Genomic DNA, 144,179 nt, shown 5'->3' with positions numbered 1-144,179 from the left:
ACCTCTTTGGATTACGCGTTCACATGAACAGCTACAAAATGCAAATTCATTCAAGCAAGCCATTCAAGTGAAATGCTTGGAATAAACTCCAGACCTTTTATCTCCTTAATTGGTCATGAAATAACGAGGAAGCAGGCCACACCTGGCCATGAAACTGCTTATCAGTCAATTAATTATCCAATTACCTTTCAGCCTGGGAAAATGGAGGGACTCTGCAATGGCTGTGATTGCTAAACAGTTAATGCGATAATTTTGTTAAACCCCTTGAATTAAAGATAAAAGTCTACACTTTAATCACATCTTGATTGCTTCATTTCAAATAAACTGTGGTGGTGTACAAAATTCCAAAAATTTGTGTCACTGTCCAAATACTTATGTAGCTGACTATAAATAGATCTTCTAATCTAACTGGTTAAACACAATTTAAACAATGCAATCTAATCTTAAAGTAATCTGTGTTAAACTCGGTGGTTGGATTTACACTTTATGTGCTAGGCTTTGTAGTAGCTTTCTTGGCAAACTAGCAAAGCGACTTTGGCAAGACACCACCAAGCTCTATTTTCCTTCCACACTTCCTTTCTTTGTAATGTCTATATAAGGTCATATATGACAGGGCAAGATGAAACCATTTTTATACATTTTTTCCCCATTTTCCTTCCATGTCAAACAATGAATGGGAACTAATTGCAGGAATTAATTAAAGTTGCAAGTTGGGAACTGAAGAGACATCAGACCACACATGGTGCCACGGGATTGGTCAGAAGAATCATTAGAACCAATCATTTGGACTAGTCGCTTTGCCTCATGATACCTAATTTGCAACTTGCATATTTTCAATGTTCAATTTTTGGTTTCGCTGAAACCGAATGATAAATGGATAACTGCACCCACTCCCTGTGACACCTTGGTTTATGTGGCAAGCTTTTCAGTTCCTATACTACATCCCATTTGCAAACTAGGTGCTATTAAAATATTAAAAGTTTTTGAACACTGTAAATTCACGCATGGACTAGCCAATGGCATTTGGTATGCAGTAGCCCTCCTTCATTAAGACTACATCTACCATCTGTCATTGATAGAGAATCAAGAGATATTTATTTGAACCGTTTTTTTTTTTAATGCTGAAGGTGGCACATGGTGGAGAACGCTTCTGGCACACAATTGCACGGACACAAATGAGTGGCTCAGTACAAAAGGCACATGCGGTCTCTAAAGCCACCTGCTAGCTCAATATAATTACATAAAGCTGAAAGGTGAGACAGAAAAAAGAGCACAATAGATCCAGGCCTGTTTTTTTTTTAGCCAATGAGGGTTCAGGTGTCAATAAAAAAGGAGAGATTTTTGGACACATTCGGCCTTATCCACATGAAAGGCACTATGGCTGCAGAAAGGCATTTCAAAAACCAACACCAGGCATTGTTGGGTACATCCCAGCAGAAACACACTATACTGAATGATAAGGAGGAGAGAGAAAACCAAAAAGACTGAGATATAAGAACCATCCAGAGCTCATACCACTGCTCTGCTCAGAATTGGGAAGACATCATGAAAATGCCTTGATTCACCGAAAGACTGTGCAAATTTGATGGAGGCTTACATCTTTCATGTGAGCAAAATAATATGGCTGGTCAGTTTAGTTTTAATTAACTTGACATTTGGAGTGTTTCTATGCTATGCTATCTATAACATTTATGAATATATATATATATATATATATATATATATATATATATATATATATATATATATATATATATTGATACACTGCAATATTCAGAATGATAGACAGGTAAAGAACTCGGGTAGCTAGGAATAATGCTCAGCTCAGTAAGATTGCAGCTATGTCGTTGGAGCGAGACTTCACAAAGGAACTCATAATTGGGTTTGGATTGAAACAGGCATGCTTAATCAGTAATCAAGAGATCCTGAATGGAGACATGTTGAGTGATTACTTCCTGTTTGTGCGCATGATCCAGTTTCTGACATGGTGGTAGGCTGCAAGTTGCGCTTGCTGCGAAACCAAAAGTCCAGGGGGCGGGACTGGACCTGATTCAGCTCCTCCTACCTGAGTGGAGCTGAACCAAAAGTGTTCATTGATTAGGATTTAAGGTTAGTTTTATAGGAGGCATTGGATGAGGTCCCGCTCCACCCAGTGTACTTTTGGTTCTGCAGTAAATGCCATTTCATGGGCTATGCAGTGTGGAAAATGTTTGGTTCATGATTGGTTCAATATATATTGTCACTGTCAAGACAGCTTTACAGAAACCCAGATAGAATTAGATCCATAATGAGGAAGTCTGAGACAGTGGCACTGAACAACTTCCTGGTAAGACAGAAACAACGAGAGGAACCAGACTCTAAAAGGAACCTGTCCTCTTCCAGGAGACACCAGATGTGAGATTTTGAATCATTACCGCATATCTTGAATGTGTGGATGCACATGCATGTCGAGACCTTTTAACAATGTTGTGATGTATGACACAGTATTTGCAATAATACTGCTGCCATACAGATATCTTTCCCTTTATTCATCTGACCTCAAACACACGTTGTGTCACATGTAAATCATATGAAGCAATCTGATTAGCAGTTTGTGAGATTCTTGTCCTCGAAACCTAAAGATAGTGACCTCTCATTGCTTCTCATCTCATCTATTCTACATTGGTGTTTGTATATTTTTGTTATACGTTCAAGCACCTTTTCTTTAGAAAACTACAGAACATGGTGGCTTTTTTGAGCAATGAGTTGGTCTTGCATCATTCTTGAAGACATTTTTAAACAGAATCCAGGTTATTGCCTAATAACTAGACATCTTATATAATTATATAACATATAACTGCATAAATAACACAAAGAAGAATGGCATAACTTCACTTGTGAGTTATCTGATTGCACATGTGAGTTATTTGATTGCACATTAAAAACTGTCCTTCTATAGTTATTCGTCATCCATGCATATTTTTCCTGGCAGAATGAAGCCACTGATTATTTTATTCCTTCTAGTCTGTCTTTGTATAGCACATAATGAGATAACTAGAAAACCTTTTGGCAACATCATACGGCAACCTTTGCCTTTCTTGCTTTGTGATAGCTAATTAAACAAGCACATAGTTCTAAGGAGATTAAACATTTGAGCACTCAGTGCTATCTTAGCAAAACTTATCATGTGCTTAATTTGTTTTGTGCCACAGACAACCCAAGAGACATCTCCAAGAAAGCCTACTCAGCTATAAGACTTCTATTCTGTACCCACTGTGATGGCGGACCTGCAGCCCACACACACACAGCGCGTCACACTCCTTGCGCAACTGCTGGGAGGGTGCTGAACGGACAGCTCCATTTCAGCACCCTGATTCTTTTGGACAGCAAGAGCGCACATGGCTGCGAGGCGCGGTGGCAGAAACACACACGGCTGGCAGGAGATGATTGGAGCACCTTCTCCTCACCATCTAGGAAAAGAGGAGTGGCTATAAAAGGAAGCAGGAGGCACCGTGTGGTGAGTGCTTGCTCCAAAAACAGGGCTTGTGACGAGTCTCTCTCTCTCTTTCCATTTACAAATGTGGACTAAGACGATGACGACACCGAAAGCCAAGAAGAAACTCCCTGACTACGCTGTGGTTCAACGTGCCCCGGTCCAGGAAGACAACCACCCACACACACCAGCTCAAAACCTTTGCACCTCCAGACTTTCACTTCAATTTTAATAAAACCACCCACCTCTTTGCACCATCTCTGCCTCCTGAGTCTCTGTGTTCTGCCTGTCTTAGCTCTGAGCACCACACTGGTGGAGAATGCAGGTATAAGAACACAGACCCAACCCACCCCATACGACAATGGACCCTATGCTACAGCACCTGCTAGAAACTAACCTCCAGCAGCAAGTGGTGACCCAGGTGCTGGCCCAAAGCCTGCATGCAGCAATGCAGGAGCTGCTGGTGCTGAAGAAAAAAACCCTGCCGCCTCCATCCCTCTCCATCCCAAAAAGAAATGGGTCTGGCCTGCCCCAGTGCTTTTTGCCTTTTCTGTTTCCCCCTCAGAGCCCTATGAACATACCGTGGTCCACCATGGGGAAGAGCTTACCCCCACGCAATGCCAGGAGCTGATGGAGCTACTGGACCAGTTTGCTGATGTCTTCTCGTCCACCCCAGGCCTGACCCACCTGGTTCAGCATGAGAGTAAAACACTACCGGGGGTGGTGGCCAGACAACGGCCCTACTGCGTCCCAGAGGTTGCAGGTCAAGCTATTGAGGAGGAAGTCGGCCACATGCTAGAGGATGAAATCATTGAGGAGTCCAACAGTCCCTGGTCCAGCCCCATTAACTAAGTTTCAGAGTTTGACAGCTAACCCCTTCCCAAGTTGACAACCTGATAGAGCATCTAGGGAGAGCCTGGTTCATCTCCACTCTGGACCTCACAGAGGGCTACTGGCAAGTCACCTTGACACCAGAAGCAAAGGATAAAACCACCTTCAGCAACACTAGCGGCCACTGGCAGTACCGAGTTCTCCCATACAGCCTATATGGAGTGCAAGCAACATTTTAACATCTGATGGACATCGTCCTGAGGCCACACCACCAGTTTGCGGCCGTCTACTTGGACAATGTCATCATACACTCCGCCACCCAGGCCAACCAACTCTATCACCTTTCTGGAAGGTTGGGCAGACGGCTAAAGCAAAAAAAAAGTCACCTGGGACTAACTGAAGCACAGTATCTGGGCTACCACATCGGCCACAAGAAATGAAGCTGGACGCAGTGAAGTGCCTGGTCCATGACTAAGAAGCAGGTTTGTGCCTTTTTGGGGCTGGCAGGGTACTACAGTAGGTTCATCAATAACTTCCCTCCTCTATAGCTTCCCCCTCTCAGATTTGACCAAGAAATGTCAACCAGATCAGGTGCAATGGACCAAACAAGCAGAGCTGGCATTCCAGAGTCTCAAACAAGCCCTCACCAGCTCACCTGTCCTCCAGAACCTTGACTTCTCGCTACCCTTCGTCAAACACACAGACACTTCTGAGACAGGACTGGGGGTCATCTTGTCCCAAACCTTCAATGGCGAAGAGCACCTGGTTTTGTACATCAGCAGGAAACTGACTCCAGCCGAATGGAAGGACACTGCCATTGAACGAGAAGCCCTCACAATAAAGTGGGCCATAGAACTCTGGTGCTATCTAGCAGGGTGACACTTCACCCTGGTGACTCACCACACCCCCTTACAATGGATAGCCAGGGCCAAAGACCCAAACACCGCGTGACCCGGTGGTTCCTCTCACTGCAGGACTTCTTGTTCCAGGTCCAGCACTGGGTGGGAGCCCAACATGGAAATGCCCATGGCCTGACATGAAGGTATGCCCCGTGGGCCCAACACACACTGACAGTAAGCTTGGAGCTGGGGGGGGGGGGGGGGGGGTTGGGGGTAATGTGACAACGGCCCTACACCACACACACATGGTGCGTCACGCTCCTTGCGCAACTGCCAGCGGGATGCTGAATGGACAATGCCATTTCAGCACCCTGATTGTTTTGGAGAGCAAGAGTGCACATAGCTGCGAGGCAGGGTGGCAGAAACACACATGGTTGGCAATGGATGATTGGAGCAGCTTCTCCTCACCGTCAGTCAGGAGAAGCTGCTCCTCGTCACCCCTCGTCCCCAGTCCGGGAAGGCAGTGGCCCACACGCACCAGCTCACTGCACCTTCTCTGCACCTTCATGCTTTCACTTGAATTTCAATAAAACCACCCACCTCTTTGCACCATCTCTGCCTCCTGAGTGTCTGTGTTCTGTGACACACCATATATTTTATTTTATTTTATTTCACTGAATTGTCATTTTGTGCTGTGAGACATTTAAGGCATAAAATTTTCCAACAGCAGTGTATTTTCCGGGCGAAGGGTACGTTCTGTGCTTTTATCATGGTACCTCTGGAGTTATTGTGACACCAACAATTCAGACAATGAGTGGGAAGAATAGTCTTTGCTGTCTCTAATTATATACAGTAATTAGCACTGTGATACTGCAATTACATACACAGGTAGTGCATGCATTGTCCTCTTCTCTGGTGCAAGCACGTGCAGACTTATCTGTTGAGTGGGTGTGTGAAGAAAGGAATTTCAATCATAGATTAAAAAAAAAAAAGAGAGAGAAAGAAAATGTTTTTTAGGTACCCAAGAAGTGCTGGATTCATTTCTGTTGTGGGTGGTCAAAGTCAGCAGAATACTATGTGAAATTTTGTTTCACTGTAATTAAAATCAGCATATAAAATACAGTAGACCATATATACATAGTGTATAAAACAGTATTGACAAGATAAATATGCATCAATTCCAGACACAAAATATATATTGAAGGCCCATTTATCATAATTAATACTTAAGTGCATGCACACACTTGTTTATATATCCAAGTCTACCAGATTAATAAACAGTTACTTCCTGAAGGCCATTAGACTCTTAAACAGATCTTCCTGATGGCCAGTTCATTTCATTTCATTTCACACCTTATTAATGCTACACACTCTACTCCACTCACTTTACAAGAGACACATTATTTATTCCAAATTCCCTTGTACAAGCAACTTGACATGTACTACTACAACTAAACACATAGTTTAGATGTTTGTTGTGCACAAAGTTTGTTGTATAATGTTTACTCTATTACTGCTGTACAATTGATAGTGTTTTACCTAGTTTACTAGTGCTACCATCAACTAATATTGCCATATTAATAATGTGCATGGAATAAATGTAAATGCGTAAATGTCCTCATCAATTCTTTTTATTGGGATACAATAAAATAAAATGAAAAAACAAACAAACAAACAAACAAAAAACTAAGGGACATTCTTGTTTGAAGTCTGTGGCAGTTCAATATGGAGGAATTGTAATGATGCCTTTGAAGACCTGTTATGAACATAATTATAGAGCAGTTTCTGCACAAAGCAATGTTATTTGACACGGATATAACAAGCTGTGCTGTATGTGTGTTATGTTAACCACCCACCAATAAGCATTCAGAACTGTCATTAAATATTTCGGGGGAGGGGCCCTGAATGTAAATGTACATGCAGACAGCTGTAGCAGATGATGACTCACTGCTGTGAAAACAAATTTAGCTCCCTGACACGCGACTCAGTCGAGCGCCTCATGCAGTAAGCACTTAAGGTCTGCCACACTTCCTGACCTTTCATTTGACATTTTACACCTACACTTCACATGGAACAAAACTTTCAAAAGTTGGGTTAGTCAACATGACTTGATTATCCACCTGTACACTGGTTAGATTTCTCTTCAGTCTGATGATGTAGCGTTGTGCGAACTGACGTACTGAGCACTTAAAAACCATCTGTTGTTTATGAGTCTTCAAATTTAGTCCACAACCACATTACTGATAAAGGAGTAGACCAAACCTTCCTATATAACTTCCTATATATTCCCAATGCTCTGTTTTGCCACTAGTGATGAACGTTCCACACCCATCTCCTTCCTACTCCTGCCCAAGAGTCTTTAATGGAGGTCCAGGCTATCTACCACAAAGCAGGTGCAGTCAGTGCTCCAGTTCATCCCAAAGGTGTTCAGTAGGGTTGAGGTCTCCTGCTCCAACCTTAACACAACATGTCTTCACAGAGCTTGCTTTGTGCACAGGGGCATTGTCATGCTGGAACAGGTTTGGGCCTCTTAGTTCCGGTGAAGGGGAAACTGTAATGCTACAGCATATAAAGACATTATATAAAATTGTGTGCTTCCAACTTTGTGGCAACAGTTATATCAATTATAATGTCTAAAAAGCAAATTGAGCAGAGTTTGTCCACCCTATTGTTGGAAGATTGCATGTTGAAATCCTGACTATGCCACCACCTGTCTGTGCCCGTGAGTCAAAAAAAAAAAAGGCCATACATTGAAAAAGATATAGTGCTTCACATGTCTTAGACAAAATAGCACACAGCATTGCTAGCGGGTGGGAATTGGAAAGTTACCAAAATGGTGAGAAAATCGGGAAAAAGAAATAACGACTCTGGTGTCGATGACAAGTTTTGCAAGTAGTAAAAGTAAATGTGACAGGTTCATATAGCTCTAAATTAAGAGAGTCAAAAAAGTGTCGTTAAAACTATTATCCTCAAATCAGGTTTTATTAAAAATGTGCGATTGACATTTTTTTTTTTTAACAGTGTAAGTAATTATGGGTTCTTTCAGTGAGATGCACTTGGTATAGTTCTCATTACTGCTGTTTCCTTCTCAATTAGAGCTGAATATAATAGAGCGCAGTTGTGGGTGTATGACCAAAGATTGATCTAAGTTTTCAATTTAAATTCTCACATGATCGATATATTTTTCGGTATCCATGAATTACACTGACTTTAAAATTAAACAAAGGCAGCACAGTAAAGCATTGGGTAGCTTTGTGATCCTGGGCTTGGATTACTGTCTCGGTCACGGTTCACAAGTTCCCGCTGCAGGTTCTCTCCATGTTCATGTGGGTTTCATCTGTGTTCTCCAGTTTCCTCCAAAAACGTGTTAGTAGGTGGCATGGATTCGCTACATTACCCCTAGGTGTGAATGAGTGTGTGTGCGCATGTATGTTGCCTTGAAATAAATTGGCGTCTCATCCAGGGAGTTTTCCCACCTCACACCCCATTCCCAAGATCCACTGCAACCCTGACTCACTGAAAATGAGTGAATGATTTCACTGTGTTCTTTCTGCCTTTCTCACGACTGTTAGAAATGCACTGCGAGGACCCTGAGCAATACACTCAGTTGTGATCTTTATTCGTATCTTGCCTCTAAAAGCATATGCAATATGAATTACGGTAATACATTATATATACTGTATGTTTAGATCGTCCTATACGTCAGAAAAAAAACCCCCGAAAACCTCTCTCTGACCATGTGTCCTGTTTTCTAATATTGACACAAGCACCTTATGAACAGCGTTGGGTAAGTTACTAATAAAAAGGAATCCACTACAGATTACTAATTACTACTTTAAAATTCTAATCTGATTACATTACTGATTACTGCATATAAAAAGTAATTCACTAATTACGTTACTTTCAAAACTACACAAATACACTACAAAGTGAAACGCATAGTTCCTTCAGTAATTTGAGCGCACGTCCTTGTACGACATGATCAGAAAAAGTTGGATTTATCATAAATCTCACCTCAGGTGTTGTAGGAGTACGAGACCGATAAAATATAAAACTTTTCTAACTAGGCTAGTTTCGAGTCGCTAGCCAAGGGGAAACAGAGCTAATTCATCAGTTGGCCTCTTGACCTTCTGTGCTTGAAGTACACGTTCTTTGAACGGCAGTATGCGCATCTGTTTTGTTTCATCTGAATGAACGCGTTCAAACCATTTGATCTTGAGCATAATGGCCAGGTAGTGAGGGGTCAAGGCCTTTTGATGCCAGCATGGTTCAAAGCCATCGCAGGATTTCGGAGCCACAACAGTGCTGTGCTGAGAGAGGAATATTAATGAGAAAAACAGATTGGACACATGTGGAGTGACATGAGCTGGGGACAAGTAGAAAGAGAGTGGAAGTAAAGAACAGGTGTACTGGAAGATGAAGAAGAAGAAGAAGAAGAAGAAGAAGAACATCATGACACAAACCACAACAATAATAATAGCAATAAGGAGGAAGCAGATGAAATGACAAAAAAGAGAAAGGATGAAAAGAGGAAGACAAGGGAGTAGAAGGAGGAAAACGAAGAAGGAAGACAAACATAAGAATGGGGATAGTAGGAACTTGCTTTGCAGATGTTCCACAACATTAAATATAACTGTAAGCAGTAAAGAAAAAGAAATGATTGCATGTTGTTTTTCTTTAATAAAGAAAGAAGTAAACATTCACAATTTACTGTAATATAAGAGGAATGAAATCCCTTGGAAACCGAAACAGATTAGAAAATTTGTGGTTGTAACAGTAACTCTGTTTCATCAAATGACTGAGGTTTATTATTTTTTTTATAACAGATTGCTTCCAAGTGTTTTATTGATTACGTATTGATTTATTCAGTTTTAGAAAAATAAATAAAGGTTAAATCTAGAACCCTTTGGGTTTATTGGGCAGAAGAACCCCTTTGGGAAACTAGGACCCATGTATGAATGCATTATTTGGTAGTGTAACTTGACAGACAGATCTGTATGTCTCTGCTTTAGTCACTAACTAAATGCAGTTAAAGGGAGCAGACTGCATGGTGAGTTACCTGCTTCTTCTCTGTAATGAGGATGATTAATCTGAGGGGAGTGGCTCTTGACTCTGACATTTCCACCAGCAGCTAATCTGCATTCATTAGGAGAGAACGCAGTGCCCTAATTACATCCCGGCCTCCTGTCTACCAGCGGAACAGAAGAAAGGGAATGAAAAGTCTCTGTAAGAGGGCAGATGTTGATGACTCAGGTCTGAATTAGTACTGAAGAACATTAGGCACATTAGCAACACTATGAGTTCAATACAGACCTCCAGCAACCTGCCAGGCTTGTACATTTGAATGGTTTCCTCTAACAAGCCCAAATGAATGAAAACCCAATGAACACCTCTGTAAAAATGACACATGACTTAAGATCCAGGTGAAAATCAAAGAGATTGATCATAAAGCATAGCCATACCACCAGAGAAAACAGAACAGGTTTTTAATATGGTGTTGTTTATTTGCATTTTGTGAATAACAGCCAACCGTCAGACCAAATATAAAGCCCACATGCTGTGAGTGGGTGTTTATTAACTTTTTATTCCTTCATCTGTGAACTTTAAAATGCTTTATTTTGAGAGGTAAAACAATGAAAACAGAAAATGTCTTTGGAAAATGAGGTAAATGGGAAATTGGCTTTTTCGCATGTGAGCAATATACCCAAAACAAAGTAGAAAACAAACCCCAATCTAGCGAACCTATCAGGAACATAAAACACAATCAACCAAGTCTAACTCAGTGGTGCAGAACACAAACCTTTCCCTCTGTAATGCGCTAAATTTAACCCCCTGATGTATTTGGTAATTATCTCTCGAGCTGAATCAGACGTGTTAAATGCGATAATGTGAACACTGCCCGATTCTACGACTACAATCTGACCAACTCCTCAAACTCCTTAATCATTAATAGGCATGAAACCAAGGATTAACAAAATAAAGCGATCATCTTTTCAATTCAAGTTATTTGCACAGAGAGAGAAATTTTGGTTGCTATCATATTTGTGCTACAGATCAATAGAAGATAGCAGGTAGACAGTAGGATCATTTACTGTGTAAGTCAAAATGACCTGTCGGGAAATCAACTGAAAGTCCGTCATCCAGGCTCTGGTGTGTATAGTTCTTGCAGTGTGTTTTAACTAGCATGCAAACACTGTCTGACCTCTGCAAGAGAACAACATACAACGATGAAATAATAATAATAATAATAATAATAATAATAATAATAATAATAAGGTGTATGGGGAATTATATCATGTAAGAAAAATACACCCACCAGTAGCGAATAGAGGAGAAAGTTGTGTTCTCTGTGCTGTATTTTTCATCACTGCATACAGTTAATGGGGTAGATTGTGTCAGACAGCATAAGAGATGTGTTAGCAAAAATGAGTCAGTAGGCAGAAGATGCGAAACATCTCTAGACACAAGTCTACTGTACATACAGCACTCTGTGAGCCACTGAGAGGTTTTTTATATTTTCAGAATGCCTCTGTAATACTGAGGAAACATACATAAGCAGACGTTATGGGTCACAAATCCTCGGGCCTCATCTCAAACTGCATACAGCTACTAAATAGATTTCAGTACACCACTGGTGGTCATTATTATTTTGGCATACTACTTACATACCACAGAATGTGCACTGACACAGGCTTTAAACTTTCTGAAGGTTGAAAAGTTTCTTGAAACTTTTTAATCCAGCAGCTTTAATGATAATGAGTCTTTATTGGTCACATATACATATGCACAGTGAAATTCTTTTCTAAATGGTAAATGGCACACTTATATAGCGCTTTTATTCAAAGAACTTTACACTGCGTCTCATTCACCCATTCACACACACTCACACACTAATGGTAGCAGAGCTGCCATGCAAGGCACTAACTTGCCATCTTGGGGTTCAGTGTCATGCCCAAGGACACTTCGGTATGTGGAGTCATGTGGGCCGGGAATCGAACCGCCAACCCTACGATTAGTGGACAACCCGCTCTACCACCTAATCCACAGCCGGCGTATTCTTCACATACACCAGCATGTTAGGAAGTTGGGGTCAGGGCGCATGGTCAGCTATGATACAGCGCCCCCTGGAGCAGAGAGAGTTAAGGGCCTTGCTCAAGGGTCCAACAGTGGCAGCTTGGCAGTGCTGGAGCTTGAACCCCCGACCTTCTGATCAGTAACCCAGAGCCTTAACCGCCAAACCACTACTGCCCGTATTAGTAGTAACAGTCACATACTATTAGGGCTATGTTCTTGGTTTCTACCCCCATCCCCATTTTTTATGGCAACAGCAGTGTACGTCTTATCTCATCTCTTAAAAAGATTTTCCACATTTTGCTATTGTTGTTAGACAGCCATTCAATCTGTTTTTTTTTTTTTTCCCCATTTGTATTTCATTTAGCTTTGATGTAAAAACAAAAGTTGGCTCTTATTTTTATGCTTTCCATTGTATACCCCATTTAAAGGGGGGGATGTTTCACAAAAGCTTTCTGTCATTAGAGAAATAGATACAGTTATTCTCTGATGCTTTTATGCTAAGCAACTTACAGTTGAGGTAGAATCCAATCCAAGCAAAGCATTGCTCAAGTAATTGAGTCTTTCTGCAGAGTTCAAACCACTAAAGGCGTGTGACTGAGTTCATGTATGGAAATGAGAGCAGTTTTGATGTAGGGTGCATTTAAGACTATACATGTGTAAGTGGGTACCTCTTTGAGTCTACATCATATATTCATGTATGCACTTGTATTTTTCTCAGTCACTTATTTTCAGTAACCACTTTACTGGTTAGAACTACGGTAGATATAGAGTCTATCTCAGTAACACTGTGGGGGAATTCACCCTGGACGGTATGCCGGTTCTTCTTAGGGCACCGTACATACGTGCTTTCACACACTCGTTCACACCTAGGGGCAACTTAGCATAGCCAATCCACTTTGGATTGGAACACTGGTTGGAAACCAGAGAACCCAGAGGAAACCCATGCAAACTTATGGAGGACAGACATTAATCTTCAAACAGACAAGACTACACTAGATTAAGCAATACTCAGAAAACTTGGGTTAAAGGACACAAATACCTAACTACCAGTGATGAAATACTTGGTATCATACAGGAAAGCCAGTCAAATTAGACTCTGTGTGTGGAAGTCTGGGTAATTTCAAGAAGTTGACGGATGGGAGATAGGTGTGCATGATTAGTAATCACGGGATGAATGGCGATGTGTCATGTGAATTATGAATGAATGGAGATGTGAGTCATGTGACTCGTCAGATAATGTGATTTGAGAGCATGGGCTGACTAAGAATTCTGGGATATGGAGTTCAAAGTTGTTTGCTGTGCTGGATGTGATGTGACCCACTGAGGCTTCTGTGAGTTGGAGTTCAAGACTGGGGGGGCTGTGGCTCAGTAATCGTAGGGTTGGAGGTTCGATTCCCGGCCCACATAAGTCCACAAGCCAAAGTGTTCTTGGGCAAGACACTGAACCCCAAGTTGCTCCCGATGGCAAGTTAGCACCTTGCATGGCAGTTCTGCTACCATTGGTGTATGAGTGTGTGTGTGTGAATGGGTGAATGAGACACAGTGTAAAGTGCTTTGGATAAAAGCGCTATATAAGTGCAGACCATTTACCATATACCAAGACTGGATCAGACAAAGAAATGACAATGTGATGCTTCTTCAGTACTGCATTTGGGATGTACTGTATGTTTTCTGTTCAAGGGAAGAAAACAGACTCTCTAGCAGCCCTGGTACTCAGATTCACAAATTTTATCATTAGCCTGCTTACCTACCACTTCCCAGCATGAATTTGTGAAGTCAAGCATGCAAGCTTTAGTATTTTAGGTTCGCCTATAGTGGGTAGCATTGCTGCCTCATAACTCCAGGGTGCCTGGTTCAATCCTGGGCTCAGGTTACTGTCTGTCTGATGATTTTCTCCTGTGTGGGTTCTCTGGGTCTTTCCTCCCAGCTCTCAAAAAACATGCCAGTGGGTGACTTAGCTATGCTAAATTTCTTGTAAGCGTGAATGAGTGTGTGAATGTGTATGTGGTACCCTGGGATAGACTGGGATTTCATCCAAGGCGTGTCAACTTAGTGTCCCCAGGATAGGCCCTGGATCCACTGCAACTCTGTCCAGGATAAAGTAGTTACTGAAGATGGATGAATAAATAAAAAAAATGTCTGGATAATTCTCAGTACAGCATTGACACGGATATAGTAGTGTGTGTAGTTCTGTTAAATGTGTATCAGGTATAGTTGTATATAATGTGTGGTGAGAGAAGGCAGCATGTTAGTGCGTAACTTCAGCATGGTAAATCATAATTAATGTTAGTAAGTTGGTTGATTGGTCAGAACCAAGAAATACGAATGCAGAAAGCAATATTTGGACTTTGGACTACACAATAAGATTTTGAAATAAGACAAAGAAATAGCAGGGTATCAATAGACTAGCACAGAACAGGAAAACACATTAAGGTAAAACACCAATGACAGGACAGGGCAGAGACAGGACTAGAACAGAAATATAAACAAAAGCAAAACCAAAAACAAATGACATAATGTCCCACTGGGGAATGCGATGAACGCTGACTGGGGGAATTCGTCACAATAGTACTGCTATTAGCATTTTTAAGTACATAAAAATCCCTGCCACCACCCAAAACACCCATCTAACAATAGTGCTGTGGTCTTACTAACCTTGATATAGCCTAGAGGACGTTCATTCCACACTGTGCACGGAAAAAGATTAGCCATCATCTCTTATTGTACACCTACAAGATGACCACCATAGTAGGTCTATTAAAAAGTGGCAAGTAAATGTAATGTATGTTGCACTTAACATAAAATCAGGTCCTTTATAATTACACAATAAACCAGTGGAGAATATTGTAAACTTGCTACACTGTTCATTTGAATCCAATTTGAACAAACGCCGTATTATGTGGTTCAAAACACCGCCAAATTTAATCACTACTGGATAAAAATGCTTGAGTGAGTATTGTCATTAACTAAGCCGAAGTTTATTGTTATGCAATAGCTTGTATTACAGCAGTGTTAAATGCCATTTCCTCCACATTGGTTCCTCTCAGAGAAGAGATGCACATTCACGGTGCTCCACACTCCTCTCCATATTGCTCATTGATGACTATGAGCAATAAAGCACACAGTAAGACTGTCCCCATGGCCATCGTCATGCGACAATGGTGATTAATTAGCCCTTGCAATCATTAGACCCTTGTGGCTGAAGACCAATATATCTTGATAAATCCATGCTATTGTGTTGACAGATTAGCTATGACTGGAGCCCAACTCACTTGGTCACTTGGGACACCACTTTCATCATTATGCTGTATAAATGTCAGTCTATTATCCCCCAAGAGCAATGGCTAACACAAGACTTGGATGTTCCACTCTACCATCTAGTGATGCGTGTTGAATATCCAGTGTGGTAATTTTTGGAGCTCTCCCCATTACCCCAATTTGGACTAAATGATTATTCCAGCTGGCCTAAATTGTGTGCGCCAAGCCTGACATCGTGCACATTTATCCTAAGGTTTTAGCATCTTGGCATGTCCAACACAAAAGTGTTTTTCAGTCCCAGTCCTAGGGAACATTTTTCTTTTCTTCTCTACTAACACACCTGAATCATCTTATCAGCTGAATTATAAAACCATTCATTAGTTTAATAAATTACAGAGAATACAGTCTATGTCCTTGGGGCTTGGGCTGGCTACCTACAGTAATGCAACCTCAAAACAAATGGAATTTACTGTAAATAGAAATGGACTAACATGAACTGTATCATTTATTATAATAAACATTATGATTAATATGAGCTGCACTTCGTTTTAATTGATAGGGTTTGGAATGTAGCAGCTAATTGCCTACATTTTCAAGAGGTGTACTTTTCATAGAAAGAAACTAATAACAGTACTATTACAACCAAATTATTATGTCTGGGATATCTCACTCAGATGCCATGATTAAAGTGATTTTATATCTAAATCGTGCTGAGGATGGTACCACTTAGAAACCATAAAGATGGCTTTGGGCCTCAATTGATGTGAACAGTTATGCTATGATGGCCAGGATTAAAATTGCTATTATAGCCTCAGCACTGCAATTGCCACAAACAGTTTTGCACTCAAGCCTCCATCAGTGAACAGTGGAGAAGTTTAACAAAACAGACTTCATGTAAAAACTGTAATGAACTTTCCTGGTTACACAACTGCACTATTTGACCATGTAGTATTAGCACATTTATAAAAGGGACTTATTTATTTATAATTATACTATCCGTTGTCATCCATATGAGGACGGGTTCCCTTTTGAGTCTGGTTTCTTCCTCATATCGTCTCAGGGAGTTTTTCCTCCCTTGCCACTGTTGCCTCTGGCTTGCTCATTAGGGACAAATTCATAAACTTAAAATTTATATTCTGAATTGATATATTTCTGTAAAGCTGCTTTGGGGCAAGGTCCACTGTTAAAACCGCTATACAAATAAAACTGAACTGAATTTAATTTAAATTTAAAGTTTAAATTTTAGGCATAATAAATTGGGAATTACGTTTCATTGAAGGAATTTCAATGTGGTTATGAAAATGTCAGTTGGTACAAATAACTCTAATGCTTTATGAAGAATTTGTGTGTTATTTTAATAGCATTACTTTTACTGCATCATTTACCAGTGCACTAATGATGAAGACATGTTATTCTGATGTTAAATTATAATGGAGCCAGGAGGTAACCCATAGCATGTACAATTTAAACCTAATAAATTTCGCAGAATATTCCTCAGTATGTTAACCTTCCTGTTTCCTGTTTTAATACTGCAAGATCTCTTCCCTACATATGGCTCTTGATTATTATCATGACCTGTAAGTTCATTAGTTTCATGGTGTCTCCTCAACAGGTTATTACCGGTAAAACTCTTATAAAGCTCTCCTGGGTGTTTATAAAAGCTAACAGATTATTATTTTTTAAATCCACAAAGAAGTAAAACAGATGCCAACATACTACACATGTCCATTTTCATTCATTCATCATTTTCAGTGGCTGCTGTATCCTGGTCAGGGTCATGGTGAACCCGGGAGCCTATCTTGGGAACAGTGAGCATGAGGTGGGATTACATCCTGAAGTGCAGTCCATTACAGTGCATCACACACACACACACACACACACACACACACACATATTTAGCAAAGTCAGTCCACCTACTGGAATCTTTTTGAGGTAGGAACCTGGAGAAATCCACATGAAGATACTGGAGCTGTGAGGTAAAGGGTCTTAGCTTAGCTATGTAAGACGTTCTATTGCATATTTGCTGCCTGATTGATGTTGCACCTAACCCTCACCCTTCATCTTGCAGGTAATGGCCCACAAGATGGCTCCATATAGCAATTTCAGGCTGTCGCAAGCACATCCCACTGGACTGAGAACCAGGACCTGGTTAAGATCAAAGGTTAGGGTTACGGGTTGAGTTGCCCTTTACTCAGACAGAGATTTAGTTCCATTATCTGTTGTAGTGTTCTAAATCCAACCACAGATTTAACTCAATGAGCTTTTAAAGACTTTTTTTTTAAATTAACTACTTCCCACATATCATTCAGCACCATCACTGACTACAGGATCAGAATTAACCTAATTTATGTCAGGATATGACAAAATTTAATTGCATTATTTCATACACATTTTCTACTGCAGCTGGCTTCATGGACATAAGTTATAAGGACTTAAGTTCTAGACTGATATTCTTAAAAATGGTTGAATAAATCCTTTAAGTTTGATGATCCTTTTAAGACTAAGAGGTGAATTCAGGGTGTATATTCCTGCCTTGCGACCAGTGTCTTTTCTTTTTGTTCCACTATGTCATTAAATAAATATACATCAAACTATAATTAAGCTTAGGCAAATGAGGATCCATGTATCAATTTGATTGCTTGGCTGTTAAATGTCTTCCTCAGTGGTCCAGTTGTGTTTTGCACAACCTTCCAGTCATCTTAACTTCTGAGCTACATCTGCCTCATGAACAAACCTAAACTTCATGATCTTCAAGTCCTGCTTTAGTATGACTCATTCAGGCAAATCATGCATCAGAATTAGTTTTCTGGAGCCATGTTTTGTCTGATGTAACAAATAATTGCAGTTTTAGAGCACTATATACCGAAAAAATATTTTACCCAAGATGAGTTTCATATATTTCCCTGTTTAAAAATCTGGAGCTAGGATTATCCTGAAATAAACAGAGTACAAGAAGCAAATGGCCCAGTCTGTGGTTATCAGAAATGGGACCGGTTCCACCTCAGTTTCTATTGTGTAGGTTTGACAGTGATGGAATAATCCATTATGTACCACAGTAAGAGCTCATATTGGTAAGCAGTGTGTAATCCTGTATTATTAACCACAGAAAAATCTCCAAGGTACGCACAAAAAAAGCCATTTGCATCTTGGCACACACCCAGGATACACAAGTGAAGAGGGATATCTAGTGTAATGTTTTTCTTGGGTTCAATTGCTACAGTTTCGGAAGCACTGAGGAGTTTCCGCTGAGAGGCAAACACATGGTACACCCCATGGAATTACTCTAATATTTAAATGTCTTTCTTTGTTATTTTTAGGTTTATTTTTGGGTAGAAACTGTTGGAATATATAACTGCTGTGGAGTTTTCACTGTCTAAGTCTTATGTTTGGTAGTGGTGATCTCTGACTATTCATCCATCACCACCTCAGTATTGTCAGCAGCAATGTCATTTTGATGTTTGATTCCAAAACCAATGGTCTATTGTGTCAGCCCTTGTGAGGATGAGACATCTGGGGGGGTGGGCGTTGGGGTGGGCGGGCTGGGGGGATGTGTGGTTTTGGGATGTTTGCCTGTGTCACCCTGACAAAGTCATTACAATGTTTTTCCCAAAATGTATTGTGCCACTTTTGGCAACAGTTTTTGACTGAGCTGACACACTGTGAACAGCTCAAGATGATTCAGCCCCTCTGGATGGAAGATCATGAACAATATTTGAAGTGTTGGAAAATCAAGAAGCATGCACAAGTGTGAAATGGAATGTTCACCTTCCTGGTCCCTCATGTGGCTGTACTGAGGATTTAATACCTTTAAGACCTTGTGTTTCTTGAACAGCTGCACACATGGGGTGGAGTTTGCCAAAACCAGTTATGTGCAGTTATGACCTAGATCAATTTGGAAAATGAGACAAATTTAGCAAAAATCTGCAAAATCGTTTACCTATTCATCAGGAGATTGCAAGAATCCCGACTATACCATAGTCATCCATGACCAGACCCCAAGGGAGAGAAATTTACCGTTCTTCCTGGATGGCATACCTTCTCTCCCTTGCCAGTCACAGTCACGCTAGAGAATTTTGGACACCTTTTAGATCATTTATGCAGAAGAGGGAAGATAGTGCTTTCCTCAAAGACTGTTGAGCTGAACTGTGTTGCTGCATTAGCAGTAGTTCAAAATGATGCATTTGGCTATACATGTCCTGAAGGCAACACATGCTAGCCTTCACCCTCCCCAGTTGGTAGCTGTCTCATGATCAGGAAGAGCTGACCAGTGGGTGGGAATTAGCAGGTGACCAAATTGTGGAGAATAGGGGTGGTGGTATATACTGGTACCTCTATGCTCTTGTATTTAATCCACCTTCTAGCTTCTTTGACACACTGGATTATTACCCTAAAATTTTCTTATCAGAGCAAGAGACATAAATATTTAAATTGCAGACTATTAAGTTATTAAGTATCGTTTGGCTCCTCTGTGAATCACAGGGCAGAAGTCATAAGATGTGCACTTTACTCAGAAGATCAGTCATGATTACATTAATATTTGACTTTGGAGGTTTGTTAGGTCAGTATTAAGTCTTATGGTGGGAAAACGTTTCGCTGTACTGCAGCATGTCCAGTATGTGTCTAATGTCCCTTTACAAAAGAAAGACAATATAATACATTGGGATTTAGAGCCATTAGTAATATGCAAGGAAAAGTCAAAACCAGAGGACAGCTGAAACACATCAGACTAAACAACAAAAACTTGAAAAACAGCAAAATAGGAAACCAAGAAATGAAAGAAACAGAGTTAAAGCTAGAAATGCAAAATACAAGGCTCTGGAATTGGAGCATGCAGTTACAACTCCCCTAAAAGAACACATGGCATATATACACTGACTAATAAGACCAAACAAGACCACTAACAAGAAACAGCTATAAACAGTGATCAGTGGATGTGGGCAGGGCAAAGCTGAGAAAACCAGAAGTAGACGGTCACAGTACAAAAAACCAAGGCCCTGTTTAAAATTGCATGCTTCTTGTATACTGTATACTCCATGCAACACTACGATATAATGTATAGTACATATTCTTCCTGGTACACATATGCAGTATAGTATGTATTATGTAAGCAGCATCATTTGGTATCAACACAGTCATACGAATAAAGTAACCTTTTCATACTGCATGCATGGTACACACCCATTCCATAATAATTCAATAGAAGCATAGTAGCAAGTCATCTACATATTGTACGTGTGCTGAAAATAATATTTTTTTTGTATGAATAGTAAACTACATACTGATTTTGGGAATGATAACTTGGAAATGATGTGTTCCTACTTGGAGTTTCCCAGTTCCCACTTGGTCATGGACACAATAGTATTCTTTAAGAAAAGCCAAACAGAGGCTGTTTATGAGAAAAGATCCTGATTTGAAAAAAAAAAATTGTTTTATTTAATTAATGTGTTCATTTGCTTGACACAGAGCCATTTCTACTTCTGAATAATAACCCAGTCATTTTTTTATTCTACACATTTATGTAAAGGAAATGGCAACAGAACAAAATCTCTCACTGTGAACAAGGTCATCCACAGAGTAGATGATTAGTTTGTGGAATTGTTCAGTCAGTAATGGCTAAGATGAAATCTGGAAGCTATAAAGAGTAAATGCTTCAACAGGCACAGCAGGTAGATGGTGTCTACTAATTTGCACCTTCACACCTGTCAAATTTTTGTTGGCAGGTACCTAAGATTTTTGACCTGAGTGTTTTGCTGGGATCTTGGGCAAAGTTGCTATGTTGTACTTCATTTATTATGGTAAATTTTAGTACCACTTTGGCATTATTTGAGTAAAATGGTGTTTGAATAGATCACATGCTATAAATGCCTATTGAATGTATAGAACCCCACTACATAGTTCAACTTTATCAGGGTCCTTCTTAAAGCTGCAAATGGATACTTCACTTCCAATTCCCAATTGCTCACGGTACTGAACTTATGACAACCGTCTCTGCTCATTATTGCTGATTTTCTTATGATCTAGTTCACGTTTCACAAGAGCAGACCATGCTTCTGTGTGGTAGATTCAATGTGATGTGGATGGCAGTAAAGGGCCTGCTACTAGAGTGTCATGCTCATGATCCCATGTACTACTTGATCTAGAGAAAATACATGTCACAAAGAAGAAAGGTGTCATAGTGCTTTGTATAGATTACTGCATACCTGAGTGTGAGCAACTTCTGTTGTACTTCCATTTATTCATCGTCAGTGAGCACTTTATCCTGATCAGCATGACAGTGGTTACAGACCTTATCCTGGGAACACTGGGTGTGTGGTGTGGATGCAATCTGGATGGAATGGCATTCCATAGAAGGACACAATGCATTCAAAAACACATTCATACACTCAATGACATTTAGGGGCAATAGGAAATCCATCCACCAGCATGATTTTAGTTGGGGAAATCCAGAGAAAACCAACACAGACATGGAAAGACCTAGCAAAGCTCAGACAAAACTAAGACCCAAGTTACCCAAGCTCAGGATGGAACCAGGGCAATGCTACACACTGTGCCATCATGGACTTAAAAATTCAGTTGTCATCCAGTTGTCCATAGGATGATACAGGTCTTCCAGAGAAGATAGCAATGCCAGCTGTAAACCCCTAGCTACACACACACCAAAAGTTTGAGTGTTTGTAAAGGATAAGAGTCACAATGCTGCTGCAAAGGCCAAAGATGAAAACCCACAGAATAAGTATAAGGCTGGTGATCTATGAGAGTTTCAAGACTCAGAGTATCTGCAGCCAAGCAGAGCACATTAAAAGAAGTTCCCAAAAGGTTATACTGGTGCTGTCAAAGTCATTATTCTAGACTTTTTCTTATATATATATATATATATATATATATATATATATATATATATATATATATATATATATATATATATATATATATATATACCAAGGTGGCTTACCATGTCATTTACTCGAGAGTTGTGAAGTTTGAGCTCTGTCCTACAAATCAAAAGTCAAAATCAGATTGCAGAGAAACGATTCAAACTTGCTTCTGTACAGGAAATACAGAACTCTCTCATCTCAGACTAAATTGGAAGCTAAACTACAGTGGCTAAGCACATCTGAGTGGCACAGATCCAAATGGGTGGCTTACTGAGGTCTAGTCCCCTTAAGGGTGAAATGATACCGTTTATCCCCCTGCAGTTTCCCCAGCTGAGCCTGCACTCTAAATGGAGTAATAAGGCAGTAAGTTTTGCCATTGCACCATAATCTTCACACCTTTTTTCTTCAGTTGCCTTTGTGTTCACCCGTCCACACCGGGAGCCAATTGAACTGGAAGGATCAACCCAAGATCAGCTTTCTCTACCCTGTCCTTCTATAACAGGGCACAGGACTGAAGGATAGTATTAGAGTTTGTGAATGAAAGAAAGTGAGTGGGGAATAAAAACCATGGACTACCTCCATCACTGCACTTCAGGTTCTAAGAAGAGAGAATACAACAATTTTGTATCATAACAGCTTATAGAACCACATCAATATTGAATAATAAAAGGCTCACAACTGACACTTGAGGAACTCCAGCAGATTTTGCATTGGAGATTTAGAACTATATTTATAAACATTTTTGTCAATATGTATGTGCAGAGTTTGTATTACGAGAAGAAACGAAGATATTGTAAAGTAGATAAAGAATGTGTAAAGTTTCTATGACCAGATGGAACTAAGGAACATATTCACAAGTAATGGAAAAAGAGCACTTGAGATTGACAAATGGATCAGGCCAGCAGTGTTAACATCGCTGTACCTGTCTGTGATGGTGAAGCAGGAGCTCAGTTTGGGGATGAAGCTGTCTGTTTACTGATCAATCAGTACATTCCTATAACTCATGAGCTGTGGATAGTGCCCGAAAAAATAAAGGTCATGGGTACAGTAGGTGGAAAAGAGGGTCCACTGCAGGGTTGTGGGACTTATTCCAGGAGCGCCTCAGAGTAGATCTACTGTTCCTCCAAATTGAAAGAAGCCCATGGACATGGATGGAACAGCTGGTTGAATGCCACAAGAGCTGTATCAGACTTCTCAGACTTGATGGAGACCCCAGGGCAGACTCATGGCTTACTGGAAAGATCATCATTCACAGTTGGCTTTGGAGTGTCTGGGGATCCCTCAGGATGAGTTGGACTCTGTGATTGGCGATAGAGAAATCTGGGATGACCTTCATAGACTGTTGCCACTATGACCATGAATGAATGAATGCATTGCCATGCATGAACGTGTGTAGTTTTGTTTTGATTTTAAATAAGCTGAAACCTAGACACGTCTTTTCATACATTAGATCTTTAAATTACTTTATTTCAGATTTCATCATCAAAATTTTTACAAAACGTTTTCTTTCAGACAATAATATACTCAAAGAAGAGACAGAAGTTTGTATTCGGAAGGGGGAAAGAAAGTGTCCGATCTGTTAACAGACAAAAAAAGACAAAAACGACAACAAACTAAGTTGAAGGATTGAAAATGATGTAGTGCATATTTACATCCTGCAAGAATAACAAAAGAAAGAAAAAAAAAAAAACATCTCATCAACCTCAGACCAGACAAAACCAGGAAAATGATTTTTCACAGAGATTAATGAGCGCAGCAGAGAACAATATCTATAAGGGGAACTATATTGCTTTTCATCCTGTTTTGCCTTTACCTTAACTTGATTGGGTGGCGAAAAAAGAATAATTTGAACCAGATATCTCAAATTTGCATGAATCATTAGTTTCAGCTCCAGTTAATTGATCAAATTCTGTGGCTCTTTGCCAAACACAACAGCATCCCTGACTTTTGTTTATAGATGGGCTTATAATTTCACACAGAAAATCTTATGTATATTGTTCTTCTACAGATGTCACACAGGCTAAAGCTTCAAACAGTAACTTTGTACTGCCTGTTTCGTTTACATCAGTATTCATATAGCAGTGAAATGTGCACTTTGGGTAATGCAAAAGGGAAAAAAATACCAGTTTATTAGAAATGGCTTGATAGGTTTTGGATGGCTTGATCTGACTCTTGCCTCTTGGCTATATACAGGAAACGGTGGACAGATACCCATTACTCATAGTCAGCATGAAGCACATAATTCAGCACATTTACCGTAGTGGACCATTAAGCTGTGCAAGTAACTGCATTCTGCTGCAATCTAAAGTTCATTTATAGATTATAGTCACTTAATATTGAGAAGTACATCTGTATTCTGCAGAAATTTGAACCACTTGAGACAAATATTATCATGACCCCCAGGAGTCTCCAAAATTGATTTTACCCAATCGTATTTATCAATAAGCCTGGGAATTCTGGGTATTTAAATGAAAAAAAAAAAAAAACCATGGCTGTACTCACTGGTTATCTCACTTCTAACACCATTCTGCCACGCACAAGCCCCAGATAAGAACGTCCTAACTTCTTTCTTGTTATACATAAGTGTATGCATGTCTGTCTTTGCTGATACTTTCTATTGTAGTCTGAGGGTCAGCAAACACATCTGGTCCTTTCCAGCTTTGTCCATTCCTTCTGAAGCTCTGCATTTATCCACTACTTGATGCGTCAACATTAGGACATGATACGTATATCTCACAAAGTCCTATGCACGATATACAAGGTTTAAATAGCATCACTACTCCAACTGGAAGGCAGCTGTTTTCTAATTTGTTCCTGTCTCCGAGAAATATTACATTTTCATGCATACAATGCCAATGCCATCATTGTGTTCACTGAACAACATGGGGGAAACACATCGCTACATTAAGATTCCCTTAAAAGACATTTAGTTAACATGAACAAACCGTAAACTTCAGGATTAATACCCTGTAAGTGACATAGATTGATTTTTTGTTTGTTTGTTTGTTTGTTTGTTTTTAATAATAAACTAAATCAACCAAAACTCAACACCTGCATGAAGCAATTTTCACAACATCACGGAGTAAAATGAAGCCAACGCTCACCAGCTTAATGAGTGTTTGCACGTGTTAACTTGCAAAATTCAGGACTGACACTTAAAAAAAAAACATTTGAAACATTTTAATATATTATACCTTCAGACCAGAGTTCAGTAATTTATCAACATTTAGATATTTAGACATGCTGTAATTGAGGTTTTTTTTTTTTTCCCCTCACTTATGCCAACTTATTTGCAGGCATGGATTGAATAAACATTCGCCAACGCCTGTGTATTTAGTTAACATTTAAACAAACCTCAATTCATGTGTTAACTTTGTTGCTTTGTTAACATTTCTTGTGCTTAATGAATTAACATTTGTTAATGTTAATTAAATCCGGGAGTATGTGAGAGCCGGGGAAAACCCTTTTCATGGTGAAATTCTCACATGTTCTACTTTTTAAAGTACTACAAGTTTTGCCCATACCTCATTTACAATGAATGTTTTTAAAAATCTGGTTACCTCCAGATTGCATTTGTGAGGCTGTGTCACAAACAATGTTAGTTAAGGGAACCTTAATGTAAAGCATTAACTAGTAACGCAATAGTTTATAACGCAGAATAGTGATATTACTGTAAACCATGATAACCGATTAGCCAATTATAGAGATATGATAATTGAAGGTCAGTATATGTCTAATGCACATTAGTCCACCATTAAACCTAATCCACCATTAGTATTAACCCACCAGGAACTGCGGGGAAATAGAACACACCCAAAATGAGTGTGGAAGAGTGAAACAAGCATGCAGAGGAACTGTCACTTGTGTGAGCACGTCATTTCAGCGAGCACTGAGCACTGTGTCATGTGCGCCTGCCGGGGTCTACACGTTACTCGCAAATCAAGGTCGGCAGTCGTCACGCTCTCTATTAAAGATGCTGTTTAAACCCCATAAAACTCAGCATGAGGAATTCATTGCTAGCAGTACGGAAATGCACATAAAGAGCTAAACCAACTCTTACTCGATCACCTTGATTGATTAATAGTAAGTAGGTCACATATTTTGATATCAGTAATGGTATCAACAGGCCCCAAAAAACATCTACTTCATATGAAAAAAAAAGAAGGAGGAAAGGCATTCATGTATCATTACTGTGAAGTAAATATTCAGCAGGCAGTCCACCCTGACAACAGATCCTGTTTGAGATGACGGACACAAAATAAAATGACATCAGATGTACTTTTCCATGTCAGTTTTCACATATGCTATACTGAATATTAAACAAGTGTGCTTGCATGAATTAGAATAAACTCTGAATAGCTTTTACACAAACACGCAGCACGTAAGTAAGTGAACGCTGATGCAATTTTTGTTGTTTTGGCCCTATATTCCAGCACATTGGATTTGAAATGAACCAATGACTCTGAGGATAAATTGCTGGCTGTCAGTTTCAATTCAAAGGCATTTCCATCTTTGCTCGGTGAACCATATAGGAATCAAGTGAAATAAGCCGAGTGTGTATTGAAGAACTGGGATTCCTACATGCTTTACCCAGTATTAAGGCTTTGTATTTCTTAGTCCAAGAGGATATGATGATATGATATAAAATAAAGGCATCATGTATTCACAGTAAAAGCAGCAAGAAATTGAATATGATACAGTATGACATCGAGCTAAGTCACTGGCTATGTGATTCAGTATTGTCTAAACAGCTTGATATGAATGAAAAAAAGGAATACATGTTAGAATTGACAAATTAGAGGCCTTTAAAAGGACTACTGTAGCATGGCTAGTTGCTTACTAGCGTATGTGGTTTTATTTTTACATGCAGTTTCAGTTTTCAGATTCTGATTTTCTGAAATGAGTTATTTAGGTGAATTTCAGGCCGTAACGTGTTGAAATGTCCCTTCAATTCCATTTTATTTTCTTCACACATGATCATAAACACATGTGGAAAAAAATATATATAATCACATGTGAACTGAGCTTTCTGTAATGTGATGAAATGAAAATTCTTGGCTGAACCCCCCCCCCATAAAAAACAAACAAACAAAAAAAAAACAACATTTTTGTACTGTAAAAATGTATTTAATTTTTTTTTTAATAATAAATCATTTAGTACTTTTTTAAAATGGAAAAGTGTTAAGTAAAAACTATTAAATGAATCATTAATTAAAACTGTATCAGGTAATGAAAGACTATGTCGTGTAAATAGGGACAATATTCCACAAAACTGCACTGCTAATAAATTATTATAATATTTTTTTAACCAGTGATATGTGGGCTGCACATTAACCAGGATGTGAAGCGTTAAGGCAGGGTAAGTTTTAAAGAAAAAGTCCTCGGATGACGCAGGGTAACATTTTTAGTCAAAATGTAAACATGTTTTGTGTTTTTGGTCAAAAACCAAAAGTGTCACTTTGGTCAATTTAAGTTATTTTTAGTGTCTGAAATCTTGGTGTGTCCTTACAAAAGAGCAATAAAGACATAAAAAAAGATGTGTGTGTGTGTGGTGTTGGACCAATATTAGATGCAGATGTTTTATAAATTTTCAGGATGGCACAGTGATTGGAATTGAACCTCCTCATGCAATATCCTCATCTAGTAGATGTAAATACCTTCAAATTAAATCTGACCTTATGCACTTTAACCTCATAGTCAATGCTTTGATGGACGGAGTTCAGAAATACAAGGGTTGTCCCTGTCCAATTTCTGCATTCTCGGTTAAATGGACACGTCGTCTACTTAAGCAAGAAGCTATCCTACATATCCTCTTTGTCCTCGATTGAAAAACAATACCCATCATGACACATTCTATCAGCTCGTAGGTTCAATCGTTGGTTCACTAATGAGTTGATCAAAGGACAAATGGGTTGAAAAGCATCTTTTCCCTGGTGTAGAACAGATCACACACACACACACACACACACACACTCACACAGTTAATGTGATGTGGCCAGTCATACGATTCATGCTTGACTGGATCTCTGAAAGAGTGTGGAGATGTCTCCCTATAATGTCTCCATAAGAGCCTCATTTTGAAAAGATAATAAAGACAAAGGGCCTCAGCATACGTCAAGCGGAGACGGTGTTTGAGTATCTTCCACAGACGTTATGAAGACGCAAATGGATATCCTGTGTCCTTGTAACCTTGCGAATGTGGTTTCGTCGTTGCGCGACCCCCGCGGACGTTGCATCCTCCTATCCTCCTTACTTTAAGTATGCTGAAGCACAAAATGTAATAAAATTCAACAAATTGATAATCCTGATCCCTAGTCATTAGCTGTGTCTCAAATGGCGTACCTTGCACTATGTACTACATACCTGAATATGCAGGCACGATACCTGAAAAAAAAAAAAAAATGACACGGCACTGAGACGGTCATTAAAGCTCACCAAAGTCGGAATGCTGGAACAACTGCCAATGTTTGTTTTGTTTTTTTTTAACCAAAATATTCTTAAATGTTTTTATTTTTTTTTTATATAAAGTGGCCATAAACAGGCAGAGCATGGACTGGATTGTTTCTCTAAATGTATTCAAGCAAAAATAAATAAATAAATGAATAAATGAAATGAAATAATCAGGCGTAGTTCAGCGACTCTTTAAAGCAGGAACCACTGAGGCTTCTGTAGCAGATCCTCTGCTAACTGTTCCGCTGAACGTAGCTCATTGAGCAAGGAAAGCGTTTTCACAGAGTTTAATTTAGTTTTTATTTCATTTACCCTCTCTGGACTGATTACCGAATCAGAAGAGAATTCTGATTCTGACAGAAGAGTATTCACGTATTCGCCACGTCAAGTTCAAAAAACGTTTCATCTCATCGCTCAAAAGTGGTGAGAACGTGAAGCTCCAGTTCAAAACAAAACAACAACTTGTACTATTTTTTTTTTTAGCCATATATTAATCATTAATGGCTGAGCATTAAAGGTAACTGTTGTCATTCAATCATATTTAGGTGAATATCCCTGGTGTAGTTGTATTCCGACACCGAACTCTGATGGCTCCGCCCCTTCGACTACATGGCATATAATCACTGTATTTATACCTTAAGCAGGTATTTATAGTGCACTACATCCCTCTGAGTTTCCCTGTGTGGACTCAACTCAACACTAAGTATGCCATTTGAGAAGCAGCTATTGAACAGCACGTCTCAGGCCAATACTGTAAGTTCTACCTTGTTGTTTTTGGAACACAGCCACACAGCTTTTTGTTTTTCCATTCTTTTGCTTTCCCATAATGCACATCCAGCTGAACTGTACTAATCAGGCCAATGGAATGCACCACACTCTGTGTGTGATTGCTGAGATGTCTCAGGGGTTGTTCAGGGCAATTTTTTCGTGTCTTTTTTTTTCTTCCTGGTGGGCGATACTGGAGCATTGTGGGTAAAACTTCCACAGCATTAACAATAATATCAAATCAACAGCTCATTATTCATACATGAAGCTTTGGAACACAACACAAGCTACTCTTATTGTACATGTAGATATTTTTTCTTTGTTTTTTTTATCTCGTTTTTTTTTTTTGTTTTTTTTTTGGTGTGTATTGCCAGGACTTTTCAAAATTGCAAAACACAGCAGAGGAGACTGAACCGACGTTGACCGGGAGAGTCGGAGGAAAATACCACGGCAGAATGAAACCAGGGAGCGTGGACACCATGTGGAACATTGTTAAAATAACAAGACCTTATTTTCCCGGAGTGTTCCGTAAAATCTTTACACTGTCAAGCTCCACGCGTTCGACGAGCAAAAAGGACGGATTATGAAAACTAATGAGCACAATGAGATGTAAAGGTCATGAGAGCAGATAGAAAAATATCGACCTTTAAAATGTGGATATATTACTGAAGATTTCTCTCACGGCTGTTCTGAGATCAGTCTCTGCAGAGCAAAACCTACTGTTCACCATCTGTGTGTGTGTGTGTGTGTGTGTGTGTGTGTATCAAGAAGCAAACGATGTGATACTTTTTCCTCTCTATGTACAAGATAAACACGTCCTGTGTGTTAATTAATTAGTGTCTGCAAACATTGTGCAGAGTCACTGATCGCCTCGAGGGTGCCATGTCTCTCGCAGCGAGGCTGAAGCATCGTCTTCCCAATTAGTTTGCATGTCAAGGTCAAATAAAAGTCTGACAGGCTTTGAATTGACCTCTGACCTTGACATTCGAGAATGAAGTTGGTGTGGTGCAGGAGAGTAGGATTTTTTTTAAAAAAAACAAAAAAAAATAAAATCCAGAAAATCCACCAATGGTGAGGTACAAGATCCACATTCATTGTGTTGAGTCCAAACACACAGGCACACGGGGTGACAAAAAATAAAAATATCCATGTTTACAGGCAACAATCCCAGTGTTCCTTAGATCTGGAGTCCATTTACAAGTAAAAATGAATGCAAATCACCACTGGTCCACGCTGCGCCAATGGGGAATTGACTTCCTGTAGATGGAAACATGGCATCTAGTGGCAAACATTCAGTGAATCAGCACTCAGGAGACACTCTGATAGCAAAGCATTGAAATACTGAACATGTAAATCTATTAAAACGTCTTAAAATGTCACTCAAACCCCGCCATTGATGCTCAAACACACAGCAAGCAACCATTTATTTGGCCTTTATAGAAACAAATGGGCCCTAATGGTATCCTCACACACTGTGTAATCCTTGGTCTAATTCAAAACCAGGCATTTTTCTTTCCTTTTCTCAGTGGACGCTGGACAGACGGACATGCCTTTTTACACTCTGCTAAAAGAAATAGACTTGTCTGAGATAACGATTTATTGGTTCCTACACTTCCCAATAAAAATGCCAAACGTACCAATCGGTATTTGTATCTGAAATGGTTGACAGTTACGGAGGTTTTTTTTTTTTTTTAACGTTCTAATATTAACTCACCCTGCCTGTAAGCCCCGCCCACTTCCCTAGATCCTCACATGTTCATATTCAGACATGACTCGCAGGACACGGTAAACGGAGAATTCTGTGGGTCCGTTAATAAAAATTATCCATGTATAAGTTTGATTTAGCTTACATCGGTTTGCTATACTTTACATATGCCACCAAAAAACTTACCAAATATGATTAAAAAAAAAATAATTATAAAAATTGGACCAAAATCTAACACTTTACAGATAATATGAACGATAATGATAATTAAAAAGTGATTAAATACGCTGACGTTTAAACACTCTGAGCAGCGGGTGTACTGTTATGTTGTTTATTTATATATTTTGTGTACTGTTTGCTGCACATTACTACAGAATCACTACAGCAGTTCCTGACCGCACACTCCTTAAACTTAAAAATGGTCGAATTCTTGTTCTCCGTCATTATTATTATTTTTTAAATGATAAATCGTGAGCAGGAAAAAGAAAATCTATATCACACAAGTCTATTGTCAAGTCTATTTGCCACCTTTGTCCTAACCCTATTTGACCTTATGTTTTGTCTTGTTGTATTGAAGGTCAGCAGATAACTGGGGCAGTTTTGACAGAAGATAACTCCTACCTGCTAACAGAGTCTGGAGAAACACGCACAGCTAGCTAGCTAGCTAGCTAGACGCAATGCACATTTCTCTCTGTGTTGATGTGTTCACGTCAACGATTGACATCTGAGCTATAACCGAGGGTAAATCTATTACACCAATTTCAGGCCTTCCATTTTTGTCCGAGCTTACAGATTTGGTGGTTTGGTACCACAAGAGGATCTGATGCGGTGTGTACTGTACATCTCAGAGAACGCTTAATCTTTGGTACATGTGCACATCTCAGGAGGTCTGCACTGAAATCTGCACTGGAAACTTTCTGATAGTATCAACAGATACTGCAGAGCGTCTTGTTCTCTGAAAGGATTACGTCCAAACGGGACATCCTGATCTCTTTCAAAGATCAATCGCTGACACCGTGTATAACCGCTGTCTGGAAATGTAGCTGAAAATAACAGCGAGATGTCTTTGAGGGCTGTTAAACTTTAACTTGTTTCATTCCTTCTCTTACATGTAGGCCATATTTTGTCTCCGCACCTGTTCCCCCCTTTTTCCTCCCACTACGAAACTTGTTTATTGCACGTTCTGTTTCATTCTCGACACAGCGTGAGTGAATCACCATTATCAGCTTTTCAAAGGCAACGTCCCGTCGTGTTTGGCACGAAAAGGACATAGAACAGCAACTAAAGTGCCATTTAACGCGCCACGCGTGCTGTATTGAGTTTCAATTTTCCATTGAACGAGACTCAGAAGAGCAGCGTTTGTGTTGAAAAAAAGAATAAAAAAAAAAAAGGACAACAACAAAAAAAAAACCACAAATGAAATCCCATCTCCCTGTACATAGAGCTCACTGTCATGGAGCGTGTATTGAACATCTGAGTTGCGAGTCCTTGGTTGGGTCTTTTATAGATCCTTCTCTCTTCTTTTTTTCAGAAAAAAAAAAAAAGTTCACCAGAAGAAGAATCCATCCACGTAAAGTTAGATCCGTATGTGGAGTGAAATTCCTTCTGAAAATGTTAGCTTTTCCAAAGGCTCTAACTACTCAAAGAGTCGTTACCATCCTATAGAATTCGCTTTAGCATCCCGTGAGTGCTAGCGTCCAAAGGTGAGGGTGCTAGTAGGCCGCTCGATGGACGGGTACTTTATGGAGCGCTCCGTGCTTGGGTAAGAAACACCTGGGCCTTGTATGGGTGTTCTCAGGGTAGGAGGTGAGCTGGAGGGTGGAACAGCTGGCAGAGCCACGGTCTGAATGGTGCCCCTGTCACGTGGTGGCAGATCATCAAGACCCTGAGGCGGGCAATCATAGTTCACGTTGAGGCGCATCGGCTGATGGGCTTGGCAGTAGTCCAGAACGGGCTGTTCATAGCGATAGAAGGTCAGAGCGCTCATCTGGTGAGGAACCTGAGGACAAAGAACGAGAAAAAAGAAAAAAAGAAAGACTTATTATTATTATTATTATTATTATTATTATTATTACACGTGATTCAACTGAAATTTTCCAAAATAACACAATGGAACCAAACAACATTATTTCTATTTAACCCTCATGTTCAGTTCCAACGGATTTCGAATTGATTCATTGTCCTAGGTTTTATTTTTCAAACAAATACATCAGAATCCAGGCCTTACATTTCCTAGACGAGCATAACGGCATTAATAGTGATGCATTCATTTTAATACGTTATCGTTTCTATAGTAACTGCTCAGACTTCTTTTGCAGATGTTCTACAACAAAAAACAAGTACCAATAAAGGGATAAAAAAGTATGAATTTTTTTTTTTTAATTAATTAATAAAATATTGTACTTGATGACAAATCGCTGTGATATACGAGGAATAAAACACGTCAGGACACGTTGGTGTAGTAAAAGTAGCTCTGCTTGTGGTTGATTATTGTCCTATAACAGCACAACACAGTGTTTCATTCTTGCTATACAAAAAAAAAAAAAAATTCTCTTGTGGATTCAGCCAGCTCAACAAAAAGGTAATGGTTTATTCCTCTTCCTGACAGATGTGAGCAAATAGCTTTTTACACCCAGAGAAAGAAAATCTCATGCCATTGCTGTGGAATTTTTTTTTTTTTGTGTGTGTGTGTGTGTGTGGATGTGTTTCTCTCAAGCCCATCTTATGGTTTTCCTGTCATACACTCCGAAATCTCATACACTCTCATACATGTCCTCTCTCACACACCGACACACTCATATACGCTCACACACCCCTTGACTAACAGACTAATTGAACGCTCGTCCCCTGCAGTACTGCTGTTATATAAGGGGCCAATTATCAGAGATGGAAAAACGAGCACAACACAATGCGAACACGACAGAAACCGGAGCCGATTAAACCCAACTCCGGTGTGGAAAGAGCTTCGATTGCGTGATGGATGAAAGGGTTTTTAGAAAGGGGGCGAGAAACAAGCGATAAAGATGAGAACAATGCACACAGAGGCGCGTCTGGAGATATAACAAGATGAACGAGGAGGTAGATGATGTTGCCGAGCTGCACGTTTTGGACTGATTTGAACCAAAAGGCGGATTTTTGGGTAGAGATGATGTTCCCGGGATAAAGTCAGTCTTATTTAGAAGGCAGCAGATGGAGAATAAGGATAAGGAAAGCATTGTGGATAGAAATGGAAGTCAGACTAGGTAATTTTCATAATAATTGTCATTCAGATTTATTTATATAACAGTTAGTTCTGGTCCACTAGTTCGATTGGTCGAACAGCATTCCATGAGTGTTTATGTTTACTATTACCGCACTTTGTGCAGTATATCACCATGTCAAATTCCACTTCCGAGTTTTAAGGGTTACTACGGTACGGGTTGCGACGTAATGTGAATGTACAATTCATTGTAACCTGGTTAGCTAATCAACGTGCTATAAAGTGAGTGTGGCTTCAGTAAATCTATTTCCAATATGGTTGTTCATGTGAAATTTTCACCAGACATCAGTATTAACTCAAGAAATCCAGAAATATAAAGAATTCACAACACTAAAGTCCATAAATAAAGTTATGTGTAATAAAGTGGAATGACACGGGGAAAAAAGTATCGAACACGCTATGAAAAAGCAGTTCTCCAAGGCGAGGTAAGGCAAGGAACCAGCTGAAATCCGTAAGTAATTACACCCCCATCTGTCCAAATGAATATCAGCTGGGTTAGTAAATTGATTGTCTATAAAAATGCTTTTCGTTACCAAAGTGTCACACAAGAAATATCTCATGATGGGTAAAAGCAAAGAGCTCTCCCAAGACCTTCGCAACCTTATTGTTGTGAAACATATCGATGGAACCGGATACAGACGTATTTCAAAACGTCTGAATCCTCCAGTAAGCACCACTGAGGCTATTATCTGCAAGTGGAAGAAACATCACTATGTCATCAACCGGCCACGCACAGGAGCTCCTCGCAAGATTTCTGACCAGGGAGTCAGAAGAATAGTCAGAAGAGGAGCCCAAGAACCAAGGAGCACTCGGAAAGAGCTCCAGAAACACTTGGAGGCAGCAGGTGCCATCGTCACAGAGAAAACAACAGGCAATGCTCACACTCACCCCGCAAGACTCCATTACTAAAGAAAAGGCATGTCGAAGCTCGTTTAAAGTTTGCTGTATATATATACGTTTGTTTGTGTCACTTTTTTAAAAACTGCGTGCTGCAACTTGCAGAGTTTTTTTTGTGCTTTTTTGTGAGGAAAAACTACTTGAATTGGCGAAATCACGATCGCATGAAATAGTTTTGCACGGTCTTTCATGCTGATGACCTTTTAGCTGTACTCACGTTCAACGCACGTGAATCGAAGAGGGCTTTGGCGGTATGTGCGTAGTGATGACGTCACATGATGCGCCTTGGCCTAAATCTGTGGAAAATCTGCGGGAATTAAAAAAAAAACAAAAAAAAAACAAAAAAGCAAACTCCTCGGAATATTGTGGGGTTTGCTTGATTTTGCGTTCATTTCTGCAATCGCATAATCCTGGAGGGACTGATAAAAACAATATCGCCTCAGGCGTGATTCCGCACGTGATTCGCCGCAGCCGCGAGCCCGCAGTGTGTCAATATCAGTAGGCACGATTGTGACGCATTCATAGGAGTGAATCAGAAGAGAATCTACTTTATTCGTATCCTACGTTTCGCTCGTGAGGGAGTGTAAATTTACACCGAGTGAGCTCAACTAACGTGAACTTCAATTGATCGGCTTCAAATCGTATCGTTGCCTATAGATTCCTAGGAATTTAAGTAAGGTTTTGCGCCCTCCGTATTAGTCGCCGTTTTGTCATTTTCCGCTTCGTGAGCTTCGCCTTTTATGGAGTTTTGTGGGCGTGCCTACACGGACAGTGAACACGCTTGGTGTTTTACGGCTGGTTGGCGTTCATCAACATGAGTACATGTGAGTATGAAGAAAATCAGCACAACTGAAACTTTTGTAAATCTAGCTGGAGGAAAACATTTACACACAACTTCATTAAAAGATTCATAAATGAGGCCAGATATCTTTAGTGTGTTGTTCTTTTCTTTCTGAAAGTTTGGAGTATGGAATTAAAAAGTATTCTTGATCTAAAGATTTACTATACACACACACCCACACACCCACACAGACGCTTAAGCTCGCACTTGCACTGAAATAGCTCCTTACGTGTGTTATCATTTGAACGTAATGTAAAGTGTTGCAGTAATTTGGAGGGAAAAATAAAAAGAAATTGGATATCTAGATCTCATATCAGAATTTCCCAAACTCAAACTTCTAAAAAAGCGATTTGTTGAAGTTGCAAACTGAATAATAAAACAAGGAAAGAAAATATGGCTCATTTAAAATTAATGACGGAATTTTATAAAGGTCCCTTGGACTCAGGGTTTGAAGGTGTGAGAGACAGCAGCAGAATGAGAAAGGGTGTGTGTGTGTGTGTGTGTGTGGAAATGTTTTAATGTCATATTCACAGGAATATGCTTTGACCTTGTGGGGACGTTTTGCCGGTCCTCGAGAGGAAACTGCTTTGAAAAATTGTTCAAAAGACTATATATATATATATATATATATATATATATATATATATATATATATATATATATATATATATATAAAGTTCCTGAGGTTAAGGTTGGGGTTAGTTTCAGGTCTAGCATAGCGTTAATTAGCTGCATTAATAATGATGTCAATCGTGTGTGTGTGTGTGCGCACTCAGTGCTGGAATGCTAATCTGGCAGGTCAATAGATCTCCTGGTGAGCAGGCAAAGTTTCAAGCTGATTACTGTGAGCTAACAACATACATTTATGTTTTCCTGAGTGGACTCAAAATGTCACAGGTCTATAAACATTCAGACGTGTAAATCACCGACTCCCAAAGTGGCAAGGCTTCGATTGGGGTTTAATTTGCAACCGGCCGACTGACGTGTCTTGTAGACTAAAGTGAGGAAAGCTGCTTTAAATCCGGGTGCAAATTACAGGTTAATACAGTATGAACACCCTCGTTCTAATACATTATCGTTTCTATAGTAACGGCTGATTCACAGGGCCTTTTGTATGATGGACGATCTACATAATCGGAGGCTAATAATAAGCCAATTAATGAAAAGTTTTTCTTTTTTAAAAATTTTTTTCTTTCTTTCTTTTTTTTTTTAAATAGCGTTTATGGAGTCTCTAGTCTCAGCACTTTGTAACAGACATCGTCAAAGCTGTTAAAGTTTCAGTTTTCGAACGTCTTCAGAACAGGACGGTTCACGCGTTGCGTTTTCTTTGCAGTATTTTTTTGTCTTATTAACTTTAAGAGAGGGAATAAAGAGAGGCTGGTGAGGGAACGACTCTTTATAGGTGCAATGACAAGTGAGAAGAGAAACTAACTTGTTTCACAGCTGCTGTGTTCTGCTGATTAGATAACAGTAATGTTAACCCTAGAACTTTTCAGAAATAAAATGACAGGATTGTGAGTTTCTGTAGTAGCAACTCACACACACACACACACACACACACACACACACACACACACACATATTAGCAATTATTTGCAGTTTTTAGAAATAAAACCAGTATACTGCAAGCAGGTGAGTGTGTGTGTGTGGGAGAGAGAAAGTTGTGTTTCTTTTGCTCACCCCTGTGTTATCATGCGAGAGCCGCAGCACTACGGTATATCAGCGCTAGGAAGTCAGCCATAATAGAGTTAGCGGTTAGTCTCACTCTGACACACTACACACACTGAAGCAGCTTAATTTGCTTCATTGTTCTTTTCATTCTCACACAGCAGCCATGTTAAAACACTTATCATGATGTGTCTGCGTGTGTGTGTGTGTGTGGGTGTGTTGGGCACTGTACATTTGTGCGCATGCGGATAATTGTGTGTATGCCCGAGCAGTGTTTTTGGCGAACAGGTGTCGTGGCTCAGTCTGTGTTCCACACGTGAATGTGACAGTAAAAGAGGAACAGACTGTCGCGATCATGTCATTTCTCATTGCACACTTTGCTCTGCCAGGCTGGTTCAGTGTGTGTGTGTGTGTGTGTGTGTGTGTGTGTTGTGGCTTCACTCACTGTCTCCTGCTTCGTTACCCAGACTGCCACACTGCAGTTCAACATGTCTCCTGCTTGTCCGTCGCATTGGACAGAAACAGGAAGAGGATCAGGAAATGACCTCCGACCGACACTGGAGACTCCTTCCATCAATGCAAAAATAAACACCGTCTTACAGAAACCACTTCACCATATTGATGATTATTCACATTTTTGAATCTGTTTATTATTAGATTGAAAATTCGATTGCGTGGAGCGTCCCTATGAACGGAGCCGTTGCTATAGAAACGTTACAGATTAAAGAAAAAGACTAGTTATAGCTGCTATAACTTGAGTGATAATAGGAATTTCTTTTGCTCTTAAAGGAATATAATCAACTTTAGTGTGATAACATTAACTCGGTTTCATTATGACACCCTGATGTTTCCTGATGTTGATTATTTTCCCCACCGATTGTGTTTCATTTAAAAGTACATGTCAGACATGGACAATATTGAAACTTTTTTTTTTTTTTTTCTTTTTTTAGCCTTCCATCATCTGTAATGGAGAAAATTTCAGGACAAACAAAAATGTTCTTACAATTTAGGAGATATTTCAGTCGCTGACACCACGAGTACTTATATAACTATCTGAGAGTGCTTATTAGACTGTGTGAGTGTGTGTGTGTGTGTGTGTGTGTGTGTGTGTGTGTGTGGGCAGTGGACTGTGAGGGAAATGTAAAGTGGCGCTGGCTCATGCAGGGAAAATGACACAGATGTTGCACAAGGGGTTTGTGTGACAGTGAAGCAACCAGACACATATCCGCTGGAGTAAAACACATGTCCGAGGGCAAACTCAGATGAGCGGCAGCAAATGTGAAAACAGCAGGAAGGAAAGAAAAAAAAAAGACGGACTGCTCAGGAAAATGACAGACGGGGGTACTGGAGATTTAATAATAATAATAATAATAATAATAATAATAATAATAATATCATTTGTTTATTTTTATTTATACCATGGCACAGTTGCGGTATACGGTACATATTAACGTGCTCGCTCTAATACGTTATTGTTTCTATAGTAACAACTCATTCATAGGAACTTGTACGGAAGGCGCTCCATATAAATGGATTAGACAACGTGTGTAATTGTTGATATGGTGAAGTTTTCCGTAAGGAGATGTTTATTTATCCATAACATTTGTGGAAGGAGTCTCCAGTTTCAGTACTCTGTAACAGTCAGGGTGTAAGCGGTATCTTGACGTTTTCTGAGGACTTTTCAGTTTCTTGGCAACCTGACAAGCTGCTTTTTTTGTCTTATTAAAGCGCGCCTATTATGGATTTGAAACGTGTCTAATTTTGTTTTAAAGGTCTCATACGATAGGTTTACACGCATCCGAGATCAAAAAACACTTTAACATGCTCATCATTTAAACTGCAGCATTACCTTTTTTTTTCCCCAGTGTCACAAACGACTCGTTAAATGATTCGTTCTAAAGGATTCGTTCTAAACTCCTCCTTTCAGAGAGCATACTCTGCTCTGATTGGTCAGACGTCCCTGTCTGTCGTGATCGGTCTACCGCTGTCAGCGAGCAGGTGATGAAGACGAGAGGCGGAGTCTTTTGTTACAAACCTACGTAGGTTAGTACAGGAAGTAAAGTCTGGAATCACTAACGACTCGTTTCAGCCGTTCAGAATCGGTTCCTTCTTTTGGGAGTCGATAACTCCGTTTGTCGTGCGCTTTGATTTTTGAAACTTCGCAGAATTTTTACATTCACAAACAGCTCTATAACACACTATGTGAAAGGGAGTATCTGAAAAAACCATAACAGGTGCACTTTAAGTTGTAGAGAGAATGGCATGTAGTTCAAACGTCGTTAAAGTTGAAGGAATACGAATGAACAAAATGGCTGCCTTATGATTGAGATGATCATGATCTATATGTAGTAGTGTAAAAACGTGTAGGAAATCTTTTAATTAAATCTATTTTTCTGCCTACGTCGGCAAACAAGTTCAAGGTCACAGCAAGGTCAAACGTCTGAAACGCCGTCCGTCCTTTTTTATCATGCAGAGATGTCACTTATACGATCGTAAGGAACGTCAAGGCTCATTTTTTTAACAGCGGAGGCATCCCCTTGCTTCTGCCGTGTAGCTTTTTAGACTAGCTCAAAGCGAGAATCAGCAGTGGAACGCACACGAAATAGACTAACACACCACGCAACGTTCATGACTCACATGCAAAAACAAAAGCACCGTGGAAGCTCCATTATCAGTCCTACACGCTGTTCTAGCAATAGCACTTACCGAGTTGTTTACATTGCTTTCAACAGATGCTGCTGTCAATCATTGTTCGATCTGGCACGCCGGAAAACAGGATATTTTTGTCACTTTTACTGATGAACAAATAGTAGTTAGGGATATTTGTTAAATACTTATTTAATAACAGTAATCTTTTGTATTGTTTTTCTTAATATTTAAAATGATGTTGCCAGCGGCTTAAAACCTTCCAGGCGCTAATCCATCACAAAATGAGTACCTCAGGGATCCATGTTCGGAATCGACTTTGTTGGAACGCCAGGCAGTACACGATTCATGCAGACTTTCTACAAGAATTTGTTTGTGTGTACTGTTCATGTTGCTTCAGGGCTCAACAAGTTGGTACTGTTTTTCTCCCCAGTCCTAAAATGTTCCTAAAGCAAGGGTGAGAAAAACATGCTACACTACCCACAAATCTCTCCTGGTCAAGTCAGGAATCTGTTGTATTCTTGGCTAATGTTTTTATCTTTTTTTTTTTTTTCTTTTGTGCTATTAGAAAGGAGATTAAGATCCCAAATCTGTGCATGGTTATATTTCTCGGTAATGAACATACCCGAAACGTCGGCTTTGGCTTAGTGACAGCCCCCTCTGTCTAGCTTTAATCAGGAATATTAGTAGCCTTGTGTGAACCTGACTTTTAAAGGCGAGCGCTAATCAGATGTGAGAGCTGCGAGAGCCGTGAGAGCTGGACCGAAGCCAGGCCTTTGTATATGCCACCTTACGGCACTCTTCTTCCTTCGCCTCCTCCGTTTTTTTTTTTTTTTCTCTCCGTATTTAATTTGATTCCAGAGAGGCAGGCTATGTAAAACGAGATGCGTTTAAGTAGGGGAGAAAAAGAACAGCTTTGTCTGGAGAAGCTTCAATCCGAAAGTGATCGATTCCAGACGTTTCCTCCCACCTGCAGCGAAGGGAAACGCTCGGCTTTCTGATAGATTCGGTTCGGAAGTACGTTTGAAAACATTCCCCTAAATATCAGCTTTGAGCTTCGGTTTTAAACGACCCGATTGATTTCGACAAGTGCGGCAGCCTTTTGCAGTTTTCCTCCCAGGTGAAGCGCGTCACCGAAGCTTTATTTGTTCAAAGAAAGTTTCACGATACTTCATTTCGCAAAGCGTGGTTTTCGTCTGTTCTGTAGTTAGAAAAAAAAAAAAACAAGCACACGACAGAAATCGATAGGCTAATAGGAATCGATGACTGAAACACACATCTCGCCAGTTTCGGATCGCGGCTCTGAGCAGCTGAAATTTTGGGGGTCTGTGGACTGAAACAGACCGAAAAACACTTGAATTACTACATGGGATTGATCCGAAACCTGAAAATGAGCAAACGTTGTTGTCTGCAAAACTTCAATATCATCACAGAGCGATTGAATTCTCGATTCTGATTGGTCAGGAGGTGTCGATTCATTTTTCTATGGCAGCCGCTCGGACAATAGTGCAGCTCGTTCTAATACGTTATCGTTTCTATAGTGACGGCTCATTCACAGGGACTTGTGGAGGTGCTTCACATATAGGAGGTAGAGTAAAAACATCTCAAGTTCATCCATCTATCTAACAATCCATCCATTTTCCATACCGATTATCTTACACCGGGTCACGGGGAGCCTGGAGCCTATCTTAGGGAACTCGGGGCACAAGGCTGGGGACACCCTGGACAGGGTTCCAACCCATCGCAGGGCACAATCCCACGCATTCACACACACTACGGACGATTTAGAAATGCCAATCAGCCTAAAACGCATGTCTTTGGAGTGGGGGAGGAAACCCCAGAGGCATCTGGAGAGCATGCATGCTCCGTACACACAGGGCGTAGGTGGGATTCGAACCCCCAACCCTAGAGGTGTGAGGCAAGCATGTTAACCATTAATACACCATGTCTCAAGTTCAATTAAATGGTTTTACAACCACTACACATTCTCAGAAAAAAATATTTACTTTAAATGCTATTTTAGTGTTTGAGCATTTTACAGGAAGTCCACCATTGCATGACACCTGTGCGAGCAATCTAGAAAACGCACCAACGTGTGACTGCCAAGGTAACAGGCTTTGATGGCAAAACACAGAATATCATTGAACAAACATGTTGCCGCCACACACACACACACACACACACACAAACACATTAACAATTTTCTGCATCAGCCTCTTTTCAGTTATGCATTACGGCTGACTGAAAACAGAAAAGTGGCTGAGCGGCGGTGTGTAATTACATTTTGTGTAATGTCGTCCGCTCAACATGCGGGCGGTGTGATACTGTTTAAAAAAGGACACGCAGAGGCTGAAACACTGGCATGGTGTGTCTATGTACGTGTAGGAGTGTGAGTTTATTCTTTATTCTTTATTTATTATTAGGTATTGGTAAACCATATGAGCGCACGCATGCTCGGCCACGGCAAGCGGCCGAAATTACGATCGGAACAACAGGCTAATTGTGATAGATTGTGCAGTATGGAACTAAAACATGTTTGTATGGTTCAATTGAATAGAATTAATTAAGCACAAACAGAAAGAGACGAAGAAATGAAGAAAAAAAACCCCACAGCTGCTAATTCATTTACATAGATTCATTTGTCGCTTTTAATATTATTATACTCACATGGGTGAAGATTGTAAAAGGTTATTCTAAATGTCATTTTCGGGTCAGGTAATGGTTCCTAGGTTTTGTTCACGGAACCCTTTCTTATTGCGGAACTCTGTCCCTCTGTGGGAATCTTTTCTATTAGGATCCTTTCTATCTGGCTGTTCTGGGCCCTGATCTCACACCTTTCTGGTCACTTAACACAATATTATTTCCTGGTACGTAAGCAGAAATAGCTAGCACTGATTTGATAACATAAGAGAAGTCACTGACAAAGCATCCTGGTCTGCCCTTCCCTGAAATACTAGCTCCCTGACATGCTAACATTGCTGAGAAAAAAGAGAATTTTAGAGACTAGAATAGTTTTTTTTAATTTTTTTTTTATAGATGTTCAACAAGCAACAGTTAGAAAACGGTGCGCAAAAGGTCCGGTGTGAGCGTGACTTAATCATTTGCAATTCCTCCATTTGTTTTTTTTTGTTTTGTTTAACCACGGCTCACAATACCAAGGTTCGTACGGTCATGAATCAGTGTTCACCTAGAGAAAATCAGAGTAACGCAAAAGAAACAACTACTAAAAGCAAATACACGTCTTTCACATGCCAAGTCCTTTCCCCTTCAGTGAATGAGCAATCTTATTCATAACTGGAAGAAGAAAAAAAAAAAAAAAAGGGAAAAAAGTGTAGTTTTTGGGTGTTTTGACTTCCATAGCTCCGTAGTACGGAGCTAAACTGTATATCCCCACCTCTGTACTCTGTACAGAGTCCAGCCTTGTTTAAAAAAAGAAACAAAACCGTGCGAATGGATTGAAACCCAGCATTGTTAGCAGCAGGTGGCGTGAAAACGTCGATGAATCAATAGCACTTAGACACACGCAGCGACCTGTTCAACTGCTCTGCACGGGCTCCTTACCAACCGCAAGCCTCCACCACCTTGATCTGCTATAGTGCGGAGTAACGAAAAAAAACCCAATAGAACCACTGCTTCGGACTTCATATCCGTATGCCGATGAACTGATCTGGATCTGATCAGTTCAACAAGAACGGATGACTAGAAGACTGAATCCATGCTCTGTCCATGTCGATTTCCAGGAATTCTACAAACCTTAACGAGCTCATTAAGTAATGATTTAATGGTTCATAAGCTGGGTCTGAGTGGAGAAAACACTGAATCATGCAGGAGTAAAGAGGTGCAGGATACATACCATTAAACATCCAGTGATTGTTATTAGGATGCTTGGTAGGATATTGGATTCAATTTAATTCAATTTTGTTTGTATAGAGATTTGAACAAAGGACGTTGTCACAAAGCAGCCTTACAGAAATCCGGATGTAGGTTTAGATCCGTAATAAACACCCCAGTAGTGAGAGTGGCGAGGTCAAACTCCGGCAAACGAAGGAAACCCGTCCTTTCCTGGGTGATGCCAGATTAACAGTATTAAGTGTGTTGAAAGGATGTTCGGTTTGAGGAGATTGTGAAGAAGAGCCTTGGGATTAGTAACAGTACTGCGTGTATTATTTAGGATGATCTGTGCTTGGTATGGAAAATGTATAATGCTTAAGAATCCATTTATGGTCATTTGCAAAGTGTTTATAGTCCAGATTACAATAAGTGAAGACATTTCTAAGATACTGGAACATGTAAACATGGGTGTGGGTCAGAACCAGGAATTCAGATGAGAAACAAAGGCCAGGAAGTACAGGGAACAAAAAAATAGTGCTGGTTAAAACAATCAGGAACACACACCAATGACAGGACAAGGTTCCTGGTTCGATCCTAAGCATGTTCTCTCCATATCTACGTTGGTTGAATTGGTGCACCCATTCAAGGAGATAATGCTACACTCAATATTGAAGTGTGTCCAAAATAAATAAATAAATAAATACAAACCCATAGGATTGAAAGTAAAATGAATGTACATGAGGAAGTGGCGCTTGCTTTTCATTTGACAAGTAAAAAATTGTTTTCTTTCTTGTTCCTGTTTGGCCTGACTGCTCCGGAGAAGTGACACAGGTGATCTACGACATGCCGTAAGAGCTGCCTCAGCTACTGCTGAGCCACCATGAGAAAAAGAAAGAAAACAACATTAGCTAAGCAGATCATTCTTTTTTTTTTTTCCCCCTTTCCACACAACACAAGCAATGTAGCAGATGTGATCTGGTGTGAACTACGTAATTTGGCACTTTCCTGAAAGCTGTCAAAGGAAGACGCAGAGTGCACACTTTGAAAAGTGACCCACTCAAGGGCTCTGCATGCTCTCTATGCCATCCGCTGATTAGAAAATAAAAAGGTGATAAGCTTGTGACCTCAGCGCTAAAATGGCTCTGGTGAACCCTCGACAGTGCAACTCGAAAGCCATTATTTTATCAGATAATTGACTATGAAATGACACTCCGTACAATCGGTTATGAATTTGCTGAAGGCTCCCACCCCCCAGAATTTCCACCTTTAATCCTTGATGGCATTATAATCAAGCCTGAGTATACTCAATTTTGATGCCTATGTCTTACACATTGAGACTCTTAAGTTCTAAAGAGGACTTCCCTAAAACTCTCCATTCAAATGCTTCTGCCTGCCTCTATTTTTATTATTCTTTAATCTTCTGCAGTGACGTCCACACACAGTGGGGTTCCTGCCACAGTGCCGGCTGAACGGAGTAACCCCCAGAGCAGCAATTATCCAAAACGCTGAAGATCCCCAACCCCATCAGCCTCTTGCTCAAGGCTAGCAGAGATCAGGACCAGCTTCTCACTGAGCATCATAACTCTATAATCAAGCTCTAATCAGCACCACGGACAGCGTCTGTTTTCATTTTGGCCTCCATTTTGTGTCAAGTTCCTTTGCTGATTTGACTTAACTCAGTTTTATGGAAGATCTACATTGTGATGCCAACTTTCCTGCAGTTCACGTGTCAGAGTACAGAACAGCTCTAGCTCAAGGAATTTCACTAACCCGTCTTTTATGACTCGTCCCCCTCCAGTCACATCAGATCTCTGCCGCTGGCTAGGCGGGATAAGTAAACAGAGAGCCAGGGGCCGGATTAGGCCAGCCAGACATTGCATTACATTACAGATGGCAGGTTTAGGGCTCGGGATTTGCACAGAGGCCACTTTTGATGGCAGATTTCTCTGAGGGAGATGGTTTAGGGCTGATGGATGTGTTATTGTGATAGCCAGCCCTGCAGATAAAACTGTATTTTTTAAAATAGTATAATCAGACTGGCCATCATAAAAAAAAAAACATTTCTCCCACCACAAACAGGGTTGTAATTATCTTTTTTTTTTTCCTAAAGCACTTCTCATTTTCTGCTCTCTCTGCTGACCCATCTACTGGGGTCTAGTCACTAACTGCTAAAAAGTACTTGCACCTGCACAGAATCCCAATGACCGGCTATCAAAAACACACCAGAGGAAATAGAAATCATGCCATTAATGGACGCCAGAAAAGACCCACTCTGAGAATGTGTGTGCATGTGTGTGTAAGGGGTTTGGCTTTGCATCCCTATCGCCTGCCAGCTAGTCCAAAGCCTGGTGAAGGGTACAAATCAGTGGAGTTAAGAGCAGTGGGTGCCTCTGGCTGATTGGTACATAATTGAGTGTCTTTTCCGGATGTTTCTCCAAGGCCTGAGCGCTGATCACTTTAATTTCTGCTCCGACTCTGGGGCTTACGACCCAATCAAAAAATCCACCCCCCCCCCCCCGGCTCTGTGGATGCTTAGATTATTTGCCAGTGCTTGCTGGGCCATACACCGTTTAATAAAGTAGAATTGTGTTTGAACCCAGCCACTAAGGAATGCGATTCCATTACAAATCCAGCCTTTATTGGGCCACTGTACCTACCTATTGATGCTAAGCATTGGTTTTATGTTCACAGGCTGTTTGAAAACTTTTTATATAGCTAGTATATTAAGGACAACCTTTCCCAGGTGCTAAAGACACACTCTTAAAGGCACCACTCCAGTGGCAAGTATTTCCACCATGAATGGTACAGTTTAGTATCTGGACTTTTATAGAGACTGTATCTGTTTTAGTTGGGAGATAATTAGCAGTACGTACAATACTACACTTAGCAGGAGAGTTAGGATCCATGTGCAGAGTTTACTAAATCACAGGCCAAACTCAGGCATTTGTCCAACACAGTATTGGCATCAACCATCAAAATACAAGGGAGGTCCAGAGAATAGTCAAACACAGTGTGTGTGGCAAAATGGTCAAGGAACAAAAATAGAAATCAGGGAAATTACACAGCTCAAATGAATGGCCTCAGTTGTACACGGTTCTGACCTGTCGATTGAAACATCCTGTGCACGCATTTCTTAACCTTGATTTAGTATCCTGTGACCACGTTAATTTTTCACATCCGCCTGAGCACCGCACTTTATGTTGCTTTACTTCTAGTTCACAATGCAAAATAATAAGGTGTGCTGGATCAAGGGCTGTTTTATAAGCTACCAACTGACAAGGATGGAAACCATGTGGTTAAAACATCCTGCTTATTCAGTCTGCATTTCATAGCAATGCCTTTTTTTTTAAAGGCAATTCACAGACTTTTTGGTGCTTTTTTGCGGAAAACCACTTGAATTGGCGGAATTGCAATCGCACGGAATTGTTTCGCACGGTCCTTCACGGTGATGTCTGTTGGCAAATGAGACCGTTTAGCTGTACCAATGTTTGGGCTTTGGCTGAAGGCGCATCGTGATGACGTCACACGACCCGTCATCTGCGGAAAATCTGCTGTGATTAAAAAATAAATTGTAAGCTCCTGCAACTGTTTCGGCGCTGCCTTGAATTTGCGTTAATTTCTGCGATCACAAAATCGCTAAATCCTGGAGGGAGTGTTTAACAAATGTGTCCCAACAGCCGCATCCTTCACGCTTGACCTGCAGCCAGACAGAAGCCATTTGGAAGCAGCCTGCCATTTTTGTCCTCATTGTCTTTTTGTTAGATAGCATCCTGTAGCCAAATGCACTAACCACCATGCCATAGATCTGTGCTGGAAGAAAACTTGGCTCCGACGGCCAGCGTCAGGGTCGGTCCCTCTGACGCCAGCAGCAATGACAAAACCGTGAAGCTTCAGAGATTCCGCTGAAATATCCATCATAATATCCTTCTTTGTGTCTCCATCCTAGTCAGGCTGTCTCCGTTTTCTCCACTTCGTCGTCAATCTTTTCTTTCGCTTCTTCCATGGCCAACATCCTTCCTGCTCTGTGGTTTCCATAGCAATGGCAGCCCGTGCCCATGACGACTGAGCATTCCAAACCAGAGCCGAAGCTGTGAGAGACGACTGCAGAGTTTTTCAACGAGCCTCTTTACCACCTCCAGCTTTCTGTTTTTCAGTCCATCTTCTCTGGCTGTCTCTTTTACCTTTTTTTATCCTCTCTGCACCTTTCTCCTTTTCCTCATCCCTCCACACAATTCCTATTTCTGTTTCTTTTTCGTTCTGGTCTATCGTTCTTGTTCTCTATCTGTCTTTCAGTTCCTCAGTCATGCTGATGCAAGGTCACAGTGTCTCTAAGCCTCTATAATGTCAGAGACTCTTTTATAAAGAATGAGTCTAGTCTTAAAAAAAAAAAAAAAGAGTCATCTCTTTTTATTTAGGGTGTTTTCAGATATGTAGCATTTTCGTCTGTTCGAGTGGGACCCTGCTGTGTTTTTCCCCTCGGTGCAACTTTGTTTAAGCAGGTGAGAACAGAGCAATCACACTCAAGTGAAGACCAAAACAACCAGTGAGAGAGTGTATGACTGAGGTTCGACTCTGAATCAGCAAGATATGAATCGAACATGCCACGTGTTTTGGGTTGCAGCCTGTTTTTTTTTTTTTTGCTGCTATACTGAGCCAAAGTACAGAGGTGTACTACTGCAGATGTGTTTTGGAGATTTGGACCTCTGAACAAACAACCAAACACTAAACTAAACCCTTAATGTGATTTAAAAACACAAACTGTTTTTAAAAAGTTATTTATGCAATTATCTAATCTTATATGATTTATGAGGACATTTATGTTATACATTTCTCTCAGTCAAAGGTTTGAGATTTATTTATTTTTTTTTTTGCTTGTTTAATTACGTGCAGTGTGAAACAAAACCAAAGCACAATAGCAAACAAATGAAAAGTATCAACTTACACTCTGACTCAGCAAACAGACTAATAGGTGTGAACGCTCGCTTAGTGAACGCTGCCGGAAAGAAAAAGATGCATTTAGTGATCTAAACAAAAGGCAAAGAGCCCAGGATGAAGAGTTAGAGAAGCTACAGGAGAAAATGAGTGTCACAGTGCTAGTGAACCACATTAGGTGTGTGTGTGTGTGTGTGTGTGTGAGGGAGATATGCAGTGTGATGTATTGCATATCCCAGATGTCATCAATAAACCAATGAAAGATACATTACAAAAGCAAAGAATTCAATAAGACATGTTTTACAGCTATTTGGATGCAGCAAGATGCAATAGGCCACGGCTCAGTTTGGAGAAAAAGTGTTAGAATTGAGAATTGGATCAAACAGGGTCAAAGGCCTCACGCCTCCTTCACTGGGACTGAGACACATAGGCCACGCCTCCTTCACTGGGACTAACAGGCACAGAAGGAACACCTCCTTCATTGGTTATGAAACAGAGAGGCTATGCTTTGTTAGAGACACAAAAGCCTTCTCGGGTATTTAGACACAGATGCCACGCCTCCTTTATTGGGACTGATGGGCACAGAGGCAACATCTCCTTCAATGGGACTGAGACATAAATGCCACACCTCCTTCACTGGTACTGAGGCACAGAGGCCACACCTGCTTCACTGGTACTGAGGCACAGAGGCCACACCTCCTTCAATGGGACTGAGACATAAATGCCACACCTCCTTCACTGGTACTGAGGCACAGAGGCCACACCTACTTCACTGGTACTGAGGCACAGAGGCCACACCTGCTTCACTGGTACTGAGGCACAGAGGCCACACCTCCTTCAATGGGACTGAGACATAAATGCCACACCTCCTTCACTGGTACTGAGGCACAGAGGCCATACCTACTTCACTGGTACTGAGGCACAGAGGCCACACCTACTTCACTGGTACTGAGGCACAGAGGCCACACCTACTTCACTGGTACTGAGGCACAGAGGCCACACCTGCTTCACTGGGATTTAAAGGTACTCAAATGTCACACCTACTTCACTGAGACTGACAGGCATACTCCTAGCACAATAGGGTTCTTCAAGGGTTCATTAGATAATTAAAGGTTCTTAGTGTCCAAAAAGGGGTTCTGATTGTGACCTTTTCTGCCTGGGATACACTCGGTTCTTGGTATTTACATAGAAACTTTAAGGATTCTCCCAGAGGTCTCAAAATTTTCTAAGAATGTACAAACGCCATGCCTCTTTCAACGGGACTGATAAGCACACTCTTCGAAAAAGGGTTCTCCAAAAGTTCTTTAGGGGTCCATTAGATAATTAAGCTTTTTTGATCTTCTAAAAAGGGCTCTACTTGGAACCTTTTCTGGTTGGAAAACACACTGATATAGGGCTCTACATGGAACCTTTAAGGGTTCCCCAGAACATTTTACATTTCCTAAAAGGCTACACCTCCTTCAGTGAGACTTATAAATACAAAAGTCACGACTCCTTCACTGGATCAGACAGGCACACTCTCTCCAACGGTTATTTATGGGTTTGTTCTAATTGAAATCCTTTCTAATAGGGAAACCCCCTGTTGTAGATTTCTTCATAGACACTAACAGTTTCCTCAGAACATTCTAAAAGTTCTACCTGACTAGACTAGATACACATATTCTTGGAATAAATGAAGGTTCTTCAGGGGTTTCTTAATGTGTCCACTTGATAATTAAGGCATAGAGACCACACCTCCTTTACTGGGACAAAAGAAACAAAGGCCACGCCTCCTGTACTGCGTTTTATAGGTACATATAATTACATTTTTAACTTTTTCGAACTAAATGGTCCACTAGTAATAAAAGGAGCTGTGTGAATGACCGTTCAGAAAAGCTCATACTGATTGTCATAATTGCCCCCTAACTCATAGCACAATGTCTGCCATGTTAAATTATAAATATTCGGAGCAGTGGATTGAGTCGGTGAATCTTTTGAGACACATAACCTGTGAGGCAGCTAAAGAGTGGAAGCTGCATGGAGCTGGGCGGTAAGAGGGAAATAATCACCACATCACAGCACTGGCATGGATGAGAGTGGAAGCAGCAGCAGTAATGATGGTGAAGAGTGTATCAGAAAACACCTCAGCCTCCCTCACACATACTATATCTGTAGCACAAGATACTAAACTCTAATGAACTCAGTGCTCTGAAACCGCTTTCTGACCTCACAGCTGAATATTTTATTATTCCGGCCACTTGGGCTTGAGAACTTATCTGAGTCATCATCTAATGAGTAATATCGAACTTTGGGGTTCTGCCTTATGAGTCAGTGGGTAGATTCAGTGAGTTAGAGACATATTACAACCATTTATTACGAAAATACACTACCAGTTAAAGATTCATACACACGTACTCATAGAAGGTCTTCATTTGTGTATTGTTTTCTCCGATTTAAGAATAATAACGAAGGCTTTTACGTAACAACACATGCACGGGGTCGCGCAGTGACGAAGAAAAGCGCTAAACAAATCCAAATGATTTAATACTTAAAAATTCATCAGCATTCCTAGTGAAGCTTGGCGCGCTCTCAGCCAGCTCCATGAGGACACACCCAGGAGGTTTTCCTTAATCTTCCCAAATAGGCGCTTAGGGAAAACAACTTCTTTTAAGTGTAAAGTACTCATAAAAATTCAGAAATGAAATGTATACACTGGCGTAAACGTCAATATTTACGGTTGTCTTAGTGGTAGTGTAGATAAAATAAGTTAAAGGCCTCAATCGTCAAAAACTAGTGCCTAATGTTGCAGTTGCAGTTGTTTATGCATAATCAAGAAATCTGACATTCGAATTTATACCACAGTGCTGATGAATTATGGATTTTGATCGGTCGGAATGTGTTGATTAACGTTCGCGCTTATTCGAATACATTAGCTTTTCTATAGAGACAACATACGCTGGAGAAATGTTGTCAGTGTTGGAAAATCACTGTGGAATAAGAGGGATAAAACACTTCAGGGTGTACCCTTATAGTAAAATAAATCATCAACTTTGGGGTGGAAACAGTAACTCCACTTGTGTTTAATTCCTCTTATGCGATAAGAATGTAAAATGTTTGTGCGATCCTGTTTTTTGCAATGCGAGGACCTGATTTCCGGATCCTTCTGATTGATGATATAACGAGAGCAGGGTCATTTCCTTTAATGGCAGGTCTATTATTAGAGGATCTTCATCATCATCATCATCATCATCATCTGAGACAGAAAAACCACACATTATTTAACTGTCTATCAAATTTGGCCGGTGTGACAAATAATACTCTTACAAAAAGTGCTAAAATTGCCCAGTCTAAAACTGGCTGTTGTCCTTTTTGTACCTTGTTAAAAAGCTTTCGAGCACATTACAGCCCATAGCGCTCAGAAACGTTTACGAGGTCTGGGGAATACATGTCCTGGCACCTGTCCTGGGTGTCAAACCTTTGGCACTTTCTTCCTGCCCTGCGGTCTAAAACCATTTCCTCTATACCGTCAGTCTACAGCGCCATAATGAAGTCCAAGCCAGTTGGTGCCAGGGTAAATTTAGCTTCACAAAGAGTATGGGACGAAACCTTTTGTCCTTGCATAACCTAGCCCACGAACATAGACATCTCAGATATATAAATAGCTTCTATATCACCCTGTTACACCGGTACGGAGTGAGACGATCTACGAGCGGTCCTAAAATCAGGAATTTTTCTCCAACATTCTGAATAAACACCCACACTGACGCGACACAGATTCTGAGCTGTGGGTGGTTGTGGTTTTTGCATGGCTCTTTGACACATAGCTGTAAATAATGAGGAATGCAGCGTGTAAATAATGACTCGGCCACAGCTAAGCTGAAGTCACACTGTCACATTTATAACACCGGAAGATGAGTGTTCTGTCCTGCATGTCATTTGGCAGTGTGCTCGTGTTGAAACCGGACCACAAACTTAACCTGTGCTTTACACCTAACTAAAATGGACCAAACCCACAGGAAATCACAGCTCAGTGAAGGAAATACATCATATAGTCCCATTCAAAAGTATTGGAACAGCAGAGGAATTTTTTTTTTTCCCCGGCTATACAACGAAAGATAAAAAAGATGGCCATGAGACGACAGATCAGAATTTCAGCTTTCATTTTAGAACCTTTGGTGGCAGACGCCACAATTTTCAGGTGAGCAAAAAGTATTGGAACGGATAGTCTTAACGTACATAACGTTCAATGTTTGGTTGCATATACCTTACAATGACAATGCGAACGGATCATCAGTATTTGTGACGTGTTAGATTTTAGACACATGGTTCATTTTCATCTGGGGAAGAAAAAAAACACAAAAAAAAACAACCCTCGCTCACAGAGACTTGTACGGCAGATGCTCCATGTAAACTGATTTTAAAAAGTGTAATTGTTGATATGGTAACGTTTTCTGTGTGGAGAAGGAGTCTCCAGTGTCAGTGCTTTGGAATAGTCAGAGGTAAAGCTTTTTGCATAGAGTAATCAGAGTACATACTGTAGCTGAGGCTGTAGTGAAGGGCAAAACACAGACAAGATTCAAGGACTAACACAGAACAGGTGAACACAATAGGGTAAAACATACAAAAAAAACAAAAAAAAAACAATGACAGGACAGAGGACTGGAACAGAAACCAAAACATGTGCACATGATGTCTGCTGCCAAAAGAGGAAAGTATGACTCAAAGAGGGAAACCATGACGACTTGTTTCACAGATGTTCCACATAATGAAATGTATGAAAAAAAACCCCAAATTTTTTTGATTGCTGTGGTATAACACAATATAACCATGCAACTGAATCTCTACACTCTTTTACGTTTTGTCTCGTGGATATAAAAGTTTCTGTATTCCATTTGTTTTGACTTTGGAGGCACATTGTCATAGTATTTTTTTTTGGACTACTTTTATCTGCTGACTGTACTCATCGTCTGGATACAAGCAAATTCTTCATTCACACTGACTAGAGAAAGGGAAAGAGCATTCATTTAAAGTTTGGACGTCGTGGACTGTCACCTCAAAGAGAATTACTGTTACAGTCCGCCTTGCCTGCCTGTGCAGTCTGGGTAATAAACAGCGTTTGCAGGAAAAAATAGCCACGCTGTGGAAAGTGTTTTTTGAAAATGTTTATTTCCACTTATCCATCTTGCAGATATTGTGGCTCTCCAAATGCATCATTATCTACCTTTTTTTCCCCCTACAATGCATCACGGCTTAAGTGTCTGAAGTGTCAGGCGGTGTGCTGAAACCGCTGTCTCGAGTGTGGTTTTCATACCGGTGATTTAAAGCTGTGAAAATGCGCCCAGCGATGATCACTCCACTGCGGCGGGGTTTTAATCGGAGCCGCAGTCATGCCACTCGCCAGCTCGGTCAGGCACAGTCCGGGCTAAACGAGGGCCTCTGTGAGATGGCGTTCTATTTACTCAGCAAGGAACGTATGGCTGCTTTCATTTTTCAGCAGGAAGCATCAACGGGACGCAGGAACAAACGTGTCCGACATGGCAGATATCAGCGGAACAGAAATTGGGGACAGAATCGAGAAAGGGGTATATATATATATATATATAACCCTCTGACATTCGATTAGACGGAGGATGTGATGCGATGTTTTCAGGATGACGAGAGAGGAACGGCGAGCGGAGCGAGTGAATAAGGAAAGGGAGGAAAGGGTGGAGGAAGAAGTGACAAAGAAAGCGAAACAACAACAACATCAAAAAAAAAAAACGTCAGCATCGGCCCCCGTGGTAATTTTCAATCCCGTTACCATCAAAAGAGGGTGTAAGGTTCAACCTTGCAAATTGGATGGGGGAATTTGCTTCCCGCTGACATCCTGCACTGATGTGTCACGCTGCATAAGCAGACCTTGGTCTATTTCGCGAGAAATGACAGGAAACAGCGGGCCAGAAAACACCATCACAGAATTCCCCGAAGTCGGCCATGCTTTAATGTTAGATACATGGGGTGCCCGTTATCGTATTGCTAGATTACACTAAAGTATGGAATAAAACAATTAGAGGCATGCTATTGTAGGAAAATAATCATCAAATTTTCCTAAAACAGCACCTCCTGAAGTGGTTTATTCATCATATACAACACTATTTTTCAGCATTAATGATTTTTTAAAAACTTTTTATCCATTTATCGTTACGTTAACGTTGTGGAATATCAACGAAACAGGTGAGATCCTGTTATCACGTTCATTATAGAAGCAATAAACCGTTGTTCTGTCTCCGGTCTTTCGTTTTTCTCTCTGGCTCTCTCTCTCTCTCTCAGAATGCAGCTTGTCATGTTAGCGAGAATCCATGAAGCGTAAACTCTGAAGATGAAGATGTCGGGAAAAACTTAAAGTTACGGCTTTACCTCTGACGGTCACGGAGCATTGAGTCCTTCCGTAAATGTTAAATAAACCCCTCCTTAGAAAATACATGTAGCGTCCACCATAGACGTGCCTGTGTACGTTGTTTTTATGGAAAGGATAGCATTTTGGAACGAGTGCATTGGTATAATCATGTGATTTGCAGCTGCAACACTATGAGGAAACTAATCAACCTTCTGACTGTTCAATGGTGCTATTTTCAGTGAGTTTTGGTTTGGTGTGTGACTTTTCCTTCCTCTCCGTTACACATCTACAATCAGCGCTGATCGCTGAGATCACTGCTGATCTCAGAACAGCTGGAGGGGGGGGAGTTTGGGGTTCAGTGGGTCAGTGTGTGCTGAGGGAAAGGGACACAGTTTGTCTTAATTGCCCGGCTGAAGCAGCACAGCTGTCTGGTCGCGTCATGAAATTGTGTCTGAGCGTCGGATTATGGAACAGGCGAATTCCTCTGGGTTTGCCGCGTGACTGTCTGCGTCCGTACTGATCTCTTCATCACCGCCATTCATCGTCAGCTCGATGAAAGGCACTCCAGCTACCCACAACACCCCCCCCCTCACTTCCCTCCCTCCCCCCCCACCCCTCCTAAAACTATCTCATACTATTTGCAAAATAAACTCCGGAGAACATCTGGGGAAATCCGGCACGCGGACCCGATCCAAATTGCAACTGAATCCAAAAGAGAAAAATCAGGTGTGTGTATTCCACCTGATGGTTTTGGTTTCTTATAATAGTACCCACTTAGCCGGGTTAAAGTAAAAGAATCATCCGAATCCCGTAGAGGCTGCACCGATATCTGCTTCAGAAATGACATACAGCTATTTCACATCTATCTTTATATACTTACTCTCGCTCAGAAGGACTCTCTACGTCAGAGTTTCAACGGTGATCCAACACAGAATCTCAATCGTTCATGGCGTTAATTAATATTTCAACAAGTCACTTGATAGTACAGGCAGCGAAATCACACAGAAAAGAGTCAGAAGGTCTGAGAAAGCTAGGGACATGGCAGAGATAGAGTGCAGGAAGTAAAGTGGAATGACACGGGGAAAAAAAGGATTGAACACGCTAAGAAAAAGCAGTCCTCCAAGTCAAGGTAAGGCAAGGATCCAGCTGAAATCCGTAAAATGTATTACACTTTATTACACATAACTTTATTTATGGACTTTAATGTTGTGAAGTCTCTATATTTCCAGATTTCCTGAGTTAATACGGATATCTGGTGAATATTTCATGCGAATAGAATCATTGGAAGTAGATTCACTGAAAAAAATATTGACGCGTCCGATACTTATTTCTCCCCGCTGTATTTCTCAAACAGGAATTCTTCAGTGACACTGGCAAGGATTTGTACATTTACATAAAGCTGTGTGACTGGACCAGTGAGATACACAGCACCAGGGTATAAAAGTTTATATCCTGGAAGGCTTTATACAACATCTGCTGCAACATTTATATGAAAAGTTTTCACTCTGGTCCTTTGAGCTGATCTAATCCAAGGTTTTATTAAGTTCTGGCTCCAAAAACATCTGAACCATGCAGGCAATCCCTTTATAAAGCTGTAACGCTAAGTTTTCTGCTACAGGAATGTCTTCAGGACAGGCTGCGTGTAATTACCCATCCATTTATTTTCCATATCGATTATCTTACAGAAGGTCCCGGGAGCCTAAAGCCCATCCCAGGGAACTCCGGGCACAAGGCAGGGGACATCCTGCCATCACAGGGCGCAATCGCACACACACTCTAGACAATCTGGATACGCCAATCAGCCTACAGCACATGTCTTTGGACTGGGGGAGTACCCGGAGGAAACCCCTGAAGTACGGCGACAACATGCAAGCTTCACGCACACAGGGCGGAGGCAGGAATCGAAGCCCCAACCTTGGAGGTGTGAGGCAAATGTGCCTTTATTTATTAATTTTTGTACAAATTCTCCAGTAAGACTCCAATAAGGCCGCGTCTAGCCGGATACCCAAGACTCGAGACGTGTCAAAATACAAATACCAATAAGACAACACCAAGTCAGTACAGAAACTATCTTGAGACACGACTAGAGTCCATGACCAGACAAATAGCTTCAGTATACGAGAAAGAAAACATTTCAGGGTGTGTTCTAGTAAAAGAATCATTTTCAGGGTGGTTAAAGTGACTCCTCATCATGTCAGCCATTATCAGACCACTCCATTGGGGATTATTGTCTTATAACTGTACTGTCCATTACATTTAATATAAACAAGATCAGATTACACATTTACAAACATGTGTGTATGTGTTGGGTATACATGTGGTGTGTGTGTGTGTGTGTGTGTGTGTGTGTCTCGGTTCATTTGTGCTCTCTCCTAAGGAGCACATGCCCACTGTTTAACAGATAGACCAAAGAAATGCACTGAAGCATCTGAAAGCTTTACACATCTCTTCATTGGATAGAGATTTTTAATTACACTGGGCAGCACTGGGATGTGTTCTGGAGACATATGGGGACATATTCGCGTTGGGTTCCATGAAATGACTATGAGAGGACTGTAGATTTTGGACGTACGTCTTTCATATGCGTCGACGGCGCAGGCGATTGATTTAAGATGACCACAGGAAGCCCGGTTTTCCCCAAAAAGGACATTAAAAATGCGGCGAGGAAATGTTTACCAAAGTGTCTATGTTATTCATTCATTTTGAATGAAACAATATCTTAGCGAATCAAATGATCAAATAGCTCACCGTTCTGAATCGTCACGCTGTTCGTTCATTTAACTCTTAACTGTTTTCGGTGGGCAGTGCAGCCTGCGTGGAAATCTCTTTTGATGGCCCTGACGCAGCGCTGATCAAAAAGCTCAGAGATGCTGTGCTTCTCTGGGGGTCTATGGGAGATTCAAGTACAATGCGTTTTAAAGGGATGAAAGATAAATGCTCATGGACAATAGGCTTTTAACACCGTCATCGACTGAGCTACGCCTACTCAACCTCATGCTAAACTTTATCCATTAACGCATGATCGCATTTTCTTTAGAGGCGAGCCGAAATGAACCGAGCGCAATTTTATTCATTTGAATATTCAAGAAGAAACGTGACTAGGATTTGGTCTGGTTGCCACATCACCAACAAACAAGCAAACAAAAAAAATAAATTCCCTGGGCTTCTCCATTCTTGTACAATTCTCATTAACCTGTTGCTGACCTGCTGATAATTATTTTGCGTCTTCATGTACTTGCACTTTCCTGTCATGATTAAATCCAGATATTCCAAACAGGTTCCTACACATTCTCAAAAGAACCAAATTAACCTGTTCGGAACGATGGCAATTTGTAAATGTAGCATACATCAATTCATCTTGTATTTGTTATTCGCTACACGACGTACGGATAACGGCGCTCGCGGTTATGGAAATGAGATTCTCGGATCTGTCCATGGTCCTGAAACAAAAACCTTTAAAATAAAAGCAGCCCTGTAGCAGGTCCATCGCCCCACCCATGTGAAGTTCTGAAAGTGAGAACAGCAACCGGGTGCGCGACCTGCGGAGCGGCCGTTAGGAACACAGTGTAGGCAGGACACACACCTTCAGCCTGCTCGCTATTAGAGGGTCAGAAAAGTGGCACAACAATACAGAGACGACACGACACGAGGACACGGCCGAGCCCTAATCCTCTGTCTGAGAGACGAAGGGAACATGACACAGCACTTTTAAAACCCATTTAATCATCCAAATGTTTAGTCCCCTGCTGGTGTCACAGAAACGCCGGCTACAGAAGTGGGACATGCTGTTCAGAATGGGATCCTTAACCACCATGGCCCATGGCCGTGTTATGAAATGGGTTTATTTTTCTTAACAAAAATTTTTATTATTATTATTAGTAGTAGTATTGTTATATTTTTAACTCCTCAATAGCAAAGTGATTAGTGTGTAAATATTGTTCCTGCTTCTTCCAAGAGCTCATCCAGGTCCAGAGTGTATCTATCCAACTGTGGTTATCTGCCAGTTTAAGTATATAGAATCTGTACTGATTTAGCATTTAGCAATTATCCTGCTTCCAAGAGTGTTTAAACTCTCAAAATAATGGTTGTCCCTCATTAATTTGGCTCATTGCAACAATCCTCACTTACTCGCGTGCTCGTTTAGTCGACATGACGGATAATTCACGATTTATTTTCTTTGCGGTATTTTCACTGTAGTTAATAAAACCGGACTATGAGACCTTAGATGTACAGTACGTCGCGCGTCTTGTAAAAGCACGTGCCGAGATTTGTGAGAATGCCGTCAGGAAATAATAAAATAAAATAAAACGAAAAAAAAAAAGGTCTTTCTTTTCAGTTTCGTGACATCTTTCACGTGTACAGTGCGACATGGCGGGCATCTTTCCTGTGCTGTGAATGCTCGATGTGTTCGGAAACAATCGTGTGTGGGGGGGAGGGGGATATAAATGAATTCTGTTTAAGAAAATGACAATATAAACGAAATGATGTGAAAAATAAAATCGCATGAAGCATGTGAGAAAAAAAAAGATGTGTAAGAATAAAAAAAAAACCCCGCGAAAAATCATTTTCAAAAGGTGAAATGAAATGAATCATGAAAAAAAAAAAATATGTAAAAAACGTATAATGTTTAAATATCAATAAAAATCACATTTAAAAAATAATCACATTTATATAAAATTACGTGAGAAAAGAACCTTCACAAGAATCATGTAGAAAATATTTGAAATATCACGTGAGAATAAATGCGTGAAAAATAAAAATCACATGAAGCATATGAAAAAAAAAAAAAAAAAAAGAATTTATGTGTAAGAAGAAAAAAAAAACCCACAAAACATAATTTGGAAAATGATGAAAAAGTGAAATGAAATGAATGATGAAAAAAAAATGTAAATGTAAAATGAATTTAATGTTTAAATATCAATAAACGATGTGGGAAAATCACGTTTAAAAATCTTATATAAAATTACGTGTGAAAAGAAATAAATTGTGAAAAATCATGTGAACCAAACGAAAAAAAACAAAAACCTTCACAGGAATCATGTAGAAAAAAAAAAAAAACCTCACGTGAAAATAAATGAATCGTGTGTGAAAATAAAATCATATATATATATATCAAATGTAGAAAAAAAAAAAAAAAAAAACCACTTCATGTGACTTTTCTAAGGCTAATCTCAGATCCACCGAGTCTGAAATCAAATTCGAAGCTTTAGGATTCATTCAGACGATCAATTCAATCCTATTCTGTGCTTAATAAGCTTTTACTGCATGAGTGAATGGATTTCGGCTTATCGAATGAATGGCATGAGCTCGAGTGGAATTAAATAAAAGACTTGAAATGGAACTGACTCATAATATATGACTTTCTGTGGATGCATGAAACTATCTATTGAATAGGAAAAAAAAAAAAACGAAAAAAAAAGAAGCAGAAAATAATTGGGGTGTTTAATCAAAGCATGTCATTTCACTGTTAAAGATGTACAGTATTTGTGATGTGACTCAGAACGTTGCCAGTTATACCGGCAGCTAAATAAGGTTCGGATCAGGAAGCTAACGGCAGTCTCGGTGTCAAGATCTCAGCTCTGCGCCGGCTCCTTTGGGCTTTTGTTTACAGGAAGTTGAAGCTGAAGGAGAGCAGTAGTACAGGACGTGGAGGGGAAAATGGAGGGACTTGGACAAACCTCCATTTTGTTTTGATTCCAGTCATTAACGTGTGGCGTCATCACTGCTTGCCGTAAGCAGAAAATGTATGTGTGTGGGTAGGTGTGTGTGTGTGTGACTGCTTAATGATCGGTCATAATTTACTCTTGCCACTCAAACTGAGCTGAAAGGTAAATCCTCTTACAGTGGAGCTGTAATCTTTAGTCAGAGTCACATTTCTGGGTCGGAATCGTGCTCCGTTTGGGTACAGTGTCATTAGGATCAGGAATTTATTGTTTACTCAAATCACTCTGCCGACAACTCGGCGTTTCTGACCGTTTTACGACTCAGAGGCTGACTTCTAATCCAAAGCTCAACTCTTTGCTAATTAAATATTAGCTGCGCAGATCCCATTTTACCCCATTTTGTCGCAATTAGTTCTCCAACCGATTCCCACCCACTAACTAACTCTCAACTATGACATGTCAGCTACGAAATGGGAATCGTGAAGGCTAGCACGTGTTGTCGCGCTACACCACATGGGGCAGCGGTGGTTCAGTGGTTAACGGCTCTGTGTTGTTGATCAGGAGGTCAGAATTCCAAGCTCCAAGACTGCCAAGCTACTCCTGTTGGACCCTTTTCCAAGGCCCTTAACCCTCCTTAATTGCTCAGTTGTAGAAATGAGATAAACGTAAGTTTCTCTGGATAAGGGCGTCTGCCAAATGCCGTAAATGTAAATGCATTGTAGGAAAAACACTTGGAGGAAAATGCTACGTGTGCTCTTCTACATAGCTCACGGATGAATACCATTGGCTAGTGTCACTCTGATTGGCAGGGAAGAGAGTAATTTCTTGCTCTCTTGGACTCCCGGTTATTGCGATTTGAACTTACGATCTCCTGAGGATAGGGCAAATGCTTTTCACATCATTCTGTTTCATCACCTGAGGTAAAAAGTCACTCGCAGCATTTAAACACAAGCCTCATTGTCATCCCTTCACTTGATTCATCTCCATCTCCACATATCCATAGTCAAAAGACAGGCAAAGTGTAAAAAAAAAACAAAAAACAAAAAAAACACTCAAATGGATTAAAAAAAAAAAAAAAAAACCTGCTCTGAAAATCTTAAAGGCAAGGCGAGTAATATATATTTTTAAAAAAACAACAACAACAAAAAAACACGAGAGTAGAAACATGAATATCTAAGGCTCATTAATGCCGTTGATAATAGCGCAAGACTTCGCAAACGAGAGCGAAAACCAGTGAACTAACGAGGAAGTAATGATCAACATTTCAGACAACCAGGAAGTGAACTTGTATTCAGGCCATGGGGACCTCTGGTGGTGCGGCATGGTATTGTCAGGTAAGACTGTGACAACTGCGCACACACACACACACACACACACACATACACTCATACACTCATACAGCAATCAAAAGCTCCTCACTGTGACACCATGGAAACACAGCAACAGTAACCGAGTGCTTTTTTCTCCTCGCTGTATGTTCAGCGAGCAAGTAACACAGACTCCCACACGCACACACACACACACACACACTGCCACTAGGCATGCACTGACGCTAAATTTCCATGCTGCGATAATTGCTTTCATTACACTCGACCATATTAAATGTACATACTTAAAAAAATAAATAAATAAATAAATAAAATAACAAAGAAATGACTCATCAGGCCAGATGGACGCGCGGAAGTTTGACTCGTCCATGAGCCTCATGTGGCATCGATATTTCGGCATGGATATTTTACACGTTTGGAATGTGTTAAGGTAAGAACGAAGGATTTGAACAAAATGACGAGACCTTTTTATTCTTATTATTATTCCTCCGAGATAAATGCTCTTTTAAATTCGCCCTAAATACACCTAGTGGACAAGATGTGACTTTCAGAAATCCCCTCACCGGTCGCACTACATGACTTTTCTCTGGTGTTTTGTCGACACAGAGGCGTGCACACTCCACTCCGCTCCACGAACGACCACATGATCCAGGCGAAGTGCGTCCGATCTTTTAAGCTTTGTCACGAAAGTGAAAACACGAGAGTTATTTCAAAACGGAACTTTTCAAAACGGCGCCTAAGAAACAGGCCGCGTTGGTCGTTCCTGCACTATTTTAATCGGAAAGAAGAGAAAAAGATAAATAAGAGAAGAAAAAAAACACACACACGGAGGACATTCGATTGGGAAGATGCAAGCACCGGGAGTCGTCTGTTCTGAGAAAGAGAACTGGAGGTATAGTGCATAATAGTAGCTATTTTTTTTTATACTGTGCACCAGTCGTAATCATATCGGGATAAGTTTTATTTCTGCTGTTCCTAACAACCTATACATGTATAACATGCCAAATACTTTCTAATAAAAGCAATATTATTGCACTTATAATAGTTTCCTTTGTCGAGATTAAATCAAATCCTCTAAGAATCCACATCAGATAGAAAGTTTCAGAAACGCCTAATTAAATCTCGCACAAAACGATTGCCAGTGAGACGCCGACGTCTTCACCAGTTGACAATTCACCCTGTATTGTCCTTCATGTTTCTTTACACTTGTGGGATTTTTTGGCCCGATGTGTGTTTGGAGTTTGGGAGACGGTTTGCTCTTACAGTGTCTTTCTCGCGCGGTCTCGCCACCTCCCTGCTGACTGCCGGTCCTTTCTCTCTCTCTCTCTCTCTCTCTCTCTCTCTTCTTTCCATTTCCTCATTCTCTCTGCCCTTTCTGTGTCCTTCTCTCCCATTCAGCCATGAGGGTTTTTCACACTCACTGGAGGAGAGGGTGTCAGGTGAGTCAGGTACACTCTCGCTGCAGACGAGACCACCTGATACATTTTAATAGCGCGAGGCTGTTAAACGCTCTGTTAAACTTCAACATGGTGCAGAAGCAGTCCTGTTCATAAATGTGACAGCAGGATAACGGAGCTGGGAGGAGAAGAAAAAAGAAAAACATCAAGCAAGTACAGGAGATGATAGACTTTCAGAAATGTACCTCGGTCAATTTGTGTGGAAACTATGGATGTGTCATTTCGACAGATAATGCTGGGTGACCATGGTAGTAAAGCATTCACGATGGTGTTTTTGTGTTTTTGTGTTTTTTTTGTGCAGCTTTCTGTTTGTTGGTGCTACAATAAGTTGCGTTTTATGAACTAAAAAGATCGGCTGCGTTTATAGCCGCCATGAAATAAACGTTAACGGGAAACAACTTGTTTTCGTGAACGTTCTACAACATTAAATCCATAAAAACTTGTGGCATTTTTTAATTGGATTTCAATTCCAACACATTTTCCCCCCTCACAGATGTTCCTTGAGCCCCCACTATCAACCTGTCCACGATTATGAAAGTTCAACTCAAAGTCAGAGCTCCTGTGCTACTGTAGTCATAGCGTATCGGCGGAAACATCATTAAACATGCACCGCGTCTCGTTTCTGGATTCGGTACGACAAGAGGTACTTCCTGTCACTCCGGAGGGAGGGCTGCAGTTACATCGATCGTCAAGGGAGATACGGGAATCAAAAGAACTACGAATCAAAGTCACCGCCTGTCTTTTTCCCACCACTTCAAATCATTCTAGAGTACACAAACGAAGGGAAATCAAAGTGCTAGGGAAAAGTGACATAAACATGTCTAATTCGCGTCATGTTGTAAAGCTGTAATGTGCAAAAATCTGATTCATATGGCTGATTCGTGAAGTAAACGAGGACAGACAAAAGAGTGGTTCAAAGCCGGCGGGTCTTTTTAAAATTTTTTTTTTTTTACAAGTAATGATGATGAAAGGAGGAGTTGTGGATATAAAGACAAAAAGAAGGACTTCATGACCATGAAAGGTAAGTCTATTTACAGGAGCACTGTCAGGGGAGATGGAGAGAGAAGGCCAGAGAGAGAGAGAGAGAGAGAGAGAGAGAGAGCTTCAGGAAATATTTTACTCGACTTTGGTAACAACAGGGGTGAAAAACAAATAAAGCCCATGCGCTGAAGTGAAAAGGAGAGCTACGAAGCCTGCAGGTGAATCCGTGAAATTAACTTCATTATCACACAGTTGACTGAAAAACAAGTCTGATATACAGGGCAACGCGGAAACAAGGCGATACAAGCAGAATGAAAGAAACAGGAATTCTTTTGTGTCCAATACCTTCTAAATCAACGTCGCAATTCTTGACAATGTAATACTCCAATAACAAAAAAAAAATAAATAAAATAAATCAAAGTTTTTCTTTTGTAGTACAATAAAATGTCACAAAGTCTCGAAAAATAAATCAAATCCCACATGGCCTTTTCACAGATTTTCAAGTCATTGAAGCTTGAAGAACAGACACTGGCGTGTAATTGTGAGTCAGTGTGCATCAACATGAACAACTTGAGCACTTTTATGCAAAAGTGGGATAAGGGCACTTTTAGTAAATAGGGGTCTCTAGGAGTCTTCGGCTATGATAACCCCTAAGTAGTCTAACCAATATGATTGGAGTCCTCATGAGATTGGCCTCCGTTGAGAGCATTGGGTTCACTGCTGTGTTTCAAAGTGAACCAGCTGAATATTTTAAGTCAAAAATCTTAGTGGTGTCCACTTTGTCATGCTGCACAGATTTAATCTATTCTGGACAACAACAACAAAAACCCATCCGCATAACAACCCGAGTCTAACGGAAAGCCGGCATTCTCAGTAATTCACTGATTCATCTTCAGTATCCCCGATCAGGGTCATGGTGGATCTGGAGTCAATCCCAGGAACACTGGGAATGAGGTGGGACTACAACCTGGATAGGACCCGCAGTCCATCCCAGAGCACCATGCTCATACGTTCACAAATAGGGGCGATTTACTGTACCTATAATGAGGTTGAAGGAAGCCCACATGGACCAGGATCGAATCAGGAACTGTGAACCTGTGAGGTACTAATGCTACCTGCTTCACCACCATGCTGCCATTATCCGGAATATGAATCATAAATGTAAATGGTCAAGGTCACACACTATCAGCAGTGAACATCTATCTCCGTGTGTATAACACTTGAAATTAAAAGCATTATTCACTAATGGATCAAGTCCTTATCTTGGTTGAAAGCTTCAGCTAGATAACTAGTGTCCATTCTGGCACTAGATCCAGTTTAAAATGATTCGAACCATAAAGCCATGAGGTTACCCCTGGCCAGTGCTACAACTGTGACCATATACAGTATATGACAATCTCAGAATGGTGAGTAGAACAGCTTAGAAAGTCTTTTCTCTATCGGTTCGTTGTCCTGTTGTGTTAACCTGTTCTGTGTTCGTCCTTGATTAGAGTGTCTATGAAGATCCTGTTGTATAAAGACAGAAGGAAACCCACATGTATTATCATAAAGTTTGACTGTAATTTTTGGACGTCCTGGCCCAGACGCAGCAGATTAAACAGGCCCAAACCACGATTCTACCACCACCGTGTCTTACAGATGGGATAATGTTCTTATGCTGGAATGCAGTGTTTTGTTTTCTCCAAACATAACGCTTTACATTTAAACCAAAAATTCTATTTCGGTCTCATCCACAAAACAATAGCCTTCTGGCTCGTCCACATGATCTTTAGCAAGCTACAGATAGGCGGCAATGTTCTTTTTGGAGAGCAGTGCAACCCTGCCGTGCGCACTGTTGTTCTTCGGCGTTCTCCTGATGGTGGACTCATGAACATTAACGTTAACCAATGTGAGAGAGGCCTTTAATTGCTCAGAAGTTACTCTGGGTTCCTTCGTGACCTCGCAGACTGTTACACGTCTTGCTCTTGGAGTGATCTTTGTTGGTCTTCACTCCTGTGGAAGGGAACAATGGTCTTGAATTCCCTTCCATTTGTACACAATATGTCTGATTGGATTGGTGGAGTCCAAACTCCTTAGAGATGGTTTGGTCAAACTTTTAAACAACTCTTTCTCTGAAATCCTCAGAAATCCCGTGATACTCTTCCACAAACGTGTGTTGTGAAGATCAGACTCTGATAGATCCATGCTGTTTAAATAAAACAGGCCGCTCACTCACTCACACCTGATCGTCATCCCGCTGACTGAAAACACCTGACTCTGATTTCACCTTCAGATCAACTGCGAATCCGAGACGTTCACATACTTTTCCCTCTCACAGATATGTCATATTGGATCATTTTCCTCAATAAATAAATGAACAAGTGTAATATTTTTGTCTCATTTGTTTAATTGGGTTCTCTTGGTCTACTTTTTGGACTTGAGTGAAAATCTGAGGATGTTTTAGGTCATATGTATGCAGATATATAGAAACTTCTAAAGAGTTCACAAACTTTCAAGCACCTCTGTAGTTTCTATATATATATATATATATATATATATATATATATATATATATATGTTGTTTTTTTTTTCTTGTATCTGGCTTCTTGAAAGAAGTATGTGGTAGCCCTCACCCTCTCCGGTTGGTAGCTGTCATCTGATGGGAGGTGGGAACTTCCAAAACAAGTTGGGGGCACATTTTGTTTATTATTCACAGTAGTGGTTATTCATTCATCGTTCATCTTCAGTTCTCATTTTTTTATATCCTGGTCATGATCGAATGCTGATCTCTAATTGTACTGGTGAGTGTGAAATGGTTTACATATCAGATTGGCCTGCGAAGTCCTAGCTCAGCAGTCTCAATTTCCTCCATCTAGTCTGTCCAAGTTTCAAACGACTGATGACAGAGGCACTTACAGAGATGTCACCTTTCCCACTCGAAGAATAGTCATTTTCTTTGCCACACGACAAAGTATTATTCAAACAGACCTATCTGAATCAGATAAGGCAGTAGCTTTGGTATCTCTCCGACTCCCCATCGTCCAATTTCCTCGCCGTATCCCCTCAGTGCAGGAGGATGATGCAGTTTCCTGCAACTCAGGTGCTGATCCAGTCAGTAATGCACCTCGAGCTCTCTCCAGGGATGGGAGGAGCTGATGAAATTCAAATCCAGACATTTATTCATGGATTAAAAGATTCCTTGAGGAACAAAATGATCCATGTGGCATAAAGTGGCATTATGAAATATGTCCACGGTCTCCGACGAAAGGAGTCGATACATGTTTAATAAGTGAATGCAGAAAACAGTAGTGGAATGCACCGCACAAAGAAAACGCGCTCGAGGAATAGTGTGTGCTCACACTCATGAAAATCTCCGAATGAACCTTTCAAAACAAGTGCCGAAGTCAGGCCAACTGCTCAGTTCTGCGGTTGGATTGAATTAATGCGATATAATATTATAACTGGGATTGTTGAATTCTCAAATCTTACGTTGAGGTGTTGAATAACGTTCAATATCAGCAGCTCTAATAGTGGTACAGCTGCAGTAGTGCAGGTTCTATATAAAATATCAAATATGGAACTGTTGACGTGATGAAGTTTTCTCTGAGATGTTCAATTTGCATTTAAGGAAGGAGTCTCCAGTGTCGCCACTTTTCTGACGTCACGTTCCCCGGCATTATCGTTCTATAACGGCACACAACCGAGTGCTTCATTCCTTACACGGGCTACGTCTTCAAAAGACCTGCTTCTTCAGCTCCCCCCAGTGTTTTCCCACTTCGAGCACATCCGCTTCAAATTATCAGCTAATTAACAAGCTCGTCATGAGCTGAAACAAGTGTGATAAGAGTGTGGAAACACCGTAGAGTTACTCCACACTGGGAAATTTGCTTTAAGACATTTTCTGTGAGAAGCTTATCATTCCACACGTGGCCTAGTTTCACCGCATGTGTCAAGAATACCACCCAGAGAAGGTCGGAACGGCACGACAGAAACAGGTCAGAGAACCAAGAGTCTCTTACTGGTTTCAAAATAAAATGAACTTGGAGCCTTTGGTTATAATGCAGCAATACAATGCCCTCCTCTGCAATGTCCCAATGTCGCGGGGGCCCACAGACTGGTGTAACAAATACTAATTGCAGCAAAGGGGTTGGTGTAAACATGCATACGCAGACACAGACAGAGATCTGCGGCAACAGATGGCGAGAGCAAAAAGAAAAGTGACAGACAAGACACTTCTCAGTCAGCACAGTTAGTGATTTACACAGGATTTGAGTTAAGACCAGTCTGGCCATTATGAGCTCTGAAGTCTGATACAATTTCTCTGTTGAATTGACTGGAGCAAGTCTAACTGCCTTATGCGCACCACATGCAGTGTTAGAAGACACTTAATCCTACCGTGGCCATACTAAAATACTGGAACGCAATATACTAGAATACTCTTAATTATGAATAAGCTGACTTCCTGGTTTTCTTGTACTAGGTGTTTCCACCTGCACCAGCTTCTGTCCATCTTGAGTCATTGTATTTTGTCTTTTTAGTCACTGTATGTATCAGGCATGGATAAATCATTAGTCTGGGCAACGGCACAAGCAGATTATATGTCCAGGCTATTAGTTTTTTTTTAGTTCTAAGTAACCAGCACACTAGCAGGTTTAGTTGGATCGTCGATAGGACACTCAAAAGAAACCAGACCCGGCTCCATACCGACGTGTATATTTAAATGTTGTTGTTGCCCCCTGGAGCAAAAAAGGGTTAAGGGCCTTGCTCAAGGGCCCAACAGTCCAATATATATCATATACAACCCTCCTAGTAAAGCACACAATCACATCATATTTAACCAAGTGAAAATGTAGACACTTTGTGTATTTGAATAACTTAATGTAAAGAGAAAATCCCAAAGCCAAAATTGTAGCAAGAGACCCGCTACCATTTTAGTCAATGGTACAAGGACAATATGGTAAATCAGAGACAATATCACTGGAGGATGAGAACTATGGTTACATAGAGTCACCCCCTTTTGTAATAGGAAGGCAAATACAAGAATCACAATCCAAATCCCTAACCATAAACTGGGAAACAGGAGTGGGGTCAAATCAGGGAACACAGAACTAGGAACATGGCTTGGAATCGGTGATAATCCTACAACCAAACATTCGCGAAGAGCAAAGCAAAACACAGGGAATACATGCACAGAATAATTCATGTGTAAAAAAAAAATTAGGGAAAATGAACCAATGTCAAAACAAGTGTAGAGACAGGATTAAAATATAAATCCAAACAAAGCGTAAACATATGACACCTCGTTTCCATAGGAACCGCAACGCAATACAAGACGGGCATTTGTAGCACCTTCACCAGAAACCTGATTTTCTCTGTTAGGTGCCGTAAATCCATACGCATTCCCCTAATCTACGTTAATGGAATTAACTAGCAAAATTACTCATGATCCTTTTAGACTTGATTTCATTGTCTCCCATGCTTTCACGTAGTTAATTATGTGTCTGGGAAACAAAGTTTCATCTACTGGGTCTCTACATGTCTTCTAGTGTATCGCGGCTTTCACTACCTTCTAGTGTAGTTCTAATGTTAGCCTGTCTCCACAGATTCAGCAGTGTCCGTCTGTCTGTTCTGTCCTAGTACCTAGTACTCAGAGGACTGGACGTTCAAATCCAATACCTGTCGGAGATCCACTGTTGGGCAATCAGCTATATTCTAGGATTGTATTCTGCTTGATTTGCTTTGAAAAAAAAAAAGAAAAGAAGCAAGCTTATGAGCATGGATTTGTCTTCTGTAATAATTTATAATGTATTTGTGGTACTGCTCTAACAAGAGAACTCGTTAATTATACTAGTTTGTCCATTTTGCTGTTTCTGGGATCTCTGTTTCACTCTGGCCTACAAAAGTCAGCTGAGATTCTGCAAGTAGAACCCGTTACAACTTCGCCTCTCTGAAACCTTGTCCCTTTTTTTTTTTTTAATAAATAATGGCACTCATTCATGTAATCAAACCAAAGAACATGGCGTAATTCGGGTTCAGTTTTGGTTCAAATTCTGTGAGAAGGGAATCCGGAGTATTTTACAGTAGCGAATCCACATACTATGATGTTTCTGTGAGGTAGGAGGAAACCAGAGGACCTGAAGGAAACCCAGTCTTCTCTAAATATTCTATTCTTTTCCTCAACCGATCCAGATTCTTACTTGCAATTCAGCATGGTCTATCTCTTAATCAGTATACTTATCTGAGAGGGGGAAATAAAAGAAAATTATTCTGAAATGCTTACTATATCAAACAAGTCAAAGAGCCCACATCAACTTTGTGCTTGTTAAGCAATGCCTTTCGTAATTAGCGATGCCCCTCCCCCCACAATATGACAATATCAAGACTCTTAAACATAAACATGGCACACATTTTAACTCCGATAGACTGTGATTCGCACGGAGACTTTCTTATGTCGGGTTTGTGGGTGTAATGTTTTTTTGTTTGTTGTTTTTTTGTTTTGTTTTGTTTTTGTTTAGTGGGTGAAATACTGAATGAATCTACACTACACTACAGCTTTGGAATGCATTTTGATAGCAATAGCACCCAAGGCAGAACGCATTTATCATCGTTGATATTTTAAATCAACTCTAATTGGAATACCAGTATGACATTAAAAGAGGGAACAGAGAGAGATTTGATTTGTGCATGATTTATACCCCTACGTTCTATTCATCCTGACATCCATGGCATTTTACTACAAAAAATGTAAGGGTTTAAAAAATATATATATAAATAAATAAATAAATACAAAATCAAGGCTGTCATTTTGTTATGCTGAAATCATACAATATATCCAGGAACAGATGTGATGTGATATTTCCACATCGCTTTCAAAGTGTCATTCCTATATTTCTATTTTAACATTCAAAGCATGAAACAAATCACCACCATTAACCACGAGATGTGACTGTAGCCAGAGGTTGTCGGACCCAGAGGTAGTCTCCTCCACTGTTTCAACTTATCTCCTGCTTGTCTGCCAGTATGAACTTCAAAAACTAAGGGAGGGGTGAAAGTGCAGGAAGACCTTCAGAGAGTTTTTTTTTTTTCTTCCTCTTCATCTTCTTCTTCTTCTTCTTCTTCTTTAACCGCACCATGTGAAACTCGGGAAAGTCGAGCCAGACTGCATTAAAAAGTGCATCTCAGAGAAACGATGACTTATGCAAAGGACAAGTCAAGGTGGAAGACATTTTCACCTCCCAGGGGAATGTTTCAACGTGAGGCGAACACAAACATGGTTGCACACTTTCTCAGATGCTGTGTCATGGCCGTGAGTGACAGCGACACGTACCGACTGTCTTGTTCCTGGATACCTTTCGGCAGGTTGCCGTTCACCGCCGCTGACATTTTCAGGGCGCTTCAGGATCCTTTAGGACTCAATCGCACAAGCCTCAAGGCACTTTTATATGAACTGAACTACAGTATGTGAACGTATACTTTGGTAATGATAACCGTATGGTTATGATGATTATGGTTATCGTCGGTTCCTCACTGAATCTCTTCACATAGGACGACATTACAGGATTTTACAGTGTAGTGCCAAGAATGAAATTATTTGGCTAGGGAAAATGCTAGAATATTGTTAAGTGTGATTTAGAGTATTGCTCTATGTGTACCCTCTGCAAGTACACTGTGTGCTCTTTATTTCTATCATTTATTTTTTGTTAAGACTTTGTTCTTTTAGTTTGCTAATCTACATTAGTTTGCATAAGTTGCTACATTAAATGTTAATGAAGATCTATACTCGCTAATGCTAGTATGACATAAGTGTTTAAAACTAAGCAGAGTTTCAGAGCCAAGATTCAGAGAGAAGATTCCAGAACTTTAGTGGTTAATATACACGACCATATTCATGTCATGTTGGATTTTCTTTCGATATAAGTTGAACTGGTACCATCTTGGTATTAGGACAGGTTAAATGGGTGATAAAAAGATATTTTGAGAACTGAAATCACCTGCCATGCTTAATTTTCACATCTGTTGTTATACGTATACCCCTCTGGAACCACGAAAGGATCACTGCTGCCCACAGTATACGGTTATACTGATATTATCATACTTCTTGACTTATTACATCTTCCAATGTCAATGCCAAGGTGATAACTACCCATCCTAGAACAATGGGAAAGGAGTTTTTATACTGAAGGTCATTCTGAAATAATAATAATTATTATTATTATTATTTTAAAAGTAGATCGATACAGAAAATTCAACATATTCTACACCAACCTCATGAGACGCAAATGTGAAGACCTGGAGGCATTATTTTCTAAAATGGCCCCTTTAAAGGTGGGTCAGTTCTTTGCACTCTCTCTGACCTAGTTACAGCCTCCTTCACCCGAACCAACTACCTTGACACGACATGCTTATTTTATCTATTTACCCCTCTAGAGATTTTTTCCCCTTCCACAGTTTCCTCCTATATAAAAGAATCCCTGCCATTTGTCTTTTGTTCATTATTATTTTTATTTTTTTTTTACCCCCACATCTACTTCTGGCTTGTATGTAAATGATTAACCTAGATAGGCATGGGATGGAATTTCGAGTTCACAGAGGGGACGTGGTGGACATCATCAATCCGGAACGGGAAGGCAACACACAAAACTTCCAAAAAAGCTCTCTAATGTGGATAAATTAGCATCTCAGAAATGTCATTAATACACCAAAAAATGCTAAAGCACTACTTTTTCCAAGTCTTTTTATAGTTGCTAGTGAAACTCATCAGTAATGCACAGCAGAACAATTAAAAGGCTGTGAGCTTCCCCAAATGCACAACTGTAATTGCCCAAGATGAGCGTCTCAGTGTCTCATGCTTAGTTGCCTAGCTTATTTTCCTGCTACATTTCTGATTTGTTAGGTCTTTCCTAAGTGGTGGTATGGGTCAGGAAATAAAAAACAAAAAACGCAACAACAAAAAAAGAGAAGGATTTACTTCAACTGCTGTTGGAAGGACTAAAAGGTTGTTGCTCAGTGCTGTGCTTTCTTCCATGACAAATTAGCATCTTGGTTAATTTCTTGCTCTTGTTCTGGCTCATTCTCCCTCTATTCTCCCTCGTGCTGTTTTTTTTCTTTTTTTCTTTTTTCTTTTCTTGCACATCTTTCATCTCTGTTCTTTACTTTTATCTCTCTCTTCCTCTCTATCGCCACATACGCCCTGTAGCAGTAACAGCTAACTGTGTTCACAGCCATTGACCGGGCAGCATCGTTTGATCAGCAGTTAATGACACTTAGCGAAATCGTTTTGCGACAACCAGGCGCTGTTTAGAGTGGAACAGATGTTTCGGCAAAACGTTCCCGCGGTTTTAATTAGCCATTGATGCTAAGTGTATGACTTGGTGAGGAACTGCGCAGTTAGAAATACGGCCGCCATGACAGTCGTGTGCGAACACTAACAGGGACTCGAGGGGGCTGGGAATGGAAGGGAGCAGAGGATCAAGGTGATACGCAGAATCAGTTTTAAGCCAGATTGCAGATGGAGGCTGTGTCAGAAGGTAGAGGGTGAGCTTGCTCAACTTTATAGGTGTACATCTGGTGCTATAGGAGTTGTGTATGGCTCAGTACGAAATGGCGCAATACATCTTTTTGGGAGATAGTGGAGAGGATTAGCAGCATGATAGCTCTGCTTCATGACACAATTTTCACTCGGTGGCATAAAGATAACGATATGTACCCTATTGTACGTATTAAAAGTTTGCTTTTTTTTTTTTTTTTTCTGTTGAATTCCTTACCATATTACCAAACCCTATCCTTCAATGAAAGTCCAAAATTCTGTCAAAATCAGCACGTTGCTAACATTTCAACATGCTATTCTGAATGCCAACTGAATATACATAAATGTAAAACTATCAGATGAGCAGATCATTCATAATATCATAAAAACAGTTTAATAGTGTAGTAAGAATTCAAATGCAGCTAAGCTAGCTTGCTCGCTAGGTATATACAGTACAGGGTGTCCCAAAAATCTCCATACATAGGGGAAATGAACACGTTTTTACCAAAATGTAGCTTTATTTCTTTCCCTGGTGGACTAGCGGTTAGCGTGCGATGCCCACGATTAGCAAAAACAGCCGGCCCTTTAATATAACTTTATTCGCAAAACATTCTCTACACCATATTTCGGAAAACACACACGGCGTCGTCTCTTCCATTGATGATGAACTGAACACGTCTTAACAACACATGGTTTAACACATCTAGTATTATGCATGTAATTGCATGTCCATTGCAACCTTGAGGCAGCTTCCGAATCCAGCCATGAGAATGAGTTCAATATGTTTTACTTTTGTCAACGGCATTCTTACAGGCTATCTGGAAATATATATATATATATATATATATATATATATATATATATATATATATATATAAACTAATGATAACATTTTGCTAAAAAGTGTTAATTTCCCCAATGCATGGAGACTTTTGGGACACCTGTCAGCCATAACATTAAAACCACTGACAGGGGAAGTGCATAACACTGATGAATTACCTCGTTACAATGGCACCTGTCAAGGGGTGAGACGTACAACCCCAATTCCAAAAAAGTTGGATGCTGTGTAACGTTAAAACTAAATGTAAATAAAAAACAGAATGCAATGATTTGCAAATCTCATAAACCCATATCTTACTCAAAATAAAACATATCAAATGTTTAAACTGTACCATTGTATGGAAAGAAAAAAAAATAAGGTGATTTTGAATTTGATGGCTGCGACACGTCTCAAAAAAGTTGGCACGGGGCAACAAAAGGCTGGAAGAGTAAGTGTGAGTGAAAGGAAACAGCTATGTGTATTGGCAACAGGTCAGTAACATGATTGGGTATAAAAAGAGTATCTTTTTAGAAATTTACTCAGTTTAAACATTTGATACGTTTGCTGTGTTCTACTGTGAATAACACATAGGTTTATGAGATTTGCAAATCGTTGCAGTCTGTTTTTATTTTATTTATTTACATTTTACACAGTGTCCCAACTTTTTTGGAATTGGGGTTGTATTAGACCTGAAGTGAGCAGTCAGTTCTCGAAGTTGATGTGTTGGAAGCAGGGAAAATGGGCAAGGGTGAGTAGCTGAGTGACTTTGACAAGGGCCAAATTGCGGTGGCTAGACGACTGGGTCAGAGCATCTCCAAAACAGCTGGTCTTGTGGGGTGTTCCCGGTATGCGATGGTTAGTACCTACCAAAAGTGATCCAACGAAGGACAATCTGTGAACCGGTGACAGGGTCATGGGCACCCAAGGCTCATTGATGCACGTGGGGATTCTGGTGTGATCACACAGAAGAGCTACTGTAGCACAAACTGCTGAAAAAGTTAATGCTGGTTATGATGTGTCAGAACACACAGTGCATCACAGCTTGCTGTGTAGCTGCAGACTGGTCAGAGTGCCCATGCTGACCCCTGTCCACCGCCGAAAGCAGCTAAAAGGATTGGATGCACTATGGGAAGAAAATGGGAAGAAAGCAAGCTGACGGAGGAAGTGTGATGCTCTGGGCAATGTTCCGCTGGGAAACCTTGGGTGCGTATTACTTTGACACGTATCAACTACCTAAACATTGTTACAGAGCAAGTACACCCCTTCGTGGCAGTGGTACTCCCTAATGTCAGTGGACTCTTTCAACAGGATAATGTGCCCTGCCACAGTGCAAAAAATGGTCAGGAACGGTTTGAGGAACATCGACAAAGAGTTCAAAGTGTTCACTCTGCCTCCAAATTCCCCAGATCTCAATCCGATCGAGCATCTCTGGGATGTGTTGGACACAAAAGTCCGATCCATGGAGGCCCCACCTCACAACTTACAGGATCTGCTTCTAATGTCTTGGTGCCAGTCACCATGGGACATCTTCAGAGGTCTTGTGGAGTCCATGCTTCAATGGGTCAGAGCTGTTTTGGTAGCACAATGGGGAGCTGTACAATCTTAGGCAGGTAATTTTCGTGTTACGGCTGATCAGTCTATACAACGATAAAATAAATTATTTCAGCATTTGTGAAACGCTCTACGGTTATGGCTAACAGTCATTCACAACTGCAGACTCTGATTTCAGCGTTTGTGACCATTTTCAGTGCAGAAATAGCTTGAAATATCTAGACCCTTAGCCTGGCCTGCCTCACACACCATGATCTCCATCAAAACACTTCTATCTGTCAAGATCTTTGCTTATTACAAGCTTCAAAGGCATCTCATCAAGCCTTCAGCAGCCACAGCTGGGGCACTGTTTAACCTCGGATACACACACCACTGGTGTCTCGCCATCATCCTTTGTCACCACACACTTCAAACACCTGCTAACACCTCTGATGTCACCGCGTATGAGATAGTAAAGTCTGATCTGAGCGGTGTATTCTTTTCAGCACGTCAAAAATGTTGCCCTCTGCCTGTTTGATTTTGGAGAACATGCAAAGAAATTCTGCACAGCTCAGAATAACCCAAGCTCAGGATTCTTGCTACCTCAGAGCTTCATATTCTCCATGTGGGTTTCCTCTGGGTTCTTCGGTTTCCAAAACTTACAGAAGATTGAACGACATCCATATTTGGCCGTGTGCTAGTCTTATGTATTATAAACACTTGTTTATGTTTGATATGTTGATGTTCTGAGGATGTCAAAAAGGACATTCAGAGCTAGTCCTGAGTTTGTCATCGTGTTAGCTGGGGTTTCATCTGTTATTTCAGTGTCGTGGACAAAGGACATCTCAAGATGTTAGCAAGGCATACTGTATCATGATAGAATTCCTGCTCACTTTCCAGAACATCTGAAAGAAGGTGACTTGAGGATCAAAATCTTGAGGATCTCCCGTCTCTTCTCGGGCGGATTTTACCACCGATCGCTGTCACGTGATCCTTAACACAATTTCTTGACATCGCACCAATAGAGAACCTTCTAGATTCTCTCACAATTCCTGATGACCTCATGAACTGAACTACAGGTACTAGTTCAGCAAGCTTAGTGTGCTTCCCAGCTGCAGATCCATTGGAACAGAATAAAATGATACTAGCTAAATCTTTCTGAACAGACCCCAGCGCCTCAGCGTCCAACAACGTCCTCTATAATGATGCAGCAAATGAAACGCTAGTTAGAAATTATTGCTAGGCGTAAAAGGCTGGTACAGTGGGGCTCTTTTTACGTTAAACACCTGTGTGTACTGGTGCGGGGGTGCGGGCTCAGCTGATTGTTATAAAGCGGCAGGTGATGCAGCTGATTTTTCATCTGCGCTCGTAAAAACATTCATAAAAAACCAAGCAAATGCTTATGGATACAACACAAAGCTGTCAGATGTGTAGAGCTCGAGTGCCCTCATCACACAAACACACAAACATCGTGCCCTGTGTTCCCCAGAGAGGCTGTGGTTAGAAAATAATAACCCTCAGGGTAGTACGTGTACCTCTTCCTTCATCACACCGTGCCGCCGTTGATTATTTCCCTCTTACAGCACGCCCCGAAGTGTTTAACTCCCTGCATATCGCCACGTGCGTCTTCCAGACGCCGCGTTAACTTTAAACTCCATCTGTCCTGCGTAATGGTGTGTCACATACTGCCTTTCCTCTGTGTTAAAATTTGCATAGAAAAGAGTCACAGCTGTTAGTGTTGAACTTCTGTGGGAAAAGAGCTTGTAGGTCAGATTAATCTCGAGAGCAAAAATAAAACACTCGCACCCACACAAAACACAGCGACAGCAACAAATAGACGCTCACGTCAGCTGGAATCATCTTTGTTCACCTGCGATTACTTTCAGATAAAAGTGTCTGTAAATGAAGAAATACCAATAGGAAATATGGCTATTAGCTTAAAACACAAGCCTGCTCATTCACTCATAAATCGCTTGTAATAATATTCTTAAATTCGGGTATTTCCAAACATGAAGCAATGCATAAACTCTATCTAGAGCAATTCACTTCGGCGAGCACTGAGCACTCCGACACGGACACATCCTTTCTCCGACTCACGTGACGTTCGGTCCACGTCGTTTCTACTGATACTGCTCGGCACACTCAGCTACACTCGTGCAAGCACTCCATAACATCTTAAACGTAAAGCGCAGAACTCGGTTTTACTGACGCGACACGTTTATTCAGCTAAGCGGAGCTCAGAGTGACGCGGCCTGGTTTCGTGTATTCGCAACGACCGAACTCGTCCCTTAAGTTCATTCCGATCCTTGGATGGAAAGTCGGATATAAACGCTCGCTGTCGCGTATAAAGCCGGTTTATTTGCATACGTTAAAGTTTATGAAGACGGTGTGATTGTCACTTTCGTCTTATGGGACGTGAAATATCAATGTATAATATCCCGGTCTGTGGAGCAGCGCTGCACGCTGAATAGTCGGTGCTGAGTTTTAAAGAGCGCATAGATTTCAATTATGTTTCAGTTTTATGGCGCGTTTGTTAGATTAACTGCGAGGCGAGTCGGGGGTGCGATTCCAGGAACAACAAGTCAGCTGGGTGCATTTATGGCATGTGTGAACATGAGTATATGTGTGTGTACTGTGTATATGAAAATGTATGTGGGCATGAGTGAGTGTGTGTGTGTGTGTGTAAAATGCCCACTCGTGTTTACTCTCTATCTCTGTTTAGCTGGTGACGAGGTGACAGGCCCGGATGGTAATTCCACTCTCATTTCCTGCACTATGCAGACCGGCGCTGTCACTTGCCACTGAAGAGAGAATGGCTGTCAATCACGCCTCCATTACCCAGAGTTCTCCTCTCACAGGATACTTACATACATTCACACAGCCTTTTTAAGCGCTGTGTCACTGCAGAGCAGGCCGACTGCTTGGCTTTATAAAGACAACGTGATATTCAGCTCTGACTGATGGAGCGTCGAACACCACGCTGTGTCTATACTATCCTGATTTGTGGAGCAGAGCTGCGTGTTAAACACTCACTGCTGAGATTTAAAGAGCTCACTCACTTACACACACACACACACACACACACACACACACACACGGATTTACATACTGAATGTTATGCCTGTTAGATTAAATAGAAATGTGTCCAGGGTGTGGTTACAGGAAACAGGAGATGTTTAGGGTGTGTGTGTGTGTGTGTGTGTGTGTGTGTATACATAAATTCATGCATTATAACAAGAGAAGAGTGAATGTTTGGGACGGCATGTCTTTAATCTTATCCCCAAATTATAACCGGATGTGCCTTGTGGACGTGAAGATAAGCACCTCCCACTTTCTCTGGTTCGGTTAAGGATTATATAATAGCCAATAATAATTAATAGCCAAAATGTTTCATATTTTACAAACGTTAGCATTTAAAGCTCAATATTACTCTGTATTATACCACATCACAGTTTAATTCTCAATTCTGATTGGTCAGGCTTTGATTAATTTTTTTTATAACAGCAGCTCTGACAATAGTGCAGGGTTTTTTTCCTGACTCCGCCTCCTAAGTGCCAGCATCAACCCCATCCCATGAACGCCAATGCGAATGTCATTTGTGGCACAAGGTATTTCCGCTGCCTAAGTGCCCATGTCGATATCATCCTCCAGAGGTGTGTTTCTTTGTTCCTTAACCCTTTTCCCCTCTGAATATGGCTTTGTACTTCAGCGTCAGTTGCTCAAAGGCTGTATAATTACAGAACCAGACGACATTTCTCCTGTCATTCGTAAACACTTTGATTCACTTTCCTTAACCTAAGTGTTTCCATAACCTATGTTTTTCCATAAGATAAATATAATCACAGTTAATAACCATTCTGTATATTCCTAACAAAGACGGCTGACGAAAACTGATCTGTAAATCACCGGTTTGTGCGATGCACCACGCAGGAGGACAGACCGTGGCATATACAGGTGCATCTCAAAAAATTAGAATATCTTGCAAAGTTCTATTGTTTCCCGTAATTTCATTCAAAAAAGTGGAACTTTCATATATTCTAGATTCGGAACGCATAAAGTGAAACATTTCCAGCCTTTTTGTGTGTGTGTGTGTGTGTGTTTTAATTGCGATGATTACGGCTTACAGCTCATGGAGATCTGAAAATATTCGAATAAAGAAGTTATAATACAGAAATGTCGACCTGAGAAGATCTCTAATCAGATAATTAACTCAAAACACCTGCAAAGGTTTCCTGAGGCTTTAATCTCTCAGTCTGGTTCAGTACACAAGCACAGTCACGGGGAAGACGGGCGTAAATGTTGCATTTCATTTGGAAATCAAGGTTCCAGAGTCTGGAGGAAGAGTGGAGAGGAACAGAATCCAAGCTGCTTGAAGTCCAGTGTGAAGTTTCCACAGTCAGTGATGATTTGAGGTGTCATGTGATCTGCTGGTGTTGGACCAGTGTGATTTCTCAAGTCGAGAGTCGATGCAGCGTCTACCAGGAGATTTTAGAGAACTTCACGCGTCCATCTCCTGACGAGCTTTATGGAGATGCTGATTTCCTTTTCCAGCAGGACTCGCCACCTGCCCACAGTGCCAAAACTTCTAGTAACTGGTTTACTGACCGTGGTGTTACTGTGCTTGATCGTCCAGCCGACTCGCCTGACCCGAACCCCGTAGAGAATCTACGAGAGACACCAGACCCGACGATACGGACGAGCTGAACGCCGCCATCAAAGCAACCTGGGCTTCAGAACACCTCAGCAGTGCCTCAGGCTGATCGCCTCCACGCCACGCCGCACCGATGCAGTAATTCCCGCAAAAGGATTAAAACCCCGACCGAGTACTGAGTGCATAAACTAACATACTGTTCATCAGGTCGACATTTCTGTATTATAAATTCTTTATTCGAATATTTTGAGATACCGGAGGTTTGATTTCCGTGAGCTGTAAGCCGTAATCATCGAGATTTAAAACGAAAATAAAAGGCTCGAAGCTTTTCACTTTATGTGTAACGAATCTACAATATATGAAAGTCCCACTTTTCGAAATTAAATGACGGGAATAAAACGAACTTTAATACTCCACGATATTTATTTATTTATTTTGATGCACATGTACAGTTTTTTTTTTTTAAAAATCGAATAAATCATTAACATAACAACGTGTTGGAAGATAGAAAGAACCGGTTCACGCTGACAAACCGAGCTGACATTCGCTTGTGAGACTATTGTCTCTAGTTTCACAGGAAGGCCGTGCTCCGATCTCTAGTTTCACAGGAAGAACAGCGCAGCAGCGACACTCTAAATACAGCTCAGAGCTCATTTCACTGAAATCGCAGAAACTGTTGAAGAGCTATTTTTGCGCTGTAATTGCTTATAAATTTGCCAATATTTCTTTAAACCAGTCAGGAGTCATTTGTCCGCTACTGAACAAGCGAACCGCTCCTTGGCAGCGCCATGTGAGGGAAGAAACTCCAAAGTTTCACCACAAAGATCAGCTTACGGCTTGAAATAAACTTTCTGACACTTTAAGACAACAGCAAGCTGCGCCGCATGACCGGCTCTCTGACGCCTAAGAGAAGTGATCCTTTTTTAATAAGGACAAATTTTATATTTCTGTGAAATAAAATCCACTCTTACTCTGTGCCCGTCATTGTGAAGGGAGAGAAATGAGTTTGTCAAAGATTCCTACTGTAATATCCTCTCTTTTCTCAATGGACCCCTTTATCTCTCTCTCTCTCTCTCTATCTCTCTCTCACACACACACACACACACACACCTAGACACACTGAGACACACCGAACTCCACATGGAGCAATCAATCAATCGTTCCTAGTCAGCTTTGTCCACTTTAATTCATTAAAACTCCTCTGTCAATGCCCTCTAGGCAACTCCACTAATGTGATGAGCCACAATATAGCCTCTACACACACACACACACACACACACACACACACACACACACACCAACCATACATACCATACCCATACCCTATAGGCTCATTTCTGTTACGATGTTTCCATTCTCACACAGTCGTCATCTAATTATCATTAGATTCAGTTATTTATAGGCATAATTCATTTGATAATGCTGGACATTCCGTTCCACCCCGTAACAAAATTTAGAAAATCATGGACCCCCTGCTGAAACCACAAACCGCACTATTAAAACCATGAATGTAAAAAAAAATAAAGTAAAATATGTCTATTTATTATGGTAATTATCATATAGAGGAGTGTACAGGTATTCAAGTACACACTGAATCATTCGAGGCGCCGGTATTTGCGTACTGAAATCATTATTTGGTTATTATTATTCATTATTCAGCCTTCTGGTAATATCGGTAATATTCCGATGTAGACGGTAGCACTATTAAGGGCTAGAGGTTAACGGAATATTCATTCTGTAACCCTTATGAATATTCAAATATTAAAATTAGGCAGAATGCACATGGCTGTTAGGGTATTAATCCTTTTTTTTTTTTTTTTAATATTATTATTATTATTTACAATTTAAATGATGTAATTGCTGGAAATTACATCACATCTTAAAATGTTCATCTTAATAAGTGAAGCCGAAATGTGGTGAAAGTCGTTCTGGATTCTGATTGGTCAGATGGTGTTGATTCATTCAGTAGTGCAGCGGCAAATCATCGGGCATGTTAACGTGCTCGTTCTAATATGATATCGTTCCTATAGCAACAACTTTCGCGAGGACTTCTAGTGTAGTGGGTTTTCGAAATAATCCCACCAGCTCGGGAATAGAAAGTGGATTATTAACTGAATTATGGTGAGGTTTTCAGTTCTACACCACGTGCACATTTCATTTCTTTTGTACTATTATTTATGAACCTGCCCATCAATGTAAAGGAAGTAAAGCCTTCATTAAAGTGAAAAAAAAAAATTAATAAATAAAGTATAAATATATATATATATATATCTTCATTGAATCGTTTGCACAGTACTGAATCACATCATACTGCCTCCCTCTGAAACGTCTCGGAATCATTCATATCGTTCTGCTTTAAATATATCTGCTTTGTATGCGTCTTCCACACCTGTTTACAGCATTGATCACGTATTGAGATGCGTATCATGACCTGTCGGGGGGAGAAAAAAAAAGAGATAAACACGTAGGGTAAATTGGCCGCGTTGATCCTAATCATGTGTTCAGACAGAGCAGAACCCAGACATGAGCCATAATACCAGCGATCAGCTAAATGAGCAAAGGGCCTGGGGAAAAAAAACAACATTGCGACAAAAGTCTGCCCAGTTTACACACACACACACACACACACACACTCCATTCTTACACTAGAGAGATTTAAAGGTCACCATATTAATGTTGCCTGGCTTTAAACATGCTTCATTTGCAGCGAGCCATGCAACAAAGCTGTGGACTGGGAAATAACTACTCTCAGTATATTGTGGATGTAATCTGCAGCATGAGCCTGACAGTAAGTCTCCTGTAAATCTCCAAGATGCGATATGGACCCAGTTTACGATGAAAGCCTAGTTTAATCTGACAGGGCTGGATCGCAGCATGAAGCTATGCTTTCTTTGTGGTATTTCTCGGATTCATCCACACATTTCTGGGTCTACAAACAGAAGAAAAAAACAAAAACAAAACAAAAAAAACGGATCTATCGTTATTACCAAAATACGCATTTACTTTCCTCAAGTCTCGCGATGACACGGGTTTATTACCGTAGCGTAGCGCCGTTGAAATCTCGATCCTGATCGGTCAGACGGTGTCGATTCATCTTCTATCAATCGGACGTAATGGAGCTGTAAATCACAGGTTTACTGTATATTAATGCGCTTGTTCTGATGCGTAATCATTTCCACGGTAACAACGTCTACGGACACGCCACGTCAACAAATTCTAATAATGAATGGGTTAAAAAAAAAAAAATGAAGAAGAAGAAGAAAAAATTGAAAAAAGGTTTTATTTATAATTGATAGTAAAGTTGCTTTATAATTATAATTATTATTAGGTTATTGTTAGTTATAAATATTATTGATATTCTGATGAATAATGGCATTTGCATAACAACACGATTATACGTCGGAATAGGAAAATAATCAACAAAGGCGGTTTCGTGATGAACTTCCGCTCCTGGTTTTTTATTTATTTATTTATCTTTTATTAATTTTTTTTCTTTTCTTTTCGTCTTTCGAATGTTTCACTCTTTCTGTGACTGACACGTCTGTAATTTGGACACCATACTATTTATCTCAACTTCACCATTTCCGAAAAGAGTGAAATATGCTTTAGAACGTCAAATGCTAAAAGTCTGGGAGGTGGAAAGGCTTCCCGATGGTTGCCAGGCAGTCATTACCATCATAATCTTGTCATTTATTCAAACATATTTCACTCTTTTTGTTTTTTTTTGATTTCTTTTCTTTCTTTCTTTTTTGGCAAGACTTCTGCAGGGTTTCCAGCTGAACTCTTTCATCCTCGTAATAATTTTCAAACTCTGAGCAAACGTCGTGAAATGGCTCCGAGAGCAGAAACAGGAAATGAACATGGATATTGCTTTCTAAATGAGATTTAGTAGCTTGAGATTATAGAGTATGCTCAATTTTTTATCACTCTGATTTCTTCATTATTGTCTTCATTTCTCTGCACCCTATCTCCGTGTACATTTTTGTACGTGTATTCATTTAGCAAAGTGGCATTATCGAAAGAGACACTCGTCCCTTAAACGAGCGCGTTTCTGCTAGGGCCACTTTGATTAGAGATGCGTTTTTTTTAGCCTGTTCTCACAGACGGTCCACATTTTTATACTTCCAAAGAACCTCATTCATCAGTATGATTCATCGACATGCACGGGAACGTTCCTAAATTGTTCCTTGCACACGTACACATTGTACAGTGTACAAGTGGACACCTCCGTGTCTTTTGTTTGCTCTGCGAGAGTGTGTAAAGTTCATAAAAAGCTACTTCAACCGCACTTTTACAGTTACAGGCCTGAGTGGCTATCGGTTCCGTCCTACTACAGTGACCTTCAAACATTCATGCAACATTTTGGGCTGCGACTGCAGCATAGCAAGAACGGCAGTTAATAACGAGTCACAAGTTAGCTGGCTAACGTTAGCGATCATTCAAATGTTAACGATTGACTCCTCGAAACACCAATAAGTGTGGTCAATGTTACAGATTCAACCAAGTACTGTGTGTGTATATATTAAAAGATATAAAGTCAGTACAGCTATAAACTCATTTAAATGTAGACAAGGAGGACGGGGCAGTGTTAGCTCAGTGGTTAAGACGTCGGGCTACTGATCAGAAGGTCGTGAGGCCAAGCTGCCACTGCTGGACCCTTGAGCAAGGCCCTCAACCTTCAACTGCTCAGATATATATATAAATGTAAGTCACTCTGGATAAAGCCGTCTGCCAAATACCCCAAATGTAACGTACATGACACTATACACTCTTCGCAGTGTGGGCGGCCGTGTTGATTCGACGTCACTCTGGAAACAGGGAAGGAACTTGTACTTGAGAAGACTACCCCGAGTTGAAATTTCAAGTTGAGCTTCGGTGGTTTTTACCGGCTGTAGGCAGGGAGTTACAAGGTGCAAATTCACCTCAAATCCAGCATTATGTACTATTCTACACGGTTATCGAGTACCGGTTTTCCTATTACACTTAGCGTTTAAACCTACTGAAAGGTCTGTCTTGCGGGCCAGTTTTCTGTCTCCTCGATATGAGCTCCGGCTCATGACAACCATCATGACGACGGCTGAAAGTTTGAAAGAAAAACAGCGTGTTTAAAATCTCTACGTATGAAATCGCTAAACATTTTACAATTTGAATTGGAAACCTGGCAGGCAGGGACGGTCTGTCTACATCTCTGATGCACCATCCAGTGGCGTTCGCTTTTAATCGTCCGGGTGTTCATAAAGTATACAAGCAAGTGTATGAACAATGCCGCTCACGTGTCAAGTATAAACGAGGCCTTAGAATATAAATTAGGTTATATCTATTATGCCACTTTGATTAGGGTCCTTGACATAAGTTTCATCAACTTAATTTACTTCGGTTCATCAAGTCCCATGCTACCCCCTTTAGTAACAAACAAACAAACAAGTAAATAGGGTATTTCTACTATACCAGTGTAGGAAGTGTCATTTAATTGGGATTTTAATTGAACTAAGCTGCTTCGTGACCATCAAACCCATGTGTGGTTCTTCCCCAAACAAAGTTGGAAGAACACGTTTGTCTGGAACGTCTCTGTATGCTGTAGCATTACAGTTTCCCTTCACTGGAATGAAGAGACCCAAACCTGTTCCAGCATGACGATGCCCCGGTGCACAAAGCGAGCTCCACACTCCAAAATCTAGTGGAAAACCTTCCCGGAAGACCGGAGCTCATTACTTATAACAGTGAATGACGAATCAATCTAGAATGGGCTGATCAACATCACATGAGTGTGATGCTCAGGTGTCCACATACTTTTGGCCATATTAGTGTCAGTCAAAGTCAGATTTATTTCCGAAGCACGTTTAAACACAACAGCAGTCCAGAACGTTTGAAATTCCTCGCAGTAACTAACACAAGGCATAAAAATACGTTTTAAGGGAAGATTTTTGAAATGGATAAAGATGGGGCGAAAGACCTCAAAGGCTCGATCGCCCTCCGTCTTAGTACGGGAACGGGGGACGGATATAAGAAGTCGATTACAATGATCTCAACGCTCGAGTAGGAGAGTAAAGGTGAAGAAGGTCAATGATGTACTGTGGAGCAGAACCAGAAAGAGCTTGGTATACATTTCCAAACTTGACAGGAAGCCAGTGAAGACATGCCAGAATAGGGGTAATATTTTCCCCTCTTTTCGCTCCCTGTTAAAAATGTCATTTAATTAGCTCTATTCAGGGTACTTCAATTAGGGTACTTTAGTGTACATTAAAGCACGTTGATTAGGACGTCCTTCCTTTCGATTGTTTTGACACCCAAAGTATTTGTACTTCCTAAAAACACTTTATCCCCAAGACTCTAACTTGCTTCAGTGGATACTCTCACCAGGATGCTGTAGATTTGTACCTAAGAGCTGCTGATGTAATCATGTTTCCTCCTTATGTTGACTCAGGCAGTTTTATCTCACTGCTCTCGTCTCTGGCTTGTTCATTAGGGATCTTATGTTGCAATCCATTGTGCACGGAGCCTGGAAAACCCCATCTCCGATACGGTAAAATGCAACGGAACGCTCATTCAGCTTGGAATTCCACGTCGGGAACGTATCCACCTGGCCCGAGTTCTCCGATCTGAACACACCCGAGGTCACACCGACAGAGCAGAGCTCAGATGACGGGTAACGGTGAGCCTGCGTTAATAATCACAGTCGAAGGTTATGAAAATCAAAGACTAGCCGCACAAACATGACCTCGCTCTGGACCGCCACGGAATGATAGATCTAGATGTAGCATGAACGTACAGTACATCCGGATTTGTGTAAAGCTGCTTTGTGTTAATGTAAATAGTTCAAAGCGCTATAGAAATGAAATTGAATAGAACTATTAGAGAAGTTTAATTACTGATCTCTCACTGAGTGTATCGTGTGTGTGTGTGTGTGTGTGTAGATGACAGTGGAGGTGACACACATGGCTTCTCTCGGCTTTAGGAATCACATCCTGAAGGAACGACTTAAACACGCTGCATTACACACACACACACACACACACAGAGTGAGAAGGAGTGAAGGCTCCTCCTCTTCCTCCTCCTTCTCGTTTCTCTGAACAGGAACGTCATTAGGATTCTGCCCAGGTCTTTTCTCCCCCTGACTGCCTCTGACTTTCTGTTTATAGTTTCACCACAACACTAATTTAATCTCTTACCTACAGATAGGCCTGCCAAGCCGTGTGTGTGTGTGTGTGTGTGTGTGTGTTACAAGAGTAGTGTAGATGTGTGCATGCATGTGTCTATGTGTGAAGCATGTATTAATTTGTATGTGAGACAGAGAGTGATGCTTTGTGTGTGTGTGTGTGTGTATGTGTGTGTGTGTGTGTGTGTGCGTGTGCGCGCGCGTTTGCACACGTGTGAAGCATGTATTAATATGCATGCTCAAATTGTTATTGCTCGAACCTCTGCTGCCCTGTGTGTGTGTGAGTGTGTGAGAGTGTGTGTGTGTGAGTGTCCTTTGGGATAAAGTAGTGGTATTCAGAGGCTCTTATTAAAATGCAAGTCCTGACCCGTGTGGAAAGTGTTTAAAAAAGAGAGGGAGGAGGAGAGTCAGAGAGATGTACAGAGAGTGGGAATGAGAGAGAGAGAGAGCGAGAGAGAGAGAGAGAGAGAGAGAATGAGAGAGAGAATGAGAGACAGAGATTGAGCGAGAGAGAGAGAGAGAGAGCGAGAGAGATAAGAACAAAAATGGAAAGAGAAACAAAGAGAAAGACAGACAGAGAGAGAGAGAGAGAGAGAGAGAGATAACAACAAAAATGGAAAGAGAAACAAAGAGAAAGACAGACAGAGAGAGAGAGAGAGAGAGAGAGAGAGAGAGAGAGAGAGAGATAAGAACAAAAATGGAAAGAGAAACAAAGAGAAAGACAGACTGAGAGAGAGAGAGAGATAGAGAGACAGATAGAGCCAGTAATATAGACAGAGAGATATAGAGAGAAAGAGACAGAGAGACAGACACGATCAAGAGTGAGCAAGACACACTCAAAGACACACACAGAGAGAGAGAGAGAGAGAGAGAGAGAGAGAGAGAGAGAGAGACAGAAACAGAATAAGACAGAGATGGTAAAGCTTTTGCTCTCGGCTGTAGCAGACCTGATGTGCCCGCCTAGCCTTGGTGGAACACACACACACACACACACACACACACACACACACACACGCGCACACGCACACACGCGCACACGCACACACGCACGCACACACACACACACTACCTCATATTTAGTACCTACTAAGACACTGTAATGAGCCTGACTATAATCACTGCCCTTATAGCTGAAAAATGATTTTAATAAGAGCAACACAGAGCAATGCTAATAAACTCATTTCAGCTGATTTACATAACACACGTTACACACTGAATCAGTAACAAGCAAAAAGTGAAATACAGTCTACCTTTTAAAAAAAAAAAAAAAATTCAAATAAATTCAGTTTTTTAATGGATCTTAATGCTCAGAGTCTCTAAACACAGGCTCTTCTCATCCATTCATGCGGTACAGAGGGAGCTTCTTTTTTTCTTTTTAGCTTTCTAATGTTTGATTTTAATGAAGAGTTTAATTTAACATCATTTTGTATCTAATAATTAACTCAGCAGCATAAAAGACGCTTCATTTATTTCCCCTAAAAAAATACGGCAGCAGTAAATCAGTAGTCGCTTTATTTTAGTACGCTAGTATCCCCAGTAAACATGCTAATCTACTAGTTAGCATAAAATCCTTTTTCTTCTTCTTCTTCTTCTTCTTTACATTAACTGTAAGATAAACGTGACTGAAAACAACAAATCAGCTAACTGATCGATCGATGTAGCGAAATGAAGACAGTTCAACTCTATTACGTTAAGCTAGCCTGAAATTAGTTTCTTAACTAGCAGGCTAAATAACTAGCCAGGAAGCATTATTCTTGCACACTCTATCGTTCGTAATAATCCGGTGTGCTCCGAGTTCTGCCTGGATGTGCTGTGATCTCAAGGACGCTAAATCCATCATAACCGAGCAAAGAAAAGTAAACATAATAAAACAGCAGTGTTCACTGGAGACAAGATGGATGCCGCATCGGTTTCAATTTCAACTGGTCTTAACTCAACACTGTAATAAAAGACATAGCGGCAGCCATGTGCTCTTTATCTGTAATACAATGCTACACTGTTATTGAATTTGTGGATTCCGATTGGTCAGAAGATGATTCATTTTCTATAGCATCAGCTCTGACAGTAGTGCGTCTATAAATAATAGGTTTATATTAACGCGCCTGTTCTAATCGGTTATTGTTTCTATAGTAACAGCTCGTTTACAGGGACGTCTGTACCGTGCGTTTTCTCCAAGGAGGCATTTATTTCACATTTACGGAAGGAGTCTCCAGTGTCAGCACTTTGTAACCGTCAATTCATGCCATTATAGGGCAGTACAAGTAAATCTACTTTGTTTTAGGCTACATAATGCGACCCCATTGTGTTTTATCCTTTACATAATCATGCACTTTCCGTACCGCTTATCCTACACAGGGTCACGGGTAGCCTGAAGCCTATCCCGGCGGACTCGGGACACCAGACGTGACACTTAGAGACGCCGATCAGCCTACGGCATGTTTTTAAGATTAGGTGGAGGAAACCGTAGTACCCAGAGGAAACCCCTGGAGCATAGGGAGAACATGCAAACTCCTTGCACACATAATGGAGGCGCGAATCGAACCCCCGACGCCGGAGGTGTGACGCAAACGTGCTTAGCACTAAGCCGTAAGGACATAAGATGTGGTTCAAATATTGAAAAATTGCACGGTATCCGCACTCTTAGGGGAAAATGTTTCACCTAGTACCCTAAAGGGTTGCTTTGATTTGTACCACGAGGGAAAACATACATAGAATCCTACAACAAAGTGCTTCAATGCCAAAAATAGACCATCTCTAGAAAGGTAGTGCCAATCAAAGAATCCTAAACGCTCAGGTACCATAGTGAACCTTTCCTTTTACCTTTATCTTTTGTACCTTTCATATATATCTTTTCCTTGGAAATGTGTTCATTTAAAAAAGATTTAAGGTACATTAATGACTGTTTAAAGCCTGGATTATACTTGCTTTAACTATGCATATGTGTACACAAGATGGCTGCCGCACGTATCCATGAGGGCACCATTCCAGCAAGAAGAAATGGTAACGTTGACTATCGTTTTATTTCTGAAAGTGTAGCAGACCCTGATCACTGATGGCTGATGAATCTTCTAGATTTAAATCTGTACCTCCAGGCAATATGGCAAAACAATCGACAGTTACACCACTCCGGTTCTCAGTTTTTGTTGGTTTTTTTTTGTTTGTTTGTTTATTAGCCATGAGCTGCATTTTTTTTCCACCTGAAAAACAATTCCTTCATGGCGTCCCTGCACCTGAAATAATGAAACGCCTCCTCACTTCACATCCATGTTTCTGTAAAAAAAAAAAAAAAGGAAAAAAAAGGCTTTAAAAACATGCCCGGAATGGCGTAACGCTCAGCGCCGCGTTCCATCAAACGCTCACTGACTGATCAGCGTCTTAGCAACAAAATCAAAACTGGAAAAAAATTAAGATTAAAAAGCGTGGCTGAAGTCTCTCGGCACTCACACAGGTGCGCGACGTTACGATGGTCCACGAGCAACCCTAAAGCACAAACCAGGAGAACGCAACGAAACATCTTCACCCACGTTTCCAGCTCCAGCAGCACCTGAGCGGCACGAGAGGCTCTCCTTCATCACTGCAGGCGTTTATCACGACCTTCACGTTCTTCTAGGAGCGATAATCTGTTACTTGTAGCACGGTGAGAGGTCATTACTGGCTGGAAGCGTTATTCTTACACACTGTTTCTTTTGTAAGCTGGTGTGCTGTGGGTGCTGGGGATCTGGAAGTCACTAAATTCATCATAACCGAGTGCAGAAAAGTAAACATAATAAAACAGCAATGATCCCCAGAGCCCTAGAAGGAACACTAGTTTCAGCTTCAGCATGTGTTAGTTGTGTGTGCTACAGTAATATAATGTTAAACAAACACTGTAATGCTACTGTAGACACTGTCATCCGGGAACAATGTTATGTTTCAGTGTCCAGAAGACAGGATATGATATATGTACATATATATATATATATACGGGCAAAACCAGCAAGAACTGGGAGCAAAACAAGTCCACAGCAAGAACTATTTACATTTATGGCATTTGGCAGACGCCCTTATCCAGAGCAACTTACCTGTCTCTCATTTGTCTATACAACTCAGCAGTTTGAGGGTTAAGGGCCTTGCTCAAGGGCCCAGCGTTGGCAGCTTGGCAGTGCGGGGATTTGAACCTCACAACCTTCCGATCATTAATCCAACATCTTACCCACTGAGTAAATAACAAACAAATAACAAAACCAATCCAGGTGATACCTAAAGCAAGTATGCGTACTAAGGCGTAATGAAGCGGTGGTAGTGGCTGCTGGGAATTAGAGTCCAATATGGCCATTTTGTGCAGCTGTGAGGTATTCTGGGAAATCAAGCTCACTGCTCATTGTAACTGGTGCTTACGTGACACCTGGGTTCAACTTACCTCATCAGTAGGAAGATGGAAATACTGTGTCATGTTCAAGCTTTGGCATGTTAAAGCTACAGAGTGAGGAAAAAACAAAACAACACACGGACGCCTCTGGTAACGTGTACATTGTTAGCGACGTCGTTAGCAGCAAGCCTGCTAATATAAGTGATGATGATTTTATTATGGGTTTGCTTACTCGAAACAGCACAGTGTGATGTTAATCGATCTGAAGTACATACTAATGCATATTTTTTTACCGTGCTACTACAGTACACTTGAAGTTCTGAAGTGTTTTTATTTACTGTTAACAGTGTGAGCAGCCATGTTAACCTCAGGTCATACGCTCAACTCAGGGTGAAGGATATTTCCCCAACTTTCCGAAAAGGGTTCCCTAGTTCAGGGGGTATTTTGTTTGTTTTTTTCTTAGTCCTAGGGTGAAAATTCTGATTCACCAATCTAATTGATTCAAAATACTAGCCGTGCGCTTTTATGTAATAATCACGAAGATCATTTATTTTCTCCGGCAGCCTCCTTTCCAATGAAATGCACCGGTACTGAAAATATTACTCGCATGTTACTCTGTCAGTTAAAATTAAACATATGGCAAGTATGCACTGCGAACTACTGTTTATAATAAAGAATTAATATACAAAGCATATATTTGTCATTTCTAAGTAGCAAATAATATCAGATAATACACTAAAATAAAATATCAGGATATTTTATTCATATGCATATTACATTTTAAATGCTACATTATAATATTCATGGATTAATATAAAGTATTACATTATCACTTGTAAATTCCTTCGGATAAGACCATCTGTAGAATGAATAAGTGAATAAGTGCGAAGCAGCACATACCATGTTGTCTTACATCTGCTTTATCTGCGCTGTGCCTTAGAGGGTAACGCTTTAGAATATGAATCCATCATTAAGGATTAACGACACAGGAAGAAATGAATTACGCAATATTAACACTCGAGTAACTACTATTAACTAACTAGAAACTCTGATTAACGGATTTGTAAGTAATAGCGCGCAGATGAATGCGGTAGTTCACTATTAGCCAATTAATAACTACTAGTTCTTTCATGCATCCTAGAGAAATTCGGTTACTACACACGACCTTGGGGTAAGCATGGACTGTCCTTTTCCTCTCAGATTGCTAATCTGACACGCTCATGTCCATTTCTCCTTTACACCATCAGAAGGATTCGTCCATTTCTCTCCATACAAATGCTGGTCCAGTCTCTTGTCATTTCGAGAATGGATTACTGCAACTCGCTTCTGGCAGGTCTATCTCTGAGCGCCGTTCGACCTTTGCGACTGATCCAGAACGCAGCTGTACGACTAGTTTTCGACCTTGCTAACTTCTCCCGCACCGCCACATTGCTACACTCGCTCCACTGGCTTCCTGTCTCTGCCCGCGTCAGATATAAAACACTGATGCTTGCCTACAAAGCCAAAACTGGACCAGCACCCAATTACCTCAAAGCACTTATCACACCCCGCACTGTACCACGCTCCCTCCAAGACCTCTAGCACTGCTCGACTAGTCCCTCCTTCTCTCAGGGTTCAAGGAAGGCAAGACTCTTCTCTGTTAGGGCACTTACTGTAGGTGGTGGAATGAACTTCCCCTAGATGTCCAAACAGCCGAGTCACTGGCTCAGTCTCAGTGTTTAAGTCTAGGCTTAAAACGTATTTGTTTACTCAAGCCTCCCCTGACTAGATTCTATTTTACTACTTCGCGGTCATAATAATCTTTATTCTCCCTCTCTCCTTTTGCCGAGCCCCACACGAATTTATGGAGATACTAGAGATCCAGATCATTTCTGCCTCTGGATGGAGCTCAAATCTTCTCTAATTCCAGACTGCTGGGACTACGGCTGCTCCTAAGGCCATACAGACTTCATATAAATCCATAATGAACTTTTTCACACTATCTGTTGTTACCCAGATGAGGATGGGTTCCCTTCTGAGTCGGGCTCCTCTCAAGGTTTCTTCCTCTTAAAACATCTTAGGGAGTTTTTCCTTGCCACCGTCGCCACTCAGTGGCTCGCTCAGTTGGGATAAATTCGCACCTTTAATATCTGTATACCGTGTTGATATTTCTGTAAAGCTGCTTTGAGACAATGTCTATTGTAAAAAGCGCTATACAAATACAATTGAATTGAATTGAATTGAACTGGCAGTCTTCGAACCACGTCTAAAGACCTACCTCTACCTAAAGTACTTAAATTAGCACTTGTTGTTTTAAAAAAAATGTCTGTGTGTTTTCTTACCCCCCCAACAGAGTTTTAAAACAGATGGTATTTACACTTTTAGCATTTGGCAGATGCCCTTATCCAGAGCGGCTTACATTTATCTCATTTATACAGCGGAGCAGTATACAAGTGGCAGCTTGGCGGTGCTGGGATTTGAACTCACAGCCTTCCGAGAAGTAGTCCACCATCTTAACCGCTAAGCTACCACGCCTTTTCAGTATATTTAGTCTATGACCTAGTGAATGAGTATTGGGACGTATTTCTTTATAGAGACTCTATAAATCGCTCTGGATAAGGGCGTCTGCCGAATGCCGTAAATATAAACGTACTAAGAAACTATATTAATAACTACTGTTTCTTTCGTGCCTGTTCAGTTTGTAACCAATCGAATACGACGTGTCCCGCGTTACAAGTTCACCTCTTTTATAGGTCTAAATATTGATTTTGATTATTTGAATTTAATTTGATTTATTTATAAATGTATATTTTGATTTTTTTTTTTTTTTTGGGGGGGGGACTGTGTCCCTTGCCTTGACTGCCGTGGTCCCTTACAAACATAAGTCTGCTATAAGCTATTGATTATGTAAACAAACTTGTGTATTCGTATAACAGTAGCGGTTTCACGTTAATTATGAAACCGTATATAGTTTCTTAGTAGTTCTCCGGGAGGCATAAAAGAAATAGTAGTTACTGGTTAGCTATTCTGTGCGCTATTACTTACTAATTCGTTAATCAGAGTTTCTAGGTAGTTAATAGTAGTTACTAGAAAGTTAGTATTGCATTATTTATTGCATTTCTTCCTATGTAGTTAATCATTAACGATGGATCCGTATTCTAAAGTGTTACCCCTTAGAGCTCGTTAGGAACGGGGATAATAATTGGGATGTAAATGACATATTATGCAAGACTCTACACTAGCACTTTTATCCCATCATGATACATTTACAACTCCCACCTGTGCAAGTAAAGAGAAAATCTAAATGGCATGGCCGCACAGAGAGGTGACCTGAAGCTGAATTCGGTTGCTAATACGGCATAGTTTTAAATGATGTAGACTGAACAGTGGAACAAAGTTCTTGGTTATAACAGTTAAGATGATTTCTGATGTTTCTTCCTGCAGGCGAATCGATTCCGAGTCAAATTCCTTTCTCACTAGAGTTCACTTGGAAGCTGACCAAGGCCACCTGCTGCCTACAGAACCACACAGAGAACACTTCAAAATCACGTTCAAGAGTTTATTGTCATTGTCTTGGGCAATAAAATGAAAGGAACTACAAAAAAAAAAAAAAAAACACTAAACTATTCGAATAGAGGTTGTAATTCCAATACCTCCAACCAGGAATTCCCCTATACTGACTAGCTGTCTAGCTTTTTGCTAACAAACAATGAACACGGAGTATCCATGTCTGTTTTCCCACGTTAAAGGTCTGACTCCCCACATCTGAGGTCAAATGAATGCAGCGCTTTTTAGGAGCGCTGAGCCCCGCTACATCCGTGCACACCGCCACCTCGCTCAAGGTTTCCCTTCGAACGGACCAAACCGTATCGGAGACGTTGCGATAACGAGAACAAGATCAATAGGATAAACGTGGAACCGAGAGGACGCACTATGTCCGCGTGAGTGCACCGCACATGAATCATACCTCGTCTCGATTCTCAAAAATTGATTAAAACGAACATCCGTAGTAACCGCAACATTATCCTGAAGGCTAGCATGGTGCCAAGCTTCAGACTGATATCTCTCATCTCCTCAGCACATTTGAGTCTCCTACACACTCTGTGAGATGAATTTCAACGAGCTGAACATTAATCAATGTTTCTCACATCCTCTCACAAACCCTCAGTATCTTCGCTACATGCTCCCGCTAACTCACGATGGCCTGCGAGCACACAGCTTCATTTTCCCACTTACAACATTCATTCTTGCAACCATCTACGCCCATAGGTTCATAAAAAAAAAAAAAAAACTATATATATAAGCGCATATCTGCACTGAGCCGGGAACAGGAAAGTTTGCAAAATTACAGCCTTGCAGATTCACTGTTTCTCCTGCCTCCTACACAGCGAGCGCAGCAGGCGAAACATCTCAGACTGTTGCTGCTGGGAAAGAACAACAGCGCAATCATTAGCACATCTGATTTCAGACATCTTGAGTTCGGCATTTGAATCCACTACAGTTTCACAGAGGAGATGAAAATTCCGGAAAGTTACACTGACAGCATGAAAACCCCAGCTCCTCTTTAGAGCTGCCACATGCTGAGCTCACGGATATTCCCCTCTTACTATCCGAGCAAAAAAAAACCCCAAAAAAACACACAATATAAGATGTGTATTTGTTTCCAGGGTATATAGATCCGATTTTTGCATTTAGGTGTTGAACGAAAGCGGCTTGTTGTGTATTGTAACGCTCCTGCTCCATCAGGCATTCCATTTATTCACATTTATCCATTTGGCAGACACTTTTATCCAAAGCGTCTCACAAGTGCAGCAGAAGCCCATCCAAACGCAGAGCTGTTATTCGAGCTGACAGTGATACGAGAGCTGCAAGACTGAATTTCCACTAGAACTAAGTGCAAGAACAAAGAGACCTGAAACTAAACATGGCTGCGGTAAACACTTGTGTAATTAATTGTACTTTTGTCATAATCGTTCGGCGTGCTAGTCGGATAATCGGGAACGATTCATTTTTATAAGCAATAAAAACATGACAGAAAAAACGATCCTGTTATATGTTAATAAAAGAATATACGTATTATATATTATTATACACCAATCTGTCATAGCGTTAAAAGCATTGACGGGTGAAATGAATAATGCTGGTTATCTCGTTACAGTGGCAGCTGTCAAGGGGTGGGATATATTAGGCAGGAAGTGAACAGGTAGTTCTTGGAGTCGATGTGTGGGCAAGCGTAAGGATTTGAACGACTTTAACAAGGGCCAAATTGTGATGGCTTGACGACTGGGTCAGAGCATCTAAAAAACGTCAGGATTTGTGGGGTGTTCCCAGTATGGAGTGGTTAGTACCTACCAAAAGTGGTCTAAGGAAGGACAACCGGTGAACCGGTGAAGGCGCCCAAGGCTCATTGATGCTCGTTGGGAGCGAAGGCTAGCCCGTCTGGTGCGATCCCACATAAGAGCTATGTTCTGCTGGGAAACCTCGGGACCTGGCATTAATGTGGATGTTACTTTGACACGTACAACCTAACTAATCATTATCGCAGACCAAGTACACGACTTCGTGGCAACGGTATTCCCTAATATCATTGTCCTCTTTCAGCAGGATAATGTGCAAAAATTATTCACGAACGGTTTGAGGAACATGCCAAAGAGATTAAGGTGTTGACTCGGCCTCCGAATTCCCCAGATCTCAATCCGATCGAGCATCTCTGGGATGTTTTGGACAAACCAGTCCGATCTATAGAGGCCCCACTTCGCAACTTACAGGACTTAAAGGATCTGCTGCTAAAGTCTTGGTACCGGACACCACAGTGCGCCTTCAGAGGTCTTGTGGAGTCCATGCCGCGACAGGTCAGAGCTGTTTTGGTGGTCCAAGGGGGATCTACACAATATTAGGCAGGTGACTTACCCAGTACAATGACTGCATAAATATAAACCTGCACTTCAGTCAGTGCTGCTGTTACAGAAAACGAATCGATGCCCTCTGACCCAATCAGAACCCAGAATTCAGCAGCACTGTGGTATAAGGTGAATTATCATGCAGTTTCCACAGAACTATAGTGTTCCATTACACCGGAATGAGCTTATTGGAAGGGTTTATTAAGAGTCAAAATTGAAAATGGAGACTACAAAATTGCTGCCTGTTTTCCTGAGCGCACTTCAAGAAGCAATTAGCTCTCCGACTCCAATAGTAATGGAGAAGCAACGAAAACACACACCAGCGCTCGGATTTTCCCCCGGAATCATAACGTTGCCGTGATGGAGATTATGGTAATGAACGAGTCCTCCATGTGTGAAAAGCGGAGAATTAAAAAGGTACAGCAGTGCACGCTCTGTTTCAGAGTAATCCACCAACGTGAGACACACATCCCGATATTTCATCAACCCGGATATTGATCAGCTGCAGAGGAGGAAATAGAATATGATGTAGGAAAGCAATGAGAACAAATGGAACCGATAGTTTCGGGCTATTCTGAGCAAACAGCTTTCTCATCAGGTTCTCAGATATAAAGTGTGACGCTTGTGAACGAGTGGAGCTCGGGTGGTGTTTCGACTTTCGACTAAACCGAATATGTGTCCAACTGTAACCACGTAACCAGGACAGGAGCACCTTAGAGGTTGAGTAACACTGCAACACACTCAGTTCTTAATTAACAGTCAAGCTACTGAGTGTGCAGCCTACAACAGTTTTTCACTCCCTTGGTTTCTTGTCCACAGTTTAATGTGTGTGGTGTGTGTTTGACTACACAGCCATACATACATATTTTTGTCTTCTATGAGCGAGCATTGTGACTATGATTGGTGACGACACTGTAATTCAAACAGAGCAACTAATTTGGGGGGAATCTGATAACTATGATAATAAAAGGTGGCCAAAAATATCATTATGAACAATATGCAGAGTAATCGAAATATTTTATTCCGCTTCGGGTCGTGTTGGTTATGTTCATAGCTTCACAAGACCCTTTCTGTCTGTAGAACCCTCCATATGGTTATTTATACATAGGGTTTTACAGTACGTACATACATTTAAACTTTTCTCAACTGGACACGCCCACATCTAGTCACCAATAGTCGTTGTCGCTCATGTCACCGGAAGTCGCCGGCTCTCGTTGAAAATGAACGGCCTCCGGTCGATTTTTTCGCTGCGGGTTGCTGTATGTGTCAACGTCCATACAAAAGCTTCCTTCCTGTTTGTCATACATACTTACACGTTACTTACACGTTCACATTCAGAGACTCGAGGCCTGGATTCTGGCTATCTGCGATTTTTTTTTGCCATCGGTCAGTGGGTCCATCCGAGATTCTCATCAACGCGATGTCTCAAGAACGAGTTGTTGAATGTTTGTAGGATTGACCGGGAGTTAAGTTTGCAACCAGCAGTTTAGATTTCGGAACTGATTCGATTTTGGAATGAATCCAAACAGGGTCAAGGTCACAGCGAGGTCAAAAGTCTGAAATGGGTTTTATTCACTAACCTGTTTGAAGTATATTTCAAGGTGATTTCAGATTTCAAACTTTTTGGCTATTCATACGTTTATACGTGTAGTTCGATGCCACATAAATGGAATATACCTGATTCGGATCGTTCCTCATATACAGAGATCAGAAATGTATTTAATATTAACTATGCATGAACAAAAAAAAAAAAAAAAAAAAAGATGGCGTAGTGATTTTGTAAACTCCCTGATTAAAGCGATCAATCTGCCGAAAGGAACATGATGAAATCTGAATGAAATTACTGTGCCGTGTTTACTATCGAGTCCTATCCCTGCCAAATAAAACAGGTTGATTAGCTTAGCACATGGCCTCATTTCAGTGAAATTCCACCTCTGCATCTCAATACGCCACTGCAGTCGACTACACGCGGTATATCTAGGCAATGCAGAATACACAGAGCAGCCCTTAATCACTGATTCTTGGTCCTGTTACACAAAATAAGAGCTTTTTCAAGTAACGGGCAAATCCACAGATTCACTACGAAACCCTTTATTCAGCGGAAAACAAGGCTGTGAGATTTACTCAGGGTTAAAGACCAGTGTCAGTGAATAAAAGAGGAATAATCAAATACTGACCCTGAAAGCTTCTTGTATGTCATCTTGGAACGAAACGTCATTACTATGCGTATGTAAGTGTTCGGATTTGAACGCAGTCGGAGTTCTCATAAAGCGCGACGGCAGCTCAATGTTTCTGCCGTTTCCGGAGTGAGCTTTTCCATGGAAGTATAAATGAATCCAAAAAAATATGTGCGAGCGCAAATGATCCATTTCATTTATAAAGATGTGAGATCGCGCAGCCTAAGCTGTAAATCTCCTCCACTGCTTTGAGGATGCACAGCGATTATGAGCTGTTCATTATTACGGTCTCGTGTGCAATGTTAATACGTACTATGAGCAATATGCAAATGAGCTGAATATGTACTGAAGTACAAAGACTGAACACATTAGGCAGCTGTCTGAAGGCACATGTGGATACGATGGAGCCTTACTTCTGTGGCAGTACGTATACGGTGGTTAACAGCATTGAGAGCACGCATCCTTGACTGGGTTCGACACTCACAGTGGATTAATGGAAACTCTGAAAACTCACCTCCACATAGACCACACCTTCTTCACTGGGTCTAGTGGCACAGGCGCCACACCTCCTTGACTTGTCACCCACTGACAGCACAGAGCTGACACCTTCTTGGATATTAATCAACAGGATTAACATTACTGATACTAACAAAGGCCTTACCTCCTGCACCAGGATTGACAGACACATAGGCCACACCTCCTAGGATTAATTGTCACAAGCGCATCATTGTATCTGACAGGCACAAAAACCACACCTTCGCTGGGACCGAAAGCCGTATAGGCCACATCGAATTTACTGGGATTGAATAATCCGAGGCCACGCCTCCTTCACTGGGAGGCCACACCTCCTTCACTTGGTCTAATGGCACAAACGCCACCCTTCCTTCACTGTGACTAATGGTACAAAAGCCACACCTCCTTTAGCGGAACTGACACTCACATAGGCCACACCTCCAACACTATGATTGACAATCACATAGTCTACAGCTCCTGCACTAGGATTACCTGTCACAGGGGCTTCACTAATGAATGTATTGGATCTGGCAAGCATATAAGCCACGCCTGCTTCATTGGACCTGTCAGACACAGAGGCCACGCCCCTTGACTTTTACCTGAAACTTGCCATACTGAATCAGTGCAGCCATATAATGAATATTGGGACTGTTGCTGGTGTAATCAGGGAATTATTACATTCCTAGTGGATGCATGCACACACACACACACACACACACACACACACACACACACACACACACACACACACGCACACACACACCATCTCTGTAATACCCATTCCTCTTCCAGGTGATATATATCTCTCAGAGGAGAAGAGTAGTGTGAAGTCCACCTCCATTTTTCTGACCTTCCTTCTCTCTCTCTCTCTCTCTCTCTCTCTCTCTCTCTCTCTTTTCCCAACTCCTGCACTTTCAATTCTGAACTTTCCACAGTGACAAGCTCTCTATCAGACTTCAAGGAGAAGCACAAAACACAACTGAGAGATGAGTCGGGACACTCGAGGGTTCTTATCTCTGTAATACGGAGCTCGAGATTATATGCGAGAGAGAAAGAAGAAGTGCTATCTGCATTTCTCGTTGCCTGGTGACGGATTTCATCCAGCTAATAATTTACTGGCCTTGTACAAGTCGAGCCTAATTTCAGATTATAGTGTTTCCATGAATAGTGCACTTCAAGTGCTCTCTCTCTCGCGCTCTCTCTCTCTCTCTCATCCCACATGTTTGTCTTTATCTTCAGCTCATCTATAAAGTAGTGCATTTCAGTTAAAGCCAGAAGCAATGCATGGATAGAATGCATGAAACAAATGTAGAAACAACCTTTTGTTGTTTTTTTGGAATGCCCATCACAGGCTGCTGGATAGAGCCGGATCAGGAAAACATCCAAAGTGTCAGCGCATAAAAACAGCTCCACAAGACAGCGCCTGAGAGTTCATCATTAATTACAAGCTTTGAAAAATTTATGAGCTATTATAGAGCTCATACACCCCTAAAGCTGTTTGATGCTTTCTTTCTTTCATTCTTTCTTTCTTTCGTTCTTTATGAAAGGGTGAAAAGGACAGCTTAAAAACAAAAGGTAACAAAGGATTTTTAAGGTCCTAGGTGTGAGCATAGTTGGGAAATGAAACAAACTAGGAAGTTATTGTTTGTAACACTGTCCCATAAAGGTGTGTTCTGGAACACTGTATCCTGAAAGGCTGCAAGCCTTTAATGGTGGGTCTTGTAAAGCTGTGTCCATAATGTTGTGTTTCCTACAACACCATGTCCTATAATGCTTTGTTGTGTAATCCCATGTTCTGAAATGCTGTGTCCTGTAACGCTCTGTCCTGTAACGCTCTGTCCTGTACCGCTCTGTTCAGAAATGCTGTGTCCTGTAACGCTCTGTTCTGAAATGCTCTGTCCTGTAACGCTCTGTTCTGTAACGCTCTGTCCTGTAACGCTCTGTTCTGAAATGCTGTGTTCTGTAACGCTGTGTCCTGTAACGCTCTGTTCTGAAATGCTCTGTCCTGTAACGCTCTGTTCTGAAATGCTCTGTCCTGTAACGCTCTGTTCTGAAATGCTCTGTCCTGTAACACTCTGTCCTGTAACGCTCTGTTCTGAAATGCTGTGTCCTGTAACGCTCTGTTCTAAAATGTAACGCTCTGTTCAGAAATGCTGTGTCCCGTAACATTCTGTCCTGTAACGCTCTGTCCTGTAACGCTCTGTCCTGTAACGCTCTGTTATGAAACGCTCTGTCCTGTAACGCTCTGTCCTGTAACGCTCTGTTATGAAACGCTCTGTCCTGTAACGCTCTGTCCTGTAACGCTCTGTTCTGTAATGTAACGCTCTGTTCTGATATGCTGTGTCCCGTAACATTCTGCTCTGTAACACTCTGCTCTGTAACACTCTGTTCTGTAACACTCTGTCTTGTAACACTCTGTCCTGTAATGCTCTGTTCTGTAATGCTCTGTTCTGAAATGCTGTGTCCTGTAACGCTCTGTTCTGTAGCGCTCTGTTCTGTAACGCTCTGTTCTGTAGCACTCTGTTCTGAAATGTAGCGCTCTGTTCTGTAACGCTCTGTTCTGAAATGCTGTGTCCTGTAACGCTCTGTTCTGTAGCGCTCTGTTCTGTAATGCTTTGTTCTGAAATGCTGTGTCCTGTAACGCTCTGTTCTGTAACGCTCTGTTCTGTAGCGCTCTGTTCTGAAATGTAACGCTCTGTTCTGAAATGTAACGCTCTGTTCTGAAATGTAGCGCTCTGTTCTGAAATGCTGTGTCCTGTAAAACTGTTTCCTCTGGCACTGTGTTCTGTAGCACTGTTATGTAACCTGTAAGGCTGTGACTCTATGTATTTGTACAACCATTTCTTCCATTCTTTCTTCATTTCTTTGTTTTATTTTCTTCTTAAGTTAGAGCCTGAGTATAAAACAGACCCCCCCACCCCCCCCGTTTTTCTTCGGTGAGTGTACAGTTTATGTTGAGGCTCCCAGGAATGTCGAGGCAGGCTTCAGCTATGGGAGGGTGATAAAAGTGAGAAAAGTAGATAGACAGGTGAAGGACGAGGAGGAGAGATGGAGGCATGCAGTTTCGGAGACAAATGGAGCAGAGGAAAGGTGAGCAGGGAGGTGACAGAGAGCAGCAGAGGGATGGAAGAAGGATAGGTACAGGGTGGAAAAATATACAGATTGAAAACAACCTGAGATGGATGAGTGACCTGGGAGAGGAAACCAGATGGGACAGATTTGACCGAAACAGACAGAGAGAGAGACTCAGGGATCGAAAGGATTGAGGATGTCTAAGGAGTAGGAATGAAGAATAGGGAGAGATGGTGATGAGGACAGGGAGAGAGGGGGCAGTTATAACTCAGCCAGGCTCTCTCGGGGAAGGTCTTTAAATTACGCTCCGATGTGGACAGCTCGTCAATTGTGGGTCCAGGGCTCGAGCTCCAGAGCCGCGCTGTGCTTGTTTCATTAGGACTCTCATGTCAGAGCCTGCCCCCTAAATCTCAGCACCCTTTATTTATTTATATATTCACTTATTTATGTAGTTACATTCTGTCTTGTGCTGGCTCCTCAGTTAATGCCCCAAACACTCAAAAAAAAAAAAAAGACAAGATGTCCTGCAAGTGCTAGCACGGCCAGTGAGATGCAGCAACAACATCACAACCTGGGGGCCTCGGGGTAATACGAGAGTTTATCTCCCGATTTCTAAAGTCTAGACAGGAATTGTTGGAGTTCTCATAGCAACTTGATGTCTTGATGTCTCACTGTATGATGAATGAGTCACTACAGGGACAGTATATAATTGTAAACAAAAAATGTACTGTAGCATTTCTACTATAACCGTGTTAGACATTTCAGGATGATGCTGTTAATTGTGGGGTGCCAATAATTTCAAAACTGGTTTAAGCCATTTAAGAATTTTTTTTTGTTATCTTTCTTTCTTGCTCGGGGTGCCAATAGTTTTAAAACCCAACCTTTAATGTATTTTTTTTTTTTTTAAATGTTTTATTTAGGAAATTATTGTAAATAAGTCATATATGTATTCATTTCATGATAGTATTGCTACGTGTTGATACACCGGCACATCGAGGAGGACATGGTGCTGGATTTATATGAAGACCCGCCTCTAATGCAGCGGACAGATGTGTTACAGTGCGTTATAAACATCGCAGACTTGTATCTCAAAACCAGGGCGCGGATATAACGGGGTGTGTGAGAACAGTATCGTGCTCGGAAGGTAGTGATGGATTAGGGTTTATCAGCAGGACATTTTTATTTAATATCGGTAACGAAGACTGCGGTTTCAGCTGATCAATTAAAAAAAACCCCAAAAAAAACAAGAACAGAAGGTCATGCAGTGTGCTGGTCCTGTAGAACACACACACACACACACACACACACACACACACACACACACAGTATTTTTCCAATCTGTAGCAGAAACATTATTTAATGATTTGTGAGAATTAATTTAAATCCTTTATGCTTTATTACACAGGTAGCATAAACACTGTGTGTGTGTGTGTGTGTGTGTGTGTGTGTGTGTGTGTGTGTGTGTGTGTGTGTGTGTGTGAAGAATGACTTTCTTTCTTTCCTATACAATCTTTCATATTTTTTCTTACTCTCCTTCTTTTTCTATGCTTCCTTTTTATCTTTCTTCCTGTCTTTCTTACTTCTGTTATTTCATCTCTTTTTCTTTTTTCTTTCTTTCTTTCTGTCTTTCTTTCTTTCCTGTGCATCCTTTCATATTTCTCCCTTTCCTTCTTTCTTTCTCTTTCTTTCTTTCCTGTCCAATCTTTCATATTTCTCTCATACTCTCTTTTTCTAGCCTTCCTTTCATCTTTCTTTCTTTTTTGTCTTTAATCTCTTTATTATATCCTTCCTTTTATCATTCTTTCTTTCTTATATCCTTCTTTCATCTTTCTTCATTTCCTGTCCAATTTTTCACATTTCTTTCTTACTCTCGTTCTTTTTCCATCCTTTCTTTTTATCTTTCTTTCTGTCTCTCTTTCTTCCGTTATTTCATCTCTTTATCTTTCTTTCTTTCTTTCTTTCTTTCCTGTGCATCCTTTCATATTTCTCCGTTTCTTTCTTTATCTTTCTTTCTTTCCTGTCCAATCTTTCATATTTCTCTCATACTCTCTTTTTCTAGCCTTCCTTTCATCTTTCTTTCTTTTTTTCTTTAATCTCTTTATTATATCCTTCCTTTTATCATTCTTTCTTTCATGTCTAATTTTTCACATTTCTTTCTTACTCTCCTTCTTTTTCTATCCTTTCTTTCTGTCTTTCTTCCGTTATTTCATCTCTTTATCTTTCTTTCTTTCCTGTCCAATCTTTCCTATTTCTCTCATACTCTTTTTCTAGCCTTTCTTTCATCTTTCTTTCTTTAATCTCTTTATTATATCTGTCCTTTTATCGTTCTTTCTTTAATCTCTTTATTATATCCGTCCTTTTATCGTTCTTTCTTTCTTTCTTTCTTTCTTTAATCTCTTTATTATATCCTTCTTTCATCTTTCTTTCTTTCTTTCGTTATTTCATCTCTTTATCTTTCTCCCTTTCTTTCTTTATCTTTCTTTCTTTCCTGTCCAATCTTTCCTATTTCTCTCATACTCTTTTTCTAGCCTTTCTTTCATCTTTCTTTCTTTAATCTCTTTATTATATCCGTCCTTTTATCTTTCTTTCTTTCTTTCTTTAATCTCTTTATTATATCCTTCTTTCATCTTTCTTTCTTTCCTGTCCAATTTTGCATATTTCTCTCTTACTCTCTTTCTTTTTCTATCCTTCATTTCAGCTTTCTCTCTCTCTCTCTCTCTCTCTCTCTCTCTCTCTGTCTGTCTGTCTGTCTGTCTGTAAAAAGGTGTAGAATTATGCTCCCTCTGTCCTGCTGCGTTGTTGTTAAATCATTCAGAGTTCCCGAGGCTCTGTCCGACTCTGTCGGACCGGCAGACAAAGATTTTTCTTTTTATATACATATATTTCCTTTAGCATTTTGTTTAGACATCTCTCCATTTCCTTTTCTTTTCTTTCTATTTCCTTCACTTCTTCTCTTTTTATGAATAACTTACATACCAATCATATTAAATCTGTTCCTGCCAGGTGGGTTCTGAGAAATATAAACGAAAAAAAAAAAAAAAATCCGTCCAAAATTCTTTTCAATAAAAGACGTTCAATCCTTCGGATGATAACAGAACAAGTCCATGTTCCTGTATAATTTAACCCCCACAAAAACATCGCTTCATTTTACACCCTTAAACCCTAGAACTGAAACACACCTTCATACTTGGGTCATGTAAAGCCTGACTTTTACGTGACCACAACGGTATTTGATTATTCATTTATTATCTGTAGTATTCTGGAAAACCGGATCTCCTGGAACTCGTGAAGAAACGTAGCCACGACACAAGCTCCTCCGGATAGTAAAATCTAATCCATAAATAATGATGAAAATAGCCTAGACGTTTATGTGATGCTGAAATCACCCACCCGTACTTTAACAGATATAAAACCCCAGACACATCACTGAGAGCCACGCTGATCTGGTGTTTATGGGAAGCTGACGGCTAAACAACGGCTAGCGTGCTGAGTAAACATAAAGAGTTTTTAACATAAACAAATTCAATTTCCTCTTCCTCAAAATGCACGTTTAGTTTTCAGCATGGCCATCATCATTCAACCCTGACCTCCGGCGCAGTAAATGTGTGAAACACAGGCTCTGTTCTCTGGCTAGACATTCATGAGGGATTAGTAGCATTAGCCACACAGCACAAAGCTCTGCCTGAAAAACCAATGATTTTACATAAACGCCAAAGATTGATTATTCACTCTAATTACCGTAGATTTAAAGTAACATTTTTTTTTAATATATATATAATTAATTTACATATGGGTAGTTTTAAATGCAAGTTTTAAAAGTAAGAATAACTCGGATGCTTGGATCCAGACAGAACCGGTCAGAACCTGTCACGAACAGATTGATGATTGTTTATTTGAATTTTTATTTATTTTTTTTTTTAATGCGGCTTACAAATACGGCTGCATTCGAAACGATATTCTGTCTAAACAGCCCGCTGTTCTCTTAATCACCACTTCAGAATGAAACATTTTCTGAGAACGCTCAGTTCTTAGATCGATGTCAGTATTTCTCGATATAACGAAAGCTGTGGAAGTTTGCTAGCAATCGATGCTAAGTGAAATTAGCGTTTTTAGCCGTGGCTGCGGTCGAATTCGGTCTTTTCTTTTACGAGTTTACCAAGACAACAAAGGGAAATGTTGACATTTCTGATCGTTCTGTCTGGTTTACATAGACATTCTGCCTTTACGTTGCTAGCTGGATAAATCGTTAGGTCCGAAACATATGCTAGTTTTTTCTCTTTTGTGCTTCATGAGTTTGTGTATTTAAACAACACACCTGTCCCTGTGTCTTTATCGCATTTATTCCATGCAAGACAGGAACTTGTTCTGCTAATCCGACCCGTCCCTGTCCTGATCTTGACTCCGTGCCTGTTTATCCAATCACGGATTAATCTTCTGTGTACGTTGCTGCCTGTGTGCTGACCCATGCTATGAAGAACAAGACACCAAAACTAATATGTGTCACGTCTCTAACCCCTTAGCTGTTAGCAGTGATTCCATGATTGTAGTGCCATTTATCCTGTGCAACTCTAAAATGTAAATTACTTTTTTTTTTTTTTAAATAAGCTTGTTCAATATTTAATCTAAGCCAACATGCTTTGAGCCATTCAAGAACGCATTAACACATCTCAGGCTTTCTTTGCTGATAGGATGCATTTTACTCTTAAATGAATACCAATGTTGTTATTGTTGTTGTTGTTGTTTTTGTTTTTTTTTCCAGGCAGAGAAAATACATAACTAGTATGCAAAATGTGCTTAACTAGCATATTCTTCCTCTGATCTTTGGGAAATTCGTATGATGCAACTTCCTGTTGAACGTGCGACTTTAATAGGGGTGAATGTGTTCCGTAACAACGTTGAGTGAAACTAAAATGTCCATTTTTCACAAACTATAACGGACAATATTTTTCTGTTAAACGGTTTCAAAACTATTTCTGAAGTATTTTAGTGATTATACTTCAAGCTAAGGTGCAGCTGTGGTACTGTGAAGTACTGCAGAGGCGTTATTCGTGTTTTGTTCTCAGGTTGTGGTGTTTAAAATGTCTTTTACTTTTCTTTACATGCATATTTTTACATGTAATATCGTTGTCCAAATTTGCTACATTAAGTTTTCGTTATTGTCTTCGTCGATTTAAAAAAAAAAAAAAAAAAAATTATAGTTTAGATACAGGAATTGGTAGTCTCTTCAGATCTCAAAACAAACAAACAAACAAACAAACAAACAAAACACAAATGCAAGATAAGTGAGTTTTTTTTTCTTTTCTTTTCTTCCCCTAGTCATGCTTCAACATTTATTCAGTAATGTAGCTAATGGGTTTGGACATTTTTAGTACTCAAGGCTGTGAGTGATAGTTAACATATGATATTACGATGAATGCATTAAAATTATTGTGCTGAATTTCGTATGATAAATCTTGATTTATTTATTTATTTTTATTATTTTTTTTTCATTTTGTTTTTCATGCTTTTCAGATTTCTTCTCAACTCTGAATTGGAAATTAAGCTTAGACTGCTTCGTAGGTCTCAGGTGAAAACACAGCAAGCACACTCGGGTCAGAGAACGTGGGTTGCGATACACTAGTTATTCGTACACGGTAATTATCTAATCATTTAGATAGCCCTGGATCCAGCTGACAAAACCGAAACCCGCTTGAGATAAACTATACCATCTGTCCCAAAATCCAGATCTTTCGTACAGATGGTCGTCGGGAAAAGCCAGCACGGACGTTAAAGGGTTAGCTTGCATGCGTCAGATTTATATCACTTTACTCACAGCTGATTGGTCCAAGTTGGGTTTGGGTTATCTTACCCAGAATAAAACCTGCTCAGGCGCGTAAGTTACCACGGAGATGAAACCTGCTAAAAACCAATCCGCTTTGTTGAGACCGAAAAACCAGAGTTTGCTCAAACTTACCTGGGTCTAGCCACCGAAACCGGCTGTGTGAAACAGGCCTCAGGTGATTTTGGTTTCTGTGAGCACTTAGTAAAGCTTTGTTTACCTTTTTTCCCCATTAAAGCAATCAAAGAAAGAAAGAAATGAATACGCTAGCAGCCGATACACCCCTCAGCTAATGTTTTTTTTTTCCCCTTGTTCATTTAATTATGTGCAATGTGAAATCAAGCCAAATAACAAATGAACTGAAACTATTAATTTAGCTCTGATTTGGACTCAACAAACAAACTAATAGGCATGTGAGTGTAATAATAAACTAATGTGCTATAATTATGTAATGTAATGGTTATTTAGAGCAATAAAGAAGGCCAATAATGAGTGTGTGTGTGTGTGTGTGTGTGGGCATGGTGCGCTGCATTATACTGGCGTCCCATTCATTGTGTATTCCCGCCTCACCCCCCAGTTTTCCCATGATCCAATCACCAAGATCCTGATCAGGGATGATATGTTCGTGATGTATGATTTTTGAGCTTTTTCGTTTTAACCACTCAGAGATATTATTTTAATACTCTATAAATATGTATAAATGTCAAATGTGTAATAAACTATAAAGAATGCGCCTTCGTAGGTTGCGTATACAGTACACACCGCCTTAGATCTTTTCCTACAGATACTTGCGGTCGGTTCTACGCCATGATCATCACTCTATCAGGTATATATTTGTTCTGTGGCATGTGGCTTCCGTCATTGACATGTTAGCACACATTTAATTAGCCTTGTGCTTCAGGAGATCCGCAGGCAATAAAGAGGGGCCACATGCGGCATCAATCAATGCTGATATCTGTCAGTCAGAGAGCCAGTCGATGAACTTCGGTTCCAGAGGAGCTTTTTCTTGGTGAGTACCAGGCCTGATTCAGAGCTAGCATGATGCATGGTGGCATGAAGCCTGGCTAAAACACCGTGCACCCCTACAGCTTCTCTATCACAAAGAATAAGCTATGAATTTCTGTTTGTACATTTTTGGACACACAGTGTCAACATTCCCGGCTACAATTCCAACTCGTGCTGTGACAGAGAGAGTGGTTTTACCTCAGCCTTCTTCCTCCTGCTGTTCAGGTCCAAGTTGTTCCAAACTCTTCCGATGCACCGTAAAGGACATTTTAAGGGGCTTTGGGTGGAAAAAAAAAAAAAAAAAAGCTGCTATTTTGGATGGAGTCCTGTGCAAACGCTTGTGTTTGTGATGGGCTTTGAACCTGTTTATTTCTAGACACACTTCTGGAGTAGAAACGCACAGAAACCGTATGAAAATGTCGATTTTGGAAGGAAGCTGTTCCATTTCTGAACACAAACCCAAACCTGCCCTCAAATACGAGTGAAGGAAACACAAAGTCATGGGCTCCTTCAATTCCCAGTAATGACACAGCTAGCTGAGCAAAAAATTTTTAAAGGGAATAAAAAATAAAATCAATGTAATGAGAAAAAAACCCAAAAACATTTATTCTATTAAGTCTTCTTACAGAATACTACTCCTTTCCACAGTGAAAAGACAAATAAGATCTCCCATCCAGCAGCAGCACTTCTGCACTCGCTCACTCCAGGCAATTTTCAGGGAAATAAGAGGGATTTGTTCAGCTTAGGAAGAACGGACTGTGGCTGTGAATCCAAACGAGCTTACTGAGATGAAGGACAGTAGAGACCGAATCAGTGGAGGCAGGACGTCATCGATATGGGCAATCTTCCATGTTAAAGAGTTCCCGTGTTAAAGGCTGATCCTTTAGAAGCCAGCACAATATCGCTCTTCTTGCACTTTCAAATGCAAGCAAACCTCTTTAATGTTTTAAATGAGTGCTTGTTATTAACTACTAATAACCACACTGGATGCCGTCCTTATAGGCTAGGTAGCTATGGGATGTCACTGGGTTCAGTACACATTAGCTAGCTGGAATTGAGGGCATCTTATCTGGCCCTGAAGATCTTATTGTTGGTTCTGAGATGTTGCCACGTGCTCCACGTTGAACCACATGAGCCAGCTATATGAGAAATGAGGATGGAATGAGGTTCTCTTCGCCTTGAACAAAGTCTCCTCAAGTGGGCCGAGTCACAATTGGTCTCACTAATAGGAATCCATCTGTCGTGGCTGCGCGGTACTGTGGAGGATCCAGGGGAGTGGTGTCTGATGAGACGCAGGTGGACCTCTTCACCAGGGCCAAGGTTTCACCTTACCCGATAGGGTTATGGTGGTGGTTACGACTGGTTATATGCCTTTCCTCTCCTGTGACTCTAACCGCATTGTACAGCACAGATTTCCAACTCTTATCCTGAGAACCTTTCAAATGTCCTGCACACTTGAGTATTTTCCATGCCCCCAACACACATGATTCAAATACTAAGATAATTAACAGCTCTTCCAGAGGTAAAGTGAACACTAATCACTAAAATCTGCTTCTCCAACACCAGGGTTGGACACCTGAGCATTACAGGACTGGATTTCTACATCGAAATAGCAGGTAAGACCTAAGTTACTACTGCTATTTTCAGTAGTTGTTGGAAACAAACAGAAAGCTTGTTATCTCCCAGAGGAAATCTGCTGTCTCAATATGATGGCAAGATTTTGCACCCACAGCCAGGTCACTTGTGCCTCTGGGTCTGGCCCTTCACGCTGAATCTCCAGTAGCAGCCCAGGAAATGTATACCCTTGTATACCCCTAAGACCTATAGACCTGGTCCATTGCCCAATTCTTAGCAGCTTGACTATTCCTCATAGACTGCAAAAATGTAGCAAGTCTCCACCTACACTAAAGATGTACTATATGTTGCAGGTACCTCAGCACACCATAGCACCATTGATTGCATCTCCAAGGGTCCCATAGACGTATTACTGCCTTTGTAATGTCCCCTTGGGGCCCTGCATGCCCCCTTCATTTTTAAAACCTTTTATGAACATATAACTGATCCTGACTTGAAATGGGTGTCTCATATCACTCAACTTGGTGAAGCAGTCTTTGACCTTGCATTGAATGCAAGTGAATCTGTAGAATGTTCCTTTCTGTGCCCAGTATGCACAATATGGTGTTAATTCGACTGGAAAGCCATCCAATCTTCAGACTAACTGTTCATTTGCGAAGGAGCTAAGACACATGGGCTTCCTTTTGGCCTATAGTTTCCCAGTAGTCCTCTCTGAGCACCCTTCACGGTAGTCCTAGGCTAACATTGTTGTCTTAGGTTATCTGGGTGTTTTGGTGGAGAGAAAATAGAACACTAGTTACAATACGAAATTGTGTTTCTACGAACTCTAGTTGGAACCTCTGCTGGCGTGACAAGAAGTTTTGCAAGTCTTGAATGGTGGTAGATCACGACTTTTGCGAGCACGCGCACAAGTAGAACTTCATGTTTTTCCACATTACTTAGAGGTTAACAGAACCACTGTTACATGGAACCAAAGTTTATCGTTATTTAAACAAGCCAGCTCGAGGCATCTATCGTTATGTGACTTGATCAACTTACAATAAATATGTTGCATTGAATTAATTTAGTTGTTTCCTGTTGTATGAATTAAAAACGACCGTAAAGCAGCAAGTAATGGCGTGGAGTAAGGGTGGTGGGGGTATCACTATGATATATACGTGATGAATTTGGGGAACACTTTGATGTCCTTATAAAAGGCTATGGGGTCTTACAAGAATCATGACACTATCGAAAACTGAGATAAAGAACAGGCAATTTGGTCATATACAAATAATGTTAGCTCATATTGTATCGATTAGGGAAATGTAATTAAAGATGGAGAAGCAAACAGTAAACAATAGCAAAAAGAAACCTATTAAAGGAGAAAATTTGAGCTTCGACTAGTTAGTATGCCAAATTCCCTGCGTTTTGAGTGGATGTATCACTATAACGTGTCACATTACAAAAGAAAAACTGTTTTTGCTTAGAACGTTCTTGCCTAGTGTTCAGAAACGGCATGTCTCAGTTACACATTAAATAAAAACGAGAAGAATGTGAAGAGTAATAGTATTCTTTTGCCAAAATGTTTTGTCATATTTTTATGTCATCTGGAGAAGGAGAAGAAGAAGAAAAAAAACAAAAAAAACAACCGTTGCCAGGCGTCATTTTATTCTGACTGCCATTCTTTTCCTCATGCACAAACACACACTCTCGCTCAACTGGGTTTTCATCTGACTTGTGGATAATGGCTTTGGTGAACTGTGCCGTAAAGAGCAGACGCATTCATTCCCTCAGTGGATCCTGGATCTTCAGGCCTCTGGAGTGATCTGGCAGGCGTTTGAACACACAGTGAAGGCGGCTGCTTTACTCTGACACAGATGTTAATGTGGTGGGGATTTATTTATAACTCTGGGAGGCTGAAAGGATGAAGTCGAGATGGTTGTTGGGGGAGCAGAGTGACAAACAAAAGAGATTTACCAAGAGGCTTGAGTGATGAGGATCAAGATCTGAGAGTGTCAGAAACAGCTAAGAGAACACCTCCACAGAGATCAGCGCCCACAGCTTCGCCGTCAATGTGAGCATACGGTCATGGTGACCACCAAATGAGTCATTCATGCTCAGTGGAATAAACTTGGCTTGTTTTCTCTCACGAGGGGGGCTGGTAAGGATACCCATGCTGTTATTGTTACTTTAGATGGCAATGTTGTTAGCGCTGACAGCATATAAAGACAGACTCACGTTCTCGATCGGTCTGAGGTAATGACGTTCCAGCCTTAATTTAACAGCCTTAATTTGGGAAAAAATATTCCTTTGAAAAGTGCCCGTCACATAACTTGCACAGATCTCACACTCATGCAAATGAATACACTTTTTTCCTCAACCGTGAGATGGTTGGAAAAGGGAATAGTGTGCGGGAAGCCAAAAACAATGTTGTATGTCTGCCACCGGGGGCAGGACATACATGTTTTCGAAAGCATTTACCTGGATGAACACAATACTCATACACAAGGAGACTATCCAAAACCATTTTTTTGTCCATAACCCTATTGGTGAGGTAGACAAAGCACTGAAACGCCAATTGATTTCAGGCGGACCTTACGTGAAATGAATCTCACCACCACTTTTACTGTTTTGACTCCACCCAAAATTCAATATAAATCTATTTATTAAGCACATTTCCGCATCTCCAAACCTGAATTTATCCCTAACTATGCCACCGCTCAACCCGATAGTGATCCAAGTCTCTCTAGGCCAAAGCTTAAGATTAGGACCTCCATATAGATCGGTGCAATGAGGTTTCACCAGCAATCGCATCATTCAAGCGACGCCTAATACACATTGAGTAAAATAAGTAATGGGTCTACGGTTCTGTGTTCGGCTTTTGTAGGTGCCTAATCGGTTGTGGGTAGTGGGGAAATAAGTCAAACCATAGGTACTGGGAATTTATTGTGTTTTTGCTTTACTCCAGTGGTCACGCTGATAGAACTTGGTATGACTTTAAGGGTGTGTGGCTGTATGTATTTTCCCATGTCACTACTGCCCTCGGTTTAAGTTTAGATTTGGGATTCTGTAAAGCTGTACTGTGAGCAGAAAATGCTCAATGCTATTACCAATGGAACTGAACAGAATCACATTGCGAGCGAGCGCATTGCGGGCTTAATTAAAGCAAAATTAACAGTGGCTTATTTAGTACACCAGTTGACCACCAGTGGGTCTTAGCCACCGGGTTTTATTGCTCATTCAGCCATTTGTAATTACAGCAGGCACAAAAGGCTTGGCCTAGCTGTGAAATGCAAACAGAGAGTGTGGAAATGACAAACTTCAGCATCACCAACCTTAAAAATAGTCATCCTCGGGGATGGATGAATCAAAAATTAATTAGCTTGTAAACCAGGCAAGTGAAAGCTCCAATGTGGTTGGCCAATCCCATGTTATGCTTGCACAGAGGCCCGTTTCACTAAGCTATAAAGACAAGTTAATGATGTGGATTGATATGGAAAGTATGGAAAATAAGCAAGGACTTGAATCCTGGGGAGGGTGACTCTATATTCTCATATGAATATTTTTCTTTTATGAAAGTCAATAGGAAGTACTCGTATTTTTTTCTTCCTTAGGTTGTTAAAACAGCGCACAAGCGCCCGGACTAGGAATTTGTCCATCCATACATCCTCCGAAAACCTTTTTAGACTTTTTTTTATTTCTCCAATGTAGATAAAATAGGACTTACCTATGAAATGGGAATAGCATCTTTCTTTTCATCTTTCCAAGATATCCTCCAGGCAGTGTAATAAGAGCCTTTCACAGAAAGACAGACAGATTGCTATGGAGGCTCAGTAAAATCTGTCAAGAGCAGAAAGCCACCAAAATGGAGGCCTAGGAGGAAGCTTGTGTCCCTTCTTTCCCTGTCCATATGGTTGTGCCAGCTGGATATGCCAAGCTCTCAAGGGATTCTGCAACAATTTCCTTCTCTGAATGCAACTTATCAACAATAATTCACCCTGAGGAAATGGGAAAAAAACCCCCAAAAAACAACAGCCTATTGGCACCAGATTCAAGTAGGAGCTCCTGTCTCAATGAGTGCAGCTGCCTCCCTATTGCCTTCAGCGCTCAAAAAAGCCCTTGTGTTTGCATTGATAAATGTAGTGCCTGAAGAAGAGTAAGGGGTAAGAAGGTTTCCCCTCATAAACCACACAATACGCCCTCCTGGATCAACCTAAAATGATCCCCACAGCGCAAGTTTGGAAACACTGTTAATTCAGCCATGTTTGTTTTCTGCCACAGTGGCTCCAAACAGAGATCTCTCACTCTTTTTTTTTCTCTCTCTTGATTTCCTGCCCACTCAGTGGATGAGAGCCACTGACAGGCACAGGAGCAGATGGGGATTGACAGGCCTCCTAGGCAAAGAGCTAATTGAGGGAAACTGGGGAGAAGTTTGTAGCACCAGCCGTAACAGGGTGAGAATCAATGCACTCATAAAACGCACTGCTGCCCCACGGTGATCAAGGAGCTCATCGAATCAGCTCATTTCATGACTGGTGCAGATGATTTGGAACACCGCGGCCTCGTAATTAGAGATCTGGACCTTATTTCCACCCCTTCCTTGTTGCCGTCATTCATTGTCAGGTGTGATCACTTCGAAAATACTGCTCCCTGTAGGGGACTGAAAAGAGACTGCCGACAGCTGCTTGCTGTGATATGACTCAGAATAAAAACAAATCTTCCTTGGCATGCCAGGATCCAGAAAACAGCTGAGTGGTAGAAACGTCCCACAATGACCTTGAGTCAAAAGAAAACCGGTTCTTAAATACAAAGCACAAAAAAGAAAAAAAAAAACGACAAGAAAATGAGTCACATCTGAGCAAAGGTTTAGGTCAAACTTGTGCCGCAGTGTTAACGAAGACTGGACAAATGGGCTCTCAACGATGGCCGATGACGTGCTGCGTGATTCACAAGCAAGGCCAGTCTTGCACTCATCTTGCAGATGGTTGGAGACAGACTACAGCATGGAACACCTCAGGATCCACAGAGGGTTCGAAAGGCTGGAGCAGTCAACAGATTGGCCGATCTGGGATTTCAGCCTGGGAGTAAAAGAGGCCATCAACTGCCAGACATGATTCATTGCTCACTCTTAGCACACAGACAGGTAGATGATAAACCATTTAGACAAGTGCACTACAAGCCAGTAAAACCAGGCATTACGAAAAACTCTCCTCATTATCATGTTTCGTCTAAAAGTCACAGCAATATTGAGCTCTGAAAACTATTAAAGCCAAACAGGTTGGATGTAGCTCCATGTTTGCACATTAGCTAGTATGGACCTTAATTAAGTTGTCAACATGGTACAATGCACAGCATACTGAGGGATCTGCACACCACAGACGGTATAATATTGCCAGAATATTCTGATTGTAAAAACCCAAACCTGAGTCGTGTCTGAGTCTCTCACAGCCACATAGTGAGCAATGGCTATGTACATAACAAGCTAAGCAATGGAAACATCTGCAAAATGTCATATTTTAATGCAACTCGTGTCTGAATAAAATGTTGGAAACGAATGAAACAAAGGTCACACTCCAGGAGGAGGAATGCAGATTACAACTTGATTCCCCCCTGTGATTTTTGATGTTCATTTACTTGCTAGGCAATCAAGGGTGACCTTGATTATAGAAGATATATTATATATATATATATATATATATATACAGCAAGAGAGTTTTGAAGGAAATTAAAAAGGGACAAATGGATGGATGGATGGATGGATGGATGGATGGATAAATAGATGGATCTATGGATGAACTTCTATAAAGAACATGATTTAGCAAAGACAAAGCAAGACAGAGACACCCGTAGAATAAGAACTCCCAAAACATAGGTTGTCAGCATTAATCTGTGTAGTCATGGCAACCGGAGCAAGAAGCCCAAACTAATGAGACGAATAATGTGAGAATTGCCAGCCAGCACCAAGGCCTTAAATATGGACTTGAATGTGTAATTTTATCATTTGCCTTCCATCCTCGATGGGCTGCTGTTCCCATTCTACTTCCAAGTCACACTTCATTCATGAATGCGTTTAAATGCGATTATTTACTGATTATTTATAGCTCTAGTGCTGTGTTATACCGCTGTTACTATTAAACTTTAATGCCTCTTCACATCTCCGATCGTAGTGTTGAAAGAGTAAGGAATAAAACATGCCAGGCTGACAAAATGTCCTGAAGTCTTTTATTCCACTTCTAACACAGCGACCTGTCACCAGTTACAATTGTTAAATAACCAATAACATAAACGCACATAAATAATAACAAGAAAAAAAAATGACAATAAACTTTGCATAAGTGTGCACACCCTTTTATAATTGGGGATGTGGCTGTGTTCAGAAGGAACCGATCGCATTCGATCTCCTTTTTCAAAAGTAATTAACATGCAAGCTCTGATCAATGAAATTATTCAGGTCTCACTGTCAGAAGGAATCGATCAGGAGAGGGGTACAAATTTTTTTTCTGAAACATGTAACACCATGAAGGCCATCATCAACAGATGGAGAAAATGGAGCACCACAGTGACATCACGAAGAACAGGACATCCCTCCATAATATACAAAAGGACAAGAAAAAACATACCAGGGAGGCTACCAAGAGACCAACAGCAACATTAAAGGAGCTGCAGGAATATCTGACAGAACGTATTGATTACTGTCTGTATGGGATAACAACGTCTCATATTCTTCACGTGTCTGGGCTACGGGGTAGGTCGGCTAGACAGAAGCCATTTGTCACAAAAAACATCAAAGCCTCCAAACTAATTCCCCCCAAACCATGTGGCAAAATGTGTTATGGTCTGATGAAAGCAATTCTAAAAGATATAATTATTCCAGAAGGTATGTATGAAGCATGGTGGTGGCAGCGTTATGCTTTAGTGCTGCTTTTCTTCAGCCAGAACTGGGGCTTTTAACAAGCTGGGAGGATTCCTGAATAGCTACAAATACCAGTTGATTTTAGTGTAAAACATTCAGGTGTCTCCCAGTAAGCTGAAGAGGAAAAGGAATTTCACCTTTCGGCATAACAATGATCCAAAGCATACATCCAAATCGACAAAGGAACGGCTTAACCAAAAGAAGATCGAAGTTGTTGAATGACCTAGCCAGAGTTCAGACCTGAATCCGACTAAAAACCTGTGGGGTGACCTGAAGCGGGCTCTGCACAGGAGACGCCCTTACAATCTGATGGATCTAGAATGTTTTCGCAAGAAGGAGTGGGGAAAATATTGCCAAGTGAAGATGTGATATGCTGATAGACTCTTACTCAAAAAGACCGACTGGTGTAATAACATCTAAGGGTGCTTCAACAAAGTTCAGGGGTGTGCACACTTACGCATCTAGGTTATTGTAAGTATTTTAATTGTTCCTTTTTCCTCATGAAAGTTTCTGAAATTACACCCAGAACTACTGTCAGAGCTGCTGTTACAGAAAATGAATTACCTTCTGACCAATCAGATTTGAGAATTCAACAATGCTGATGTTTATGATGTTTAGTGGGGCAAATTTAGTGGCACTGGAGAGTTTCATTATTATAAATACTTTATATATATATATATATATATATATATATATATATATATATAAACTCTTTTCAGTTTTAGGTGGTTAAGATAGAGAAGAGTGAAGAAGAAAAGACTAAACCTAAAAGCATGTATTAGCAGCAGACCAGGAAGATAAGTGCTGGAAAGATCACGGATGGCTTTGATGTGGAGTTCGAGAGTGTTTCTCGGACGATCCGATATTTGACACTTTGAAGGAAGTGCTGCTGAACTTTAGTGTTGCCCTCTCATCTTCTTTTCAAATACAAGGTAAAGGACAAGGGAGTGCGGCAACGAAAGAAGGTAAGATAACAGAGTGAAGTGGATGGAGGAAGGAGGGAACAAAAGAAGGAAAAAAAAGGTTGTCAGGTTAACAAAAAAATTGATCAGACCCAGAAATTGGTGGAGAGTATACAGTGCAAAGCTGGTATTACGCTTATTTTCTGGCTATGTTACTGTAACTTGATTTGTAGATCAGATCAGGCCTCCTCTTTTGGGAAGGAGGAAAACGATTGTAAACTTGGCCTTCTGGTCCTTGTGAATAATACAAACCCGGAGCAGTGATAAACTCCGATTTAACAAGATTTATCGTGCTCAAGTGTACTGCAAATCTGTGCCACACTGAGGTTTATAGTAATTGCTGAATTAATCACTGCTGGAATCAACAACCCAACCGTTCCGCAACCTGAGAGCAAGCGATGGTTAAGATTCCGAGCTAATGATCAGGTTTTGAGTTCGAACTAAGGGTTGCATAAACTAATCAACTAATACATTCACTACTCACGACCGTGGGGATGTCAAATAGTTGGACTGTCGAAAAAAAAAAAAAAAAAGAGTATTGTTTACGATTATGCTAGGAAAATGGAATTTTATCACCTTTGTAGGAGGTTTAGAGAAAGCTGGGAGCTTTCGGAGCCGCGGGTTGCGCATCAGCATCCAATCCAATTATGGCAGCTGACCGAATTGCCATGTTGAACATGGCAATTCAATTCAGAGTTGAACATGGCAATTCAAACCTGGTCATTCCCAGCCTGGAAAATGATTATTTTGCGAGTTTATTGCACTAATTTATTGGTGTTTGTTCTTAACACTGTAGCAAACAGAATAAAGTTCAAAAGGTAATTTATAGCCTGTACATGTTCAGTAGTTGAAGGTTAATTGATAGCCCTTTGCTGTTGTTTATTAGTATTTAACTTCAGTAATAAAATAAAAATAGCAATGCCCTGAATCAGTTTTTGTTTGAACTATGGAAAAGATGAGTCATCGACTATTTAAAATAAAAATGTAATTACTGTTTGACAAATAAATAAACATGCAACCCCAGCTCTGGCCTCTAGCTTTCTTCACACTTTACTGCACAATTCTGAACTTGAATGAAAGATTCTTAAGTCATTTGTACCCAAAGGACTGCCAAATGATAAATATCAGTGTTCATCACTCACTGACAGGAGGTATTGTGAAAAAGGAAAACGAAACAGATCATCTCGAATACGAAGACCTAGTAATGAGCTCGAAGTGTCATGCCGGGGGGGGGGGGGGGGGGGGGGGTGTTAACCACAGTGGGAGAATGACAGCGGAGAGCTGCAGGGCTCTGGGGGAGGCAGAGGGTACGAACCAGGGAGGCCGTAAGTGGATCATTTGATTTAGGAAAGCTGCTGGGGCTCTTGGTAAAGGGGCTGTTTACTGCTCCACAGCCTTGCCACAGGAGCATTAACCAGCCTCGGCTCTGAAAAATAGGCCATCTGTAGAGTGCAACAGGCTCAAAGCAGCGACTCGAGCTAAAAATTCACATCAAAAAGTTATTTCCTATAGTTTTCAAAGAGATATGAATTACGGGAGGTTGGGAACATTAAATGGTTCGCTCGCCTGATGCTTGATTTACTAAAAGTATGAGCATGTTTAATTAAATTTAGGAACGACTCCCCAAATATGAGTGCTGAAGAATAAAGATGTCAGATGCTGCCTAAAGCAGCTGCAGACAATTAAGCCTTTGAGGGCATTATATATCTTTTAACAAGCTCGTCCATGCTAATTTGGAGTCACACAGGCACCCAAGATTTGCACTGACAATAGAAATCAGGACTAATTTGCCACTCCATTCGCTCATCCATGGTGCTGTCCTGCCACTGGGGAATGAGAGGTGCCGTCATTACTTGCAGAATGATTTTACAAGCCTGACACCAGCTGGGATTCTGGTCCGTGTTCTTTAAATCCCAACAGGCCAAGGTGAAAGACATGACACCGCAGACGGTGATGTGGAATGTGACCGGATTTTATTATGACCACCAAGCAGAGAACACCTTCAGAGACCGGCCCTACATACCATTCCTCTCGTTTTGCTTGGGTACAATGTCGGTCAGCTGTTGCGCTTTCTTCTAGAAATGTCAAAAACAATCCATTTTATGCAATTTGTCAACAACAAATAAGACAAAAACTGAGTTTTATATTTGATGTATTTTTGACTTCAAAGAAAGGGAGGGGTTAACCCTGCTAGCTCATATATATTTTGCAGATCCAGATATTCCCAGATGTTCTCCTGGTCCTTATCCATTCCTCTGCTCTCCTAAACCCTCCAGAGGATAAAGGAGGCCCGAGATTTTTTTAAAAAAAAGGTTAGTTAGGAAAGAGAGAAAATTAGATAAAAATGTCATGGGCTGCGTTCTCTTCCTCTAGGGAGAAAAAAAAAAAACACGACCTTGACACTCGGAAATATCTCATTCTACAAAGGTTACGGGAGAAAAAAAGAGGTCGTGGTCCTTATAGATCACTGTCATACAGCTTGATACAGTTTCGTTGATTTATGATCATGATCATATGAAGAGGAGCGATTGAAGATACTAAAAACGAATTGCTTATTCAAAAAAATAAATAAATAAATAAACGGACCCACTGGTATTATTTGAGGATAGACAGATAGGATATACTGGAGTATGTTAGGAAAGCATCATTAATCTGCAAGTCACGCTTTCAAGATTGGAAAGTCAACATCTACATCTCAGTGTAGCTCTCTCGTTGCTTACAAAGGAACTCTGTCAAGACTTCACACCATGGATTGTTTTGTGTCATTAACAGATGAGTATAAGAAGAGTTACTGTGCTATTATAAGGGAAACATGGTGAGGGATTAATTTTCTGGACAACTTCCAGTCACCTGTCCATGTCCATTAGTTTTCTAAGATGGTGTTTGGATGAATAAAACTTCACAACCAAGAGCACTTTATGCTGGGCGATCAGCCTAATAAAGCGGTGACATGATTCTAGTCTCCGTGGACATGGAGACATGTCTACCATCTGTCCTTTGACCATCTTGACTGCAGTAGGTCAGAAAAAAAAAAAGAATGCTCATGCCTGAGCCACAGCTAGGCTTTTTGTCATGTTTTCTTCCTCTCTGTCAGCGATGCACAGTGCCATCACCGACACATATTCTAGCACGCTACTGCTCAGAGAGCATGTTTATTACCTTGTGTCATATAGCAGCCATCCACTTGGGATCAAAAGAGAGACACTGGGAAAGACGGAGAATGAAACACTATCAGGCAGAGGAAACAGAAAGAAAGTAGGGCTGATATTTTGTTTGGGAGAAAGAACTAGACAAAAGAAGAATTGCGAGAGAGAGAATAAGACCAAAAATGGAAGAAAAGGGGGCAGGCATGAGATTTACAGCATGGATGAAAGTAAAGGTAGACAACAAAAGAAGAAGACAGTGAGGAAGTGCAAGTGAGGAAGCCAAAAATAAAGTCAGGTATAAAGAGAATAAGTGGGAGAAGGCAATGTGTAGGGAATGAAGGAGGGAGAAATTATAGAGTGAAAAGCACACAATAGAGAGGACGCTCGTTAAGGGAGGCTGAATTCATTATACAAGTCCCTCAACTCCAACCAGCACCACCATGCACCCTCCACTAGGCAAATATCAACATAAATGTTCAAGCATCCATCCATTTTCCATCCATCCAGAGTTGTGGGGTGCCTGTATCCCAGGGGACTTGGGGCACAAGGCGGGTGCAGGGCACAATTGCACACACACTCACACACTACGGACAATTTAGAGACGCCAATCAGCCTACAATGCATGTCTTTGGACTTTAGAAGGAAACCGGAGTACTCGATAGAAATCCCAAAAGCACAAGGAGAGCACACAGGGCGGAGACATGAATCGAACCCCCAACCCTGGAAGACCCTGGAAGTGCGACACAAACCACTAAGCCACTGTGTCCCCTGCATAAATGTTTAAATCATTATAATTACTCAGCATTTAATCACGGTTTACGATATTACAATACTGCATTAAGAATAGACCATGTTTAAATGCGCTTGTTTGCTGAAAGGGAATCAGGCATCAAACCAGAAATCCGAGATTGAGCTTCTCACATCGCATGCTAGTTGCTAGTTTCTAGTTGATCAGCTTCATGGCAGCCCAGATAATTGCCAAGGACACAGGTTCCCAGCGCATCACAGTGTTTTACCTGTCCCCAACATGTCCGATTCAACGAATCAGCGAATTAATAGCCCTTTGTGAGTTGAAGTGGGTATGGTAGAGTTGGGAAAACACTCCAAGGTACTCCATGACTAGTGTTAGGAACCTGTGGCCTAGGGCAACAACTGGTACTCAGTGGATGTCTAAGTGCTTCTGAAATTGTGTGATGTTTCTGTGCACTCTGGATCCTGACCCCATGAAGTCATGCTGCTTACTGTTGACTCCCAACCACCCCAGATGCCCCCACCTCATCCACCATGTCCCAACAGTGCATGATCTGACAACAGACAGTGCAAGAATGCAAGTCAATATCAATGTTGTCAAAAATTTCAGAACGTTGGTTTAACACTGAATAATACTGATTATTAACTACTACAAATACTAACTATTAGTATTTGATCATGGCTGCACTGGATACACAGCCTATCAAGGGCACACTGGGCATTACTGCCTTGATGGGACTCCAGATCACTGGGGGATAATGATAGGAGTACCATAATATTTGTGTTGAATGAATGACGAATTATGAATTTGTGTGTAGTGTGAACTGTGTGACTGCTATTCCTGGGTCAGGATCACAGTGTTTCCAGAGCCTATCCCTGCAATATTTGGCCACGAGGTTCAAGTACACCTGAATGGGACACCAGACCATTGTAAGGCACCATACTACTACCAGCATGTTTTTGGGAAACATAGGAAGCCAGACAATCTGAAGGAAACCCACATGGGCATTGGGAGGAACTTACAACTTACAAAAGTAACCCAATCTCCGGATTGAAGTGTGGACCCTGGAGCTGTCAGAACTATTTCGCATGCTGACAACTTCTCAAAAAACCCTTCCTTTCCCTTCCCTTCACCCTCACCCAATTGTCCCTCAATGGGCATACAGAAATACCAAATAGAAGCAAAATATTTCCAAGTTCAGTCATTATGGGGACAATCATTATGCTTTCTCCACCAGAGAAAATGTTCACTGCATTGATGACAGGACTTCTGTAACGTCAAGAGTCTTTCACGAGTGAGTAATAGATTTTCCCTGACTTTTCTTGATCTTTCAAAATCTAAAAATTGCCCTGAAGGACTATTGAAAACAGGGACTAAATGGAAACAACTTCAAGCATGAATTAGCATGAAAAGATTCTCTTTTGCTTTTGGCCAGATGAGAAGCAAGGGCACTGGTTAAACCATGAATTTGCCACAGGCTTTCAATGTGAATCTAATTAAGGACCCTTTCAGTCAATTTGGAAGAGTCCACCAGCACTTGATATGGCCACCAGGTCCCAAAACCCACGTGTACACACAAGCTGGAGCTCGGATCTGTATGAACAAACAGGATGAATTAATTTGAATCTGAGGGCTCTCACCAGAGGTATGCCTTGTGTTCCGTTGAATCGAGTCCATGTGATTGGCTTCCAAATTGCAGGGAATGCTATGATTGCATAAGCGCCCAAGTGTGCTCAAGTACATGCCTGTTTTTGCGTGGGCAAAGCTGGCACGACCATCCTATAATACACAGGTTCAGATTTTTCAGACCTTCCAAATGGATGCAGAGCGCAAGGGTTTTTAAAGGGGTTCTAAAAAGGCTTCTTGCTTTTGTTATGAAACGCTTCAAAATCAGAAAACATGAGCTAACTGATTTAATAAAGTGCACTTCTTAGTCTTAAAGGATATACCATCCAGCTAACAAAAAAAGCTACAAAATGAAGCTTTTAGTGTGTTTCAGCTCTTACTGTGTGGGTTCAAATGGATACATTTCTGAAGGTCAGGCTTTGACCAGCTGTGTCCTGTGGGTGGACAGAACAACAAAACAGTATAAGGAAGTGATGTCACTTTTCGGTACTGTCTTGCCTCCTCACTGGCAGTAGCTCACTCCAGGGTGACTGCCTGCACTGCCCTTGTGTTGTTCTCTAGCCACAAGTTTATGATAATCTTAATAAATAATGTGGTGCGGAGACATTAAATTGTGCAATTGCCACTAAATCATATGGAGTGTGCCTCTTGGGTAGGACAGCTCCATCTCTCATACAGTTTCAGCCTTTGAAAATTGGGACAGTATTCATGATAACTTAAAAAGTTCCCATGGTAATCATATTCCATGTTGAATGTCATAATGTGATGTCTACCTGAATCGCATTCTTATCACTTGTTTATATATCACCCTTATATCTTTATAACTGCCATTAACAATTTCCAATCTTTTGCCATATAGGAGGCCAAATATGGACAGGTTTAGGCATGTGATTAGTGTATTGTGGGCCCAGGGATGGACAAATCAGAAATTTATTAGCTAGCTCACTGCATAAAGTCCTATGCTTTGTCTGCCTGGGAAATCTAATTGATGAAGCTAAAAATTGGTAGCTAACATAATATAATACCACATAGCAGGATCGTTAGCTTAAATACAGTGCGCTAAGACAAGATAAAAGAACAAGAATGTTTTTTTTGTGCTTGTTCCCTTGACCAAAAGTCAGCAAGTCATTGGCCAGTATTTCAGTTATGAGATGTCCACACACTGCATGTGAAGATATCATTTGAGGCTGGCTAGTGTTGCTATTTTCTCTCAATAGGTTTAACTACAACGAGTTATGTAATGGCTTTGCACTGGACCTGTCAGTGTTTCCACGTACCTGCATGCTCCAGATTCCACAAAGATGTCTGTGATCTGTACACACGAATTAATCCGACTAGTAAAAATCGTGCCATTGTCAATGTCGGTATGTAGTGCGTCGGGTGCTCGGATTCAGAACGAGTAGCTTGTGCTATAGTTACAGAATCGAGGTACACCATGAAGTTTAAACATAGCTACATACCAAATGAAAACTTTTGTTTTGTGAGAGTCAATAAAGGAGTAGTTTTTTTTATCTCCCCTTCTTCTAAGGGTTGAACCTACTGGTACTGTAAATTCTGGTCCATGTCCTGCTGGACTCATCATGGCTGAGTTGTGGCTGTGATCTGGCAGACAGTTATGGACAGTTAAGTTGTCATTTCATGGTACATGAACCAGAGTTTTCTGTTTTTTCTTTTCAGTCTTTCGGACACTTTCATTCTTTACTGTCTACACTGCAAAAAAAAAAAAAAAAAAAAAAAAGAAGGAATTTCCATAAATTCCTGGGAAATTAGTCTAATTTTTTTTTGCGTGTAATCTTGTCAAGCATGTTTTGCATTAGACAAGTAATTTCATTTTAAGAAAATGTATCTAACTTTGTCTTAATAAGATATTCCAGCTAATATTGAGCAGGATTTAAACAGTAACAAGCTACAACAATGATTTGCATAAAATTCCAGCAGAAGAACAAGATGTTCAATTCCTCAACACGTCTAGTACTTACACAAACGTTGATCACATTTGGAATAAAAAAATAAACTATTGGCTAATGCATGTAGAAGACATGGCCAAATCACGAGAAACAGAAATGATAAATTAACAGCTTAGCTGGGTCTTCAGGCTCCCGATCCGAGTCGTTCTTTCTTTTGCAACGTCACATTTGTCACGTCTGTTCCCCGGAAACAGAAACGATTCGTTCATCTCTCGAGTCTTCGGGTTCGAGTCGTCGGTTCATCACGTGACCGCCCCATAGGCAGAACGTAGTGGGGATGTGACGTGATGAACGAACGACTCAAACCCAAAGACTCGAGACGTGAACTGATCGTTTCTATTTCCGGTACAGAACCTACAGGGATGTTGCAGCACATGTGCGGTCAAAAGTGAACGAATCGCTCTCTGAGACAACTCGTTGTCCCTGAGTCATATTAAAGATTCGTTCAAAATGAACGATACATCACTACTAATAAGCATCCTTATAGAAGTTCTAGTTTTTCACCTAATTGTCGAGCTTTTCTTGTTGTCCTGTATCGTCATGTGTCCTACAGCCACTCTCACACTCTATGTTTTTTTTATCTTGTGTCCATTGTTACATTTATGGTTCTTGTTTTCACACTTTTGGTTCTTTGTTTTGCACTTTATTCAATAAAAATGGCATTTCGGATGAATTTTAAAGTTCGTTTTCAAAGTTAGTACACCTTCGAAGCACCAGAATATGACATGAGCGCTACTGCACCTAAATCCACCACTTCATGGTACCATAATACAAAATGTGGATATGGTCAAACACTTTGTATTCAAATGTAACCTTAAGTATTAGTTTCGCCTACAGCAGGAACTTTCATGTGTGTCATTTTTCCTTTTTTTTTTTTTTTTTTTGTCACGTTAAGTGTTTTGCCCCACTCAATACACAGCTCTTTTGTTTGACATAAGAGTTTATGACATACTACCACCGTCTACTTGACCAGCACGCTCATATTTCCAATAACGCCGTTCATGTGGATGGGAACTGTTTTGAAAACAGACGTGTAAAAAAAACGTTTTCAGATTTACGGGGTCTTAAACCCCTGAACTAACCCTTCGGCTTTGCAGAAAACACACCTGCCCCTCGTTTTCAGCGCTTTTACCTGTTTCTGTTATATATTCACCTTTGTGTCGTCTTCAATACAGTTTTTTCCATTATAACACGTACAGCAGTGGGGAAGGGGTGAAGAGCTATTTCAGCTCCAATATTTCAGTAATAAAATACAAGCTGTACAGGGGTACCATTATAATGAAATCTTCCTTCGCTCACTTTACAAAGACATGGCATGCATATGAAATCCATTTTTCACAGCAGAACACAAAGACCCAGGTGGCATCCCTGCATTCTTAGTTTGTTCTCAAGCACTTGACACAGATTAGGAGCTTACAGAATTGTCCTCAGGTGCAAAACAAGTCTCTTTTGCGGTCAGTGAGCATATGGAAAACTGCCCTTAATCTTCTCTTTGCTTTTCCTACATTATTATTATTATTATTATTATTATTATTATTTTATGATCTGGTCGCTGACCTGATAACCTGATTGGTGGCACACAATCTTCAACAATTACTTTCTCCTGTTGAGAGGATTAGTCCATTTTCATTATTTACACGGCTCAAAGCTACAAAATCAATTTAATAAATGTAAAAAATGTAGGGTTTGGCCTAATGGTGATTAATCTCTCATTTGAGTCAGTTTTTGTTAAAATGGAACAAAATTATCATTATTTGTTTTTTTTTTTTGTTTTTTTTTTTTCTTTCCCCCAAAGCAAATGGAGCATTCTAAAATCTGCTTGCATTAAGGACTCAGGAGTTAAGCCTTTAATGCGACTGTAACATGACTACAATGCAGAATGCAATCAAAGAGCCATGGAACTGCCCTAATTGCTCACAAGCAAGAAGAATAAATATTGAATGCCTCCAAAACCTTTTGAGGGTTTGAGTCAGTAAACACACTACCATGTCGGCAGGGGATCTTCTACATTTCTGCATGTGGATGTGTGCAATAAATAACTGGGAACTGGGTAGCATTGCTGCCACACAGCACCAGGGTTCCTGCTTTGACCCTGACCACTAATTTTTCCATGTCCATGTGGGTTTCCTCCAAGTTCTTCGGTTTCCTCCAACCTTCTCAAAACCTGCTGGTAGGTGGATTGGCTAGGCTAAATTGAATGGCACCGCACAACAGACTGGCATCCCATCCAGGGTGTAGTCCCACCGCTCTCCTGGATTTATTGGGATTTATTGGGATGGGCATCGGATCCACTGCGACCCTGACCCAGGATAAAACCCTTACTTAAGATGAATGAATCAAATAAAAAGAAAATGCACATAGATCTAAAATGTTGTTCCAAACCAGAGTTTTTCCTTTATAAACAACTCAAAAGCGGTCGACTTTATCACATGAAATATGGGCAAATTTCAACTGTCTAAGCTTTAGAAACTTTTATTATTATTATTATTATTATTATTATTATTATTATTATTATTATTATGAGTAGTAGTAGTAATAGTATTATTATTATAACTGCAGTTGACTAAATATGTAAATGGAGGTTTTATAAATTAAATAATATTTGTTCCTTAACTTAGGTTTTTTTTTTTTTTTTTTTACAAATATATTATTTGTATCTGAATAAAAATAAGCTATTTTCAGCAGATGTAGATTCCCCCCCCCCAAGAGACTTTCCTGACAAACAGAGGCAACAGGTAAAATACTGACACATCCAGTTGCCGGCTAATCAGCAATTCATCATGAATTATTCATGTTCCTAACAATTTAAGGTCTGAAAGTGAAGCGTCTGAGCAGCTGGAGGATCCTGCAGCTGGAGGAAGTAAAGATGTAGACCTGTATGACAGGAACGACGGCCCAGCCCCCTTCATTTCTCTGACAAGTTTGCCTCATTATCCTTTTCCACTGTGCTTTTAACACACGTAGAGTCGTCGAGTTGCTGATCAGACCAAACCCGAAGACCGCCCTGTTACAAGGGCTATCGAATGACAAACACCTCATTACTGGTCCAAAAGCAGCTTTGTGAGATTCACAGGGCAATAAATCCTAACCGTGGACATTGTCAGTTCCATCAATAAGGACATCTTTATTGCTTTGCTTTTCGAAGCGGTCCGCATTGTATCCGGGAATTACATTTAACAACCAAAGATGCTCAAGTTTTACTGAAGCACCTGATTTACCAAGCGAGCTTGTCTCAAGGTTAGAGCAGAGGAAGCGCTCTCTCTTTCTCTCTCACTGAACACCCTTTATCCGGCGTTTCTTGTCACTCACGATAAGACGCCGAGAGTAGAGAATGCGCGTTTCCAAGACAAAAGCCGAAAGCAAGCCGAAACGTATGTTTGAATCTAGCTCGTTAGCGTGATGTGAAAAGACCTGCAAGTCAGGTGTGTGAGCAGAATACCAAATCGCAGGAGAGAGAATAGCACTCATCAATCACCGGGTGACTTCGACTCTGCTGCACCACGAAGCAGCCGAACCACATCATGTCCGCCGCAGGAGACGGAGAGGGGACGCAGTAAACAACCGGAATGGAATGAAACACAGAAAACGTCCCTTGTTATATTATGACCTATTCATGATTAAGCAATTGGCTGATTAGGTTCAATCTAAGCATCTAGAAAGACTCATTTCACGCTGTTGTCACAGCATGGAATAAACGGCAGCGAGCATCAATCCGTGGAATCCTTCAAAATTATTGGCACCTTCATTACAATGAGCAAAAAATGGCAAAACTTTTGATTGATTTTGTTTTTTTGTTTTCCTGAACTGTTTTTGATCGATTTAAAAGTATGTTTCAGTGTCGTGGTGAAAGATCTATCTAGACAGGCCAAGTCTGAACATGCTGGCTGATGCAAACAAGTATTGGGCTGAAATATTCTGGTACATCAGTCTTAATTAGATCTCCTGAAGCACCAACTCTAAAGCATCACTGATCCACTGCCATAGATTACGGTGGCTATCAGGTCATTGTTCTTGTATTGTATTCATTCCCTTTTCATCGATCCTGACGGTGTGCACGACTAAAAAGTTTTCATCTGACCCTTTGATCACATGATGCCAATTATAGTGTGCTCAGGTGTGCTATAGTTTCAGACATGTGGAATGTTTTTCTTATGACACCCTAATTGTACTTAATCCTGTTTTTAACTGCATATGTCTTTTACCTGATTTGTACAGGATCCTGTATTTATTTATTTATTTATTTATATATTTTTAATCTGCTTATTTGTTTGGCTGATTGAGTGACCCCTGCCTTTCTGGTCATTTGTGAGAAAGGTGCCAATAATTCTGGAGACCTCTGATGACGTACCTTGAATAAGATTTGGCCGACTCATATGGTATAATTACATGCATCATGCTTGATGTAGACAATTCATTTACCATGACAAAATTCCATGAATGTTTTGTGTCCCAAACTTTCACCTCAAAGCAAGGAGTATATGTTTTATGAACGTAAGTGATTTGCTTATTGCATTATTTGTCAGATTTAGAAGGTGCTAGTGTTAAATTAATTCTGAGGTTAAAATGAACTAGATAACCTAATGGAACCTCACATCTCTTGAAGTAGCTAACTTGTTAGATGAAGGCCCTGAAGATGCTCCAAGACGAAACAGAGATACGACGTGGAAACCTGCTATGAAGAACGTCTAGATGAATCAAAGCAAATGAGCCTAATCTGTAGGAGTCAACCACACACTGCTGTACCCTCTGAAAAAAGAAAATCGTTTTTATTTTTTGTGTATCGAATAAGACAGGAGTTTGTCCGGAACCCATTCTGTATGCCTGTGGGCTCTCTGTGGCCTTGACCATCTTCCCCTTCCTGTCAGTGCATTTCCCTCACCTGTTTACCGAGCTCTCATCGTGTCTATCAGTCTATCATCTCACCCCCCTGCACTGTTTAGGTTCAAGACCAATTTATATGTCCAAGTGTCTCTGTCATGGCATTGCCAGAAGGATTGGCTACAGCTAATGCTAACATCCCTGCAAGAAGCTGACAGGTTTCCAAGACTCAGAGGGAGGGAGGGGTCACTGCTAGTGCAGGTGAATACAAAAATGTGCCATCAACGAAAATAAAACCATCAAGGGAAACGCATGCAGACAAAAAATACCCACTCATTTCCATACTTAAAGTACTGTATTGTATTAAGCACTGTGCATTCAGTAAGGATTTTTAAAATCTGGGTTTTTCGAAATGTTGTGTACAGAATATTTACAAAAGAAACTGCCTATATATATATATATATATATATATATATATATATATATATATATATATATATATATATATATATACACACATATATGGGATTCCATTTGAAACATCTTTTTGGCGCATGGATGAAACAGCAACAGCTAAAAAGCTGCTGAAAACGAGAGGGCAGGATGATCTTGTTATAGACATCATCAGCAGGCTCACATTTCTTGAGGAAGCTTGTTAGGGTTTAAAAAAAAAAAAGACAGGAAAGCGCTGTCCTTTCTGGTAATGTAATCGCTACGATGGCTAAGATCTAAAACCCTTATTAAAAACAGATCAAACAGGCAAGAAGACCCAGCAGTCACTGAAGCTCATATAAAAACAGGGTTTGTGTTTTTTTGTTTTGTTTTGTTTTTGCTTTTTTGACAGAGAGAGAGAGAGAGAGAGAGAGATGCTCTCTGATCAATGCTGAGTGTTTGAAGTCCATACGCATGACTAGTTATGTAAGGTTACATGATACCTGAATTATTTATTTCAGTAATTAATAACACTGGTGCCAATGGGCACACTGTGTTTTCAGCAGTCTTTTAAGATTAGAACTCATACTGTAAGAGAACCCAAAAAAAAACAAAAAAACCTTCTGTAACAGACGGACGATAACAGCCCGCCCGTTCTCCACGTTAGATTATGCGATGAAGATCCTCTGACGATAGATCTGTGATTTTAAAAAAATGACTACGTTCTGCTTACATCATCAGTCAGCCATTTTCTGTCAGTTACTGTAGCATGTTGCATTTAAGTTTCATCATGTTTCATGTATAAAAGCCATTTAAGTGGCTTTTATACAAAAGTTCACACTCTGAGATTTCAATAAAATACTTCTGAACATTGTCCTCGGCTGTCTTTGATCGCAATGGCATGAAGTTGGTCTCAATTCGGGACCAAATACTTATTTTAAAATGTGCTTCTTTTTTTTTTTTTGTCCGGGATGGCTAAAAATGTAAAGATGGCTATAAAGCGTATGTTGTCATATTGGTTATTTAATTGATCACGTTCCTTCACTAAATGTATGATAATTCTGGTTCTTTCAAAACGTCCGGAATAATATTTCATACATAATTGCTAGGTAGGCAAACAGTGAATGAAAGCTAGCTCCATTCATAGTTCATACCGTTAGCATTTTGGGGAAAATGAGGATCTGTTTTATCTAGTTGTTTGGTTGAAGTACAATTTTGTCTTCCATGGTTAGAAACATAAGAACCAATAAGAAATGTCCGTACCACTTCGCTGTCCAAATGCGATCGAATGCATCAAAGTCTTTCAATTTCTTGGATAATTTACTCCACTATTGAACACACTGTAGACATTGTATCAACTACATTTTGTTTTTCAGCACAGGTACAAAGTCTGTCATAACTCACAACATAAAAAAAAAAGAAAATAATAATAATAACATTGTTTACAAAGTAAATGTGTACAGGTGAACAGTGTATGTGACCATATTTGCCGATGTGACAGCATATATTTATTGCAAATACAGCAGTATTCTTCAAATTTACTCTGAACAAAATACAACAAATCACATTCTTTAGCATACTGAAATCAAAATGCACACATTTGCCAGAAATCAATAAAAAAATCAGTCCGAGCCAAGTAGCCTTAAAAATATTTGACATCCCACTCTTATAAATATTTCTAGCCGCCAACATGGAATCGACAAAATGACAAAACCAAAATCACAGCACCATTTTTCTAAAAGCAATTTACACTGAGCTCTTTTTTCACTGCCAAACAGTGGAAAGGTTTTGGTTACAGAAGTAGCAAGAAGTGTAGAGTCATACCTCACATTCTCTGGAACCGGATATGGAGTATGTGCATGGCCCTGTTCCATTGACCAGAACATCTGTGGCCTCGGAGCTTGAAGGTTTGTAGTCCACATAGTACTCCTGCAAGGGGGTGCTGAGCGTACGTTCAGTCTCCCTAGACTTTTTTCGACGTTTGCGGGCAGCTGAAGTGTTTTCCTGCAGCTGCTTGACACTGCTCGGATAGCGCTTCCAAGACACGTAAATCACAAGCAGAATCATTGCGACGGATAAAAACAGTGCAACGCTCCCTGCCACTATCTTGTGGAAAGACACTGGCTCAAAATCTTGCTCGGGTTGAGAGACATCAGACTGTGGTGGTCTTGAAGGGGTGGGATGGTGCAAGGAGGTGCCCTGGCCCCTTCTGCTACCTCCGGAATGAAGTGTGGGAGAAAAGGGAAGGGCTGCATTCAGAGCAGGGGCACCAGAAAGGGTAGTTGTAGAACTAGCAAATGAGGGAGTAACATGACTGACCTTGCACACACCACTTGCCTCCACCGCATCCAAGACTTTCTCACCTTGAACCTCTTTGGGTGAGGCGCAAATCATGGGAGTCTCCTTGTTCCCTTGAAAATTTTTCAGCCAAGCTACTAGGGGGCAGACGACAGGTCCACAGTCCCACATGTTTCCAGCTAGGCTGATCATGCTCAGGGAAATCCAAGCCGACACAACTTCCTGAGAGACGTTAACCAGCTTGTTGGAATCCACATTAAGTGTCTGCAAGTTCGGCATGCATTTGTAGACCTCTGGCTCCAGCTCCTGTAGGTCATTCCCTGAAAGGTCCAACTTCTGTAGAGAACTCCAGGTCCACGTAAGTCCCTCGCTCATGGTCCGGATGCGATTCCACTGCAGGTAAAGAGCGCGGAGGTTATAAAGCCGGGGGAAGTTGGAAAAGTTTATTTTGGAGAACTGATTATGCTCGAGATGGAGTTCCGTCAGCTTCACAAGCCCCGACATCGCGTTACGTGTGATGCTGCGCAGACGATTATAGCCAAGGTCGAGGAATTCAAGATTGCGGCAATCCTGAAACAGGCGAGATGGTAGATTCTTCAAAGAGTTGGAGCGCATGTGCAAACTGATGAGTTTGCGCAGTCCTTGGAACTGACCTGGCTGCAGAGCCTGCAGTTTGTTGTAGGATAGGTCAAGGTTCCTCAGATTTGGTACCAGGTGGAATGTGGTATTATGCAAGAGCGTGATTTTATTGGAGCTCAGGATTAGCTCTTTGAGCCTCCTTATTCCTTGAAAGGCACGAGCGTCCACGGTTGCAATGTAGTTGTGGTCAAGATAGAGCCAAATGAGCTGGTTGAGGCCAACAAACTGGCCAGCACGCAAGCTTGCCAAGCTGTTGTAGCGCAGAGACAAGCCCTGACAGCCACCAGACAGGTTTTTTGGCACGTCGCGGAACGCACTGGACTCGCAGTAAACGATCTTGCCATCGCAGCGGCAGCTCCGTGGGCATGGCCGCTCACCGTTAGAAAAACTCGCAGAGAGCCATGCCTGCACCAGCAGCACCACAAACCATCGCCGTCGCATGGCAGAGCCTGAAACAAAGCAGAGTTAAAGAAAGAAGTTAAGCTTTCATCATTCTCTTGGACCACCGTTCATTTTCCATCTTAGAACCAATATACTCATTCAGTGGACAACCAGGATCTAATTAACATTAATGAGTGCTTGAATTAGTCCTGCCAAAGCTGATTTTGCAAATTTTTTATCTACAATAATGGCAAAGGCTATATGAGATCCAACCGTTCATACAATACAACAGGACTTTTACTCACTGCAGCATGGACGGACAGAGTTTTAAGACATGCCAGAGCCACTCTATTAGACCACAATTACTACTTAAATGAGTGGCAGCCAACCAAATCACTTACGTTTGCCTGAGCCTTCTGTTGCCACGCTTATAGCCTTTGTGCTACTGAATTGCTAACAAACAGGTGAGACATTTAGATCCTGTTCTCACATTAGATAAGGCATAAAATTGAGCAATAAAACTGATTCGGCACTTGTTTACAAGTTCAAATTCATAAGCATCACACACTTTGTTCTCACCTCGATTTAATAGCATTGCACTCGCATTAGTAGATAGTAGATCTCTATCCATTTCTAGAATCACGAATGGATCTGAGAGCTACTCTTGGACTCAGTGAATTGAATTAAGCTCAAACATTAATCCATGGCCTCTGCTGTTATCAGTTTATTATATCAAGTAATTTATAATGTGGATAGGTGAAAATGGATGGCATGGATGGATCACCACATCCTGGTGACACTGTACTTCATTGTGTAATTAGCCTTGTACTCGGTGTATGCCTGGTGACAAAATCAGATTATTCCCAGGCGTAATGTCTGCAGTCGTTTATGCCATATCACTAATTAGAGTGACTGTTTGAAAGAGAATGTACTCTTATACATTTCCACATATAGTATCGGTATACTGCCCCCTAGGACACAGTAGCGGTTTAATGTTTAATGGCAAATTTTGACACAGTTCACACACAGTGTACACAGCAGGTGGTATAACGCAATGCCACTCTCTTTATTTGTATCTGTATCTGATTAGTACTCCGATATTTGTACCTGTACCTGTATTCAGATTTAAATCAGAAATGGGCAGGGCCTAAACTGAATATATACAAACCCTACCACTGTGACCCTGGAAATACTGGAAAAACCCAGAGGTTTTTCAGCAGTGTCAACATAGTGTGTGAATTCTGGCTCTGACTGTTCCTCAATCTTTCTTAGCTGCATCACTCTAGTTCATAATTGCCCCCCCCCAAAATAGTGCAACTATTTTGTTGCATCCTATAGCATCCTAGCTGCAATGCACACCAATGGTCTTAACTCTTAACTAGATGCCCTGTGAACCCTTCCAAATATATATACACACACACACTGTATATTTACCTCCTATTTGTATCCGTATGCATTAAGTGCACACTATGAAGCATTTGAGTATGAATAATGTATTTGCCTTTGGTTAAATCCTTTCTATATAAAAGTGTTATATGATAACTGAAACGGGCTTCATAATCATAATACCAATTTTAATTGGGTTGATAAAAGGCCTTCCATTTGCATTTAATGAATATACATTAGGAATCTGCCCGTATTATATTTATAATGAAATACACTAACTGAGCACTTTATTAGGAACACTATACTAGTATTGGGTAGGGCCTCCCTTTGCTGTCAATTCTTCGTGGTGTGGATTTCACAAGATGTCTGAAACATTCCTTTGAGATTCTGGTCCATGTTGACATGATTGCATCACGCAGTTCCTGCAGATTTTTCAGGTGCTCTTTCATGCTGCGATTCTCCCGTTCTAGCACATTACATTACATTACATTACATTACATTACAGCATCTGGCAGACGTCCTTATCCAGAGCGATTTACAATGACCTCATTTATACAAGTGAGCAGTTGAGGGTTAAGGGCCTTGCTCAAGGGCCCAACAGTGGTAGCTTGGCAGTGCTGGGATTTGAACTCAACAACAGCAACAGTACTCAAATAGGATGTGGTCATCAAGCAATTATTGATTGCTATTAATGGGCCCAATGTGTGGCAAGAAAACATTCCCCACACCATTACACCACCTCCACCAGCCTGGACTGTCGACACAAGACAGGTTGGGTCCATGGATTCATGTTGTTGGTGCCAAATTCTGACCCTAACACCTGTATGCTTCAGCAGACATCGAGATCCATCAGACCAGGTTACGTTTTTCCAGTTTCACCAGTCCAGTCTTGGTGACTCTGTGCCCACTTCAGCCTCAGAAGTGGATCCCGATGTGGTCTTCAGCTGTTGTAGGTCCTCCACATCAAGCTTCGACATGTTGTGCATTCTGAGATGCTTTTCTGCTCACCACAATTATACACAGTGGTTATCTGAGTTACTGCAGCCTGTCTGTCAGCTTGAACCAGTCTGGCCATTCTCCGTTGACCCTCTCTCACCAAAAAAAAAAAAACGTTTCCGTCCGCAGAACTTCCGCTCACTGCATGTTTTTTTTTTTTCCCCTTTATTATTATTATTATTATTATTCTGAGTAAACTCTGGAGACTGATCACTCGGATCACAATTTTTCCCACGTTCACATGGTAGACGTGAACATCACGCTGTATCTCCACGATCTTACGCATTGCATGATGAATGAGTGTTCCTAATAAAGTGCTCCATGAGCGTAATATTGAACAGCATGCCATCATTTAGAAATCAATTCATAAATTCACGCAGCTTTCTGAACGGATTACAGGAACTGTGATGGCTGGAATCTTGTTCATCCTGGGTTTGGTGATCAATCATAGGACCACATGTCATTCCACATAATCACATGTAGAGAACTGAAGCGGGGCATGATCTAAACCCTATTCAACACCAACAATAAACGAGCTGCATGTTGTTGCACATGCTGCACAATAAGATCCTCACTTGACATCCCTCACACAGTGATCTCCGTGCAACACGTTTCTCCATCCTCCTACATACACTAGGCTTTTAATTGCGCATTCAAAAAAAAAAAAAATCCACAAGATGCAGAGTTCAAGAAGTCAAACGTGAAAGCATTAACGCCTGAATTTAAGACAGAGACGGGTGTATAACGCACTGCCTCATGGGAAAGAAATGTTGCGTTTAAAGCTCTTAACGCCTTCATGGCACACTCTCAGACACTCATCCACCCACACACAGACACACGAGCGAGTGCGCACGCGTTCTCGCGCGCACAGGCGCAAGCATACACCAACACACGCAACACACACACACACACACACTACACCTACACCCACGGGCACATCAAATTGAGAAAAGCCCCAAGTCTGCGCGACTGACGCAGAAAAATGAACGCGCTACACACTCGGTACATGTTGATCTCATTGACGTTTTTTTTTTTCTTTTTTTTTTCTCTTCTAAGCAGAATCAAACACCCGAGCCGTTCCATCATAAGCGCTCGCGCTCCGTCAGGTTGTCCCGCGTCCATAATTCCAAGATCTGAGCTCGCGGAACCCTGTAACGCTCTGAAAACCCCGAGAAATGCTCTTGACACCCGACTTTCGCAGATTTTGGCTTTGCAAGGTGAAACCCTAAACTGCCTGCAAAGAACGAGGCCACATAACGGAGCATGCACGAGATTCGGTTGGACAAAACCGACAGATATCACGCGCAGCCCGCCGTGCTGAATGAAATAAAAAGGGGGAGGAAATAATAATAATAATAATAATAATAATAATAATAATAATAATAATAATAATAATAATAAAATCGCATGCAACTCAAACTGCTTTGCGTTGAAAAGCAAACTTACTCATCGGTGTGGACAGTCGGTAAGGGTTTTTCATATGCGTCTTGCGTCCCGAATCATCCGCATGGCACGCGTCTTCCCGAGCCCGCAAACCGGCGCCGTCGCGCGCAGCAGCCTCCGCCGGTCCCGCGACGCAATCAGAGCTCCGCCGCAGCACGAGCGCGTCGAAGATATCCGGTATCCGCGTGTGTCGGTTCCTCCGTCGTGACCATGCAGCATGTCGTAGAACGGCTCCGACAAAACGTCACATTAAACACACCGAGTCTCCGTCAAGGTCCGCGCGAAGAAAGGCAAGAGAACAAGAACAAGAAGAAGAACAAGAAGAAGAAAAAAGACACTCCATTTATCCGAAGACGCAAAGACTTCACCAAGTTATCAGTCTGATTTTCTCTCCCTCACGCGAACAACAACAACAAAAAAACTTTAAGCTAAATTCCAAAACGTTCCGGCATCAATCCGCGCGCGAGCGTCGTGGCACATTGCGCAAGCGACGCAAAACAACGGCTCCACCGGCAGCACGAGCGACACCGTCGATTTATTTATTTAATTATTTATTTAATATTATCATTCTTTTTTTTTCTTCTCCTTTTTTTTTTTTTTTTTTTTAAGAAATCCCCCACCTACAATTTCTCAAGGGCGTTTGATCCCGTCGGAAACAAACAAACAAAAAAAACACCGACTTTGGGGTGTTTAAAGGAAAGGATTTCCTCCTCCGCGAGACTGTTTCTCCTCTTCTCCTGCGCGCGGTGAACGGGCAGAAATGCAGATGCGGCTCCGGTAACTTTGTCAGACAGAATCTGAATGCCCTCTTCTGGCCAACCGTTAAGGACATGATATACAGCGGGCTACAGTGAAAGCAACTGCCAATTTTGTAAACTATAAAAACAGTAATTATATCCATGAGGTTGAATTTTAAGATCTCGACTAGTTACCAGGGTGCTTTCTCAGAAAGGCTTGTTTCTGGGGTCTTAGACTCAAAAGTTTACCTAGAAACACCTGCATGTGTACATTTATTTATTTATTTATTTATCTATTCATTCATTCATTCACTCATCTTCAGTAACCATGGAGATATCTCCATGGTGGATCCGGGATGCGGGAACGCACCCTGGATGGGACGCTAGTCCGACACGGGACACCGTGCGCACACGGTCACACACATGAGGAGAAATTTAGGGTCGTCAATCCGCCTACTGGCATGTTTTGGGACGTACGATGAACCCAGAGGACGCTAGGAACCCTGTGCTACCTGTTAAACCACCATGCCAAGTCCATGCGCCTACTGAGCGTGATGAACCAGTAGTATGGTTTAACTTTTACTCTTGCAAATGGCATGATTTCGGATTGTAAATTCATTGTGAATTGATATTTGTAGGTATTTAGTCTCCCACACACACTAGACAGGATGAGACCGTGACGATCACCTTCGATAAAAATACATCCACACATAGTTTCAAACTTTATTCTACATATTATAGTAAAAAGCTCACAGACGTTTAGCCCAGAGCCGCTCAGATTGTGAGCTTGCCTAGTCTGCCAAAGTTTCGGCCGGCTGTGGATCACGTGGTAGAGCGGGTTGTCCACTAATCGTAGGGTTGGCGGTTCGATTCCCGACCCACGTGACTCGACATGACGAAGCGTCCTTGAGTGACACACTGAACCCCAAGTTGCTCCCGATGGCAAGCTAGCGCCTTGCATGGCAGCTCTGCTACCATTGGTGTGCGAGTGTGTGTGAATGAGAACCAGTGTACAGCGCTTTGAACCGCTAAAGGTTTAAAAAAAGCGCTATATAAGTGCAGACTATTTACCCTTTGCACACTCTGAGTGTGTACAGTTTGACCCTGTAGTGAAGACTCCACAACTTGGTTACGTAGCTAGCTCTATAGGTTCACTAACCCATCTACATGACTAAATATTTAGCGCAAATTTCATTTCGATAACAGACAGTCATCAATGATTTCCATTTTTTCCCATTAAAGACTGACTGTAATCACAAACTTTTGCTTTATATTATATAAAGTTAGTGCGCAAACTGTAAACTACAAGTTTGTTAAAGGCTAAAAACTAGCACGAACGATCTAAGATTAGCTAGCTGAAACGTCGGTGATGTAGCTAGCATCGACGTTAAGTGAACGTTCGCACATAAGCACAAAGCACAAACTCCTCTGTCTTGAAGATTTTCCAGGAAGGAGTCTCCACTGATACTGAAGACTCTTTCCATAAGTGGAACAAATACAAATTTCCAAATCTGTTTATATGGAGTGTTCACCAAGTTCCCTAGAATGAACAGAAGGATTATCTGCAGCGGAAATTAGTCAACACCTTCCGACCGATCCGAACTGAGAAGTCAACAGCGCATGAATAATTGCAATACAAATAAAGTGGAGTTTTATTCCATGTCACCCATGTGACCCTCTTCCATACAACATTTGTATAGAAACAACACCAACTGTACGTAGAGGGTTATTAAGCGACAGAAACCAAATGTTCCATTTAGTGTTCATTTAGCAGACACTTTCATTTAAATGCATGCAGCAGACGTGAGCGGATTTGCATTCATTTGCATATTGTTTTTGATTATTGCTAGAAAGCAAAGTTCAGGTGAACTTTGACCTGTGAATTAATTTGACTGAAATACCTTTAAGCACAGGATCCCAAGGTCACTTGTGTATCTTTAAAAGAAACCTTGATGGATCTACAGTTTCGCCTGCACTGAAAAAAAATAAAATGCATCTCATTTCATATAATTAAACGTTCAAGAATAATAATAAAAAAAATAATAGTACATTTAAAGAAGAAGAGAAACATCATGGATTATTGTGGATTAAATGGATTGCGATATTTTAGCATCGTCGGCCACGCGTTTTGTGGATTTTTCTCCCACTTATTAGATCGTGACATTACATCATGCTGACAATATTTATACTAGCAGATGACGTGTTTCCGCATGCATGGGTTGTAATGTGACCAGTGCCTCAACGAGTGAGGCACAGCGTTAAGGTTCTTGCTCAAGGGCCATTTCTGTGCGTTCCTACGGTTTATTATAAAAACAAAATAAATAAATAAAACCTTCTGGTGGGGCGCACGATGGCTTATTGGTTAGCACGTTCGCCTCACACCTCCAGGGTCGGGGGTTCGAGTCCCACCGTGGCCCTGTGTGTGCGGAGTTTGCATGTTCTCCCCGTGCTGTGGGGGTTTCCTCCGGGTACTCCGGTTTCCTCCCCCGGTCCAAAGACATGCATGGTAGGCTGATTTTCATGTCCAAA

At 40.8% G+C, this 144,179-nt stretch overlaps 1 protein-coding gene across 1 annotated transcript; it reads right to left on the bottom strand.

Moving 5' to 3' along the window:
* Positions 1-31,234: 31,234 nt before the first annotated feature.
* On the bottom strand, positions 31,235-141,080 carry LOC128620133 (leucine-rich repeat transmembrane neuronal protein 4-like). The gene is made up of 3 exons (XM_053644828.1): positions 140,917-141,080; positions 135,595-137,156; positions 31,235-33,268 (listed from the first exon to the last, which is right to left on the bottom strand). Exons 1-3 carry the CDS (start codon positions 140,948-140,950, stop codon positions 32,960-32,962), a joined length of 1,905 nt encoding a protein of 634 aa, XP_053500803.1. The 5' UTR covers positions 140,951-141,080; the 3' UTR covers positions 31,235-32,959.
* Positions 141,081-144,179: the final 3,099 nt, after the last annotated feature.

Source organism: Ictalurus furcatus, chromosome 16 (assembly GCF_023375685.1).
Source record: "Ictalurus furcatus strain D&B chromosome 16, Billie_1.0, whole genome shotgun sequence".
NCBI lineage: Eukaryota > Metazoa > Chordata > Actinopteri > Siluriformes > Ictaluridae > Ictalurus > Ictalurus furcatus.
The sequence above is the reverse complement of the archived record's forward strand: the minus strand, read 5'-3'. Positions and strand labels throughout refer to the sequence as shown.

Excerpts from the sequence above, each read along its gene's own strand:
- LOC128620133 (XM_053644828.1), bottom strand. The coding sequence starts at position 140,950 with ATGAAAAACCCTTACCGACTGTCCACACCGATGA. Across the intron at positions 137,157-140,916 it reads CCGACTGTCCACACCGATGA|GCTCTGCCATGCGACGGCGA; the intron begins GTAAGTTTGCTT and ends GCTTTGTTTCAG. Across the intron at positions 33,269-135,594 it reads CCGGTTCCAGAGAATGTGAG|GTTCCTCACCAGATGAGCGC; the intron begins GTATGACTCTAC and ends CTTTGTCCTCAG.